The sequence below is a fragment of the Gymnoscopelus braueri genome (genome assembly GCF_963280865.1).
Source record: "Gymnoscopelus braueri genome assembly, chromosome: 16".
Taxonomy (NCBI): Eukaryota; Metazoa; Chordata; class Actinopteri; order Myctophiformes; family Myctophidae; genus Gymnoscopelus; species Gymnoscopelus braueri.
Genome location: NC_137616.1, coordinates 40,064,069 through 40,208,247, shown reverse-complemented (window position 1 = coordinate 40,208,247; position 144,179 = coordinate 40,064,069). Strand labels below are relative to the sequence as shown.

General features: G+C 41.8%; 5 protein-coding genes across 5 annotated transcripts; all 5 read right to left on the bottom strand.

Annotated features, from left to right (window-relative positions):
• Window positions 1–16,811: 16,811 nt before the first annotated feature.
• LOC308102728 (uncharacterized protein) lies at window positions 16,812–20,510 on the bottom strand. Its single transcript, XM_080452568.1, has 5 exons — window positions 20,457–20,510; window positions 20,096–20,241; window positions 19,923–19,987; window positions 17,875–17,960; window positions 16,812–17,266 (listed from the first exon to the last, which is right to left on the bottom strand). Exons 2-5 carry the CDS (start codon window positions 20,162–20,164, stop codon window positions 17,127–17,129), a joined length of 360 nt encoding a protein of 119 aa, XP_080308694.1. The 5' UTR covers window positions 20,165–20,241; window positions 20,457–20,510; the 3' UTR covers window positions 16,812–17,126.
• A 22,777-nt stretch (window positions 20,511–43,287) lies between these two features.
• LOC308103486 (uncharacterized protein) lies at window positions 43,288–48,546 on the bottom strand. Its single transcript, XM_080453461.1, has 6 exons — window positions 48,460–48,546; window positions 47,789–47,896; window positions 46,634–46,762; window positions 45,587–45,669; window positions 44,875–45,075; window positions 43,288–43,729 (listed from the first exon to the last, which is right to left on the bottom strand). The coding sequence occupies exons 2-5, from the start codon at window positions 47,829–47,831 to the stop codon at window positions 44,893–44,895; spliced, it is 438 nt and encodes a 145-aa protein (XP_080309587.1). The 5' UTR covers window positions 47,832–47,896; window positions 48,460–48,546; the 3' UTR covers window positions 43,288–43,729; window positions 44,875–44,892.
• Window positions 48,547–74,298: 25,752 nt separating this feature from the next.
• Window positions 74,299–99,710, bottom strand: LOC308102724 (uncharacterized protein). The gene is made up of 7 exons (XM_080452563.1): window positions 99,397–99,710; window positions 98,610–98,683; window positions 94,754–94,840; window positions 91,880–93,183; window positions 91,487–91,704; window positions 75,447–76,425; window positions 74,299–75,212 (listed from the first exon to the last, which is right to left on the bottom strand). Exons 1-4 carry the CDS (start codon window positions 99,573–99,575, stop codon window positions 92,159–92,161), a joined length of 1,365 nt encoding a protein of 454 aa, XP_080308689.1. The 5' UTR covers window positions 99,576–99,710; the 3' UTR covers window positions 74,299–75,212; window positions 75,447–76,425; window positions 91,487–91,704; window positions 91,880–92,158.
• Window positions 99,711–106,807: 7,097 nt separating this feature from the next.
• On the bottom strand, window positions 106,808–115,847 carry LOC308102726 (uncharacterized protein). The gene is made up of 2 exons (XM_080452566.1): window positions 115,517–115,847; window positions 106,808–107,155 (listed from the first exon to the last, which is right to left on the bottom strand). Exons 1-2 carry the CDS (start codon window positions 115,719–115,721, stop codon window positions 106,824–106,826), a joined length of 537 nt encoding a protein of 178 aa, XP_080308692.1. The 5' UTR covers window positions 115,722–115,847; the 3' UTR covers window positions 106,808–106,823.
• Window positions 115,848–140,656: 24,809 nt separating this feature from the next.
• Window positions 140,657–143,936, bottom strand: LOC308102970 (serine/threonine-protein kinase OSR1-like; the record flags this gene model as incomplete). The annotated part of the gene is made up of 2 exons (XM_080452822.1): window positions 140,657–140,738; window positions 142,654–143,936. 2 exons carry the CDS (start codon window positions 143,934–143,936, stop codon window positions 140,657–140,659), a joined length of 1,365 nt encoding a protein of 454 aa, XP_080308948.1.
• Window positions 143,937–144,179: the final 243 nt, after the last annotated feature.

Below are 144,179 nucleotides of genomic sequence, written 5' to 3'. Positions count from 1 at the left end.
CTTTATAAACTATTACAATAATTTTTAAATCAATCCTAAAAACAACCAGGAGCCAGAGTAGTGAAGCTAGAACTGGAGTGATATGTTCTCTCATCCTAGTTTTAGTTACAATTCTGGCTGTCGCATTTTGAACAAGTTGTAATCTGTCAGTTGTTTTCTTTGGCAGGCCAGAGTAGAGTGCGTTGCAGTAATCAAGCCGAGAGAAAACAAAAGCGTGGATCAATGTTTTTGCATCGTCTAACGACAGATAGTCTCTAATTCGTGCAATATTTCTAAGATGAAAGAAAGCAATCTTGGTGACATGATTAATGTGTGTATTAAAATTCAATTCAGAATCGATAATAACCCCCAGGTTCTTTACTGTGGTGTTACTTTCTACAGCCAGGTTACCAAGTCTACTTATTATTGATTCTCTCTGCTCACTGGAGCAAATTATGAGAACTTCTGTTTTATCCTCATTTAGCTTAAGAAAGTTCTCACTCATCCAGCATTTTATACTGGACAGACAGGTCAACAATGGGTCTAGAGCGCAGGGGTCGTCTGGATCTATCGAAAGATACAGCTGGGTATCATCAGCATAGAAATGGAAGTTCACTCCGTGATCGGCGATGAGTTCTTCCAGTTCTCTCTCTCAAACACATTTTATATACTTTTAACTGTGCCTGTGTCTCCCTTTTGTTGCAACCCTGAGTCAGGTTGTAACAATTGGGGGCTCGTCTAACTTGGTAGGACAAAATGCATCCGTAGAACGCTTTTAAACTGGTCGTTCGCTCTTTGGTCATCTTCATTTGATGGAATTTGGGCCCTTCAGGGGCAGTGTTCTCCAGTGCTGAGTACTAGTGCTACCTGTGTGCTAAAATGATGGGAGATACAGGTGCAGGTTAGACATTTTCAGTATGTAACTTTGGTAAAGTGTGTGTGTGTGCGCCCATGTGCGCACACACACACACACACACACACACACACACACACACACACACACACACACACGCACACGCACACGCACACATACAGATTTACACACTATATGTGTGTAAATCAAATCATGATGTGTACGTAAATCATCAGTTCTGTTAAATCTGCCTACGGATATTTTGTAACTAATCAATTGCACAACAAATGATCTTTCTTTCTTTCTTTTCTTTCTTTCTTTCCTGTGATCTTCAACACCAAGGCCAACACAGGAGTGGGCACCTGAAACGTCCGAACACTGTTCCATTGTGGTCGTATGGACCAGGTGCTGAAGACGATGAGAGATTATCGCCTCGACATACTAGGCGTTAGTGAGATGAGCTGGACTGGGCAGGGGCACCTCGTGATGGATGGAGCAACGATGAGCAAACGCATCATCACGGCAAGGCTGTACACCAGGCTGTACGTTTTGATGTGTACGTAATTCATCAGTTCTGTTAAATCTGTCTACTGATATTTTGTAACTAATCAACTACATCACAAAAGATCTGTGTTTATTAGTGTGGACTATAGTAGACTATAGTAATCTTCCGACTTTATTCTTCTTTCTTTCTAGATAAACTATATTTTGCCGCACTACTCCTCCCACAGTTTGGGCCTGACAGACTGCACAGTATGCTTATGCAGACTGACGATCACATAATCACCTCTGTGTCCTGTACAGACCACCATCGGAGGCCGGTCTCTTTGATGTCGGACCTGAGACGAGGGCGTGGCTGCACGTCATTTGATTTGGACATCTGATGATGACACATGAAAGAAGAAGACGCCTGAGTATCACTTCTGTTTGTAATATATTGTAATATCTGTTTATGTTGGTAATATGTTTCATTTTGTCTCGCTGTTGATTTGCAGTGACCTTTTGGAGTTACATCATGGCAAGGTAACGACAAACCTCTACCAAAGTGTGTGCACATACCACAAAAGGCTTGGAAATGATGATTGAAAACTGTCAGAAGACAAGACATTTGTGTTAAAAAGGCTGCTAAATCCACAGAGACATTGAAAGAGCTCATGAACTCAAATGAAAAAGTTAATGCAGTAAAAGGTCATTTGGATGTGTGATGAAGCAAGGGAAAGTCATTCATCATTGGTGGTTTTGCCATTACCTTAGCATTAGCAATGCATGTCATTGTTCAGAAAGAACCACCAATACATGTCACTGTTGAAAGGGAGCCACAAACACTGGTCACTGCTGAAAGTGAAATGTTGAGTGCTGTACATTCTGATGATATTGGACCCCATGACAGTATATCAAATGTATCAACATCCACACACAAATCCACTGCATCAAAAGCATCTTCATCTGCTCTCATCATAGCTAAGACTGAAAAGGCTGCTCTCATGGAACAGGTGGCTGCCTTACACAAAAAAAACTAAAATTGAAGCACAACAGGAACAACTCAGAATGCAAAAGGAGCAACTGGAAATGGAGACTCAGCTGGCAGCAGCACATGCAAAGGCCCATATACTGGAAACCATGGCTCAAGGAACTCATCAAGAGTGTCAAGTGGGACAAACTCAAAGAAAGGAGCTGCTGCTCCAAAGGAAATGACCCTATTCAACCCAAATGCAAATACATACTTAACCTTATCAAACTCCACACAAAGGAAATGTGACAATGGAAACCAAAAAGCCTCCCTCCAAGCCACAGGTTGTGAGGCCAAAACAACCACTTCATGAAAAATCTGCCAAAGGTCATTACATGACTCCTCTAATGCAATACTCTCTCCCCAGGCAAAATGTTCAAACCGAAAATATAACAAATCAAAATGTGCAAACTGAAAATGTACAGGTTCATGGGAAAAAGAATGTTCAAGGTCATGTCACTCACACTACACCCCCTGCAGGTGATATTTGCAATGTGCTACGAAGACAGAATGAAATGACTGCTTTACTGGTTTAGCAAAATCTGTATTCCACTTTACCACCAGGACACATTCCAGTTCATGATGGTGACCCATTGCAATATGAAATTTGAGAGTGGAGAAAAAGACTGACGATTACAGTGACTGCTTACATTACTTTGAACAATATACAAAAGGCCATCCAAAAGACCTGATTCAAAGCTGCCAACATATGCCTCCATCCCAGGGCTATCAAAGAGCAAAAGAGCTTCTAAAAGAGCATTTTGGGAATGAGCACAAGATGGCAACGGCATATATGGAAAAGGCTTTTGCCTGGGCAGCTATCAAAATGGAGGATGTGAAAGGATTGCAGGCATTTTCTCTCTTCCTCAGAGGCTGCTGCAATGTGATGGAAAATATGCCTTATATGGAGGAGATGAACGTTGTTTCAAATATGAGGACCATTCTCACGAAGCTGCCATACAAGCTCAGATAAAACTGGAGGAACAAGGCATGTGAACAGGAGAGGCATGGACATCGTGCTAAGCTTTCTGACCTTGTAAAATTCATAGACAGGTAAAAATACTGTCTGACCCGCTGTTTGGAAAAATCCAAGATGCTAAGCAAACTACAACTGTCAAAACCTCAACCATCATCAAACCAAGAGACACAAGAGACATTCCAAGAAGCAGCAGTTTTGCCACAACAGTAACACCCATAGAAACAACAGTGCAGTCAAATGGAGTGGAAAGAAGTGTATTCATCAGCTATCATAATTCTTGTCTTTTCTGCAATAAAAGTGGTCACACATTAGAGCACTGACCACAGATGAAAGCGAGAAGACACAGAGAGAAGATAGACTTCTTAAAGGAAAAGGGAGTCCGTTTTGGCTGTTTGAAAAGAGGACACTTAAGCAGAGACTGCACAAGTCGTTTAACCTGTGATACATGTGAACAAAACCATCCTGATATACTCCATATTGAAGAAACAGAAAAGAAATCGATAGCAAAAAATGCTGTCGTCTCACCTCACACCTGTGGTCATAAGAGCCACAAGGGAGACACAGTGTTGCAAGTATATGCATTTTTGGACCATGGAAGCACATCCACATTCTCTACTGAAAACTTAATGAGAAGGCTAAACATTACCGGACAAAAAACAAATATTTTTCTCTGCACAATGAACCAAGTGAAGCCTGAGACCAGTCACCATATCTCAGGTTTGGAAATAGCCAAGTTGGACACAAATGATTTCATACAACTCCCTAATGTGTTCACTCATAAAACCATGCCCGTTTCACAACACAATATTCCAAAACAACAGGACTTGTCACCATGGCCTTATTTAAAACACATCAAACTGCAAGAATTAGACTCTGGTGTTGACCTACTGATCGGCAGAAATGCTTCAAAGTTATTGGAACCTTTTGGAGGTGGTCAAAAGCCAGGCAGATGGACCATATGCTGTGAGGACCCTATTGGGGTGGGTCATCTATGGTCCCTTGATAGGAGACGACAATGTCAGGGATGAGACTGGCTGCCCTGCTGCGGCTGTCAATCATATCTCCATCCAGAAAAACAATCAGGACTTCAGTGAAAGAACAAGCAAGGAAATGGAAGCCAGGGCCATGGTTAAATTCTACAAGAACAGGACGTAAAAACAATGGAAACGTGGGCACAGACAGCCAACTGGAGACAGGAAAATTAAGTGGAGACAAATGGAGAGACAAGTCCTCGACACACACTGAGCCACTTACATCAAAGAAACACAGGGAGGAGAAGATGCCATCTAAGGCTCGCAAAGCACCTCAGACAGCAAGGTTCTATGGAAACACAGATGGCTACCGTGCAGTGGTGCCTCTGGACTTCAACACACACATTCCAACGTACAGATCCCAACACGGGTTATGTACTCGAACCTCTGGCAATAGGAAAATAAAAAGACTGAAAGACTAATGAACATTGAATGCCAACACTACATTTTTTTCTTTTCTTTTGAAATTGGCAAAGAAATTGTGAAAAAAAAGAAATGCCAAAAAGAAATGTAAATTTGAATATGGCTCCTTATGTTTTATTTTGTAATTGTGTCGTTACACTTTAGACAATTAGGGGCCGGTATGTAGGAGCCATTTCGATGGTGTTATATGATTTGGTAGTTTGGCATTATTACTTTTGGACACTGGGTGGCGGGCTCTAGTTTGGACAGCACTGGGTGGTTATTTAAGGGGTCAGAGGTTCACTGATTAGATGGATCATAGGACAGAGGACACAGGTTGGTGAGGAGCCACACTGTTTTTACCAGCAGAAAGGTGAAGCAGACAGACAGAACCACAATACAGAGATTCACTTCAGGACCTCCATCTTGTTTGTTTTGTACTTTATCTACTGCGTAGGATCACTCCAGACACCACACCTGTGAAGTAATGGGCAATATTGGAACATTAAACATGGAAATTGCCATTACACTAGGCGTTAGTGAGATGAGCTGGACTGGGCAGGGGCACCTCGTGATGGATGGAGCAACTGTTCCCTACGCCGATGAGCAAACACAAGTTTAAGTAAGTTTTGATGTGTACGTCATCGGTTCTGTTAGATATGTCTACGGATATTTTGTAACTAATCAACTGCACCACAAATTATCTGTTTTTATTAGTGTGGACTATAGTAGACTTTAGTATTCTTCCGACTTTATTCTTCTTTCAAGATAAACTTTATTTTGCCGCGCTACTACTCCCACAGTTTGGGCCTGACAGACTGCACAGTATGCTTATGCAGACTGCCGATCACATAATCACCTCTGTGTCCTGTACAGACCACCATCGGAGGCCGGTCTCTTTGATGTGGGACCTGAGACGAGGGCATGGCTGCACGTCATTGAGCTGGAAATCTGATAATGACACACAAAAGAAGACGCCTGAGTATCACTTCTGTTTGTAATATATTGTAATATATGTTATATCTCTTTGTTTGTTTGTAATTTATGTTTCATTTTGTCTCGCTGTTGATTTGCAGTGACCTTTGGAGTTGCATCATGGCAAGGTAACGACACAATCCAAACCCCTACCGTGTGTGCGCACACACACACACACAAACACATACATATTTACACACTATATGTGTGTAAATCAAATCATGATGTGTATGTAAATCATCAGTTCTTTTAAATCTGCCTACGGATATTTTGTAACTAATCAACTGCACCACAAATTATCTGTATGATCTTGCTTTCTTGCTTGCTTGCTTGCTTTCTTTCTTTCTTGCTTTCTTGCTTTCTTTCTTGCTTTCTTTCTTTCTTTCCTGTGATCTTCAACACCAAGGCTAACACAGGAGTGGGCACCTGAAACGTCCGAACACTGTTCCATTGTGGTCGTATGGACCAGGTGCTGAAGACGATGAGAGATTATCGCCTCGACATACAAGGCGTTAGTGAGATGAGCTGGACTGGGCAGGGGCACCTCGTGATGGATGGAGCAACTATTCCCTACACCGATGAGCAAACGCATCATCACGGCAAGGCTGTACACCAGGCTGTAAGTTTTGATGTGTGCGTAATTCATCAGTTCTGTTAAATCTGTCTACGGATATTTTGTAACTAATCAACTGCACCACAAATGATCTGTGTTTATTAGTGTGGACTATAGTAGACTATAGTAATCTTCCGACTTTATTATTCTTCTTTCTTACTAGAGTGCTACTACTCCCACAGTTTGGGCCTGAAAGATTGCAAAGTATGCTTAAAAAGACTGCCGATCACATAATCACTTCTGTGTCCTATACAGACCACCATCGGAGGCCGGTCTCTTTGATGTGGGACCTGAGACGAGGGTGTGGCTGCATGTGATTGAGCTGGACATCTGATGATGATACACAAAAGAAGAAGATGCCCGAGTCTCACTTCTGTTTTTAATATATTGTAATATTATGTAATATATGTTTGTTTATGTTTGTAATATATGTTTCATTTTGTCTTGCTGTTGATCTGCTGTGACCTTTGGAGTTACATCATGGCAAGGTAACTACACAATCCAAACCTCTACCAAAGTGTGTGTTTGTGAGAGTGTGTGTGTGTGTGTGTGTGTGTGTGTGCTTGCGCACACACACACACACACACACACACACACACACACACACACACACACACACACACACACACACACACACACACACACACATACACACTTTATGAATCATCAGCTCTGTTCAATCTGCCTAGGGATATTTTGTAACTTATCAACTGCACCACAAATAATCTGTATGATCTTCTTTCTTTACTTTCCTTTCTTTCCTTTTCTTTCTTTATTTCTGTCTATCTGTTTTTCTTTCCCGAGATCTTCAACACCAAGGCCAACACGGGAGGAGGCACCTGAAACGTCCGAACACTGTTCCAGTGTGGTTGTATGGACCAGGTACTGAAGACGATGAGAGATTATCGCCTCGACATACTAGGCGTTAGTGAGATGAGCTGGACTGGGCAGGGGCACCTCGTGATGGATGGAGCAACTGTTCCCTACGCCGATGAGCGAACGCATCATCACGGCAAGGCTGTAAGTTATGATGTGTACGTAAATCATCAGTTCTGTTAAATCTATCTACGGATATTATTTAACTAATCAACTGCACCACAAATGATCTTTGTTTATTAGTGTGGACCATAGTAGACTATAGCAATCTTCCGACTTTATTCTTCTTCTTTCTTTCTAGATAAACTTTATTTTGCTTTGCTACTCCTCCTAGAGTTTGGGCCTGACAGACTGCAAAGTATGCTTAAGCAGACTGCCGATCACATAATCACCTCTGTGTCCTGTACAGACCACCATCGGAGGCGGGTCTCTTTGATGTGGGACCTGAGAGGTCGTGGCAGCACGTCATTGAGCTGGACATCTGATGATGATACACGAAAGAAGAAAACAACTGAGTCTCACTTCTGTTTGTAATATATTGTAATATATAATATCTGTTTGTTTATGTTTGTAATATATGTTTAATTTTGTCTCGCTGTTGATCTGCAGTGACCTTTGGAGTTACATCATGGCAAGGTAACTACACAATCCAAACCTCTACCAAAGTGTGTGTGTGTGTGTGTGTGTGTGTGCACATACATACAGATTTACACACTAAATGTGTATAAATCAAGTCATGATGTGTACGTAACTATTCACACAACCACCTTTGTGTGGTTGTGTGAAAACCACACAAAGGACTTGCATATAAAAGTGGCACCCCAGATGGGACCAATAAAACATTGAGAATAATAAAACCAAACATGGAAAACTCAGAGCAAAGCCAAGGCAATCAACCAAACAACGGAGCCAAACCCAGTCAATCAATCAATCAATGGAGCCAACCTGGAAAATCCAGAGCCAAACCCAATCAATCAACCAATCAATGGAGCCAACATGGAAACCCCAGTTACCAATGCACCAAGTGAAACTGAAACAGAGTCTGAGGATGAAAGCAATGTGGAACCGGTTGTTGTGAATCAATCTGATGATGGTCAGATCCCTGTGGATGTGCAGGAGGAAGGAAGGCTAACCAGTCATACCATAGTTGACATGGACCTCATTAATTTACCTGAACACCACAATCCGCCACCTGGACACAGGCAACCTCCACCTACTTTCACACCTTCATGGCTATTACTCCAAATTCAAGATGATTGCGAACGCGGAAGGAGGCGCCTCCGACCAAGTGGAGCTTACTATGTAACCGTGCTCGGGTTGTGTGTGTGTCTGTGTGTCTGTGTTCATGCTCTCATTGGCTCGCGCCCCCATGTGACTCACATGCGTGCATTGCCTGTAAGCAGCTGCCAGAGTGCGCCAGAGTGCAGGAATTTAGACAATGCTCTGATTACAATGCACAACAGCCTGCAACACACACACACACACACACACACACACACACACAGTCAATGTTCTCTCCCATCACGGTGAAATAACACGGATTACAAGTCCGTAAATACACAATATTTTCGAGCTGCGTTCGCTTCCAGCGTTCGCGCGTCTTACTTGTGTAAACAGTCTGCATAAAAGTCAGCAAACACTTCAAACACTCCTCCTCGATCAAATCAAACGGCTCAGAGTTGAACAGGAAGGACAAACAAAGGAGCTTAAAAATGCCATGGACGCACTGTCTAACAAATTAACACAACTCAATGAGAAGGGAAAAGATGAAATAACAAATTATATGGACAAACAGTTTGATTACCATAGAACACAACTCACCACTGCCGTTCAGTGGCGCTTACAGAACCACCACCAAGCGCTTCTAAAGGAAGTAAATGCAACCACTACTCCTTTGTCACTGCACACAGCTTCTGTGGTGTCTACTACTGAGAAACAGGCCGTCTTCTCCAAACAACTGGAGACAGCCCAGACCACACCCTCCCGGATGCAGTCCACTATGCATCCTGGTCCTCAAACTCGTGGCTTCCTTAGTCCTTCACCCTCCACATCTGCAATTCCTTCTGGCTATCCTACTCATACGTCTGCTCATACAGACGGGTGTAGACGCCCTGTGCGGCCAATTAAATTGGAATTTCCTACTTTTGGGAAGAAGGATGACCGTTCTGATCCCCTCCTTTACCTTGAGAGGTGTCGCGATTTCCTTGCTCTCGATCATCTAGCGGATGGCGAACTGCTTGCCACAGTACGAAATGTGCTGCATGGAACCGCTAGAGATTGATGGAATGTGGCACGCTTGAACACTCACTCTTGGGCTGGATTTGAGAACTAGTTTTGTTCTGCTTTCTTGATCAAATGATCTGTGTTTATTCTGTGTTCATGCCAACATAATCCCAATGTAGGGCTATCAGTAGCCTACAGTATTCAATGCCTAACAATATTATGTGTCTCTTGACAATGAACCCTCCTTCCAGTCAAATCAGAATGTGGTACTTATGATCATGATATTATTTTATGAGCAATCTAGTGAGCATTTTTTTTTGTCTTTCTTTCTTTTTTCTTTTTCCTTCCCGAGATCTTCAACACCAAGGCCAACACAGGAGTAGGCACCTGAAACGTCCGAAGACTGTTCCAGTGTGGTCGTATGGACCAGGTGCTGAAGATGATGAGAGATTACAGTACAATTACGAGTACAAACATCTCAAAGACTACAACCTGACCAGCCAAGCAGAGGAAGAAGTGGTGATAAAAGGGAAGAGGAAACCTGTTAAAAGACAAGATGTGATGATGATCCGGGGGAGGCGAGCATGATGGGTAACTTTTTTCTATAATCAAGTCCAATGTCAAATATGACAATCAAATGCTTTAATAAGGCTGTCTATTTTTTATATGGATATTTTTACTTTATATTGCTTTATTTTATGGTGCCCTCCTTTCCTATCGCACCAAGGAAGTTGCAGTCCAGCCAGGACAACAATGTGTTACTCAATGCTTGTTGAGTATTGATGTCAATTCATGAAATATGATGTATTGGGTTCACACAACATGAAATCAGTTACAAGCTGATTGTTATGTTTCAGACTCTGAAAATCAAGCCCTGGATGGCCTGGTGGATGTCGTGGTGGACACCATGTCTGTCGAGTTGGAGCATGCTGAGGGGTCTCGGCACAGGGAAATGTCTACACACAGTGAGTATGCATCACATTTAAGCAGTCACCTTTTGTTTACAAATCAATATTTGGTATCTAAGAACATTCTTTGTCTTTTCCAGGCTCCCGACATGCAAGTGTAGCACCTCGGAGTAGAGAAATGTCCACACCCCGTGAGTATTCACTTTCTCCATTGCACCAACAAATTTAAAGTACATTCAGTACAAGGTGTTACATGTTGTGTATACTAAAGAAAGTATTACCATACCTAATTCACAAGCAGTGAGTAAGTAGTTACAGGCTCAATGTGTTTCAGGCTTGCCTCACCCGGTGGAGCGTGCTGAGGGATCGCGGCGCAGGGAAATGGCTACACACAGTGAGTATGCATCACATTTAAACATTTACCTTTTTGTTTACAAATTGATATTTGGACTCTAAGCACATTCTTTGTCTTTTCCTGGCTCTCGACATGCAAGCCTAGCACCTAGGAGCAGAGACATGTCCACATCTAGTGAGTATAAATATCACTTAAACAGTCACCTTTTTCTTTACATAATGTCGGATAACATTTTACCTGCCTCTTCAGCGGTCAGTCATGTTGAGAGAATGGAGAACACGGAGGACTTCCAGAGAGAGGAGCAACTCCTCAGTGATGTCCAAGCTTTTAATACCCTGGTAGGCTTTACAAGAGTCTGGAAGTAATGATCAGCATAACACAGTATAAGAAGCACTCGCACACCTTTTATGTTCCTCTGGGGTATTTTCATGGACTTATTCCAACAGGTGCTGCAACTTTCCCGTATTGGAGGGAAGGACATATTTTACTCTGGCAGTGAATGAGTTAAGGACTGTGTCCAAGTTCTTGACAGGTATGTTTCAACATACAATATGAATTAACCCTTGTGTGATGTTTGGGTGCGCTGTGGTTTTCAATGTCTGAACAATTATTTGGTTAATTCTTCTAGGTGAGGGCATGTTTACATTCATATGCCTTTTTTAGCTTAACACCTGAACCCTCTGTTATGTCATGACAATGACATAATGGTTGAACATTAAGTGAAAATGTGTAGTATAAAGGGTTTATACCATGTTTTACAAAAAATCCTAATCCTACTACATTATTAACATAAATGTCTATTGTTTTTCTTCAGGCTCTTCAGTAACAGCCTGATGGCACAGTTCAGCATGAAGGGGAAAAAAGAGAAGACGCCTTTGGAGAAGACTAAGACTTCTAGAGCAATACAAGGTAAGCCTGTATGGCAAGTTGACCAAGGACAGACAAGTGGCACCCGCCAATCTCTAAATGTAATTGGGTAAAATATTTCCTTCCCTGTTGACATTAAAAAATATTTATGTAATATATATATATATGGCGAGCAATTCAGGGTTAAGGGGAGCTGTTGGATGACCTGCTGGTGCCTCCCCCTAAATGGTGGGAAGGGTGGGAGGAGTCATTATGCTCATGGCCTTCCTGAACATCGATCTGTGTATTATGTCAGATACGGACTGGGACAGCATGTTGCCTTTGCACATTTTTTATTGTCTTTTTTTTTCTTTTTTCTGTGCAGATGCAGTCATGAAATTCGACCCAGAAGCCACAGAGGACCTCATAAGGCACCATGCCGCAGACCACCTCAAGCATGCTCCAGCGAGAAGGGGAGGCGGAGGACAGCAGGCACTCAGGACTGAACTTTCACTGTCCATTGTGGGGGATCTTAGTGTCACAGTATTGTACAGTATTGTATATTTTGAACTTGTCTTCTGTTCTGTTCAACGAAGTAGCTCTGGTTAGACCTTACCTTGGTAGCTCACTGGCTATTCAGTACAGCACTTGTTTAATATTTTTCAGTTGTTGTGGAACCGGCCCAAGCAAAAAGGGTGTCCCTGCAAAGTAGGCTGTGCTATTATGTTTTATTATTATTTTATTTTCATTCGACTAGTGACGTGTAAAAAAAAAAGAGAAGTTAACTGTTCTGTTCTGGATCAAGCTTAATCAGCCTGTGTGTGTGTGTGTGTGTGTGTGTGTCCGTCCTTCTGTATGACCTTCTGTATTCAGTCTTGAGCTAGACAGCATGGAACAACATTGTGGGAGTTAGGTGGCTGTCCCGCTTCTGTTCTGTCAAAATAATTCAAAGCTGGCTTGATCTGCTGTTTGTTTGAATACTTAATTAGTCAGAAAGGTAAACGTCATGAGGTACGTTAAGGATAAAACAAGTCCTGGGGACTTGTTTCCATTATGGTCCTATGAACTAGATTCCCTTTCAGGGGGTCTAGTTCCAGTCCACAAATATTCCACAATCATATGGAATATTTGTGGAATACTGTAATTGTGGAACATTTGTTTGCGCAGCTGTGTATTCACAAGTATAATAATAAAGAGATAATAAGGAAATAAGTGTGTATTGAATTGTGATTTATTTGTAAACCTCTGTGTACTGTATTCCCAGTTTTCAGAAGGTGGCATAACCATTTGATCCTGTTCATTTTCCTGTAGCTCTGTTTGATTAGCTTAGCAGCATGTTAACTACTAACTATGTTAAAGCTACAGGAAAATGAGGATTACAGTTATGCACCGAGCCTAGAAGAAGTATAAAAAAGATGTCTATAATTAGTCTAAATTTGACGTAGAAAAGATGACCACATTTGGACTAGAATAAGCCCTTATATAGAGGTTTGGACGTTCAGAAGATGTCGGATAAAGACATAATAAAAACTTTCATTCTGCACCCTCCAGGGACCAAAATGGGACATTAAAAACTGACCTCATTGCACAGTGGGAATAAAATAATATACTGTATATGTGAAAACATCTGTTCCATTCCGTTGTCCTCTGATGATGGAAAAAAAAAAAAGAATTGTCAGAAAATGAAAGGAAACAAAAATCTCACTATACTAAGTCCGAGTCAAGCTTTACAAAATGCAAGTTGTGTAAAAAAAAAGTCTGACTATACTAACCTATTATTATTTGTTTGTTTAAGTCAGGCTATACGATACACAAATCCACAGACGCGCTGCCTGTAGGCAGCCATTGCTGCAGTGTCAACGCTCCGCGGCTGCGACACCGCAGCAATGGTCTGTGGATTCGTCTATACTCAGAGTCATAAGTTTACAAATTGTACTAAAGTACAGTGAATGTCTGAGGTTTGTCTCCATCACTGGAAATGACATACATGTAAACAGATATAAAACTGCTGTCCTGTGCAGTTGGGGTGAAAAAACACAACCATTTCACTCCTAATAATACCTATTTGATCCTTTGGGGGAAATACAGCTTTCCACAGTTGATGTTTGCCCTCAGAGGAGCAGTTAGAAGTGGCTGAGCCTTGAACCTGTTACCTGTGGCTCACTAGTCAGTCACTCTATCCATTCACCTACATGTCTCCTTGGAATTTGTGGTTCTAAAACATTGTCTTGTCAACCCCCCAAATTGACATGCATTTGGGCAGTGGACCCCAATGTGAAAAGATGTAGTCCCATGAATAAGATTTATATTTGTGCTGTTACACTTTTTTTTTAAATGATTTGTCTTGTTTGTTGTTCAAGTCAAAGCACCAGGAAGGCTGTATTTGTTAGCCAACAGTTAGCTCAATGGGTTGAGACGCAGTATACATCATCCAGAGGCCATGACTTCGAATCCCACTGTTATCTTTACTGTGATGCTTTCCTTTTCAGACTGGCTTCCAGAAGATCAAGTGAAAGCCACCAGGAAGGCTGTATTTGTCAGCCAACTGTTAGCTCAATGGGTTGAGACGCAGTATACATGATCCAGAGGCCATGAGTTCAAATCCCCACTGGTGTCTTTACTGTGATGCTTTCCTTTGCAGACTGGCTTCCAGTAGATCAAGTTAAATCCACCAAGAAAGGTGTATCTTTCAGCCAACAGCTAGCTCAATGGAGGAGCATCTGTCCAATAACTTGACTTGACTTGTACTTGAGTGGGTTCGATTCCCGCTCAAGTCAAGTGTCCCCGGTAAAGTGGGGCAGCGGATAAATTGACTGATATCCGTAGAATAACTTGTAGAAGTGTCCTGGTTCAAATCCAGTCACCGCCTTAATAACTGAGACCAAGTGTCCCCGGTAAAATGGGGCAGCAGATAAATTGACTGATATCTGTAGAATAACTTGTAGGAGTGTCCTGGTTCAAATCCAGTCACCACCTTAGTAACTGAGACCAAATCTGGCCAATTGGATCTCAGTTACTAAGAGATAGAGGGTAGGTAGAGTAGAATAGGGGAAGATTACGTGGCAGAGTAAAATAGGGGGAGTAGTAGGAGGTAGAGTAGGAGGTAGAATAGGGGGAGTAGTAGTAGGAGGTAGAATAGGGGGAGGAGTAGTAGGGGGAGTAGGAGGTACAATAGGGGGAGGAGGAGGTAGAATAGGGGGAGTAGTAGGGGGGGAGGAGTAGGAGATAATACGGGTAGGAGATAGAATAGGGGGAGTAGTAGGGGGAGGTAGGATAGGGGGAGGAGTAGGAGATAGAATAGGGGGAGGAGTAGGGGGAGTAGGGGGAGGAGTAGTAGTAGGAGGAGTAGGAGGCAGAATAGGGGGGGAGGAGTAGTAGTAGTAGGAGGTAGAATAGGGGGAGGAGTAGGAGACAGAATAGGGGAGTAGTAGCAGGTAGAATAGGGTGAGTAGGAGGTAGAATAGGGGGAGGAGTAGAAGGCAGAATAGGGGTAGTGGGAGAGTAGTAGCAGGTAGAATAGGGGAGTAGTAGTAGGGGGGCAGAATAGGGGGAGTAGGAGGCAGAATAGTAGTAGGAGGTAGAATGGGGGGAGTAGGAGGTAGAATGGGGGGAGTAGGAGGCAAGAAGGTTATGTTTTCCTATTATTGCAAATCTCTAATAAAATGTCACCTCCACACACAACCATAACCCTCCCCATCCACTGTGCCCCCTACCCTGCCTCCTACTACTAGCCCTATTTTACTATAATATATATAATAAAATATAAAATATACAAATATACAAATATAAATCTTTTTCATGGGGGGCCCTGACACTACATCTTTTCACATTGGGGTCCACTGCCCAAATGCATGTCAATTTGGGGGGTTGACAACACAATGTTTTAGAACCACAGATTCCAAGGAGACAGCTGTAGGTGAATGGATAGAGTGACTGACTAGTGAGCCACAGGTAACAGGTTCAAGGCTCAGCCACAGCAGTAAGTCAGGATGTCCCTAAGCAAGACATTTCTAACTGCTCCTCTGAGGGCAAACATCAGCTGGGGAAAGCTGTATTTCCCCCAAAGGATCTAATAGGTATTATTAGGAGTGAAATGGTTGCGTTTTTTCACCCCAACTGCACAGGACAGCAGTTTTGTATCTGTTTACATGTATGTCATTTCCAGTGATGGAGACAAACCTCACAGACATTCACTGTACTTTAGTACAATTTGTAAACTTATGACTCTGAGTATAGACGAATCCACAGACGCGCTGCTTGTAGGCGGCCATTGCTGCGGTGTCGTTGACGCTGCAGCAATGGCTGCCTACAGGCAGCGCGTCTGTGGATTCGTGTATCGTATAGCCTGACTTAAACAAACAAATAATAATAGCTTAGTATAGTCAGACTTTTGTTTCCTTTCATTTTCTGACATAATTATTATTTATTTTTTTCCATCATCAGAGGACAACAGGAATGGAACAGATGTTTTCACATATACAGTATATTATTTTATTCCCACTGTGCAATGAGAGGTCATTTTTGAATGTCCCATTTTGGTCCCTGGAGGGTGCAGAATGAAAGTTTATTACGTCTTTATCCGACATCTTCTGAACGTCTAAACCTCTATATTATTATTATAGTCCAAATGTGGTCATCCTTTCTACGTCAAATTTAGACTAATTATAGACATATTTTTTATACTTCTTCTAGGCTCGGTGCATAACTGTAATCCTCATTTTCCTGTAGCTTTAACATAGTTAGTAGTTAACATGCTGCTAAGCTAATCAAACAAAGCTACAGGAAAATGAACAGGATCAAATGGTTATGCCACCTTCTGAAAACTGGGAATACAGTACACAGAGGTTTACAAATAATTCACAATTCAATACACACTTATTTCCTTATTATCTCTTTATTATTATACTTGTGAATACACAGCTGCGCAAACAAATGTTCCACAATTACAGTATTCCACAAATATTCCATATGATTGTGGAATATTTGTGGACTGGAACTAGACCCCCTGAAAGGGAATCTAGTTCATAGGACCACAATGGAAACAAGTCCCAAGGACTTGTTTTATCCTTTTAGCCTTAACGTACCTCATGACGTTTCTGACTAATTAAGTATTCAAACAAACAGCAGATCAAGCCAGCTTTGAATTATTTTGACAGAACAGAAGCAGGACAGCCACCTAACTCCCACAATGTTGTTCCATGCTGTCTAGCTCAAGACTGAATACAGAAGGACACACACACACACACACACACGTCACTAGGGCTGATTAAGCTTGATCCAGAACAGAACAGTTAACTTCTCTTTTTTTTTTTTACACGTCACTAGTCGAAGTAAAATAAAATAATAATAAAACATAATAGCACAGCCTACTTTGCAGGGACACCCTTTTTGCTTGGGCCGGTTCCACAACAACTGAAAAATATTAAACAAGTGCTGTACTGAATAGCCAGTGAGCTACCAGGGTAAGGTCTAACCTTAAAGAGCTACTTCGTTGAACAGAACAGAAGACAAGTTCAAAATACACAATACTGTACAATACTGTGACACTAAGATCCCCCACAATGGACAGTGAAAGTTCAAGTTAAATCAGTCCCGAGTGCCTGCTGTGTGTCCTCCGCCTCCCCTTCTCGCTGGAGCATGCTTGAGGTGGTATGCTTTGAGGCATGGAGCCTTATGAGGTCCTCTGTGGCTTCTGGGTCGAATTTCATGACTGCATCTGCATAGTAGAAAAAGACAATAAAAAATGTGCAAAGGCAACATGCTGTCTTAGTCCCTATCTGACATAATACACAGATCGATTGAACTCCTGCCATCTGGTAGGAGGTTCAAGAGCTCAGGGGGAAGCACCAGCAGGTCATCCAACAGCTGCCCCAAACCATCAAAACCCTGAACCCATGCTCGCCATATATTGCCCCCAAAACCAACATCTTGAAAGATGGATAGCACTTTGAATAGTACTGTATCTATATTGCACTTTGAATGCACTTTTTACCAATGTTGTCTGCTCTCTACTTTTTAATGTGCACCATGAGTTGTGGAGAACGGTATTTTGCTCCCCTGTATGCCTAGTGTGTATTGTGGAAGTGACAATAAAACTGATTGTGAGTCTCCATATTGACATGCAAAAATGTGTTGCTTGTACATCCACAACTACTTTAATACAAAGCCATCTCCCTTCTACACCTAACCACCACAGTTATTTAAAATGTTATGATAGCGAACGGTAGACAGTTGGCATTGTATTTTTTTATGTCAACAGGGAAGGACATGTTTTACCCGATTAAATTTAGATTTGTCCTTGGTCAACATGAAATATGGGCTTACCTTGTATTGCGCTAAAAGTCACAGTCTTCTCTTTTCCCCCCTTCCCCTTCATGTTCAACTGTGCCATCAGACTGTTACTGAAGAGCCTGAAGAAAAACAAATAATAATAATAATAAACTTTATTTGTATAGCACCTTTCATGACATGAAATGCAGCTCAAAGTGCTTTACAGAGCAAGAATACAATTACAGTTAGAACCAATTTAACAATAAAGCAAACAAAAATAAAATAAAATAAAAGCAAAGGCAAAAGCAAAGGCATAAAACAACATTAAAATAGGGAATACAGTGAGGAATTAAAAATCAACCAAAGAATCAGCTAAAAGCAAGAGTGAAGTAATAGGTCTTGAGCTGTGCTTTAAAGCTATCGACAGAGGCTGCCTGTCTTAAGTGTAATGGGAGTTTATTCCACACTGTCGGTCCGTAAAAGCAGAATGCTGCTTCACCGTATTTTTTATATGTCATTGTAGGCACCTCGAGCAGGTCAGCACTTGAAGACCTGAGGGCCCGGTTTGGAACATATCTCTCTAGGCAGTCAGAGAGGTAGGAAGGTGCCAGACCATTTAGAGCTTTATAAACTATTAAAATAATTTTAAAATCAATCCTAAAAACAACCGGGAGCCAGTGTAGTGAAGCTAGAACTGGAGTGATATGTTCTCTCATCCTGGTTTTAGTTAAAATTCTGGCTGCCGCATTTTGAACAAGTTGTAATCTGTCAGTTGTTTTCTTTGGCAGGCCAGAGTAGAGTGCGTTGCAGTAATCAAGCCGAGAGAAAACAAAAGCGTGGATCAGCGTTTTTGCATCGTCTAACGACAGATAGTCTCTAATTCGCGCAATATTTCTAAGATGTAAGAAAGCAATCTTGGTGACATGATTAATGTGTGTATTGAAATTCAATTCAGAATCGATAATCACCCCCAGGTTCTTTACTGTGGTGTTACTTTCTACAGCCAGGTTACCAAGTCTACTTGTTATTGATTCCCTCTGCTCACTGGAACCAATTATGAGAACTTCTGTTTTATCCTCATTTAGCTTAAGAAAGTTCTCACTCATCCAGCATTTTATACTGGACAGACAGGTCAACAATGGGTCTAGAGCGCAGGGGTCGTCTGGAGCTACTGAAAGATACAGCTGGGTATCATCAGCATAGAAATGGAAGTTCACTCCGTGATCGGCGATGAGTTCTCCCAGCGGTAGTATATACAGGGAGAACAATAAGGGACCCAGAATTGAGCCCTGTGGAATACCAGAACAGATGTTGTGTTTGTCTGAGTCAAAGTTAGCTAGACTGACAAAATAGCTTCTGCCTGTTAGGTAAGAGTGAAACCAAGACAAGGCTGTGCCTGACAAACCAATCCAGTACTCCAAACGCTGTAGTAGAATTGTGTGATCAATCGTATCAAAAGCAGCGGTTAAGTCAAGGAGTAGGAGAACAGATACATTTTTGTCGTCAGCGGACACCCTAAGATCATTAATTACTTTTACAAGTGCTGTTTCTGTACTATGACCTTTCCTGAAGCCAGATTGGAATTTGTTATGAACCTTATTGTTCTGTAGGAACACATCCAGTTGATGAAAGATAGTTTTTTCTAAGACCTTGCCCAAAAATGGCAGATTTGAGATTGGTCTATAATGACCCAGCACCAATGGATCAAGGTTGTGTTTCTTGAGTAGCGGCCTGACTACAGCCGTTTTCAGTGAGTCTGGAAAGACGCCTGAAAGTAGAGAGCTGTTTACAATTCTTAGGATATCTCCAATAACACTGTCTAAAACCTCTTGACATTTAATAATGTAGTAGGATTAGGATTTATTGTAAAACATGGTATAAACCCTTTATACTACTAATTGTCACTTAATGTTCAACCATTATGTCATTGACATGACATAACAGAGGGTTCAGGTGTTAAGCTAAAAAAAAGGCAAATTAATGGAAACATGCAGTCAGGCCCTCATCTAGAAGAATTAACCAAATAAGTGTTCAGACATTGAAAACCACAGCGCACCCAAACATCACAAAAGGGTTAATTCATAGTGTATGTTGAAACATACCTGTCAAGAACTTTGTGGACACAGTCCTTAACGTCCTTCCCTCCATTACGGGAAAGTTGCAGCACCTGTTGGAATAAGTCCATGAAAACTTTCACTGACATACCCCAGAGGAACATAAAAAGTGTGCGAGTGCATCATGCTGTTCATTACTTCCAGACTCTTGTAAAGCCTACCAGGGTATTAAAAGCTTGGACATCACTGAGGAGTTGCTCCTCTCTCTGGAAGTCTTCCATGTTCTCCATTCTCTCAACATGACTGGCCGCTGAAGAGGCAGGTTATTTAATGTCTATTAATATGGTCAGGACTTTCTTCTGGTATACTGAAAAATAAGTAAGTGTATATTAACACAAAGAAATGTTATCTGTACAAAACACTGCTATAATTGAAGAGCAGTTTTTGTGTCCCGATAGGAGAGGAGACAGAGAGAACAGTAAAGGAAGAAAGGAGAGAAAGGGCAGAAGAGAGAAGGATTGCAAGTGTCCCCCAGTTTTCTTGGCCAGTGTCCTGTCTTCATTGAAATAGCTCAGAACTTACCTTGTGTTGGCAATGGGAATGCCCATGTTGGCCTCTCAGTCGCTGCATAGCACCTGCAATAAGAACAAAAGTACGTTTTAGAAATGACAAAGTGATATTTTTGCATTAAAACTTTCCAAGACAGATGACTATACATTAGATGAGAAATAATAAATATGTCATATTGTAACAATTAGGGGTGCACGATACTACTTGCTGAATTATAACGGTTTTGATTACTTGGGGCCTTTGGACAACTCGCCATGCCTGATGGTGTCCCTGGCTCTGTCATGTCTGGACCTGACTGTGTCCCTCGACCCATCACTGCGGTGGGACCTGTCATCATGTCTGGACCTGACAGAGTGCCTCCGAGCTGTTGCGGTACCTGGAGTCGTGGCTGGTTCTGGACCTGATGCTGTGCCTGTATCTGACACTGTGTCTGATGCCATCACTGTGCCTGATGGCTGGAGCCATCACTAAACTTAATATTTGGACATAATACTACTACAATACCATGTCACACTGAAAAAGACTACCCCTACTGGTTGGTCTTAGATGTTGACAATCACACATCTCCTCTGATACACATAGTTCAGTGGCCCTGCTGACAGGTGGCATAGACCAAGCTGTAGGAAATCACTAGAGCAGCGATAAGGGCTGGAGACCAACCAGTAGAAGTCAGTCGCTACTGATGCTGTGCCCTAACCTTACCTGGTGCTAGGCTTGCATGTCAAGAGCCTGGAAAAGATAATGTTCTTAGATTCCAAATATTGATTTGTAAGGAAAAAGGTGACTGTTTAAATGATATTTATACTCACTGGGTGTGGACGTTTCTCTGCTCCTAGGTGCTAGGCTTGCATGTCGAGAGCCTGTAAAAAAAAAGAATGTGCTTAGATTCCAAATATCAATTTGTAAACAAAATGGTGAATGTTTAAAATGTGATGCATACTCGCTGTGTGTAGACATTTCCCTGCACCGCGATTCCTCAGCACGCTCCACCGGGCGAGGCAAGCCTGAAACACATTGAGCCTGTAACTACTTACTCATTGCTTGTGAATTAGGTATGGTAATGATTTCTTTAGTATGCACAACATGTAACACCTTGTACTGAATGTACTTTAAATGTGTTGGTGCAATGGAGAAAGTCAATACTCACGGGGTGTGGACATTTCTCACACTTGCATGTCGGGAGCCTGGAAAAGACAAAGAATGTTCTGAGATACCAAATATTGATTTGTAAACAAAAGGTGACTGCTTAAATGTGATGCATACTCACTGTGTGGAGACATTTCCCTGTGCCGAGACCCCTCAGCATGCTCCAACTCGACATACATGGTGTCTGTCCACCACGACATCCACCAGGCCATCCAGGGCTTGATTTTCAGAGTCTGAAACATAACAATCAGCTTGTAACTGATTTCAAGTTGTGTGTACCCAATACATCATTATCATATTTCATAAATTGACATCAATACTCAACAAGCATTGAGTAACACATTGTTGTCCTGGCTGGACTGCAACTTCCCTTGCGATAGGATAGGAGGGCACCTATACGGCTGCAATATAAAGTAAAAATAAACATATCCATATCTAAAATAGACAGCCTTATTAAAGCATTTGATTGTCATTTTTGACATTGGACTTATAAATTGATTATAGAAGAATGTTACCCATCATGCTCGCCTCCACCGGATCATCATCACATTCTGTTAAAGTACAAAACTTGATATAAAACATGAATGGTCTACAAATGTGAGGCCCAGTTTCTGTTAACACATTTCATATTTAGAAATTACTTGAGAAACATATGAACTCTACATCAGTCATCATCTTGTCTTTTAACAGGTTTCCTCTTCCCTCTTATCACCACATCCTCCTCTTCCTCCTCTGCTTGGCTGGTCAGGTTGTAGTTGTCACATTCACAAGCTTTAACTAGAAGTTATACAATTCAACTGTAAACATTGATTCAACTATTTTTACTTGAATTATTGAGTAAATGATCCAAAAACAAAACCTGCCTGAAGTCATCTTTATCTTGACTAACTGGAACGTCAGCCAGATTGAAAATGCTACGATTCTCATTAGAAGCAACATGGAGGGATGAGAACAGAAATGACTACATTTGAGTATAAGCCCAGGTTAGAAGGTTAGACGATAAAGCAAGAGAGGTGGATAAAGCGAGAGGTGAGGTAGAGATGATTTATCTGCGGCGGAGGGAGGTGACATTGGGAGAAGGATGCTGAAACACAGGACAAATAGCAGATTTAGGGTTTGCTGAGAGAGACAAGCAGGTGACAATCGAGGAAGGTGCAGCCGTGATGGGAACTAGCTGAAAGAAAAATAAAATGTAACCTTTAATATTGCTGTTCCAGACCATGGCGAAAGTGTATGAGGACATAACCACCAACATTTCTTGTGGGAGGCAAGCCACCTTGCGGAACAGATCCGCTTCACGCAGTAGTCCAGCTTTCATCCTACCCTGACCATTTCCTGTGCACACTATATTTTGAAGTTTGGAGCTGCATGGTTGGTCAAATAATGGTGACGTACTGATGCAGAATCTCACAAGTTTGCTCTAACAAAAGCAAATCTGTCATCTCTCAAGAGAAAACAACTGTCTTTTTCTTTAAAATAAACAAATACTTTAGGATTCTTTTTGCTAGTGTTCAATTCTGAATGTTCAATTTCTGACAAACACCTGGTGACTTGTTCCAGAGAACTTCTCCCAATTCCTCACGTTTCTTGATCTGTTGCAGATAGTTTTCAAAAGGAAAACAGGAAATGTCATTTAGCGACATTGCACTGGAGGCCGATGACATGAGGCCGATTCTACAAATTCCTTCTAAATCAGTGGTTCTCAAAGCCCCCGCACAACTTCATATATTTGGCCACTGCTCCCCCCACTGCTCCCCCCCCCCCCCCCCCCTCAGAAGTGTTAAAGCTCAAAACTAAAGTTTTTTTTTTTAATCTTAAAAAATAACAGGTGTGTGCGAGCTTATACATCTGCTAATTTTGAGAACCACTGCTATAAATCCTAAGAGTTTTCTGAAACACTTTTTATGCAGATGGACACAGGAAGACACACATAAAATCGAAATGACAGATGCTTTCCCGGCTTTAATGGGTTGCCTGTCTTGGTTTAAAGGACGACTTCACCCATTTTCACCCTATCTTCATATAATAGAGCCTCGCTAATGCTACTGATAAAATGGTGTCATTTTTTTCTACTCAGTCTGTGACTCATAGGAACAGGCTTGCTGGAACTCCGGGTGGTTGTTGTCTATGAACACGTCCAGTTCCCTTGTTGCTTCGCTGTTGTTGAGGTGATATGCTGCCAACATCGTCTTGCCAATGCTGAGCTGCAGGCGCCACCTACGAAGGTAGGCTGCCAAGATGTCCATGTGGACATGATGGAGGTCATTTGGTGTAGAGGGAATGAGGTGGATTTGACAGACCAGGAGTGTTGGTATAGCTCTTCATGGCTGAAGAGCTTTCCACATAACTCACTTCTTGCTGCTGCCGAAGTCAAAACACAGTATACCTCATTGTGATAGCTGTATTAAGTCTGCAGTATACCTGACTGGTGGCAATAGCCTGGCTGTGAGGCATAGATGTGATCAATCTGGGTGTGCTCTTTGGTCGTTGCAGTGGAGATAAGCGGTTATTTGTTGTGGTATTTTTGTAATTTTTTTGTGGCATTAATTAGATTTTTTTGTGGCATTTATTACATTTTTTTTGTGACATTTTATAGTGTGAATTTTTATGTGGCATTTTTTGTGAAATTTGTGGAATTATTTTTTACATTTTACATCGGCATTTGTGACATTGTTTTTGTGTGAATTTCTTTTGTGGCATTTTTGTGGATGGTTTTGTTATTTATTTTGTGGCCATTGTATTTTTTGGGGGGAAATATTTGTGGCACTTGTGGATTATTTGTGTTGTCATTTTTTGGGGGAAATGTTTGTGGCATTATTTGTGAGTTTTTGGAGGCATTCTTTGAAACTTATTGTGACATTTGAGACAATTATTTTGGCATTTGTGGACTTTATGAAGGTAAGTGATATTTTTTGGTTAAGTTTTTTGTTAAAAGGTTAAAGCATTATATATACTCTATAGTAATGAGTACTATCAGAGTATTTAACTATTTAACACTTATTTTAACCAAAGAAAATGACTTACCCTACCTTTAAACATTTTTGTGAAGTTTTTTTTGTGGCATTTGTGTCATTTTCGTGTGGAACTGTTTTGGACATTTTTTGTGGATTTGTTTGTAATATTTTTGTGGAATGTTTTGTATCAATTGTAAAATTTTTATGGCATTTTTGTGGCACTTGTTATTTTTTGTTAACGACCAAAGAGCAGCGCCTGATTGATCACATCTACTCATCACAACGAGGCTATTGCCACCAGTCAGGTGTACTGCAGACTTACTACAGCTATCACAATGAGGTATACTGTGTTTTGACTTCGACAGCAGCAAGAAGTGAGTGATGTGCAAAGCTCTTCAGCCATGCCTCTCCCTATACCAACACTCCTGGTCTGTCAAATCAAACTCATTCCCTCTACCCCAAATGACCTCCATCATGTCCACATGGACATCTTGGCAGCCTACCTTCGTAAGTTGGCAGCTCAGCCTTGGCAAGACAGTGTTTGCAGCATATCACGTCAACAACAGTGAAGGCGATAATCTCTCAACGTCTTCAGCACATGGTCCATCCGACTTCACTGGAACAGTGTTCGGACGTTTCAGGTGCATCCTCTGGTGTTGGCCTTGGTGTTGAAGATCGGGGTCAAGACAGAAAGAAAGCTACCAAATATAAAAAAGAAAAATGCTCATTAGATTGTTCATAAAATAATAGCATGATCATAAGTACCACATTCTGATTTCACTGGAAGACAGGTTAAATATCCAGTAATAGTTTAATTACTACTTGTCTGTCATTGTCAAGAGACAATTATAATAGACATTAATAGATATTAGATATTGAATACTGTAGGCCACTGATAGCCCTGCATTGGGATTATGTTGCCATGAACACAGAATAAACACAGATCATTTGTGGTGCAGTTGATTAGTTATTAAAAAAAATATCCGTAGGCAGGTTGAACAGAACTTTAACAGAGGTGATTATGTGATCGGCAGTCTGCATAAGCATACTATGCAGTCTGTCAGGACCAAACTGTGGGAGGAGTAGCGTGGCAAAATAAAGTTTATCTAGAAAGAAAGAAGAATAAAGTCGGAAGACTACTGTAGTCTACTATAGTCCACACTGCCCCTGCCCAGTCCAGCTCATCTCACTAACGCCTAGTATGTCGAGGCGATAATCTTTCATCGTCTTCAGCACCTGTCCATACGACCACACTGGAACAGTGTTCGGACGTTTCAGGTGCCCACTCCTGTGTTGTCCTTGGTGTTGAAGATTGCAGGAAAGAAAGAAAGAAAGCAAGGAAGAAAGCAAGAAAGAAAGCAAGAAAGCAAAAAAGCAAGGAAGAAAGCAAGAAAGCAAGATCATACAGATCATTTGTGGTGCAGTTGATTAGTTACAAAATATCCGTAGGCAGATTTAACAGAACTGATGATTTACGTACACATCATGATTTGATTTACACACATATAGTGTGTAAATCTGTATGTGTGTGTGTGTGTGTGTGTATAGGTGCGCAAGCACACACACACACACACACACACACACACTTAGATTGTGTCGTTACCTTGCCATGATGCAACTCCAAATGTCACTGCAAATCAACAGCGAGACAAAATGAAACGTATATTACAAACATAAACAAACAGATATTATATATATTACAATATATTACAAACAGAAGTGATACTGAGGCGTCTTCTTCTTTCGTGTGTCATCATCAGATGTCGAAAGCCTAGTATGTTGAGGCGATAATCTCTCGTCTTCATCACCTGGTCCATACGACCATACTGGAACAGTGTTCCGATGTTTCACGTGTCCACTCCTGTGTTGGCCTTGGTGTTGAAGATCACGGGAAAGAAAGAAAGCAAGAAAGCAAGAAGATCATACAGATAGTTTGTGGTGCAGTTGATTAGTTACAAAATATTCATAGGCAGATTTAACTGATGATTTACGTACACATCATGATTTGATTTACACACATATAGTGTGTAAATCTGTGTGTGTATGTGTGTGTGTGTGTGTGTGTGTGTGTGCGTGTGCGTGTGCGTGTGCGTGCGCACACTTTGATTGTGTCGTTACCTTGCCATGATGCAACTCCAAAGGTCACTTCAAATCAACAGCGAGACAAAATGAAACATATATTACAAACATAAACAAACAGATATTACATATATTACAATATATTACAAACAGAAGTGATACTCAGGCGTCTTCTTGTTTCGTGTGTCATCATCAGATGTCCAGCTCAAAGACGAGCAGCCACGCCCTCGTCTCAGGTCCCACATCAAAGAGACCGGCCTCCGATGGTGGTCTGTACAGGACACAGAGGTGATTATGTGATCGGCAGTCTGCAAAAATGCATATGTTTGCAACACTGTATCTCCCTTGTGGCTCTTCACTTGAACGGGTACTATGGAGAAGCTGGAGGTTTCATCACCGGCCCCAATATGACCACAGGTGTGAGGTGAGACGACAGCGTTGTTACCTATTGATTTCTTTTCTGTTTCTTCAATGTGGAGTATATCAGGATGGTTTTGTTCACATTTATCACAGGTTAAACGACTTGTGCAGTCTCTGCTTAAGTGTCCTCTTTTCAAACAGCCAAAACAGACTCCCGGCCTTTTCCTTTAAGAAGTCCATCTTCTCTCTTTGTCCTCTCTCTTTCATCTGTGGACACCGCTCCAATGTGTGACCACTTTTATTGCAGAAAAGACAAGAATTATGATAGCTGATGAATACACTTATTTCCACTCCATTTGACTGCACTGCTGTTTCTATGGGTGTTACTGTTGTGGCAAAACTGCTTCTTCTTGGCATGTCTCTTGTGTCTCTTGGTTTGATGATGGTTGAGGTTTTGATAGTTGTAGTTTGCTTAGCATCTTGGATGTTTCCAAACAGCGGGTCAGACAGTATTTTTGCCTGTCTCTATGAATTTTACAAGGTCAGAAAGCTTAGCACGATGTCCATGCCTCTCCTGTAGCTCACATGCCTTGTTCCTCCAGTTTTATCTGAGCTTGTATTGCAGCTTCATGAGAATGGTCCTCATATTTGAAACAACGTTCATCTCCTCCATATAAGCCATATTTTCCATCACATTGCAGCAGCCTCTGAGGAAGAGAGAAAATGCCTGCAATCCTTTCACATCCTCCATTTTCATAGCTGCCCAGGCAAAAGCCTTTTCCATATTATGCCGTTGCTATCTTGTGCTCATTCCCAAAATGCTCTTTGAGCAGCTCTTTTGCTCTTTGATAGCCCTGGGATGGAGGCATATGTTGGCAGCTTTGAATCAGGTCTTTTGGATGGCCTTTTTTATATTGTTCAAAGTAATGTAAGTAGTCAACGTAATCGTCAGTCTTTTTCTCCACTCCAACTGAAATGCCCTGATAAACATTTCATATTGCAATGGGTCACCATCATAAACTGGAATGTCTCTTGGTGGTAAAGTGGAAAACAGATTTTGCTTAACCAGTAAAGCAGTTATTTCATTCTGTCTTTTTAGCACATTGCAAATATCACCTGCAGGGGGTGTAGTGTGAGTGACATGACCTTGAACATTCTTTTCCCCATGAACCTGTACATTTTCAGTTTGCACATTTTGATTTGTTATATTTTCGGTGTGAACATTTTGCCTGGGGAGAGAGTATTGCATTAGAGGAGTCATGTAATGAGCTTTGGCAGATTTTTCATGAAGTGGTTGTTTTGGCCTCACAACCTGTGGCTTGGAGGGAGGCTTTGTGGTTTCCATTGTCACATATCCTTTTTGTGGAGTTTGATCAGGTAAGTATGTATTTGCATTCTGAGTTGTTCCTGTTGTGCTTCAATTTCATGTTTTTTGTGTAAGGCAGCCACCTGTTCCATGAGAGCAGCCTTTTCAGCCTGAGCTATGATGAGAGCAGATGAAGTTGAAGATGCTTTTGATGCAGTGGATTTGTGTGTGGATTTTGATAAATTTGATATACTGTCATGGGGTCCAACATCATCAGAATGTGATCAACATATCACTTTCAGCAGTGACCGGTGACCGACTTTGGTAGAGGTTTCGATTGTGTCGTTACCTTGCCATTGTGTAACTCCAAAGGTCACTGCAGATCAACAGCGAGACAAAATGAAACACATATTACAAACATAAACAAACAGATATTATTACAATATATTACAAACAAAAGTGATACTCAGGCATCGTCTTCTTCTGTGTGTCATCATCAGATGTCCAAATCAATGACGTCTAGCCACGCCCTCGTCTCAGGTCCCACATCAAAGAAACCGGCCTCCGATGGTGGTCTGTACAGGACACAGAGGTCATTATGTGATCGTCAGTCTGCATAAGCATACTGTGCAGTCTGTCAGGCCCAAACTGTAGGAGGAGTAGCGCGGCAAAATAAAGTTTATCTAGAAAGAAAGAAGAATAAAGTCGGAAGATTACTATATTCTACTATAGTCCACAGTAATAAACACAGATCTTTTGTGGTGCAGTTGATTAGTTAAAAAATATCAGTAGACAGAACTGATGAATTTAACAGAACTGATGAATTACGTACGCATCAAAACTTACAGCCTGGTGTCAGGGATTCCGTTAGCCGGCATTTACCGGCCATTCAGCTTCTTCAGCACCTGGTCCATACGACCACAATGGAACAGTGTTCGGACGTTTCAGGTGCCCACTACTGTGTTGGCCTTGGTGTTGAAGATCAGAAAGAAGGAAAGAAAGAAAGAAGGAAAGAAGGAAGAAAGAAAGCAGGTAAGCAAGATCATACAGATCATTTGTGGTGCAGTTGATTAGTTACAAAATATCCGTAGGCAGATTTAACAGAACTGATGATTTACGTACACATCATGATTTGATTTACACACATATAGTGTGTAAATCTGTATGTGGTTGTGTGTGCGCACACACACTTTGGTAGAGGTTTGGATTGTGTCGTTACCTTTTTTCTTATTTCCACACAACAGCTCTAAGGTGTATTAAAGACATAGTTCAATGTTGAAAATGAGTGGTATTCCCCTTTAATACGGCCCGCAGGTTAATATCAGAATACTGATATGTTATTTATTTCAGCTGTTACAATTCCAAACAGATAAAAAAATGTAATATACAAGCCATTATTTGTGCGGATCTACAGGAACACAAATGAATTTCTGACCAAACATGACCTAAACAAACTATGGAACAACAAAATGAACTCATCCCCTCATCAAGCCATTATTTTAGACTTTTAGTCAGGGGATGCACAAGTCCTCCTTGCCCTCAACAGGACAAAACCAAAGGAGGCACATTACCAACGAGTGAGCTCCTTTTAAACCAAGGCAACGCACAATGGACAAGTGACAAACCCACAACGCATGCAATCAGAAAAGCACCGTTTGGGCCATTTGTCACACGTTCCCAAACCTGAATTCCGCACCTAGGCTCACCGGGCCAGCTTTAACACAGATGAAACTTTTATACATTGCCTCTGATGTATACAGACAATTATTGACACTACCATGATTCATTTTACACACAACCAAGAGAACACAGTAGTGCACATAACCCAGTGTGCAACTAGCTCTCCATAAAACAGGGACCCTAGGGTCACTGAAACCATCTTGATTAAACCAAAATTTACCATTAGCTCAATTAAAAACAAAGGGAAGTTTAGCTTCTTAATTCACCATAAGCAAACCTTCCCCCCATAATGCTACTGTAGCAACCACGGCAAAGGTTACTAGGAGTACCACGCTTGCTCCCGCCCCGGTATATACAAGGATCCAGACAGAGACAGAGCTTTCCCCCACCTGGCTAACTCACCCTAGTCTTCATGTGCCCTACTGGTGGGAGGTATTTACGCACTTGAGCCCAATGGGTAGATTGGACAACCATGAAATGGCGACCCTCTCAAAGCCATGGATGTGCCCCCAGGGCCGCACGGAAGAAGAAAAATAACAGTTTACCAAAATAATAAACAAATGAGTCCCCCTATCGAGGACACATTTCTTCACCCTATCAGGGGAATAGCACCACACTTCCTTGTACCACCAGGGAGACGAGCACCAATCAATCACTAAGCTCCTCTCTCCTCACCAAACTAGAAAAACTAATTTTCTCAAAAGTAGAACAAACTCAACCAAAACCAGACAATGTTTAACTTTACCAAAGTTACATACTGAAAATGTCTAACCTGCACCCTTATCTCCCATCATTTTAGCACACAGGTAGCACTAGTACTCAGCACTGGAGAACACTGCCCCTGAAGGGCCCACATTCCCTTAATTGAAGATGACCAAAGAGCTAATGACCAGTTTTAAAGCGTTCTACGTATGCATTTTGTCCTACCAAGTTAGATGAGCCCCCAATTGTTACAACCTGACTCAGGGTTGCAGCAAAAGGGAGACACAGGCACAGTTAAAAGTATATCAAATGTCTTTATTTAAAGACAAATAACGAAATAAACAGCAAACATGTCAGTAAATATGAATGAGCATCAGTGTGAAGGCAGTGTATGGGTGCGAGTGTGTGTGCAGTGTGAATGTTGCAAGGAGTAAACCAAGGCAGGTTAACAACCTGGGGAGAGAGGAGAGAGGATCTGACAGGAAGAGGACTGCTTTTAAAGCCCTCAGAGCAATAGGCTCAGGTGCTCCAGATCAGAGCTGATGGCCTCCCAGCTCCACCTACCAGGCATCCACAACAGACTAGCACTGGTAGACAGAGTGGGTGGGCGTCACACCTACCATTAAGTAAAAGTATAAATACTGCACTGTAGAAATACTCTGTTTCAAGTAAAAGTCCAGAATACAAATTTTACTTGAGTAAAAGTACAAAAGTATTGGCATCAAAACATCTTTTGTTTGCCAATCTCAGTTATTTCAACAAAAAAGAAATACATATATATTTTTTGTTGTTGTGTCGTTGCATTAGTCGACTATAGGCAATATTTGGCCAATCAGATTCGACTATAGAAATCCTTAGTCGGGGACAGGCATAGTGTGTAGTAAGGAATTCACGAATAGTGATTTTTAGCATTCAACTTATAACAATCAGAACCATAAAATTGTATGTCTGAGTTATATTAAAGTAATAAAGGTGCTGTACCTGCGACAGTAATTCTTAAACAAACTGTATTGCAGACCAAAAATAATTCACAAAACTGTTGCTTTTGAAATTAAATGCAGTATTTGATCTGACCCAATATTAATCAAACAAAATAATAATTCAATTCAATTAAACGATCAGTACACTTCAAAATACAAATGAAGAATGATCCAGCTCTGATCTTTAGTCCGCAACGCAAAGTTCTTTTAAATGTCTCCAAAGAGTAAAGTTTCCCAAAAGTAATCCAAAAGTATTGTAGATCTTCTATTTTCCAAGAATCCAATAATCCGCAAAGTCAGCAAATAAAAAGGCAATGCATTGCATAAAAAGGAAATATAATCCTCACCCAACCTTCAAGTCAGGAGGCCACATGGGTTCCTTTGTCCAAACGCTCTGAATTTATTCAGAGATAAATCCTCGACCAAACTTCTCTTCTTCCAGATCCATAAGTTGTCTGGCCACACCACTCAGTGGTTTATCAATTCCTGATTTTGGTTTAGTTTAGGCTTACAAGAGTCTCCTTCTCAAACACCAACAAACACTCTTTTTCATTACCTAAAATGGAACCCCCCGCCGCCTCACTTCCTGGACTTTTATAGTTGTTCCTGATACCTCACTTCCTGTGGAACTTTTGCTGCTTTTTCCCCAACAGCTCCCCCTATGAGTGAACCATGTCAACAGAAAATGAATCATAGTGGCCATAATCACCTTACACACAAAAAACAACAACTGTACACTACATTTAGGTGTTAAATATTCCACCGTATCTTAACCAACATATTCCCCTGTTATCACCAAGTATCTTATGTCTCTTGTGTATCTTTTTCTTTCAATACTCATCATACCTGGACAGGAAATACATTATTTCACACATTTATGTGGCAGTGTCACATTGGTACTCCAACATCTCAATGTCACTGAAGACTAAGCTTCAAACCTCCCAAAACAAACTGATTTGACTGCTTCTCGGCCTGGTGCCCATGACCCACCTTTCTCCAACTCATTTTGCTAGCCTAGGCTGGGTCAGGGTAGAAGACCGGGTTAAACAACTAAAAATGGGATTGGTCTTCAAAATTGTAAATGAAAATTTGCCCGAAATGTCCCCTATACCCGTATATCTGACTAAAAACCTCCAAAAAGTTAGCGACACCCACAGTCACAAAACTAGAGGGAGCGTTAACAACGATCTGGTACCACCCACCCATAAAACAGACATGGGCAGATTCTCCTTCTACAGCACTGCCACCCAGGTTTGGAATAGTTTAACCCCATCCCTCAAAAAAAACATCCGGCCAAACAAAAGTTGTGTGTGATGTGTTTCATCACATGGGTCCAGAGATCATGTGTGCAGGTTTTGGTGAGACTTGAAGGAAATCTGCTGGAGGAGAAAAAAGTGTGTGTGTGTAAAAGGCTTTTGAAAATAGCAGATCTACAAGCTTACAACTCATCGCCATGTGACGTGTTGTGAGCTTGTAGATCTGCTATTTTCAAATAGCCAAAGTTTATAGTAGGGCTGAAGTGGTTAATGTATGTTTTGTAATAATAATCTAAATCTACAAAGTGACTAAAGTTTTCAAATAATTGTAGTGGAGTAAAAGTTCAATATTTGTATCTGAGATGTAGTGGAGTAGAAGTAAAAGTATAGAAAAATGGAAATACTCAAGTAAAGTAAGAAATCCTCAAAATTGTACTTAAGTACAGTACTTGAGTACATGTACTTAGTTACTGTCCACCTCTGCCTAATAGGGTGACCCTAGGGTGTCCATAATGGTGTACATAATAATGTACCAAAGGAATATCACTTAGCCCTGTCTGTATCAAGACCTTGTGATCAGTGGTGGAAAGTAACTAAGTACATTTACTCAAGTACTGTACTACAATTTCGAGGTATTTGTACTTTACTTGAGTATTTCCAATTTCCAATACTTTTACTTCTACTCCACTACATCTCAGAGGCTAATATTATACCTTTACTCCCCTACAATTATTTGACAGCTTTTACTAGTTACTTTGTAGATTTTGATTATTATTACAAAACATACATCAATCACTTCAGCCCTATATACATTTTGGCCATTTGAAAATAGCCGATCTATTAGATCTGCTATTTTCAAAATATTTTTTTATACATTTGAAAACTTGTGAAATGGTACATTTCTGCATAATGAGTACTTTCTACTTTGGTACTGTAAGTACATTTTGATACCGATAGTTTTGTACTTTTACTCAAGTGCATTCTGAATTTCTGACTTTTACTTGTAACAGTATTTCCACACTGCAGTATTGATACTTTTACTTAAGTAAAGGATGTGAGTACTTTTTCCACCACACTGCTTGTGACTAAATAATGCGTCCATTGTAAAGTGTTGGACATGTGAGGAGTGTCTTTGACGAGGGACTTACATTGGTGACGCACAAGTCCATGTCGTTCAGGAAGTCAGTCAGGACAGCGGGGGGCAGCAGAGACAGTCACACTCTACAGCAGTGAAAGAGAAAAGTCATTCAGTATAATTCATTATTATTACTATTATCATTATTCATTATTATTATCAATCAATTATTATCATTAGTATTGTTATTATCAGTTGGAACACTATCAATACTTAACACATTCCCTGCCATTGACAGAGATCTCCGTCAATTAAAAAATCACACCCAGTGTGAAGTGGGCGGTGTGGTCACAGTGGTCATCACAGTGATGGAAGTTCACTTAAAGAAAAGTAATATTGTGGACCAACCATTGTACACCCCTAACTTAAAAAAAAACATAAATGTGTTTTTTTTAAGTGCATAGTCCTATTTATAGGGCTATGCACATGTGTCATGTTTCACTAGCCAATCACAGTCCTGAATAGACTGTGATTGGCCAATCACGGTGCAGGGTTAGGGGGGTACACTGATGGCCAATCACAGCGCAGGGTTGGGGGGGTGCAATGTCCAAACCTCAAATATAGGGGCGGTTTCACCGCCCAAAAAATCACACCCAGTGTGAAGTGGGCGGTGTGGTCCTCACAGTGGTCATCATAGTGATGGAAGCTCACTTAAAAAAAAATATGGATTTTTTGAAGTGCATAATCCTATTTAAAGGTTATAAAATGTCATCATGTGTCTCGCTAGCCAATCACAGTGCTGAATAGAGTCAGCCAATAGAGTCAGCCAATCACAGTACAGCTAGGGGTGTACTAATGAGCCAATCACAGTACAGCTAATGAGGTGTCCCAACCCCACTTATAGGGGCGGCTACACCGCCCAAAAATAATACTTTTTTTTTTAGAAATTACGCTAGAGGGCGCTCCTCCCCAACCTATGAATGATAGAGAATGACTGCGAGAGAATAAGAGAAGCCGAAATGACGTCATCCTAAAAAACTGTCAGTCCATCCATTCCCATGTTATGAGATTTAGAAAAACACATCTAACTCGGATTTCTTTTTTTTGATGAGAACGAGTCATGTTCAACTGCCGATTACAACAGAACGGACGATCGCAGTGAAAATGTTTTTGTTCCGGTGGATAGAAGAGACCTAGTGCCTGGCATTGGCCAGACTTATAACGTGGATTCACTCTCACGTTCCTCCCCGGTATCAGTCTGGACTTCGGCCCATAGGGAGCGAGTATGAGAAATCAGAAAATGATCGGGCCAACCAGTGACTGCTTTTCAACTGCTGTCCGTACAACAGTCCCGCTATCAGTCCGAAGTCCAGACTGATAGCGGGGAGGAACGTGTGAATCCACGTTATCAGTCTGACCAATGCCAGGCTAGAAGAGACGAGAGACCCTCCCCCTCTCCCCAGACAGCTTTTGTTTACATCCGTGTGCACATTGTGGCCTCCGTGGCTCTCCGTGGATCGTCAAAATAAGGTAAAAAACGCTGGCAGTAGCGGATGAATTATTTAATTAATACCTGGCAGAGAATGTATTAATACCATTACTTAGCTTAGAGCTTTATTCCAACAATAGAATCAAGGATAACTTCACAGAACATGTATACATGGAATTTCACTGGTTGTGGTTGTGGTAGTGTGTGTGTGCGTGCGTGCGTGCGTGTGTGCGTGCGTGCGTGCGTGCGTGGCTACTAACGTGGTGGTCAGTGGGCGGGGCCAGCAGCACACATCATCCACCAGGGGGCAGTAGATAGATCGGTACCAGATGGGTCCCAGAACATCGCAAGTGTCGTGGATTTGGACTCTTTGGTCTGACCTCTGTGACCCCTGACCTCCAGGGATCAAGGGTCACAGAGGCACACAAGCCTCCACGCCACGGCAAGGCAGAGTCCATGTGGAGGGAGATTTTTTATTTAACCAATTTTTAACCATTATCTTATACTTTGGCTATTCAAAAATAGCAGATCTACAAGCTCATAGCGCGGCACCGAGTGCCGCGCTATTAGCTTGTAGATCTGCTCTTTTTTGAAAAATCATGAACATTTGTGCAAATCTTTGAATATGAATATATATCCTGCTACGCAATCAGAGAGGGGGCCCTTTTCAAAACCCAAAACGTGTACAACTCACGGCCAAAGCAGTGGTCCAATTCTCTTCCAACTTGCTACAAAAAATTGCTAATTTAAAAGTAGACAAGTAGTGGTACTTTCTTTTCCACCTTCACATGTGTCTCCACTTCTAATAATCATAAAGTGTTTGCAATATTTCAGCCCGTGGTTTACTTCCGGGATGTGTGCAACGTCAAAATGATCACTGACTTCAAAAGCCAATCAGGTGCGAGAACGAGAAGGGGCAGACACGCTATGGGGCAGACACCGTATCTTAGCAACAATAAAAGTGCTAACTCTCATTGGTCATGTCATGAGTCAATAAGCTGAGGGCACTGTCCACATAGATATAGAAACCTAGATACCTCATTGGCCTCTGCAGTTCGTTGGAGCGACCTGTTTGGTATGGTGGCCGCCATATTTCCGGGGGAAACGGGCACTGGCCAATCACAGCGTGTTGACTACTGGCCAACCACAGCGCGTCTTTTCCAGGACTTGTCAGAATCTAGTTGTCCCGCCCCCACCTGCCTCTGATTGGCCTACTGAACGCCCCCTTCTGTGACGCACACGGAAATTTCCAGCTGCCCCCCCAGAAGCGGAAGTGCGTCCGCCATACAGACGCTTCAGAGCCAGAGGAGGCGTCTACCTTTATATGTCTATGACTGTCCAGACACCCAGCATAGACCATATTCACACGGCGGCCATATTGCCATTAAGTCAATGAAATGCCACCCCAGTTGCCACCCCAGTTGCCACAGCAACGCAATGTTAAATTCCAAAATGGCCACCGTGTGAATATGGACTATAGCATACTCGCTCACACAGCTCGCTGACGCCATGATACTTACATACTGCGCGCACCAGTGACCTGTATAATACATGAAACTATTCAATGTGACTATGTGAGAGATCAAATATAAACGCCAACAAAATGAGTAGGGCACAGCAGGGAATCGAACCCCAAGCCCGGTAAACCAGGAGCTCCATGCCTGTGTTTTGTGTTTGTTTTTATTTTATTTATTTTTTTACTTTACTGGAGTATTTCCAATTTTCAGTACTTTTACTCCACTACATCTCAGAGGCAAATATTGTACTTTCATTCCACTACAATTATTTGAAAACGTAGTTACTTAGTAAAACATACATTAACCACTTCAGCCTTGGACCCTTACCGGTCTAACTCTGAGAGTGTACATATGGTAACCAAATGGACCCTTGCATTGGTACACTGGTCTAAAAGGAACCAAATGGACCCTACCTAACAGGTCCATTTGGTTCCAGTTGTACGGTCAGAGTTTAAATTTTAAGTTCAGTGTAGATTTAAAGAGTTTCTTTCACTCTGTTATAAAATATAAAGCCTAATTTTGTCCATTTCAATGTCATTAATTCACAGACAGGTTCCCCAAACTGAATTATATTAAACAAAGCTGTTAAATGTTGGTGGTTAATACTAATGTTTAATTACCTAATTGCAAGTGTGAAGAGCTGGAGTTCCATCTGAACTGAACCAAACCTGGAGTCTGTCTCACACCTGAGCTCTATTTATACCCAATTAATCACTGCTCACCACGCCTAGAGCCGCACGCACACACGCACACAGCTTTTAATATGTTTTGCCATTTTTAACCTTGAGCTTAAAGCCAAAAAATAGCAGATCCACAAGCTCACAACAAGCTTACAGATCAGCTATTTTTCAGCGCATGACACTGGCAGGCAACTAAGAGTAAATCATGCTGTTTAATTCCATACTATTACTAGAGTAGCCTAGGTAACCGGAACGCTCGGTTACCGGAACTGGAACCCAAAGGTTAGGAATAAGGTTAGGTTTAGGCATAGTTTTACTGAAGTTACGTTTAGGAATACCTGGTGGCGACCATTCCGAGGTCGCCGGACTGCGATTTGCGACGACCGTTCTTGTATTCGTCCAGTGTTAGCATGTACTCACTTATAATCAGTACGCATATGCCACATTAGGCTTAGAATTGGGGTTAGAGTTAGTTTTGAGGGAACATAGGGCTGAAGGAAAATAGGGCTGAGGGAACATAGGTATGCTCCCTCTGCTCTCACACCGTTTTACAATTAGGCTATTCAAAACCCAATCAAATCCATGGGGTATTTAAATCGTATACGGCTGGATTTTGAATATCTTCCCGTGTGGCTTTTGTTTGCTTATTCAGAGTTCATCGCTTCTTCCAGTGAGAGTGACTCTCAATAAACAGGCCTGGGCAACGAAAACCGTAACCTAAAACAAAATGGGCCATTCAGACGGCATCAGAGTACGTGGTCAGCAGTACGGAAAGAAACTACCCTTCAGTGTTACTTTAACTCAGAGAGCCTTCAAACGGAACCAAATGGACCCGTAAGGGTCCATTTGGTTCCGTTTGAAGGCTGTGTATACAAAAGAATGTCTGTTAAAAACTTTCAGGCACCACGCGGCTCTTTTCTTACAGTATCCCACTGTACTTTGTGTGTTACAAAGTCCACCCAAATCTTGACAACTAAGTAGGTTAAAATAGACCCAACGCAAAAGAATTTCAGAACAAGCCGCCAGTAGTTGACTGGAGTCTTAATACTTGCAAGTAATACCCTTTGCGGTGCTTGTTCTGTCAATCACCCGCTCTCTCTCGCTCTCCCTCGCCCTCCACCCTCTCACTAAACTGTAATTTGAATGCTGGTCCTGTCACCACAGTCACGTCCCATGTAGGAAGATGGAATATCGGCTCTTTTTTTTCTCTCTCTTCTACGTATATAATTTATTTCTCGGCTCCACTTTCTTTTTTTGACACATTTGGGTTGGTGTCAACGTTGGCTCGTCCCGCCCCCCCCCCCCCCCCCCGCCTGCCTTCCTGTCTGTCCGTCTGTCTGTCCCCCCGCGGCCTTTGATAGTCGGTGATCAAGAGAGTTATTTCCGTCCTGATTAGCGTTTCATCCAATCACCTTTCATCGTTGTTTTGGTTGCCGGGGCTGTTTTCTTTTTTGTGTGCGCCGACTTTCTAAGGTTCACACACAGATGAGAGCGTTATGGAAATGTCCCCTGGGACTTTTTTTTATGAGGGTTGCGTGTGTCTGCGAGCGTGTGTGTAAAGATTAGATGTCGAACACAGATGTTAGTGTCTATCAGATTGCAAGTACAAAGGATATGAAGTTTGTAAACTTTTAGAACATACAGTAGGTAAAACCCAGGCAATGTTACTGTATAACGTTTTACATTTGTGCCACTGCCAGCCTAGTTAAAGAGACGCAAGTCTTTGATCGCCGGCTGCTGAATCCCCCCAAAATGTGGGAATAACGCACTGGCCTAGATGGAAAATTGGAGAAATGCAGTTTTTTTTGTATTCCAAACAATTCCAGAACATGTTTTAGCCATGCATGTTTTTCAGACTAGCTACGGTAACACACGCGCCATTTTGAAAGATCTTTGACATTTTCAACCGTTAGCCTAACGCCGAAAAATAGCAGATCTACAAGCTCACAACGCGTCGCAGTGAGCTTGTAGATCGGCTATTTTCCGGTGTGTGGCATACACATGCAACTAAGTATATAAGAGGGAAAACTCTAACCCTAACACCTAAACCTGACCCCTAAATGTCTAATCCTAACTCCGACATGAATCTTTTTCCAATTGTATCTTAACTCATAAGAATCTTTGTTTTAACCATTAAGCAACCATTTTTCTTGTGAGGACCAGCTAAAATGGTCCTCAACGATGTCCATTTCTCAAATTCTACTATACTTGTGGGGACATCTGATCCTCGCATGCATCTACAAGTACGCACACGCACTCACTCACACACACACCGAGAGAGACGTGACAACAACATTATAAGCCATTTGACTTGTGGGAGGACCAGCCTGTACGCTGTGGGTTTGTAAATGGCGTGTTAAGACCCTGTCACAGTCTCATCCACAGCATCAAGTTAAAACTGTGGACCCTTTACGGGTCCATTTGTGTACATTTTCCCACCCTGGGAGTTCAATGAACACTGAAGGTTTTGACAGTGCACGGTGACCTCCCACGGCGCGGCGGAGGCTGAGTTATCTGCCCTGAAACTCACGCGACGGCCGGGCCCCGTGGTTCCACCAAACAGCGGCGGGGGGGACATCTCACAGTGCAGTGCACCATGGGAAACATGCTCATTTCGGGTTGTGTGACACCCCAAATGGGCTTGTTTTCATGCCACATTGGTTAAGTCTGTGGCAGGACATCCCAGTGAGGCTCTGTGTGTGCGTGTGTGTGTGTGTGTGTGTGTGTGCGCGCACGTGTGCTTGTGTGTGTGTGTGTGTGTGTGAGTGTGAGTGTGAGGAGACACCATGTTCGGCTGTTTGTTGACTGTGAGCTGTAATTAACTCTAAAGATAAAATGGGCTTTTCTCTCTTCAGCCTGGTTTTAGGAAGTGGTGCAGTGTGTAGTGTGTGTGTGTGTGTGTGTGTGTGTGTGTGTGTGTGTGTGTGTGTGTGTGTGTGTGTGTGTGTGTGTGTGTGTGTGTGTGTGTGTGTGTGTGTGGGGGTGGGGGTTATGGGTGTCCTTCCTTGCATTACTATACTTGGGAGGACCCCGTGTCCCTGTAACTGCAAAGTACAGTAGAAATTGAAAAAGGACCTCACGAGAGAAACGGCTTTATGGTTAAAAAAAAAAAGAGGTTTCGAGTTAGACTTATACGAGGAGGAAAAGATTCAGGATGGGGTTAGGATTACCATTAGGCATTTAGAGGTTAGGTTTAGGGGTTGAAGTTGGAGTTATGCCTGATTTATAAGTAGTTTTGCGCCAGTGTGTCGTGCAGCCGAAAAAGATGCTGATCTACAAGCTCACAACGCATCACAGCGTGACACGTTGTGAGCTTGTAGTTAGGCTGTTTTTTGGGTAACCGTAATAATGCTCTCCCCAAAACACACTCGCCCCCACATTTTTAGGCATAGTTTTACTGAGGTTACGTTTAGGAATAAGGTTAGGTTTAGGCATAGTTTTACTGAGGTTACGTTTAGGAATAAGGTTAGGTTTAGGCATAGTTTTATTGAGGTTACGTTTAGGAATAAGGTTAGGTTTAGGCATAGTTTTACTGAGGTTACGTTTAGGTATAAGGTTAAGTTTAGGCATAGTTTTACTGAGGTTACGTTTAGGAATAAGGTTAGGTTTAGGCATAGTTTTACTGAGGTTAGGTTTAGGTATAAGGTTAAGTTTAGGCATAGTTTTACTGAGGTTACGTTTAGGAATAAGGTTAAGTTTAGGCATAGTTTTACTGAGGTAACATTTAGGAATAAGGTTAGGTTTAGGCATAGTTTTACTGAGGTTACGTTTAGGAATAAGGTTAGGTTTTCATAGTTTAAATGAGGTTAAGTTTAGGAATAAGGTTAGGTTTAGGCATAGCTTTACTGAGGTTACGTTTAGGAATAAGGTTAGGTTTAAGCATAGTTTACTGAGGTTACGTTTAGGAATAAGGTTAGGTTTAGGCATAGTTTTACTGAGGTTACGTTTAGGAATAAGGTTAGGTTTAGGCATAGTTTTACTGAGGTTACATTTAGGAATAAGGTTAGGTTTAGGCATAGTTTAGGTTGCGTTTAGGACCGTTACGAGGTCACCAGATTTGACCCGGGGCGAGCGTGTTTTGGGGCGAGCTTTCTTGTATTCGTTTTTTGGGGGGCCTAGCTTCATTGCCGTCGTATTATTTTGATGTCCTCACAAGTATAGTGGTACAAACACGTGTGCGACCATGTGTGCATGCATGTTCGCAGAGAGCTTCGTGGGGGGTGTGGTAGGTGTGTGTGTGCATGTATTTATGGGTGTACAGGATGCATGTGTTTTTATGAGGGATGCACATGTGGGCATGGTGGTCTCTCTCTCTCTGTGTGTGTGTGTGTGTGTGTGTGTGTGTGTGTGTGTGTGTGTGTGTGTGTGTGTGTGTGTGTGCGTGCGCGCATGGATGCCTGTCCATGTGTGTGTGTGTGATAGAGAGAAAAAGAATGAGAGAGCGAGAGAGTGAGAGAGAGAGAGAAGCATCTGTTCCCTTGGAATAAACAACTTTCCATTTTTAGCTGCTCGGGAAAAAAAGAGGTGGAATTAGCAAAATCCTGGACTCCCTGTGTGTGTGTGTGTGTGTGTGTGTGTGTGTGTGTGTGTGTGTGTGTGTGTGTGTGTGTGTGTGTGTGTGTGTGTGTGTGTGTGTGTGTGCTCGCGCGCGCCGTGTGTGTGTCAGGTTTGTCTGTGTGCATGTGTATGTGTGACAGGGCGAGGACATTTCCTTTGCAGATACCAACATGAGCTATTTTACATTTGGGAAAGAAGAAAGTTTTTTAAGAACATTGATGAACACAAAGGAGAGAAGACAGGAGAGATGATAGAAAACGAAGTGGAAAATAAAGGGAGGGGTTTGGGGGGGCAGTTGTGTAAAGTAACAAATGTACTCAAGTAGCCTAAGTACTTTACTTGGGTATTTCCAATTTCCAACTTCAATTCAATTTCTCCACTACATCTCAGAGGCAAATATTGTACTTTTACCCCTGCTGAAAAAACCAGCTTAGACCAGCCTAAGCTGGACCAGCTGGTTTTAGCTGGTCTTGGTGGTTGACCACCTTAAGGTGTGTTTTGGACGTCCAAAACACACCTTAAGCTGGTCTTGGTGGTTGACCAGCTTAAGGTGGTAGGTTTTGCTGGTTTAAACTGGTAGCTGGTTTAAGCTGGTAGCTGGTATTTTTGATGGTTTAGCTGGTTTAAGCTGGTAGCTGGTATTTTTGATGGTTTAGCTGGTTTAAGCTGGTAGCTGGTATTTATGATGGTTTAGCTGGTTTAAGCTGGTAGCTGGTATTTTTGATGGTTTAGCTGGTTTAAGCTGGTAGCTGGTATTTTTGATGGTTTAGCTGGTTTAAGCTGGTAGCTGGTATTTATGATGGTTTAGCTGGTTTAAGCTGGTAGCTGGTATTTATGATGGTTTAGCTGGTAGCTGGTTTAAGCTGGTTTAAGCTGCTATCTGGTATTTATGTGTATTCAGGTGTATTCTGGATATGCAGTGACCAACTTTGCTGGAGAGGATGCATGATCATGGTGAATTTCAGCCAGGTGCCCACAGCACGTGGTATATTTAAAAAACAGTAGCCTACAGTAGCCTATATAAAAGTGAGCAAAATCCACAAAGTCATAAATAATCATGTATCAATTTCATACATAACAATAATTTATTAAACACTTATAAAAAACCCTCAAAAACAACATTTAAATAACAAATAAATGTATAAATAAACACATAAATACATGAACTTCAACCTGAGGAACACACTAACACACACACAGTGTTCAAATGACTGGAAAAGAGTGAGAGAATATGAAAAATCGGACAGATCCGTCTTGATTACATGACTATGGAGATACTGTATACCGATGTGTGTGATGTTTGGAAAACATCTGTAAAGTTGCAGCCAAAAATGTGTCTTGCAAAAATCGGCCTGCTGGTGGCGCTATAAAGCATTACCCCCATATCAACCCCCCCCTACACAGACACACAATTTCTTGTCCTTTCTATTGATGTCCTGGCCATGGTCCATGGCCTTCCTCTTTGTGAGAATGTTCTGCCCCTGCAGCCACCAATGGAAACAGTCTGAAAGAAAACAAACAAGAACCCCCAACAATAAAACAAATATAATTAGCAATATACTGCATGGGGTGAGTTATATGAATTGTGATGTTTTGAGAAAAACTTAAAGTAACTTAAACTTCACCCATTTTCAACCTTATCTTCATATAACTAACTGATCCTCGCTAATGTTCATTATACAATGGCACCATTTCTGTCTACTCGTTCTGCCACTCATTGGTGGAATGTGGACAGTTCAGAAACCTGCCTACCAGTGACATCACCAATGGAGATTCCAAGCTAATAGAAACTACAGTGTGTCTCTACCTGGAAAGTTTGCATGCAGAAGTAGAAGCCATTGTTCTTGCATTAATAATGAACAAATAAAGTTGTTCTAAATGACCAAACCTGCCTACCGATGATGTCAAAGGTAGGCAGGTTTCTAAACTGTCCACGACCTATCAACGAAACACAGAGTGAGTAGACATAAATGGTGCCATCTTAAAATGTGTATTAGTGAGGACCAATTATATGAAGATGAGTTGAAAATGGGGTGAAGTGTTTTTTTAACCCCGTGTTTCAGTTCAGTTAGAAAACATGCATTTGAATGAAAAAGGTGGGTGGACAGTGGGCAGGCAATAAGTCAGATGGCTACAATGGACAACAACAATTTGGGGGAAAAAGCTACCCCTGCCACACATGCATGTAGGGCTGCCACTACCAATTATTCTACTTGCGATTATTCTATTGATTACTTTTTTGATCTACAAGCTCACAACACGTCCAACGAGTTGCAAGCTTGTAGATCGGCATTTCTTTCAGCCATAAAATCGATTTTATTACAATAGAGTATTTTCTTTTATGATTGATTAATAAGCTTAATATAATCTCTTTTCCAGAAGGTGACATTCCCGTTTCCCGATCAGTTTTTCATAGCTTCATTTGATTGGCTCGGCAGCAGATATAAATTGGAAACAACCAACATCTCCATATGTGTTTCTGGTTGAAACAGTATGCTGCTGAGACAACCAAATGAAGGTATGAAAAACTGAACAGGTAACGCTAACGGGAATTCCACCTTCTGGAAAAGAGAACTACAGTCATGCACAGAGCAGATTGAATTATGAGATCAAGTCATAATGAACCCCCCCACCCCTCAGTAAACATACCTCTTCTGAGTCCTGCGGTCAGGGGGGTTTGGCCTCCCCCTTGCTAGTGGGGCATTCTTTGTAAGGCTCCTGCATGGTCTTCAGGGTTGTTGTCCCCCAAATGGCAACAGCAAGCTCCTTCATGAACAGGGAGTCCTTGGTGTTTGCTGCCACCATCTTCCAGATCTCCTTTTCGAGCCACACACCAGAGCCAATGTGGACCTGAAACAGAAGAAAACAACACATGTTTTAGAAATTAAAAAACATTTTACCATGACATTTCAGACTCATTTTTTGACAAAAGCAGGCCCACTTCAAACAGAATTTACTGTAAAGAAATTACATTTTCAAGGACCCCCAAATGTGGACCCATTTAGAAAAGAGTTGGTGCCATGGACCTCCAATAGAGAAGATGTTAATTGTTGGATTACATTTAGTACAGAATTCTACAACTGTCTATACTGTAGGTGGGGAGAGTTGAAGTAATTCTTATACAGTACATTGTCATTGGATTACATTCTAGCTGGTAAAATAGTAGTGAAATTAACCTTTTCCACCCGGCATCTCTATTTTGTTCATGCCATAGGCAAAACTGTTCAAAAATAGTTCAAAAATAGCAAAACATAGCTGATCTACAAGCTCACGAAATGATAACTGTTTCTTATTTAGCTGGGGACACTGTGGAACCCCACTTTTAAGAACCACTGTCCTACACAGTATGTTTCTTCAATACCTTGTCACCGTTGCCGTCAAACATCCCAGGTGTCGATGCCAAATCGTCTGACTCGGGGGAAGAGGAAACGGAGGAAGTTGCAACTGAAAATGTAGAGAATCATATTTAAGCTCCTTTTGGCAGTATCACAGTACTTATATTGTACACATTGTCACCATTTTCCGTAGAACAGTATCACTGTCTAAACACACCTATGCTGTCACTGGTTTGCTTATCTGCAGCAGGGATGTCAGGCTTTGCTGCAGAGCTATATTGGGGCCCTTCCTCCAGTTTCTGTTTTGCAATCTCTAATTTGTTGCATCTTAAAGCATGAACAGGGTACGGAAAAATAAAAAATAAAAACTGAATTGATGTATGCCTTAGTAGGATACCAGTTTAACACCTTTACCGCCGGGCCCGTAGTTCTACGGGCCGTTAAATCCAACGGTTAAGCGCAGAGCCCGTAGTCCTACGGGCTGCGGTCTTTTCGCGCATGCGCGGTCCGGGTGCACTTTCGGAATTTTTTTGATCCACTTCCGTTTCCGGTTTGATGACAGGAAATAGAATTATTTGGGATCCGGTTTCGACGATCACGCCCGCTCCCATTCTACAGACGAAACTGAAACTCAATTCTCTTCCTGTAGTTTTTTCTCCTCGCATTTCACTGTTTAACGTAATCCGCTCTAACTACAGTCATGGAAGTCCGTTTGACATGCGGTCTTCACTGGGAGATACAGGGAGATCTCGCGGATGTAAACAGACCGTTCACGGCTCAATCTTAAGGATTTTAACAAGATCTATGGCGACATGAAAAAAACAAAAAAACAACAAAAACACCTTGGCACTGGTGAGTACATTATGAGATTAACCTCTGGCGGTGGATGTGTTAATAATGAGCCTAGCATCTGTCCACTCCATTTAACATGCTTTCTATATAATGTTTTTTAACATTTGTGGTCAAGATCTAAGTAAAAAAGAACATGAGAACAAATAACCAACATATCGATATATACAAAAAGAGAAGAGCAAACTCATGCAACTGTTTCGTTAACATTAGTCATTGCTTACTTAGTTTTAAGATGCTGTAGGTCCAGCTCCAACTCTTTGGCCTTCTTCTGGGTATGACTGTACTTGACATTTCGTCGTGGATAGCTTGGGGAACAACAGCATCTCCACCGTATTCAGACGAGTCAGAGTCTAAAGGTAGTGCAAGTAATATATTTTGGATAAAACAAGATGTTTTTTGTTAGAAAGTTAAAGTGGAATAAAATGTAATTTTATGCAACCTGTATCGTAGAGTATATTAATACAATATAACTTATACAATCTGTATGTTAGAGTATGTTAATACAAATAATACAATATAACTTATATAATTGGGGTGGTTGTATTTAGTCTCCCTGCTCTTCTATGGAGACATTTAGATAGTGTCATGTCTCACCTAGACACAGGATCTGACACAGTGGCGCGGGAAGGGGGGGGCTATGGGGGCTGCAGCCCCCCTGGTGATGGGAGCAGCCCCCCTGGTGATGGGAGCAGCCCCCCTGGTGATGGGAAGAAAAAGAAAAAAAACGTTTTATTTTATTTTATTTTTTATAATATATATATATTTTATGGATCATAGCAGTCTGTTACGGTCATGGATGAACTTCAACCTGGTGTTTGCACTGTCTTTCTGCCTTTTTGTGTGGGGAAAAACACAGAAAACCGAGGAGAAAAAATCGAGGAGTCCCCCCCGACGCACAGCCCCCCTAGGTATTAAGGACTTCCCGCGCGCCTGATCTGACATGAATTTTGATCTGATGGTCAAGAGTCAATGTATCACCTGAGCAAGCAGGCAGGCTCTATTAGCTCAAGGGTAAAAAGTTACAGCACTTGCTCAGGAAACCGGGTTGAAATCCGGGGTAGTGCCGCTTTAAAGCAGGGGTCTCTCCATCTCTTTTAGACAATTCAGTTTCAGATGGGTTGCCAATTTCAGGAGAGAGTACCTATTCACTAGCTTCAATGTTAGTGTTCCTGTTCCAATGTTGTAGGCCCACTTCTTTGTGTCATCACTTCCAATTGCACTTATTTATCCTGTATCCTGTATGAGTTCTGATTGGTTAAATTTGGTATTCCTGGAAATGCATTTTCGGCTTACTAAAGAGGTGGAGAGTCTGGGAGACCCCTGTTACTGAACAAGCAATGATTACTTTAACATTTAACAAAACAATATCACTTTACCTTCAAACTGTTTTCTTCTCTTTGTGGGAGGGGGGGGGGGCATAACACATAATGGTTCTCTCTTCCTTTTTCTCTTTTAGTAGGGCTGCAAACCATTCATTTTGGCCACTGCAGCCAAAGAAATGTGTAATAATAACACACACACACACACACACACACACACAGACACACAGACAGACAAGGGAATCATTAATGTTCAGAGTTCACGGGATATTAAAACACTCTGTAGCTTCATCACTGAAAGCATGTGTCCACACACACACACACACACACACACACACACACACACACACACACACACACACACACACACACACACACACACACACACACACACACACACACACACACACACACACACACACACACACACACACACCCACACACACACACACGTCATATTCTGAATTTAGTTTTGAGCGGCACACAGGCAAGCAGTAGTGGCCTATAGTATAAATTATATTGTATATTCCCACTATAATTTATTGTAATTATTGTCATAATCCCTTTATCAAGACAAATTAAATAACTAAACAATGTGTAGAGTTGGGTCATGACATGAGTCACTTGTGATTGACTTCGAACACAGCAGCCTACGCACTTAATTATCAATACAGTAATAGTAGGCTAAAACGCCTACATAAATAGTATTTCTGTGTGTCAACACTCACCTAAAATGTCCGCCGCTTCTTCTTCTTTCTTTTATCTTCTCTGAAGCCGGTTTATAATTATTTTTGATGAATCCAAAGCAACGCAATTTATCTAACTTTTTATTGAAGTGAGAGCTGCAGCCTGCAGGCAGCTCGACACAGACAGCATTCATTCTCCCCGCGCATCTCGAGCGGTCGCGGGCATAGAGTTCAAGGGTCGCGAGCCTGCTGAGACAGTGTTGCCAGATTTTGTGAGAGAAATAAGCAGCCAGGTCTGTGAAAAAAATTAAGCCCAAAAGAAGCGACATTTGCACTTTAAACCTATTTGAAAATAGCCGATCTACAAGCTCACAGTGCGTCGCATTTGCAACACATTGTGAGCTTGTAGATCTGCTATTTTCAAAAATAATAAGTGAAATATTTCACTAATATTTACAAGCAACTTTACAGAAAAACAAGACCAAAGTCACTTATAATAAGCAGATATGGCAACACTGCTCAGGGCCCATAAAGGGCCCACTTCTCTGTAAAAACAGATGTACAAGCTCACAACACGTCAAATTGCGACAAGATGTAGATCTGTAGATCTGTTCATTTTGGTAACCATAGCAAAAAAAAGTGTTATTTAGAATCAAACTAGCATATTATTTGCCAATTGCGAAATTAAGTAAATAAGTTTGGATGAATGTTGTCATGATAATAATAATACATTATTATTATTATTATTATTATTATTATTATTGTTATTATTATTATTATTATTATTATTATTATATATAATATTTATGTCACATCACAAGAAAAGGACAAGAAATGTAAAGTAAAATACAATACAATACAATACAATACAATACAATACAATACAATAAAATATACTGTATATACTGGGGGGGGGGGCAATTGTAACAGAAGAAAATCTTCACAGTCTAATGGCAGGTATGATGTCTCCCCGGGATCCAAACTAGTTAAAATAGCAGATCTGCAAGCTCACAACGCTTGTAGATCTGCTATTTTCACTGCATGCTTTTTTTTATTAATTGATGGAATTTCTTAGATTTTGTATTTATTTGTTTTTTTATTGATGAAGATTTTAGATTTTTGGGTGGGAAATGTTTTGAAATAATATAGTAATATATTTTTGTAGGAAACAAAAAAAAGGATCTTTCCTCGTGATGTGTACATGACCCACAAATGGGCCCCGACCCACTGTTTTGGGAAACACACACGTGATCTAACCCAGTGGTCCTCAACCCTTTCAGGCCGCGACGTCCCAAAATAATCATATTTGAACTGGGGACCCCCCACCCTTAAAGCACTTGGAATGTAGGAGTTGATGCATTAAGTTTAGTTTGACTCTATTGTGAAAATAGCAGATCTTCAAGCTCACAACGCCTCGCAAGGAAGGTGTTGTGAGCTTGTAGATCTGCTATTTTCAAAATGTTTTCTTATATTATTATTATTGTTAGACAATTTGGCCAATGTTTGAATTTTTTTTATAGTATAGTTTGTTGATTACTTTTGATGCAGTAATGGTGGTTTTTTTTAGGTACTAAAAAGGTCTTAAAGGTCCTTAAATTATCACTTCACTGTCATCTGGGGACCACCCCCAAATCACGTGGGGACCCCCCTGGGAGTCCCGATCCACATGTTGAGAACCACTGATCTAACCAAACTTGACCAGCTGCTAAGCTGGTCTTTGCTGGTCTGTCCAGTGTCCAGCCATCTGACCAGCTAAGTCTAGCTGGTAAGCTGGTCTTTGCTGGGCAGTCCACCCATTTGACCAGCAAAGACCAGCTACCAGCTTGGCTTTGCTGGTCAGTCCAGCCAGCCAGCTGGCTGACCAGCAAAGACCAGCAGAATCCAGCTTAGTGACCAGCTAACCAACTACACTGGCAAACCAGCCTGACCAGCCTGACCAGCTTGTCCAGCCTGGTATGCCATCTAAACCAGCTTAAGACCAGCTAAGACCAGCTAATACCAGCTAAAACCAGCTAAAACCAGCAACCACCATAAGCTGGTTTGTGCTGGTTTTTTCAGCAGGGACTCCTCTACAATTATTGGAAAACTTTAGTTACCAGTTACTTTGTAGAGAGAGAGATTACAAAACATACATTAACCACTTCAGCCCTACACAGTTCGGCCATTTGAAAATAGCCGATCTACAAGCTCACAATGCGACACATTGTGAGCTTGTACAGTAGATCTACTATTTTCAAAAGATGTTTATACAACTGAAAACTTGAAATGGGACACTCTGCATAATGAGTACTTTCACTTTTGGTACTTTATGTACATTTTGATACCAATACTTTTGGACTTTTACTCAAGTACATTTTGAATTCCAGACTTTAAGTGGTAACAAGAGTATTTCTACATTGCAGTATTGATACTAAACGTTGAGTACTCTTTCCACCACTATTGGGGGTGACTGAGGGGGGTAGAAAACACAGGAGAGCCGTTAGAAAATAAACCTCTTGCCAGCCAGAGCAGTGTGTGGACGCAGTGCTGCCATAGATGTATGCTGACACCTGTTGGTTGGATGAGGAATTGCATCCAACGCCACTGATAATAAATATGGATTTAAATTATCATTTGCCTTCAAAGAAGACTGAGACACAATTTTAACTCTTAATAGAGTTACAAATTATAGATTAAAGGAGCTGTAAGATATCTTTTTTTGTTGTTGCTTTAAAACAAAACGTTTTAAACAGTTTAAAGCTCTATATTCTGATGGTTATCGTGGAGTGTTTGTTCAGTACACTGGGATCTTTGCCTAATAATCGGAACACATGGAAAGTAACTAAGTACATGTACTCAAGTACTGTACAAACTTGAGATTTTTTTTCTGTACTGGATTATTTTCAATTTTCAGTACTTTTACTATTGCACTATTACTACTCCACTAATAGGCTACATCTCAGAGGAAAATATTGTACTTTTTACTCTACTACAAATATTTTAAAACTTTAATTACTAGTCACTTTGTAGATTTTGATTATTATTATTACAAAACATGCATTATTATTATTATTATTATTATTATGATGCCTTATATATACTTCGGCTATTTGAAAATAGCCTCTCTACAAGCTCACAACGAGTCGCATGTGAGCTTGTAGATCTGCTATTTTCAAAAGATTTGAAACATATTGAACTTAGTGAACCGGGACATTCTGCATAATGAGTACTTTTACTTTTGTTACTTTAAGTATATTTTGATGCCAATACTTTTGTACTTTTAGTCAAGTAGATTTTAAATACCAAACTTTTACTTGTAGGCTAACTGAGTATTTCTAGATTGTGGTATTGATACGTACTTTTTTCACCACTGATAATAATAATAATAATCATCAGCTCTTACACCTTGTCTAACAAAGAAAGAGTTGGCCTATAAAGAGAACAATGGGCTCTGTGCACTGCAGCCATTTTGGAGAGAAATTGGGCCTCTTCTTACTTCCTTCTACCACTTTTACCAATGATACTAATGAAGGCTCTGTTCCATTCTGGTCAAACAGAGTCAGGGCGCTGATATTGTGCATGTTGGCTCACTGGAAACACTCTGCTACAACCAGTGGGTCTCAAAGTGTGGTCCAGGTACCCTCATGGGTCCTTGAGGGGGCCCCTTAAAAGGTGTGTAACTCTGAGAGTGTACAAATGGAACCAAATGGACCCGTAAGGGTCCATTTGGTTCCATTTGTACACTCTCAGAGTTATGGGGGTCCTTGAAATTAAAAGGTTTGAGAACCACATGTGCTACATGAAATGGAACAGAGCCTTCATTAGTATCATTGGTAAAAAACCTGTGAAGGAAGTAAGGAAGAGGCCCAATTTATTTCCAAAATGGCTACAGAAGGGGAGTGGGTGACTCACTCTCCTATAAGAAACGAAACAACAATACCCTTATTTCTGAGCGAAATGCTTTTTTACAGCATGATTTTAACAAGGAAAGGACAGAGAACTTCTCATGTGGAAATTAAAATGGCTCCACAGTGAATCACTCACTGGCCTCATGCACGCTGGCAGCAGGGCTCTGGAGCCAAGACTGTCCGGGTAGCAGAGGCTCAGCCAGTGGTGGAAAAAGTACTCAATTTTTTTTTACTTAAGTAAAAGTATCAATACTGCAATGTTAGAAGTACTCTGTTACAAGTAAAAGCCCGGAATTCAAAATGTTCTCGAGTAAAAGTACAAAAGTATTAGTATCAAAATGTACTTAAAGTACCAAAGGTAGAAAGTACTTAATATGCAGAAGGTCCCATTTCACAAGTTTTCAAATTGAAAATAGAGGATCTACAAGCTCACAATGCATCGCATCGTGACGCGTTGGGAGCTTGTAGATTAGCTATTTTCAAATGGCCGGAATGTATATAGGGCTGAAGTGGTTAATATAATGTAGGCTATGTTTTGTAATAATAATCAAAATCTACAAGTAACTAGTAACTAAAGTTTTAAAATAATTGTAGTGGAGTAAAAGTACAATATTTGCCTCTGAGATGTAGTGGAATAGAAGTAAAAGTACAGACATTTTGAAATACTCCAGTAACATAAAAGTAACTCAAAATTGTACTTAAAGGGATATTTCACTTTCAAAAAAACTTTTGGTCATTTTATCATCTACTCAGGCCTTTGTGAACCCCCCAGACAGTTTATAAGTTGCTTGATTCAGTATTTAGATATTTGATATTCATTTAATCAGACACGCCCCCTTCCTATACAAACCCATTGTAACTTCAAACTCCATTTTAACCATGGTAGATTCATCAAAAACACCCGTCCTTGGTTCTGGTGACTCATACCGCCCCCCTAATACGCGAGGGGGCCGTGTTTTTTCAATTACTTTTTTCATTTATTTTTAATATTTTTTTTGGAAAATGAAAAAAATAATACAATAAAAAAATTAAATAAAATAAATGAAAAAAATGATCGGAAAAACACGGCCCCCTCACGCATTAGGAGGGCAGGGTGAGTCACCAGAACCAAGGACGGGTATTTTTGATGAATCTAACATTGTTAAAATGAAGTTTGAAGTTACAATGGGTTTGTATAGGAAGGGGGCGTGTCTGTTAAAATGAATATCAAATATCTAAATACTGAATCAAGCGACAAAAAACTGTCTGGGGGGCTCACAAAGGCCTGAGTAGACGATAAAATTACCAAAAGTTTTTTTTAAAGTGAAATAACCCTTTAAGCACAGCACTTGGGAGTAAATGTACTTAGTTACTTCACTCCACTGGGCTCAGCTGAAGCCAAGGCTGTCCGGGTAGCAGAGGCTCAGCTGGCAATGCTGCTGACCTGAAAACCTGCTGACTCCACTCCTCCACTCACACACACACACACATGTTCTTTATTATAAACCCACTGACCAATTACTGCAGCCCTCCCTGCCTGGGAAACAGGTGTGTACGCTCATCTAGTGGCGGTCTTTGTGTGAATCACCACTCACCACTGTCTGTGTGTCTGTGTGTGTGTGGGTGTCTGTGTGTGTGTGTGTGTGTGTGTGTGTGTGTGTGTGACACCCGGGATTTGACCCCAGGTCTCCCAGCATGGAAAGCCAAAGTCTTAAGGGGAATTCCAGTCCGGGTAGATATTAAGCTTTTGGTCATCTGGCTCTGAGCCACTAATGTGTTAATGTGGCATTTAAATCATTTCAACCACTTCAAACCCATTAGCTATTTTAAAATAGCAGATCTGCTATTTTAAACAAAACTTGAAAACAATGTCACAAATTTGGAATATATTTGAAACATTTTCTCTTTGTCTTAATGCTGTTGAAATGTACTATACCAGGGGTAGCTAACCTACAGGCACGGGTGCTAACATTGGCACAGCACAGGGGAGGGTGATCACTGGCACTCTGGCATAAGTGAGAGAGAGGATTTTCCTTTTAAAATTAAATGTTAAAAAAAACATTTAGTAAGTTAAATTAAGTCCCCTCACATCTGTATGCAAATTACATCCTGCACATAATTATGCATTCATTCAAACTCCTAATAACTCTGACTAGGGAGGGAGTGTGGGAGATAGATGGGTTATTGAGTAGAATGATCATGACATCCCGATGTGAAAGAAAATAATAAATAAAGGTTATGTATATGGACAATCAAAATCTATTGGAAATATTTCATTTTGATGTGGTGTCATAATTAAACGTAATGTTGATATGGCACACTGACTCAAGAAAATAAAAACATGGCACTTCGTGTCAAAAAGGTTGCCGACCCAGGCTGTACTATATACCAGTGGTTCTCAACCTTTTTAGGCTGCGACCACCCAAAATAATCATATTTGAACTGGGGACCCCACAGATAAATATTATGAAAATAGCAGATCTACAAGCTCACAATGCCGGTCGTTGTGAGCTTGTAGATCTGCTATTTTCACAATCTTTGCCTTATATTACCAGTATCAGTTTTTATAGTACAGTTTGTTGACTACTTTTGATGCAGTAGCCAAATGGCCTTTTTTCTGTTTCTTTTTTCCCCCGAGGTATTAAAAAGGTCTTGAAAGTCCTTAAATTGTCACTTTACTGTCACCTGGGGACCCCCCCCCCCCCTCAAACAAAAAATATATATCATGTGGGGGTCCCGACCCACATGTTGAGAACCACTGTACTTGCCGTGCCTAATACTGTAGCTTGGTCTTTATTCAGTTAGTTACACACCTCCTCCACCAGGCGGCGCCAAAGCATCAAGGCATAAAGGATCCAGGTTCCTTTATCGAGCAAATAAATGAGCTCGCGCGAAACACGTTGCCATGTCCGCTTATTATAAGCGACTTTGGGCCTCTTTTTCTGTAATGTCGCTTGTAAATAATTATTTGTAGTTGCGGGTTGCGTTTTTTTGGGGCATGTTTTTAAAGTAGTTGCTTATTTGGGCTCGTTTCCTAATGTTGTTTAAACCAGTGTCTATCAAATATTTTCATGTCATAGACCCCCAAATTATTTTATTTGTCTGCAGACCCCTATCTGAAAATATTTTATGCCAGGGTGCGACGTAGATCGTAGAGCTTGTAGATCTGCTATTTTCAAATAGCCTATGTATATTGTTTAAAGGGCGAAGGGCTCGCTTCTTTTAGGCTCGTTTTCATAGGCCTGCTTGCTTGCTTCTCTCGCAAAACCTGGCAACAACACTGACGTCAACCCGGAAGCAACTCCGTCGTGTTGTTGTTTACGTTTCATTCTGGAGTGACAAGTCGGGGTGAGAGCCTCTTTTCTTTGGCGATTCGACCAGGTGGGCGTGGTTTCGAGCCATAATATGCTTAGGCCCATAACCACGCCCACCTGGGCGAAACACCAAAGAAAGAAGGAGTACCGTGACAGTGGAACCACTAAATACACTAAACAAGCTCTCATTTAAAACCACTCCAGAATGTATAAAATACAGTCGTTCAGGTTGTCGGTGAACGAACAGCTGACCTCGGCGGGAGAGGAGATACTGTGTGTGTTGGAGAAACAGCAGCATTGTTATCATTATTATGACCATGGTGTCAGAGTGTTGGTCTTAGGGAGGCTGCAGGCTGCCTCTCAGCTCATCTGCAGCCTGTTCCAGAGAGAGATGGAGGATCTGCACACTCTGCTGGAGCGTTACATCTCACTGCTGCTGGACCTCAGCAACACCACTGCAGGTTATTGGTTATAAAAGCACTTCAAAGGATCCCTGGCTAATAAGCCTTTATGTGCATTAATACATTATAATTGCCCTCTATAACTAAACTTAAAAACTCCTTAAATATTTTACTTATTTTAGAAATAGTTAATAGCAGATCTACAAGCTCACAACGTGCCACAGCAAATCTTTTATGGGGGGGGGGGGGGGGCAGTCAGCGCACAGGAGGACGTTGAATGAAATGAAACCAGCGCTCCCCAAAACAACAGATTTGGGGGATCTGTTGGGAATTGATTACATAAAACCGTCTCAATGGTTGAAAACACATATAATTGGTCTATAGTGATTCCCACCTGACTCTCCACACCATTAATGCATTAATGCGCTCCCACATTGCCTACATACTGATTAAAATAATAACGTACCTCTACAACCCCTCGTCTCAAAGTCCATGTTCTATTCTCCTTGACCTTCTTTCCAGACGAGTCTGTGGAGTCCAGCCTGCAGGTGAAGATGAGTTCTCCAGTGCTAGCCAGGACCCTTTCAGTTAAACAGGAACCTGAAGACCACCTGTATCTCAGTAAGTTTCATGCTCTCTCTCTCGCACTCTCTCTCATTGGTTCTCAAAGTGGGGTCTGGGGACCCCCAGGGGATCCTAGGAGAGGTTCCAGGGGGTCCCCAGCAAAATGTGTTAATATAGCATCAGAATCATTTTAACCACTTTAACCTAGGCCTGTCCCCGACTAAGGATTTGTTTAGTCGACTCTAATTGGCGACTAATTGCCAATAGTCGACTGGCAGTCGACTAATTAACAAACAAAAAAATAAAAAATAAATAAAATGTATTTCAAAGGGCCAAGTCTACACAGTTTGTTTTGTCTCCAGCAGAGTTTCTAGTGTCTCTATCTCTCTCTGGAAGAGGTTGCACATGAACTCTGCAGCCGCACTGAGGCGCTCCAACACAAACAATACCAATACAAAGACGAGGAATAAGAAGAATAAAGTGGAAGTTACGTGTGGTTGCAGGTGTAGACTTGGCCAAAAAACAATTTAAAACATTTTTGGCCCTTTTTTTTCCGACTAGAGTCGACTAAGAGACACTTAGTCGACTCGGACCCCCCGCGACTAACCAGTCGACTAGTCGACTTAGTCGAGGTCAGGCCTAGACTTTAACCTTTTATACTTTGGCTATTCAAAAATAGCAGATATACAAGCTCACAGCACCTCACTACGTGCCGCGTTATGAGCTTGTAGATCTGCTATTTCTCTAAAATCTTGAACATTAGTGATTTATATATATATATATATATATATATATATATATATATATATATATATAAAAGTATACAATAAAATTATCTTAACAGTCATGCTTTCAATAAACCAAATTGAAAGCATGAGCGTGTGCGTGCGTGTGTGTGTGTGGTCGCGGCCATATATGTTTGTGCACTTTAGTTGGGAAGCCTGGCTCGTGGCTTGCATTCGTGGCTCCCTCTAGTGTTGGTTCTACAGAATTGCCTGAGTGGGTGGTAAAAACGAGCACGCCTTCTCCAATTTCCCTGGTTCTCCAATTTCCCTGTAACATATATATCCTAAAGCAAACATTTTAACTCAAATCTTTGCTTCTGGGGGTCCCTGGCAGAAGATATTTTCGGTCCGCGGCCAAACATATATCAATTTGGGGGTCCCTGCATGAAAAAGAAGCACTGCTCTAGATAAATAGATAGATAGGTAGGTAGGTCGGTCGGGCGGTAGTTAGGTAGGTAGGTCTTTATTGATCCCACAGGGGAAATGTGGATCTCAAACTTCATGTGGCCAGCCTGTGACATGTCATCTATATGACGTCAGTGGTCTATGATGTATCTGTGACGTATGACTCCAGAGTGGGACAAGGTGTCAACCATACACTGTAAAGAAATTCGGACAAAGTGAGCCATGGAGCCATCCATCGTCTTGGAACTTCCGGTCCCGAAAAAGCAACCGGAAACGAATGCCATTGGCTGGAAGGGCGGCGAGGACGGGTCTTCACTCGGTATAACCAGTAGAAGACCTAGAAGCATACCCTACTTTATCATTAATTTAGAAATTAATGGGACTATAATTTACAGAACTCAGCCTCCATCGTTCAGCTCACATAAACCAAGGCGGGAGTTCGCCCCAGGACAGGAGCCAATCAGCGCAGCAGTGGGCGGGGCATTTTACCAATTTGGGCATTGACGTCACCAGAGTACATCTGAACGTTGTTGAACTCTATATAAGTAGGAGCGCCTACCCCCATAACACAATAATCAAAAATAAAATAAAGAGGTCACTAATAACTTTTAGTTTAGCATCATCAGTCATGTCTGACCATCGCAGAGACATCAAGCTCATAAATGACATGATGAATTTCAATACGCTGACCCGGCAGAAACGGGTATACAAGACTTCCACCCATCTAGCGAAACTCGTACCTGTGCGGCCAAGTTTCAGGTTCAGCTCTTTGAACACTAACCCGGCGGGGCAGCAAAGGAACAGACAACGAACGTTCGCCTCAGACGTGCGACCGTTCGCCTCAGACGTGGCTTCCGGACAATTCCAGACGGGTTCCTGGGAAAACGTGAACGGATATAAAATGGAGAATGAGCTGCTGAAGCAGTGGAACGCCCAGCTCTCCGCCGAGCTGGAAAAGAGGAGCTTGAATATGGAGGAGCTGGAAAAGGAGAGACAGGAGCTGAGTGTACAAAATGAGAATTTGATTCAGGAGCTGAGCTTGGCCCGCCGGCAAGCCTGTGTCAAAGTGGAACAGTAGATACAGGGAGGGGATTCAAAGACGGTGTTCGTTACTAGGGCTGCGACTCGATTATTTTATCACACCAGGTTTTTTTTAATGAATTGTTTTCATTTTATATATCAACGAAACGATTCATCACTTAAAACGTAGGGTAAGTGATAGTTTTGGGTTAAAACGATAAGGTTTTTGTTGTAAGGTTAAAGCACTATATTCTGGTAGTAATCATTGCTATAAAGTGTTTGTTCAGCGCTTTGATAAACAGAAAATACATTTTCAGGTAGGTGACAAACTTTCAGCCAATCAGGAGAGAGTACCATTTATCAGCTTCATTTTTATAATGTTCCAGTTCCAATTTTGTCTGCTCATTCTTTGTATCATCACTTCCAATTTCACTTGTTTAATCTGCATCCTGACTGAGTTCTCTATCCTGATTGGATAAAATTGGTATCCTGACCTGAAAGTGAATTTTCTGTTTAATAAAGAGCTGGAGTGTTATGGAGGCTCATGTTACTGAGCAAAGACCAGAATATAGAGCTATTTAACACTTATTTAAACCAAAGAAAATCGCTTACCTTCAAGCCCTATTTTACCCTTTGACGCACAACGGTGGCGTGCAAAAATAGTGAGAATAGCAGATCTACAAGCTCATAATGCATCACGTTGTGAGCTTGTAGATCTATTTTCACTATCCTTTGTGAACGATTCTGACATGCCCAACATAGTGATTGATTATTAATCAATAATCGATTATGATTTTTATTGTCAATTAAATTGATTAGTTCAATTAACCACTTAAACCATTCTCAAGATATAATTGGTCCTCACTAATTATAACTAGATGTCAGGGGCACTTTGCGGCCCTCACATCTAGTTCTCCGTCGTCACATCATCTTTCCGTCGCGGCCCTCACATCTAGGCCCTAGATCTGAGGCCTGATCTGAGGTTGGTCCAGACAGAGTCCAAAACTCATCAGATGTCAGGGTGTTCAAACTCTCCTCTGTCATCCCTTCTAAGACACCACCGCTATTGCACCATTGTTTAAACCACCACTCGTCATAGTCTCCAAACATTCCTCTGTCATCCCTTCTGAATAGTCAATTTCCTCCTTGTGCTTTAGTGGTGTGTGTAACAGATTCACATCATCATCCTCTTTATCCTTGCCCACATTGTATTGTTCAAGTTCTTCCCTATTTACTTACTTGGCCTAGTCACTCTGCACACACGTCATGCGAAGACCGGCCCCCCTGGCCTCTCCTCTCCTCTCGGCTCCTCTCATCCCCTCTCCTCCCTCCCCGCTTTGCGGCCCTAACCTCTAGTCCCAACCTCCCAACCTCGGTCATGTGATAAAGAGGTCAGACTTCCTGTATCTGGTTGCTATGGCAACCTGCCAGATCAGGCTGAGGGTCTGATCAGAGAATCAATCAAGCCGAGAGTCTGATCACAGATCGAGGTGGGGTAAGATGCCTAAAATATAGCCATAGCTCTGATCAACAGTCTGTGGCAAGTTTCGGGGCAAATGGAGTGATCCTGTGCTTGCTTGCCCCGGATGACCTTTTGGAGCTTTTGTCAATTATATAGTAGTAAGATAGTAAGATGTAGTATTTTGGCCTACTCCGTCTGTGTCTCAGAGGAGGGCTGTGGACAGCTCAGAAACGTGCCCAGTGACATCATCGATGGGGAATCCAAGCTAATAGAAACTGCAGGCTCTCTAATCCTGAAAAGTTAGCATGCTATAATAAAAGCCATTGTTCTCGCATTGATACAAAATGTAATTTAAAAAAATGAAATCTTGTTTGAAATGACCAAACCTGCCTCACTGATAGGCGGGTTTCTGAACTGTCCACAGCCCTCCTCTGAGACACAGAGTGAGTAGACAAAAATAGTACCATATTATAATTATTTAAATTGGTATAAAAGTAGTGGAAAAGATTGAAGGAAACAATGCCCATTGGTGTTGTTGACAAACTCATTAGCTTCAAAACTATTCTCTAAATAAATAAAGAGTAAATGTACATATTACTTACATGTATATTATACAGTAACATTATATTACATTTTACAGTCAATTTTATGTAAAAATTAAACAAACTGTAACACTGAGCTTGTTTTGATACAACAGGTTATTTAATTGAATTAGGCCATCAGATTCCATAAAATCTCATTAGCATATTACAAGTTAGCCTGTAGGAGAGGGGCAAACACTCTCAGATTGTCCTTATGTTGTTCCCTCTACCTTGAGTGGACTCAAGGTAGGTCCTGTGAGGACCAGCAGAGACTGGTTGGCCAACCATCTGGGAGGCTATATAAGCCAAATTCCAATACCCAAATCTCTGCTCACTCCACACTCGGTCCTCCAGCTTAACTCATTCACTGCCTGAATTATTTCTGGCCGCGTTTGCCCACTGCCAGAGATTTTTCATTGAAAAAAAAAAAGTACTCAGGAGCCGAGATACAGATTTTTTTAGTTTTAAGTTAACAAGGAAGTGGATAGGAGTCTAGATCTTCGAAAAATCATATCTCCTTGGTCTTTGGGTCAAACATTTTTTATTAATTTTTTATTTAAATTATGTTTTTTACGTTCTTGGCAGAATTGGTAATTGGAAATAATTACGTTTTTTACATTCTAGGCAGGGAATGAGTTAACCCAGAAATCGTTTGTGTCCCAAAATAGTCATTTGCTTTTGGAGGAGCCGAGACCGGGGAGAGAGTGAGCCCCGCAGCGGCTTTCACCGAGTGTACATCCAGTGTATAGACTTCAGCCTGTTCTCGTCCCCTCGCCGGAAGTGCTGCCTGCCTATCTGTTTTGTTATTGGATGGACTGTCTCCTCCGGCTATGGGAAGGAAACCATGACTACGCCGTCTGGGAGATGGGTTCTTAAAGCTGTGCCGTGTCGCAGACTTCAAAGGGATGTTTTTGAGCCTACGAGACTTTGATCTGCGTGCCCATATCCTAAAATGTAAACATAACACCTGCATGCGTGTGTTGGACGGTCTGAGAGTGAAAGTATCCCACTTGATTAAAATGCAGAGATACTTAAATTCATTTGTATATATCTGAAAAACAGTGATCAAAGCTACTGAAACTAATGAAATATTGGGTTGATCAAAGATACTGAAGGAACACATTAACTTTGTTTATACATTCATGCTGTCCGAAACAAGGATGGCTTATGGTTTAGAAACATGGAAATAACATAACTTTGCTTCTAGGCATTTCATACAATAATCAAACATTTTACCAAAACCAGGAAACAACATAGGTTTCCTCTTCACCTATCACAACTTAAAAACAGGAAATTGTAAATAAAGTTCAAATATTTTAATGGTTCTCTCTCATTTTGTCTTTTGCTTAGACTTTGTGAACCTCCCAAAAGATGACCTTTCCCCTGAAGAGCAGGAGAGGAGTCCCTGTCTGGTCCAGGAGGAACCAGAGCCTCCACAGATTAAAGCTAAACTAGAGGAGCTACTTCAAAGACAAGAGGAGGCTGGTGGGTCAACAATGACGTCACTAGCAGTGAAGAGTGAAGAAGGTGGTGAAAACAGTGAGACGGAGCCTCCAGCCAGCACCTCAACTGGACACTTGAAAACACAAGCTGATGTAGAGGACTGTGGAGCACTGCAGCCAACTAGTGATGGCCAGCTCCTCCCTTCACACCGTTACACTGGCTCCCCGTAGCGGCTCGCATCCAGTTCAAAACCCTGGTGCTAGCCTATAGGGCAGTGAAAGGAACAGCTCCTTCCTACCTCCGGGCTATGGTCGATGCCTACACCCCTGCCCGACCACTTCGGTCTGCCACCTCGGGGCGACTGATTGCCTCGTCACTCAAGGGTCCTTCTGGCCGATCCACACGGTCACGACTCTTTTCTGTTCTGGCCCCACAGTGGTGGAATGAACTTCCCACTGATGTTAGGACAGCAGAGTCACTGCCCATATTTCGCCGCAGGCTGAAAACTCACCTCTTCAGGAAACACTACCCTTCCTCTCTGCCTGACCTACTTGTTGTTAACTAGTTGTACGAACGCTTGTTTTCTATTGCTGTATTGTTTATTGGATTATTGGATTGTCTATTGGATCTTGTTTAGTCGATTCACTTATTTGTTTTAGCTCATGCTCATTTGATTTAGCTATTTTGTCTCATCTGTTTAAGGAAATAGGTAGCTGATATATTGCACTTTTACCTTAGCGCTAGGTATACTCTTGGTTGCTTGTTTTTGCAGATAATGCACTAAAGACTTCTGGTGATTAGTAGTTTTCGTTCCCTACCTATGTTGAATACACTTATTGTAAGTCGCTTTGGATAAAAGCGTCTGCTAAATGACTGTAATGTAATGTTATGAACCGGACACTGAAGACAGTGATGAGTGGGAGGAGACCAGGCAAGATCAATCGGGACAAAGATATGCTTTGAGCAATGAGCTATCCCAGGACCTGAAGTCAGCAGAACAAATTCCATCCATGGGAAGTCATAGAGAAGAGACGTCGGTTAGTTGTGCAGTTTGTGGCAAACTATTTGCTTTCAGCGGACGTCTGATCAGACACATGAGGACTCATACGGGGGAGAAACCCTTTAGTCGTGCGGTTTGTGGCAAAAGCTTCAATCAATCTGAAATTCTGAAAAGACACTTGAAGATTCACACAGCCGAAAAAATCTTTAATTGCACAGTGTGTAGCAAAAGCTTTAATCGAACTGGAAATCTGAAAACACACATGAGGATTCACACGGGCGAAAGACCCTTTAATTGTACAGTTTGTGGTAAAAGTTTTACTTTGAATGGTCACCTGAAAACGCACATGAGGATTCACACAGGCGAGAAACCCTTTACTTGTACAGTTTGTTGCAAAGGCTTTGGTAAAAAAATTGGTCTGGAGAGACACATGAGGAATCATACAGGTGGGGGGTTCCTTTAGTTGTACAGTTTGTGGCTATGGCTTTGGTTGACAGGGAATGAGGACATCCTAACAGAATTCTCTAATTCAAATCTGAATATAACAGGCACTAAAGATGAAACTAAAACATTTTTGAATAATGTAACAAACCTCAAAAATGCATTCACATGTTGATATATTTACTTCTGAAAAATCCTAGTTGCAGTGTCAATCACGGCTACACGATGTAAAGCAAGACATTATTGTAACGCCGTCATTTGTTATATCATTCCTATTCATAATTGACACTGCGCCGTCACCGTTACTCTAGTAACCCAACACAGCACCTGTTGACGGTGGCGGAAACATTAGCGGAGCCTACTCGGACAACGTATGACAGTTTTCAAGCTAAAGAAATGAGGGGTACTGAGGAAAATTATTGTGCATAGGCTGAGAGTCGTGTGCTTATACTGAAAAAGGGTCAACAGGATAAAGATCTGGCACAGATCAAAACGAGGGGTTTGAATAAAGAACACAATGGTGTAGCTTGCTAAAAATAGATCTACTGGTCAGCTTGTACAGGTGAGCTTGTAGATCTGATATTTTAGGGCAATCAACACAGCAGAATTATAATATATATGTCACAGTACGATTGGAGAACCAGTACGATTGAAGACAGAGCGCTTGTTTTTAGGCACGGGGCTTCGGGGCGAGGCGGGGCTTTTCGAGACAGGGTTTATTAGCGAGGCTCGCGAGGAGGAGGAGGAGAAGGAGGACGCGGCGCTGCGAGGTGGGGGTTTATTACACAAGGCTCGCGATGAGGAGGTTCCTCCTCCTCCTCGCGAGCCTCGCGTAATAAACCGTCCTCCTTCTCCTCCTCCGAGGAGGAGAAGGAGAACGCGGAGAGGCGGGGCTTTGATGTGCCGACGCGGACCTGTCTTTTGTTGTTCCCCCCCACATAGCAACCAGGAAGCTACGCTAGGGGAACGCTGAACACGCGTGCACACGCACACGCTTGTCCACGACGGAGGCGCGCCGACTCAGTAGAGCTTGAGGCCGAGGAAGCGCGCCCTCGCGCCTCCAGGCGCGAGGGCGCTGACCGCGCTGACCGGCCGATGCTCTACTAGTCGACTCAGCGCCGTTTGAGTTGTAAACTGATAGGGACAGAATAGTTCTTTTCATGGATCACTGTGTGTGTGTGTGTGTGTGTGTGTGTGTGTGTGTGTGTGTGTGTGTGTGTGTGTGTGTGTGTGTGTGTGTGTGTGTGTGTGTGTCAGGGAGAAAGTAAAACAAAAGCCAGAACACAATAAAAGTATCTTAACAGTCCTGCTTTCAATAAACCAAAAAAAGCATGAGCGTGTGTGTGCGCTTGTGTGTGTGTGTGTGTGTGTGTGTGTGACTGTGTGTGTGTGGTCGTGGCCATATATGTTTGTGCACAAGCCTGGCTTGTGGCTCCCTCTAGTGTTGCTTCTACAGAATTGCTGGGTGGGTGGTAAAAACGAGCGCGCTTTCTTCAATCGTACTGGTTCTCCAATCATACTGTAACATATATACATCTGGCTTTAGTCTCAAAATGTCAATATACTGGTGTTCTTGGCCATTATGGCCAAGGAACTTTAACTACAGTGGTTTGTCTGTCCAAAAATCACTGGGCGCTAATCTTTATATAATATAAATATAATTTAATTATTCTAAAGCTGTAGAAAAATGTTATTTTTATTTATTTTTAAGAGACTTTTGTTAAATATACGTTGATATATGTTAAAGATATCACTCGCTGTGAGATATCACTCACTTTAATATAGCCTATGCTTTATTGTTTGTTTAAAGCCCTGTTTAGACAGCAAGAGTGTATGACACATCTGTTACTCACATAAATGGTGCAATACATGTTTTTATTGAAAAAGTAAGAATTGTGTGAGAGAATCAGGATCTCACTTCTTAGGGACAAGGTACCCGGTATGTTCACAATAGCCCTCTTTGAAAATAAAATGGAACCCTGTGAGAAACAATCCAAAGGCCATGGACGCACCCACACCCGATTACCACCACCAGTGTCCCTCCTCCTCTTCTGCCTAACACGAAAGTGCATTTAACTTATTATTAGGCTATCTAATAATGTAATTAATTACATCATACAGTAATAGCTGCCTAACATAAAAATGCCTCTTTTATTCACCAGCGAGCATGAAAATCACATTTAATACAACTGCTTAAATTCCCAGACTGGCTGGTAAATCTACACAATCACCAATGATACACAAATCAGTGGCCAGAATGAAATCAGTTGGCACGACGGCCATTTTTTGTTTTGTTTTTCAGTGTGCCATTAGTGCCAATGACGTCTTTTGACGTCACCTAAATTATTATTATTTTTTTTAATACAATTTTACGCTTTTTTTTTTTTTTTGGGTATTTTTATTATTTTTTTATCTCAAAGGAACTAGGAGAAAACGATTTTCAAAAAGTTAATGCTCCATCCACTTCAATGTTAAAAAGTAAACGGAGGAAAAAAATCACATTTTTCCATTTTTCCTGCCTGTGGCACCTGGATCAACAAGCTTGAAATAAGCCTGGCAGTGAATGAGTTAATAACTGTTGTTTGTGATGGTTTCTTTGCATATGGTTTGCCCAATATGCTTGTTTTAAATGATTGGGTATAAAATAAACAATCTCTTTCGCAATTATCTTATGACTGCATTATTTTACATGTTCAAAGTACAAACATTTTAGAATGACATGGTTTGGTAAGATTCGTGGCAATTGCAACACTATTAAAATGTAACAGCTTACATTTTGTCAGCCTACAATATAGATGTTGTCCACTTGAGGGCGACACAGACCATAGAATAAAAAAGAGGGACCCTAACACACCGAAATTAACTAATTATGGCTATGTTTAGTCTGTAAAATGTATGAATGCTTACTTTATGCGCTGTTCTACGATAGTGTCGTGCACCGAAAATAGCCGATCTATAAGACTACAAGCTCAAATCTACAAGCTGACAGTAGAAACTAGTGCCATATTGTGTCAACTCGTTTTTAATATTACATTAAATGAGTGAACACTGGATTTCATTTATTCATTTTGTCCATATGGGGACAAAGACAGTTGAATACAAATGGATCAACTGCGTCAGATCTTTGAAAGTGCTGTAAACATCAACACACTAGTATTACATTTATCACACTATATTAGTTCAATGGATTTAGATTAATGTTGTGGTTTTGCCACATGCAGTCACTTAGTTAATTAGTTGGACTACTAACTTACTTACTGAGCTGATGTCTTTATTGTGTATTGATGTATGGAGCGTTTGCTTTGACTTTAGATAATTGTAAACATTACCGTACATATATAATGTCACTGGAGAGCAGCAAATATCATCAGACATTTAAGCAGCACAACTAAAAGACGTTATATATAAACTTGTCAGGACAGAGGAAATTCCAGGTGACAGATACAACAGCTAACCCTTTATAAGTGTAGAAGAACATTCATTAGTATTAAGAGCTATTATATCTGCCTAATACTAGCCTGGTGTATGCCGTTAGAAAAGATGGGGTTTGATCTGACAAAAATGCATATGAATTAACATCTGTCAAAAGGATGAAAATATAATAGAGAGCTTATATTGGTGGTGTAAGGGGTGGTGGGGGGGTGTTAGTGTTACCCTCTGGTAACACTCGTCAGGGTGTGGTCTAGAGAAGATGGAGTTCTCTGCATCAGGATCCCGATCAACTCCCCCAACAGTGGATCCACACTGAGATCAAAACACAAAGGTCATAGGTCACAGTGATATGTATAATCCATTTATTTAAAGGAGAGATCCGGACATTTTAAGTGTTATCTTTGATGTGTCGTTAGTCACTCACCGACGTAGAAAGTGGCGTTGAGTTTTTCCAGCGATTCTCCCTGGCAACACCGAGTTGCCAGGTTCTGGGAGAGAAACAAGCAACCAGCGTTAGCTCGTTCGGCATTAGCGTTAGCTTCTCAGGGACTTTCAGTGCATGTTTGAGTATCATGAGACTCTACAATGAGCAGTAGTAGAGAAAAAAATAACTTTGCATCGGTTATAATAGACGAATTTCACTCATACACGCGCTCCCATTATGCCAACGGAGGGGGTCGAAAAAATGACGACAGGGGAATCGCTGGAAAAACTCAACGCCACTTTCTACGTCGGTGAGTGACTAACGACACATCAAAGATAACACTTAAAATGTCCGGATCTCTCCTTTAACTGTCACTCTTTTACAACAGTAGAATAATGAGAAGATCAGCAACTATCAGCAACTAATCCTAGATCAGCAACAGTAGTGTAGCTATAGACAGTGCACCCAGAGCGGTCTCATTGGGGCCAAGAACGGACCCTTTGCGCGTGATTCACTGCCTTGAAATTACACCTGTGTTCAAAGAAGTTAACAACCCACATCAAATTATAATCAGTGCCCTCCTGCCATTTGCTATACAGTAATACATACCCTTGAAAACACAAATCCATCACAGCCATGGTTTTCATTTGTTTTGTAAAGTAGTCTGATAACAAAAGGATGTGCTTATTCTACATAAGCTACTGTATATAAGCTAAATCCGCTCAAAATAGCCTGCACTGGGGCCCACCCTAACTACGCTACACATCTGCTAGGCAGAATCACAATCAACCAATAGTAAGGAGTACAAGGATCAGATCCTAGATCAGTGACATTACAATCAATGAAGCACCAAAACTAACATCTAACTGACTGAACAAAAAATATTTACATGCATTTAAAGCAGCACTTAGATGACCCTACCAAGGGAGTTCCGAGCCCCTCTGCAAACATTGACACAGGCATTATCACTTCATGTATATATGACCTTGTATACACTTTGACCTCTGCTGCCAAGTGTTATCTCTGCTTGCACTTAAAAATTAACAATGAGTCAACAGTCTGTGTGACAGAGATTGAAGCCGTTTACCTTGTTGTGTTAAACATTCTTTTAGCAGTCCTGTTCACTAAAACATGTATTAAAGTGAACCGTATGAGAAAACACCACAAAATAGACACACACACACACACACACACACACACACACACACACACACACACACACACACACACACACACACACACACACACACACACACACACACACACACACACACACACACACACACACACACACACACACACACACACACACACTTCATCATTGCCACTTATATTATACAGCCATCTTCCTATAAAATATCTTTGAGCTCTGCAGTATATTTGAACCGGAAACACATGACATCTTCATATGTATTTCCAGTTCAAATCCGCAGTCGAGCCAATCAAACAAAGCTATGGGAAAATAAGCCGGAAAAGGAAATGGGTATGCCACCTTGTGGAAACCCAGGACTACGCATGCACAAAGCCTAATATTGGCAGATGCGTGAGGTGCTTAGACCCATAGATATAGAAACCTAGATACCTCATTGGCCTCTGCAGTTCGTTGGAGCGACCTGTATCGCAGCCGCCATTTTAGATGAGGCACGCTGCCATTCAAAGTGACTGCTGGCCAATCACAGCGCGTTGACTACTGGCCAATCACAGCACGTTGACCACTGGCGCGTCTAACTGACTAGTTGCTGCGCGGGTGCCTCTTAAAGGGTTAAGGGCTGGGTTTACGAAAAGACCCACCCCCCACCTGCCTCTGATTGGCCTACCGAACGCCCCCCTTCTGTGACACACAAGGAAGCTTGCCTCCTCTAAAATGGCGCCCGAGATACAGATGCCTCAGAGCCGAAGGAGGCGTCTACCTTTATAGATTTCTCAACCGCCCACGGATTTCTCGGCCGTCCAAGAATACAAGGCACTGTGCAGAAAGCAAGCAGAATGACGTACAATTGTTGTAGTTTTCATCCCGGTCGCGGTCCGGATACGGAAACGGTTGTCACCTCCGTGCATGTGCTGTATTGTGTATATCATAGACATAGAAAGCGGATTCTAAAGCGGATGCCGTTGATATAAAATGGAATGGAAACCGGCATTCTTTTCACAGCAAATTCAGCAGGAGTCATAACACCGGCAGTGTTGATTGACAGCGACAGGCATAATGGAGTGATGCGCGCACCTGAGAGAGAGAGACAGAGAGGGAGGGAGAGATTGAGTGAAAGAGTTTGTGTGTGCGCGCGCGTGTGTTTTAAAAACCTTTTTTATAATAGTATATTTTTGTTATATGTTTTACAGTGTTTTAGAATCTAAACCGCCCACAAAAAGTTCAGAAACGTAACTTCAGTCGATTATTTCTCACCTTTAATAATCCAATTTTTGCACTCTGTGTCAGGGACCTCAGTAGCATGTGGAAGATCCATACACAGCCGCAACAGCTTGGCACGTCCTCCTCATGCTGGTCACCAACCTATAGCCACATTTTGCTGTGGGGTGGCATCCCATTCCTCAACCAGGATTTGTTGCAAGTCAGCCAACGTGGTTCTGTTGGTCACTCTAGCACGTACAGCACGATCAAGCTGATCCCACAAGTGTTCAATTGGGTTGAGGTCTGGACTCACGGAAGGCCATTCCATCCTCTCCACTCCCAAATTCTGGGAGGTACTGGCTGATGATCCTGGCTCTGTGGGGGCGAGCGTTGTCATCCTGGAGGATGGCGTTAGGTCCCAGATTCTGGCACACGCCTGCCAACACTTGAAGCTCAAAACGAGAGTGAATGCCAACAGAACAATATTGCAGGGGATTTTGACAAAAATAACTTTGGGCGCTACCCACACATTTAGGTGTGTCGCTTGATCCTCGATCCTTACCTCGTTGTAAAGGTGACTAATCAACGATAAAAATGATATAAAATACAATACCAATTGGTATTATTAAAGGGGAGAAATAATCGACCGAAGTTAAGTTTACAATTCTTTTGTGGGCAGTTTATTTCTTAAAGGGGTTTTACTTGATTATTTAAGCAAAATACATTTTTGTTGTTTTTTTATGTCTGTGGAATATTAACTATCAAGCCACGGAATCAAGGATTGTTCTCCACAGACAGCAGCTTCTGGTATTAATCCCTCTATACTTCCATTCAGAACAAAAGTGTACATAAGAAATAGTAACATGACAATACTATGATATGATGACATCACAATACTATGATATACATTTGTATTCACTGAAACTTCCAGATTGGGCGGGCCTCTTTCAAATCTCTTCACTCCTGACCCAGGTGCTAATCAGATCAAAGAGGAATGCTTTGTCTCTTTGTTATAGTCCATGAGCCAGAGCCCCAAAATTGAGCAATGATTATCGAAAGAGTGGGCAAAACCATACCTATATTAAATTGTTTATAGGGTTAATATTAGTAAATAAATATATGATAACCTTTCCACAGGAGCAGCTTTTTCATATTTATCACACATTTTGTTATTTTCCCAATACGTACATGACAGGTGAAAAGATGCCAACATTTTAAAAATAGTTATCATAATGAAACTTCCCCAGTTAATTACTTACATGAAGACAATGATTTATCATATTACAAGTTTTCTGAAATTGTATATTTAAATATGCAAATTAGGCATTTAGTCCATGAGCCAGAGCCCCAAAATTTAGCCAGATATTGAATATTCCCTTGTTAAAAACCTTTGACTCCAACATCTTAAAGGACCATTTCACCCCTGGAAGAAGTTTTCGGTCTTTTAATGAAGTTTAGGAGTCAAGAAACAAGATCCTGGGTTTTTTTTGGTGAATAATCTGTGTTTTTAGATATCTAGTAATCTTCGCATTCTTCGTGACGTTATTTGCGTCATGAGAGATATGTCTCATTCCTTTCCGCACTACATGTTGTCTTGACGCGTCTCAGTCAGACCAGCTCCAAACGACAGCCCCCGTAACACTTTGTTCAACCTTCTTTCGCCACTCGGCCACTCCCATTAGCTGCGGCCAGCGGGCAAACCCCCTTGCAGAGTGAGGCATTACTTTACCTGAGTTATCTTCTGATAGTTGTACTAGAATGTTGACATGAAATAATAATCCTGTGTAGTGTTTCATAAGCGCAAGCTTGAAAAAAAAAATACAGCGTGGAGTGGCAGCGCTGGTAAACAAACACCGTCGCAAAGGCTAGGATCATAATACCAAGGATTCGACAGTGATGTCAATACTATGCGACACGGAAGTAGAACACCAGAAAGATACCAAGGATGTCCCAGTGATATGACATCACTAACGAATCCTTGGACATATATGTAACTAGATGAACGTGCGCGAGTACAGCCAGTGTTGCCAGATATTGTGAGAGAAATAAGCAGCCAGGTCTATGAAAACAAGCCCAAAAGAAAAATAACTACGCCAAGAGCACTTTACCTAGACATGGGATATTATATATTTGAAAATTGCCGATCTACAAGCTCACAACGCTTCGCGACCCATTGTGAGCTTGTAGATCTGCTATTTACAAAAAAATCTTGATGGGGGAAAAGTGCAAAACGTGGATTTTTTTTTTTTTTTTCATTTACTTTTTATTGGATTTTTCAGAACATGAAAACAAACATACACAAAAAAAGAAAAGACTAGCACATTACTAACAAACAAACCGAACATACAAAACATACAAATACAAACATATAAGGGGAAAATGTGGAATATTTTTGACACATATTTGTTAGGGGCTCCCTGGCACAAATTATAATTTCAGATGGGGGTCTGTGGAAAAATACATGAACATGTTTGAGAACCACTGGTTTAAACAACAATCAAAACATTTGGAAACAAGCCCAAATATCAACTACATTTTAGAAAGAAGCCGCTTATAATAAGCAGACATGGCGACACTGGCATGCTGTTTGGATGTTATTGTTGGAGATCACACCCACATGGAACCTCCCCTGCCACAAGGCACCAAAGCATTCTGGGAGTTGAAGTTATAGGCAGTGATACGCTGTGGTCCCCCCTGTGGTCCCCCCTGTGGTCACCCCTGGAACTTCTTCCAGGGGTGAAATGCTCCTTTAACAAAATGAAATAAGAATGTTGACTCTGGCTTTGTCCAATGTTCCAATGTTGATTCTGGAAAGTTATGCAAATTCAGGCCTATTTTCCTAATGCCTAATTTGCATATTTAAATATACAATTTCAGAAAACTTGTATATTTGGAATGGGAAGGGCTGTCCGCACCGAGACATGGCCATCACCATTGATAATGCTGTGGTGACGTCAACTCGGACTGCGAAGAATCTGGGTGTGACCTTGGACGATCAACTGTCGTTCTCGGCTAACATCGCATCAGTGACACGGTCCTGCAGATTCCTCCTCTACAACATCAGGAGGATTCGCCCCTTCCTCACGGAGAAGGCAGCCCAGGTGCTCATCCAGGCTCTTGTCATCTCCCGCCTGGACTACTTTAACTCCCTCCTTGCTGGTGCTCCGGCATCAGCCATCAGACCTCTGGAGCTTGTTCAGAAAGCTGCGGCTCGTCTGGTGTTCAACCGCCCCAAGTTCTCCCACACAACTATCCTTCTCCGTTCTCTGCACTGGCTCCCCGTAGCGGCTCGCATTCAGTTTAAAACCCTGGTGCTAGCCTATAGGGCAGTGAAAGGAACAGCTCCTTCTTACCTCCGGGCTATGGTCGATGCCTACACCCCTGCCCGACCACTTCGGTCTGCCACCCCGGGGCGACTGATTGCCTCGTCACTCAAGTTTTGTCACTTATTTGTTTTAGCTCGTGCTCATTTGATTTTGCTATTTTGTCTCATCTGTTTAAGAAAGTAGGTAGCTGATATATTGCACTTTTACCTTAGCGCTACGTATACATTTGGTTGCTTGTTTTTGCAGGAAATGCACTTAAGACTTCTGGTGATTAGTAGTTTCGTCCCCTACCTATGTTGAATGCACTAATTGTAAGTCGCTTTGGATAAAAGCGTCTGCTAAATGACTGTAATGTAATGATTTACAATTCTGTGTCTATCGGTACATAACTCCAACAGCGCTGAGTAGGCTCAAGCGAATGTCGCAACGTTCGGAACGGCAACTCGCTCGCTTTAGCTCGCTCGGTGGTCCCTCACGTGGCTCCAGTTTGCTTGAGACTGCACGCCTCCGTCATGGGTCCGAAACCGAACTTTTTAAGTCATCTCCGTCGGTAGGTCAGTATGTCTTGACCCAATGAATGGTCTGATAAATCGCGGGTAGGTCAGTATGTTGCCTACTTCGCCCATTCAATGGTCGAAACATGATAATCTCCCATTCAATGCATTGATAGCACCCGAATGGGGTGCTTTGACACTTGTTTCATGTCCATCCATGGATCTGTTCAACTCTTTGACTTGTCCCCCCTCTCTCCACTGAGATGTGGAGACGCTGCTGCTGCTTCTCGCATCTCATGCCTTATTTATGACTAGTCGTATACCTGTGTCGCACGCAGAACATAGCAGATCTCCAAGACTACAGCACGTAGCATCTGTGCCATGTTGTAGGCTTGTAGATCAGGCTACAGTAGGATATGGGCGTGTACCTTTGACATGTAAGACCAAAACAGCAGCAGTTTATTTCTGCCGTTTGATACAAACTGGTCTGTTGTCATGGTTCCCGCTCCCGTTGACTTTGATAATTTTGCTGAAGGAAATCCATAACATGACAAAATAAATGTAAACAATGGCTTTGTCTTTGATAATCGGTTTACTTTTTAAATCCAATTCTTGTAAACAACTGTCAGAACTTAAACTAAACACCAAAAAACTGAACATAGACCTATTGCTTATCAACAAGTAGCCTAGAAAATGTATAAAAATAAAATTACATATTTTTGCCATTGGACAACGCTCTATGAACATAAATATAAGTAGTTTAGTGGCTTACAGGTAAACACCATCACTGTACCATAGAAAATAAAAATGTATATCTATTTCTCCCGCGTATAGAAAAACAGTTACATGTTCTTCCACACCTTCAAATTACAAGATTAAAATATTTAACAAATTATGTTAAACTGACATTTGCGGCATATCACATTGTTATCCATCGCTTTTGGGAATTCTCTTTGTAGGCAAAACACATTTTCTGAGAAAACAATGGCAAGAGAGGCTCGACTTTAACATTCAATATAAAAATAAAAATAGGTCAGGTAAACTTACAATTTTTAATTTAACTTTCAATGTAATAAAATAACATTGCATCAGATTAATGCTCAGAAAAGAAAAAGGTGTTCAAAGACGATAAAAAAAGCATGGGCCCCATTTTCAAGATCTCTTCTATGGCCCTACATACACCACGTTCATGAAAGAAAAAAGGCATGTTCAAAGGCAACACAAACCATGTTCAAAGCACTAGATTTAAATAATTGCATGACTTGTTATTGTCATGTTGAATTAAGAATGATCATATTTGTTCTGTATAAGCTACAGTACCAGGTGTCAATCCAGGTGGCGTCTTTAATAAAGGCATTTGTTACTAATTAGGTTTCTCTCCTATATGAATGCCCATGTGTTTCTAAAGATATCCCTGTTGACCAAAACCATTGCCACATATAGGTTTTCCCCCCTGTATGAATGAGTCTCCGTCTCTCCGGATCGGTCTTGGACCTTGTTATCTCCTAACCAATCAGAGTGCAGAGGGGCGTCGCTCTAAATTTGGTGACGTCAGCGTGCTCCGTGCACAGGCCGAGGGGGGGAGGGGAGGGGAGGCGGGGACATAGATTGGTGAAGCAATAGGAAGCCACGCACAAATCCAGGCGGCTGTGTTTGGGTCCGCCCTTCAAGACCATGGATTGAGCTCGTAGCCTCAGGCTACTCCGGATCAAACTTCTGACCAAAGCCTTTGCAAACTGTATAACTACAATTTATTTCCTTTTGTATGACTGGTCATATGTCCGGTCAGAGCAAATTTGCGGCTGAAACTTTTGTTACAAACTGTACAACTAAAGGGTTTCTTAGCTGTCGCTGTATGAGTCCTCCTCATATGTGTGTTCAGAGCATTCTTTTGACCAAATACTTTATCACAAACTGTACAACCAAAGGCTGTGTGACTGAGCATATGTTTTTCCAGATGTGCATCTACAGTAAAGCTTTCGCCGCAAACTGTACACATAAGGGGTTTGTTGCCTGAGTGAATCGAGATCATGTGTTTAAGAAGATGTTCCTGTTGATTAAAGCTTGTGCTACAAATTGTACAAGTAAAGGGTTTTTCACCTGTGTGAATCCTCTTGTGTCTGATCAGAGTATTATTGTAACGAAATCGTTTACCACAAACCGTACATCTTGTATCTGCTCTAATCCTCGTCTTGGATGCTTTCCTGTCCTGGGACCCATTGTTGCTCCTGCGTGATCTCAGCGATTTTGAAACTGGCTGTGCTTCCATAGTCTCATCCCACTCACTGCCACTGTCTTCAGTGTCAGATTCGGAAGTGTGTGACGTTTCTCCACAGTCCTCTACTTCAGCTTGTGTTTTCACGCGTCCAGTTGAGGTCCTGCCTCTGGTCTCCTCCCACTCCTCACTGTTGTCAGAGTCAGATTCAGAACAGTGTAAACGGAGCGACTGTCCCTCTCTTGCTGGTTGTAATGCTCCACCGTCTCTTGTTTCCATGTGTTCACTAGAGGTGCTGGATAGAGGCTCTGTCCAACTGTTTTCATTGTAATCTTCACTCTTCGATGCTGGTAATGTCGGTAATGCCTCCTCTAGCCTTTTGGCTAGCTCCTCCTGCTTCTCTGGTGACTCCTGGACCAGAATGGGGCTTCTCTCCTGCCGTTCAGTGGAAACCACCTCTTTACAGACAGGGAAGTGCAGGAAGTCTAGGCAAAAAAAAGAAACAAATGAGAGTGAATGTTTGAACTTTATCCACCATTTTTTATACCGTTTTTTGTTTCCTGTTTTGTAGTTGTGGTAGTTGAAGGGAACTTCTACTGTTGTTTCCACATCTTTGTTTTTTTGGTCAAAGTTTTGATTATAGTGAGAGATACTGTGTATCGTTTGACTGATAACATTGGCAGATTTCTGGCTTCCACAGATGTATCAGAATTGGTGAAAAACCTGCTAATAATTCTAAGCAAATCTAAGCAAAGATATGGGAAACTATCTTTTTCATAATTTATTTGTGGAGCAAATAATCTGTTTCATATTGCACAGGTTCCACAATTAGTTTCCCCAAGGGCCAAATTATGTCTAGGGTACCAAGCCGAGGGCCACACAACCTGCAAACAGATTGGAGCTTGGGGGCGGCGTTCCCGTTACGTTAGTGTTGTTGCTGCTCTTACCACCATTATTATAATTATTATTGGTTGTGGGGCTCATAATTTAGCCCTGGGATTTGTTTGTTATTTTTAGGTTTTCTGACCTCAATTACACCCCAAAAACCTGAACTTTGAACATTCAGTGGATTTTCTGTGGTCTGGGGTTTTCGGAATAATTAGGCTCAGAAAAGTACTGTGATTGGCCCGTGGACTTTGATGTCAAAGTACATTAATACCACTCCCTCTCCTCCCCTCTCCTTCTCGGAGAGGGGAGGGGCGGAGAAGAGGCGATGATTGACCGGCAAAATCCCTCAACAGCGACAACCGCAGGCAAATAGTTTTTTTCATTGCAGCTGAAAAGGCTTCAGAACACAGAGAAAAACAAGAAATAAATGACAAGTCATATTGATTGATTGATGTACTTTTATTTAGTAAGACATGAGAATCACAGTACATGGCAGTACACATTCACAATACAAGGTCTACTAAACTGGAAGACTCAGTTAAGCACGCAGCTTGTTTAAGATGAGAACCCCATGCACACAAATCATGATGATGATTATACCAGGTGCTGTGAGCGTGTGTGTGTGTGTGTGTGTGTGTGTGTGTGTGTGTGTGTGTGTGTGTGTGTGTGTGTGTGTGTGTGTGATTGTTTTCATAGACCTGATTGCTTGTCTTTCTCCCCAAACCTGGCAACATTGAATGTGCGACGCTAAAAGCTAATAATGTTTTTATATAAGTGGTAGCAACATTTTAATGTGCCTACATTCAAAAAAGACGGTTTTACGTCAAACCGGCCGAATCGGTGACCGGCCGGTCACTGTCATAAATTCTGATTTTATGCCGGTGAAATTGATACTGCATGGGCACTGCGCAGCAACAGCATGATGATCAAATCCTGCGAATCGACTCGGTAAACATTAGCAAAAAGTGACAGCCTACAGATGGTGCTGATTACTTTTGAAACATAAGGATACATATATCGAATATATATATTATGGAATAGATTATATATTCCATAATGCTGCGCGCAGTTATAGCCTAGTCAATGCCGTGGCTGTCGGTCCGTCGATCACAGAGAGTTTAAAGGCAGTAAGTGCGTCACCAGGATTCTCAGACGGTACATGCAGTTGAAGTTACTTTCACTTTCAGTGACAGACAACAGCATTGCAAAACAGCCTATAAACACCCCTTTTATTTTAGCCAGTTCCAAAGAAAAATCACCCCCCTGTCTATCTTTGCATATGTTGCTGAGAAGACGGTACAACTTTGACACGGACAGGTGGTGTGTGTGTGTGTGTGTGTGTGTGTGTGTGTGTGTGTGTGTGTGTGTGTGTGTGTGTGTGTGTGTGTGTGTGTGTGTGTGTGTGTGTGTGTGTGTGTGTGTGTGTGTGTGTGTGTGTGTGCTTCTCCCAGTGGACAGTGCTCATTCCTCCTACCTGCAGGGTTGCTTTTTGTTCCAAATAAATTAATAGGCGCCATCGGAAAAGTCCTTATTGCAGTAAGCAGCTTCCAACAACAACAAAAAAGACGATGTGATCATGATATCATCCATCCACACCGCTGCGCATGGTTTAATTAATGTGCCTACAGACATCTTGTCATCTATCCAGCTGTAGCCTATTAAAGCTCGTTAAGACTCGTCCGAAAGTTTAACAAAGTTCACTGAGCAACAGAGAGTAGTGTAACATTTGAAGTCCCAGAGGTTAAAAACAAGCCAAAACAGTGACATAAGGTAATATTTTTCCTTTGATATCATTGAAAGGCAGGAGACTAGACTAGACTAGAGCAGGGGGCTTCAACGTTTTCAGGCCAAGGACCCCCTAGCTGAGAGAGCGATGACGCAGGGACCCCCTCTATATTGTATAAAATTGTGCTGCAGATTAAACTTTTTTTAGCAGCTGCAAAGCTGCTCTATAAACAGACAGAGACATCGTCATCCGCGACACCTATTTCATCCGCGACACCTATTTGTCATTGGCTGTCCTGGCTGTCCTTCACTACTTTAAGCCAATGGGGACACTTCCCCGTTTAAGCCAATGGGGAGACGGCCCATACTCAGCAGTACCAGCCCTCCCCTCCCCGAGGAAATCAAGGCTCCTTAGTTTCTTCAACAATAGTATTCTGCAAGTGCAACGTACTATGTAGCTTCAGACGGTGCGGACTACAGAGTTAACTTAAATGCTAGCGTGCTTCCTCAGACCTACTTGGACTATTAAGTTATTATTTGGCCATGTTCACCCCGACTTTAATCTTCGCTATTGTTGGGAAGACCCGTGTGTTGTCTAAGAAGGTTGCCAACACTTATATAAAAAACATAATTAGCCTTTAGCGGCGCACATTCAATGTTGCCAGGTTTGGCGAGAAGTCAGGCTATAGAGTTAGCCTAAACAGACCTAGTTGGCCTATTAAGTTATTATTTGGCCATGTTCACCGTTACTTTAATCTTCGCTATTGTTAGGAAGACCTGTGTGGTGTCTAAAAATGTTGACACCACTTATATAAAAAACAATTAGCATTTAGAGTCGCACAGTTGCCAGGTTTGGTGAGAAACAAGCAGGTCTATGATAACAATCACACACGCTGACAAGCCCCACACACCCACACACCCACACACACACACACACAGCTAATAATATGACTGTCAAGTCATATTTATTCTTTTAACTTAGTCTGCTCTTTTTCCCCCTCTACACCTATATACCTCTTTGCCAAAAATAGCAGATCTACAAGCTCATGAGCTTGTATATCTGCTATTTTTGGCTTAAGTCCTCCTCAGAAATGCTAGTGGTTAATGTAAAAAATATCATATCACACAAAGATTTGGCGGCCCTCCTGTAGTAACTCTGAGGACCCTTAGGGGTCCCGGACCCCCTGTTGAAGACCCCATGACTAGTGACATAAGGTACATTGCTCACTTTGAGAACAATTAAATGCAGACATACATGTCCTGCTATGTGTCTGAATGGGAAAACCTTATTTATTTATTTTTGCCTTTAGTCAAAATAAGAAATTTATTTTGCATTAAGATAAGATTTTGTTTGTTTAAAAGGATTACCACTTTTAAAAATAATAATTTCAATAACTGATCTCTGAACTATGGACCCATAATTTGCCATAATCATGCAGCTATGCATCTATAACAGTAATTTAAAAAATGATATAGACTACAGTTGTATTCTTTTAAAAAGTCTTCTTTTTGTAATCACTTTAGGACACACACACACACACACACACACACACACACACACACACACACACACACGTCTCATTTCTCCCCAAAAGCCCTTGAATATGATGGAATATGATTAAAGATGACTGTGATTATGGTAAGCTCACATTTCATATCACACACACACCATACCTGTAACTTTCACTAGCCAAAAGAAAAACTTTTTTTTGGGGGAAAAAAATAAATAAAATTGGACAGGGGTTGGTGCGGGCCGGACAGTTGCCCCTCGCGGTCCGCAAATGCCCTGTGGGACGCCTATTGCGGAGAGCTGAATTTGTGCAAATCTTTGAATATAATATATATATATATTTTTTTTAAAGGGAACATTTCAACTCAAATCTTTGAGATGGGGGTCCGCCGCCAAATACATATCATTTTGGGGATTCTTGACATGGAAAACGTCTGAGCACCACTGATATAGCAACACAAGTTTTTCAGAAAACAGTTTAGACTCGCCCTCAGGTCTCAACTCATTCACTACCAGAGTTTTTCAGAAAAGTCTGCGGCCACTGCCAGCGTTTTTGAGCATTTTTACCCCCAGAATATGTTGTGCTATGACAACGTAAACACCAAATATCTCAAAAGAAAGGAGTCTCTACTTTCATCAGGAAAGAAATGTTTCTAGCATGTTCCGTTCTTTAGTTATTGACAGTTGAATATAGCTTGTTTTCACCAAAAACACAGAAAGTAGAGAAAAATGCATTTTTGTGAAAGACTCAAAAGGGAAAAAGTTCATTTTTGACACCATTTAAACTTAATTTTCATCATACATACAATCAATACAATTATCCAGCATAATTCAACTTGGTGGTACAATGTGTAACATTCCCCAAAATGTAAGGGGACACTGCAGCCTTTCGGGCACAAACCCTGCGTCGCCTAGCACAGTGCTTCTCAAAGTAGGGTCCAGGGACCCCTAGAGGTCCTTCGGGGGGTTCCAGGGGGTTCCCAGCAAAAGTAGCCTCGTTAATATAGCATCACAATCATTTTATCCACAAGCTTGTACTTTACATCTGCTATTTTTGGACACATTTGGAAAACAAATTGGAAACTGTTGAATAATTTTGACACATTTTGACAAAAGTCTTATCTTCTGGGGCTTCCCTGGGACAAAACATTTTCAGATGGGGGTCTGTGGCCAAATACATATCAATTTGGGTGTCCTTAACACGAAAAAGTGGGGGGAGCATGAACGAAAGCCTGCACCTAACAGTTTCAGGAAGTGAACGGGTTTGTTCACGTGCATTAGAGATGCGCGGATCGCGGTTTTAGCCGCGGTTGCCGCAGTTAACCGCAGTTTTGGGTGGATTCGGGTCAATCAAATATAATTATTAATTAATATTGGATAAACCGCGGGTGAAATATTAAGGTAAATAAATTAATGACATCTAATATATCTATCCATAAAATAGCTAAATCTCTGCGTGCTTGTGTCTGTGTGAGTGTGTAGAGCAGCCTCTGTGCGATGCGATCTCAAAATGCATTGATTTAGCCTATGGAATGTCGGTGCGTCTTTTCTTTTTTTCAAACCGGTGCTGCGCTGGCACCTGGCAGCAGAGCAGAGCGCTCTGTATGTTGGATTCCGCATGTATGCTGGATGCCTGTATGTTGGATGCCGCACAGAGTGTATGTTCAGCGCAGCAGAGCATGTGCGCTCATGTTCAGCGCAGCACCGGTTAAAAAAAAAAGAAAAAAGACGCACCGACATTCCATAGGCTAAATCAATGCATTTTGTGATCGCATCGCACAACTAACGGGGAATACCAGAAAATAATAATATTTTGACATACGGGAAAAACGGTTGGTGCGGATGCGGATATTTAAATTGGCTAATATAATTATTGCGGTTGGATAACGGGCAGATAATTAATTTGTACATGCGGATTCGGATGACGTGAGAGGCCATCCGCGCATCTCTAACGTGCATGCCAAAGACCGAAGCATTTTAGAACGAACCTGTCATGAACATCCCATCACTACAGACGGTAGAGAACCGATTGAGTTGCTGGTGTGCAGGGCAAATGTGTATGGCCCTCCCTGGTTCTCTCCATTGAATATCAAGGGGCACTTGGTGCCCTTGGTAATAAAATAAAAACACAATAAAATGGTTGGTTTCGTTTTGATCGCGGCGATTCTTCCGGTTGTCCTCTGATCTGGAAGCCCTGGATTAACTCACAGGTTGCGGAAGAGCGCCCTCTATCGTAAACCACTGAAAATGCCAAATGACGAGTGACGTCATTGGCGGTCTGCGCCTTGGATTGAAATGGCGAATATACTCGTCAATGAGTTAATTGGTTAAAGGGATACTAGGTAACTTCGCAGATCTGTGTTTGTACACACACACACACACTCCCCCCTCCCCTCTCTGACAGGCATCAAAGTGATTGCTTTGATGCATTCATTGATTAGAGAGAGGACTAACGAGGTTGACACTTTTATGGCCCTATCAATCAACTCAGTGCACAACCCCTTTGAAGTTCAAAGGGATCAATTAAGAGCTCCGGCTGAGCCCCCCCCCCCCTCTCCCCCCACAGACTTTTCAGTCCCTACAAAGGGATTAATGTCAATATAAACAGTGGAATGTCAACGTAAACAGTGGAACAAAACCAAAATACAATAATACAATAATTTCTGCAGGAAAACACAGCAGCATAATTATATAGTGGCTGATAGCTGGGAAAATAAATATATATATTTTTTTAATTTAGGCTCAAAGTTACCTAGTCTCCCTTTAATGTGTCATATCATCAGTTATTGACCGTAGTATAACTTATTTAACTAATTTATAGCTGATCAAGCAGAGTGGAGATAAAGCCACAGATCACATCCTTTGATCTTCTTGACCTCACCCTAAAATAAGTCAACTGAAAGCTGAAACAGGACATTTCAGCCCCTCCTAAAGTCTTTGTCCCTTTGTGTAAGGTGAAGCCCTCCAGGCTTTGAGGTGTTGACAGTAAACACAGGAAATAGGTCAAAGTATCTTTCCAAAGTTAACTTAATTAACCGACTGACGTTTCGGTCCCTCGACCCTCCTCAAAGTCATGACTCTGAGGAGGGTCGAGGGACCGAAACGTCAGTCTGTTTTACCTGCACCGAAAATAAATAAAGGGCCTGAACTAGGCATGTAACGATTTATCGTATATCGATTTAAATCGATTCAAAGTGGTGACGATTTAAATCGATGCAATAAAATATGACATCGCGATGCAACCAGCAGAGGGAGTCAGACTCCATTCCTTGTTATCCGCCTACTATTTTGTCCCCTCAGGGCCACCATAGCTGCCTGTCGGTCTCTTCTTCACTCACTCAACGGCAGGCTATGAACGGCAGAGTTGGGTTCACGTCCTCTCAGGCTATGAAATCTAAACAACTAGGCGATCGCACTGCATAAAGAGGGAAATGTGCGTCGCATGTAAACATGTTTATTTGATTGATGAATAGCCCAAACTATACCGTTTACCCCCTCCCCCATCTGACAATGTTGTTAGCTGTTGTTAGCCTGTCTGATTTAAACTCTGTAGGAAACATACAACTGATAGACTTCTAATGAAAACGGCTAATTCTGGAGCGCCTCGGTGCGGCTGCCGCTGCAGAGTACAATGAATAATAATCTATATGAATAATAATAATTTAACAATTGTATCAGACTGCTGACAACGTCAAACTCCTTTCAACACTGTCTGTCAGATATATAGCGAATTACATTGATATTAATCAATACATTTTTTATCTAATCTCATTTGGAGCAGTTTAAAACAGTTTCCCTTATTACATAAATGTGTACAGAATGCTTTGAATATATCATAGATAAAAAATTACTTGTAAATCCCAAGCTTGGAACAAAGGCTAAGCCTTAATTTGTTTATTTGAAGGTTTTCTTTATAATTTATTTCATCTGGGATATATGTTTTAAAATTCATTTATTTCATAATACTTATATATTTAAAGTTATTATTTTACAGATAAAAAAGTATATGTCTTAATGTGTACCTTACAGTTAATGCATGTACCTCATGAATAATAAAAAAAGGCTTAATTTCATATATTGAAAAGAGGATAAGAGAAAATACAGTTGTTAAAAAATACATGATTTTTGTAAGAGAAATAATCAAGGTTTTCCAGTAATTTGTCTCGAAAATAAATGTGCTTAAAAATCGTGAAAAATCGTATCGTGAACCTCGAATCGTGATTCGAATCGTATCGTGAGTTGAGTGAATCGTTACATGCCTAGCCTGAACTGTCCGTGTTGCTCCAGCGTTCTCTCTTCTGCTCATATTGTCCCTATCCCTGTGACGCACCGGACTGGCCGTTTAAGGCTGAGGCGCAACGGTAGAATCCCTTTGTTTAACTTAATTAACATTCTTTCACTCTAGATGGAAGTCGACAAGACTGGCTTAGAATTATCAGAAGGCGTGTATTATAAATTCATTTCTGTCTTATGATCAAATCTTAGGTTCATATAAACATTAGATAGATACAACCGTGGGCTGCCAGAATAATCTAGAACGCAGATCTGCGTCCTAATGTTTAATTTGGTTAATAGACTTTCGACTTGCGATTTCCGTTTCCGGTTTTAGCTTGAAAAATGCGCTCTTTAGGCCAAAACACGTTTTTTCACATGGTATAAAACACGAACGGAGAGCTCCACTTCTATTTTCTTTAGTCTGGGTGACGAGCAGTCATCGTCGTCGTGTATCACAACGGTCTGGTCGGCGATCGCCGATTGTCGAAAACGTCACATCTGGTTATGACGTATTTGACTGTTTGACTCTGTTTGGGGGGGGGGGGGGGGGTTGAGTGAATCAGCTAGTGATCGAGGTGTCTATTTGCTGCTCTCTGCTGGTAGAACTGTCGTATGTGTTTAAAACCGCAGTCAGACAATTTATTTGAATGAAAGATTACAAAATAAAAAAAACACGCAAATCGCTGGCAAGGGGGTGAGTACTTTATGAATAAACTCTGGCAGTCAATGTGTTAAATCATTCGCTGCCAAGGACGTGTTTGACGTCTTTTTTCCCCAAATGCTCAGACTGCCCAGGACATGTTTGACGACTTTTTCATTTTCAGTGGTTTTCCACCAGATGGCGCTGTTCTCTATCACTTGTGTGACCATTTTCACCCTCAAGTCAAACAGATCCAGGAGATCACTTGATCTAAAGATCCCCCCCCCCCCCATCCACTTCCTGTTCAGTGTTTTTGGGAAATCAGCTGTATCTTGAGTTCTATTTTTTTCCCCTGCATTTTTGTTACATGATATATTCATCAGCCTGTAACAAGGGAAGGGGGGGTCGTGGTGAGTTTTTTCTCTTCTGTTTTTTCTCTTGCAGCAGCACAGTGAAACCCTCCATGCTTAGCAGCCGTCCTGGGATCGATCATAATGGATTTATAGGGACTATACCATGAATTTTAACTTTTCCTTCTTTTTTGTGTGTTTTTGGTCTCCCCGACCACTCTTCTATCCCAAGGAATACCCCAGTTTGAGCACTCAGGCAGTTGGAATGAGTATATCTGAGGCTTGATTTAGGCTCAAACCTTTTGGAAAACGTTTGAGGGACATAAACAATATGATATTAAATATATATATATATTTTTAAATTCATGGTGTAGATCCTTTAAATATTCTGTGACCAGTTGAAAAGGTAAGAAAAACGAAAATTGCAGGCAGTGGGCAAACGCAGCCAGAAATAAGTCTGGCAGTGAAGTAAGTGAAGTAAGAGTTACGTAAATATTTTTGTACCTATACACAGGAGTCTATTTTTTAAGTTCTAAGTCTTAATATAGCCAAAGTAAATATTTAAGCTGTAATGTTCAAATATATTATCTCTGATTTAAAGATCAGCTTTTAAATACACAAATCTTAGTAAAACGTTATTCTGTAATCGACACTAACATTTGTAAACATAGTTTGTGTTACCTTATGGGCAAGACACAAGTCTTTTAACTCATTCAAATAAATAATTGCCAATAGTGCCAGCGATTTTTCGTTTTTCTTACCTTTTCAAGTAGTCACAGAATATTTATATCCAGTATGATCGATCCCCCAAAAGTTGCTTAACACGGAGGCTTTCACTGTGCTTCCGCAAAAATAAATAAATATATCATAGCGAACCTTTGTTTGCTTGTTATAGGCCGTTGAAAATGGCATGTCTCGTCAACAATGCAGGGGGAAAAAAAAGGAAGTCAAGTTACAGCTGTTTCCTCAAACAACGCTAACCAGGAAGTGGATGGAGCAGCAGATCTTGTGACCACGTGATCTCCTAGATCTCTCTGTGACTGAGCCTGAAATGGTGGCTCATAGGTTGTAGAACAGCGCCATCTAGTGGTTAACACTGAAAACACGGTTTGGACGAGTTACACGTCTTTGGCACTCTGGGCTTTGGAAAAAATGGACATGTTACACGTCAATGTCACCGAATGAGTTAAGAATAGTTCATGTCTCCATAAATCTCTTTTTATCTAATTCATTCATACAAGCACGGATACATATGATTTTTAGACTTATTCTAAAGTGTATGACTACATTAAATACGGAATTACCGGAATTATTACAAAACCTTTACTACTAGTTTAGCCTTAAATAAAACCACTCATTTATATCAAACTATTGTAAGACAAGATGTTCAACATAGTAGCCGGCCGGGGGCCGTCCCAGTTCTCACAGCTGTTCGGGCTGAATTGTGATCGGTCGAAAGCAAAGAGGAAGGGGTTGTATTAAGGAGGGACACCTTCTTGGTAGCGTGTATAAAATGTATTGCATGATGAAAAGTCTTTTGCATCTGTCACGTTTGGCCATGTACAGTTTGTCATTTTGTAATTCTTTGACTGTCTTGACAAATAAAGGGACATTTTAAAGACCTTTTTTTGATGGATTTTCTTCCAATTCCAAGTTTTTAAAGCTAAACTTATATGCACATTTTACCACATAGACTGGGTTCCAAAGCTGTCTCACAGTGTGTGATATCGTCAAGAATGAATTTAGCATTAGTGGTTCTGGTATACAGTTAACTCTTTGGCTGCCAATGACGAGATTTCTCGTCATATTTTGCCCACACCGCCGATGACGAGAATGACGAGATTTTGTGTTTTCAGTGGTTTTCCACTAGATGGCGCTGTTCGCTCACCTATGGATCACTGTTTGTCTCTCTGTGAAGGAGGGAAGCAGCGGGTCACGTGATTGCAAAAAAAACACCCCATTCTCTGATAAGAATGGCTTTTCCGCTGTTTGTGTTACTTTTTGGGGAAAACAGCCTACATTCAACTGGCCACAACTATGGAATGGATGATCGCGGCGGCTTGCTTTTTCCCACCGATACTACAAGACTCGGATTCGTCTTTTAAAGCGATCGGGGGATCTATCATAAGGAGATAAATATTCTGTGGCTCTTGAAAGGTTAGTAAAAATGCTCACAAACGCTGGCACTGGCTGACTTAATTAATACATTTTTTTTTCAATGAGTTAAGGCAATTTAACACCTTTTAAATGTACTAGATTTTCAGGCCGCCAAGCGGCCTAGTCCTATGTTGCGCTGATAAGAGCAATGATCACCGAAGTATGGCCATTTGAAGTGTTAAACACTGCTATAACGCTGCTGCCGAGCAGCGATGTACTTACAGCACCCAGGTCCACTTTCATACCTGTGTGACCTTGTGTTCAGGAGGTAGGGGTCTACGACCACTTCCTGGTAAAACCAAAAGTGAACAGATCCCCTTCCGGGTTGCACCATTGAACTCCACACCCCTAAGAGAGCGTGTGGGTGAAGTTTCAAGGCAATCCGACAAACCGGAAGTAGGAAGGAAAAAACAGAAGTGGAGATCTTTGATGAAATTGGAAGTCTGAGGGACCACCCACCAAGTTTAGAGCCTGTAACATGCTGGGAACTGGAGTTATGGCCGTTTAAACCCCAAAAAGCAGAGGGGGTGGGGCTTCTGCAACCACCTACCAATTTTGAATTATAGTTATGGCTGTTTAAACCCCAGTCAATAGGAACACAGAGGGGCAGGGTTTAAGCAAATACAGTCTGTCCCTATTGGCCATCTAAGGGCACCTACCAAGTTTGGGACGTTTAGCATGCGGGGAACTGTAGTTATAGCTGTTTAAAGCCCAACCAATAGGAACCTAGAGGAGGCGGGGCTTAAGCAATTACAGCCTGTCCCAAATGGCCATCGCAGAGCACCTACCAAGTTTGGGGCCTTTAGCATGCTGGGAACTGGTGTTATGGCTGTTTAAACCCCAGCCAATAGGAACACAGAGGGGGGCGGAGTAATGGTGCCACAGGCGTGGTCCCTCGTGTGGTCCCTGGTGTGGCTATTCTGATGGCAGCCCCCTGACCATTGTTGGTGCCAAGTTTGGTGCGGAACTTGCAGGTCTGCATGTCCATTAAAACCAGGAAAGCATCCGTGTCATTTTAGATTTGAGCTAAAAAGCATTATTTAATACTTTGGCTATTAAAAAATAGCAGATCTACAAGCTCATAGCTCATAGCTACGAGCTTGTAGATCTACTATTTTTTTTTTATTGTGTAAATGTTTGCAAATCTTCGAATATGTATTATTTTAACACATTGGGTGCCAGAGGTTTATTAAAATATTATACGTTGAGTGCCTGCATTTCTTCCATCCACTTGCGTTATACGTTTCGTGCTGTAGAAGCCCCGACGCGGAAGTGCATATAAACAAAGCGTGCGTGCGAGACGGCGGAGGGTCCCGACTAACGCCTGGAACAATAATATTTCCAACGCGATCCTCCATTGCAGCGTGATCGCCGATCGAAAACGGCTCGTTTCCACCACGTTAAAAATAAATGGAGATATTAAGCTTTTAGTCAAGGAGATAACATTGAAAACGCCGACCGGAAGGATTTTTGACATGGAGCCATATCCAGCCTCTTCTCAGAAACTCCTTGGGTGATGTCAAAGTTTCGTTTTAGCGCCCCACGTGGGCCACTCGTATAAAAATAGAATTGGGTCAAAAACGGTCCGGACCGTTTTCGGCACTTCTCGTTTGGATCCTCAAAAACGGTCCGGACCGTTTATGGCACTCGATGTGTTAAAGTGAACATTTTTAACTAAAATCTTTGCTTCTGGGAGTCCCTGGAACAAAACATTTGGAGATGGGGTACGGCGGCCAAATACAGGTTTGGGGGTCCTTGGTATGAAAAAGTTTGAGAACCTCTGATATAGCAACATACGTTTTTCAGAAAACTGTTAGGATTTAGAAGACATTTTTAGAATCGGCCTCAGGTCTTAAAGGGATATTTCACTTCAAAAAACTAATTGGGTCATTTTATCATCTGCTCAGGCTTTTGTGAACACTCAAAACAGTTTTTAAGTTGCTCGATTCAGTATTTAGATATTTGATATAACTTTTATCAGACACGCCCCCTTCCTATACTAACCCATTGTAACTTCAAACTCCATTTTAACCATGATAGATTCATCAAGAACACCCGTCCTTGGTTCTGGTGACTCATATCGCCCTCCTAATACGTGAGGGGGCCATGTTTTTTCATTACTTTTTTCATTTATTTTATTTTATTTTACAAATATTTTTATTTTTAATAAATGAAAAAAGTTATTGAAAAAACACGGCCAGTATTTAGATATCAAATATTTAAATACTGAATCAAGCAACTTAAAAGCTGTCTGGGGTGTTCACAAAAGCCTGAGTAGACGATAATTTTTAAAAAAAAGTGAAATATCCCTTTAACTGCCACAGTACATTAGTGTAATAGTGTCACCCCACTGCCAGCGAAAAACGAGCGATTTCACTGTACCTTTGAAAAATCATGGAATATTATCCGTGACTGCCGTCCTCATGGAGATCGCCTCATTACACGCACGGGGATATCGGGAGTCCCGAAATATTGTTTTATCCGCTCGCGGTAATCCGTTGCACAGCTGTGGCCAGTTGAATGGGCCTTGTGTTTGCCATATATTGTATGCGTCCTGGGCAGGCAATGTGTTGAGGACTCGCAGAAACCCTGAATATATTGGGATAATATTTATTAGTTTTTACCAGTGAAGTTTCTGCCCTATGCGTTGTTTTTTTTCCACCTCACCATGTCTAATCATGTGGACCTACCAACGTGTTACCACTTTCACACCTTATGCTTTACCTCATGTACAGTACATACTGTATCTGCTGGTCTTATGCTATGTATAGATACCTTGATCTTTTTCATGTTCTCTTTATTTAGAGATGACAAATGCTACTTGTATATGTGATCAAGTTCCCATAGGCTATGCAAGGGATAATTGACGGAGCGCCGGTCATTGTTGAGAAATAACCCCTGACAGGCTGATTGATGATCATGAAGGGGCCGTCAATTATCCCGCTTATTACACGGCTACTAGAGATGCACGGATGGGGTTTATCGTCACCCAAATCCACGTATACATGTTCATTATCCACCCGCCATCCAACCGCATTAATTATACCATCCTATTTCTAGATCCACACAAACCGCATCAAATTATTATTATTTTCCTGACGTTAGTTTTCTTATAAACAATGTTACTCATCAATGTCTGTTGCAATGTAGTGACTGTATACAATCCATATGGTAACAGCAAGACGGAGCTTCATTCACTTTACTTTCGCTTTCTCTTTGTTGCCATGTCTGCTTTTTATAAGCGACCTTTGGGCTAATTTGGCGCTTGTTTTGGGCTTGTTTTCATAGACCTGGCTTCTTATTTCTCTCGCAAGATCTGGCAACACCGGCTGCATGCTGTACACTGTTGTTGGCAACGTGCAGTAGGCGGCTAATTTTTGCCTGATGTAAAATGACGTAATATTAAAATACTACAAACGCATGCACGGCGAGATTTCGTGCCTTTTAAGAGCTATAATAGGCCTATAGATTGATATCATTAATTTAATTCCCGCATTATTTCACCCGCGGTTTATCCAATATTAATTAATAATTATATTTGATTGACCCAAATCCACCCAAACTGCGGTTAACTAAAACCGCGATCCGCGCATCTCTAACGGCTACTTAAAAAATACATTAATACAAATAAATTAATAAATTGATCCAAAAGTGGTAATGAAAGTATTCCAGAAGTGTTGTGCTGGCCGTCCACACAAAAACACACAAAAACATTCTGGAGAGCAACGTTTAGTTGTAAATTGTGCGTTTGTTTACATGGCTGCAGTGTTGGATACAGCATAAAATCAAGCAGCGCAGTAGGTGCTCTGAGCCTTTGATTAGACAGCAGTCTGTTATAGAGCTCATCGGTCATTGTTCAGAAATAACACACCATTAAATTCAGTGATTAACGAATCAGAATCAAGCATTCAACCAAGCTGTGTAATAAACGTAGTTAACGGTAGATACACGTTTTTACAACAAATGTTACGTAGTTTATGTCCATGCTGTCTCAGGCCTACCTGTGCTGCTGCTGCTGGTCTGGTTGCCCTGATAGTCATCCATGCTGGTGCTCAGAGAAGCAAGCACCGCAGCTGCCTCCATTGTCACCTTAGCCTGGGTTCTCTCCTCCTCGCTGTCACTCTTGCCCAAGTCGTCAAAGCCAAAGTATTCCATTTTGCTGCTGCTGCTATCGAAAGCCACTCCGCCCTCCAAGCCCTCTTTGTCCTCGATGGCCAAGCTGTAACTCAAAGAAATAAGAGTTTGAAATTACTTAGGACCATGTCTTAAATTAAAAAAGACAAGTCCAGATTACCTATATATCTTGAATATTAAAGTATATACCCACAATATTACAGAGGAGGTCAACAAAAAACTTGACATAACATGACAGATCAGAATGAGAGGCTGTTTACCGGGTGCGTTTGGCTGGTGGAGCGTACAACTTCTTCTCGCTTGCCAGTCTGGCCAGGTCGTCCAACTTCTTCTTCTCGACTGCCTCTCTGGCCAGGTCTTCCATGCTGCGCTCCATGAAGTCCGGGATGGTGACAGTAGGGATGGACAGTAGGGATGGCTTCAGCAATGTGCAGTCCTGCAAGCTCTCCCTCGTCTCGACAACGGGTGCTGCAGCTGCTGGGGTTTTCCTCGGCCTCCCCCTTGCCCTTTTTGTGACAGGGTCAACGGGCAGGCTGCTGCTACCTGCTGTGTCGGAGGAGGAGGCTTGCATGGGCAGAAAGGGCCGACAGTACTCCTTGCAGTCGGAGGCCCTGCGGTGTGAACGGTGCAAAAGGGATGTCCACGGGAGGCTTAGTGGGAGATTCCGCTGGAAGCTGCTGCTCTGAGCTTCTCAGCCTTTCTGAGTAGAATTCACCATGGGTGGAGGGTGAGGAGGACTGGGAGTCCTTGCTACCTCCAGGGTCGGCAATAGAGTCTTTACCGAGGATGCCGGAGTCTATACTGAGAACAGAGGATGGCTGCTGGTTCCTCACCTCAGGCTGACCGGGCCGACGGTACTCCTTGCAGTTGGAGGCCCTACGGGTGAACGGTGCAGAAGGGATGTCCACGGGAGGCTCGGGAGATTCCGCTGGAAGCTTCTGCTCTAAACTTGTCAGTTCACCGTGCGTGGAAGAGGGCTGGGTGTCCTTGCTACCTCCAGCCTCGTCATTAGAGTCTTTTTCCAGGATGCTGAAGTCTATGATGAGGGCAGGCGGCGGATGCGGGGTCATCAGCTCATCCGGAGATTCTTCTAGAAGCTGCTGCTTGGCGCTTGTCAGGCATTCTGAGTACTGTTCACCCTGGGTGGAAGAGGACTGAGAGTCCTTGGTACCTCCAGGCTCGGCATTAGAGTCTTTAGCTAGGATGCTAGAGTCCATACTAAGAGCAGAGGACAACTGCGGGGTCATCAATTCGGCGGGAGATTCCACTGGAAGCTGCTTTTTGGCGCTTGTCAGCCCTGGGTAGAGTTCACCCTTTGTGGAAGAGGAGGTGGACTGGGAGTCCTTGCTACCGCCAGGCTCGGCATTAGAGGATTTAGCCAGGATGCTGGAGTCTATGCTGAGAGCAGAGGACAGCTGCGAGGTTCTCATTGAGTTACGGCCATGAGAGGCGGTTGTCTCTGGAATGTCAGAGACCATCGTTGTTGGCTTCAGGTTGCTGTCAGGTGTGCCTCTGTCTGATGGCTGGCTGTCCTCTACATCTTTTTGTACAGACGTTTGCTCATCTGTGGGTCGTTATGAAAAACACATCGTTTATTATATCATAGTTTATTTTGTACATAGTGGTACTTTTTCTGTATTATCTGTATTTTCATGTTGATTTTTGAACTGTTTGGTTGCTACTATATATGTCTATGAAATTAACTCAAGGACCCCAACGGAAACAAGTCCGCAAGGACTTTTTTGGCCGGACCTTTTAGACAAAAGCATTATAAATGTAACTGTGTTGTTTTACATTCTTTTGCCTAATAAAAATTTCAATCAATCAATCAATCAATCAATCACAGTGTTAACGGCCTGGTACGCATATGTTAACCACCATCGACTGAAAAACAAATTATTAAACTGCTTTCACATGAAACTAGTGTAGCAGCTTCTTCAATAACTGCAGTATCTGTAAAGACTGACACAGGCACGGCTCACACAGTTAAAACAAGTGTGTTGTCGCTGCCTTATGCCTTACGTGAGGCACACGGCCGGTTCAATTCATTCCCTATGGAAGTCACATGGTTTGATAAAACTGACTTGCCTTAGGGGAGGGGGGGGGGGGGGTAAAACCAGAGAGCGGCGAAGCAAGTCAGCTTTATCAAACCATGTGACTTCCATAGGGAATGAATTTAAATGGCCTTATGCCTCACGTAAGGTATAAGGCAGCCACAAAACACTTATTTGAACTGTGTGAGGGAGGCCTTATATTTAGGTAATATATCAGGGAGGGGGGTAAGTTGATAGAGGCTTCTGATAACCTGCAGTGTAAAACACCTAAAGGGCATGTTTATGTGATCAAGATAATCCTACTCTTTCATGCAGCTGATATCCAAATGTAATGGCTAAATATGTACCTTCACTGATATTTTCACATTTAAGAGCACAAACAACACTGACACAATGATCAGTTATGTCCTTATTATAACTAACACAAATTATATTTAAGAACAAAAACTAGTGAAATGAGTAACAGAAAAATATATAATATAATATAATATACATAATAGGCCTGTCCCCGACTAAGGATTTGTATAGTCGAATCTGATTGGCGACTAATTGCCAATAGTCGACTGCCAGTCGACTAAGGACACACCCCCCCAAAACAATTCGACTGAGATTGGCAGTCGAATCAGTCTGATTCGACTGCCAATCTCTCAGTCAAATCATGCAAAAAATATGTTTTTGGCTTACCATTAGTTAATTAATATAAAAAACTAGGCCAATCTCTCAGTCAAATAATTTAATAAATTAATAATTTTTATAATTCGACTAAGAGACACGCAGTCGACTCGGACACCCCACGACTAATTAGTCGACTATTTGACTAGTCGAGGTCAGGCCTAATACATAATAGAAAACATTATACCGTACTTTACTCATTAGCTTGCACCAAGGCTAAAATCACAGTATTTCCCTACAATGAACCAAGTAATAACAATAATCACATAAATCTATAGAATAAAATAGAATCTAATTAACAGGAAGTGAAATCTATAAACATCTCAATTTAATAACATACAATATCGTCAAGAATGAAGGTAGAAGATCAGTCAGTTTCACTAAGAACAGTACAATATTCTTCCATACCAGAGGCAGGGAATCCAAGGAAATCCTCCTCATTGCCGTCCTCTTCAAACATTTGGAGGAGATGTTGATGCAGTTCTCTGTTCGTGGCTTCAGTTGGACCACATTGGAGAGAAGAAAACATCATAAAATGTCTCACTTGTGTCTCAGATGGAGATTTTTTTGTCTCTCTCTCTCTCTCTCTCTCTCTCTCTCTCTCTCTCTCTCTCTCTCTCTCTCTCTCTCTCTCTCTCTCTCTCTCTCTCTCTCTCTCTCTCTCTCTCTCTCTCTCTCTCTCTCTCTCTCTCTCTCTCTCTCTCTCTCTCTCTCTCTCTCTCTCTCTCTCTCTCTCTCTCTCTCTCTCTCTCACCAAAAGCGGTGACATAATAGAAAAACATAAGTGTGTTCATTTTAAAGTATAGGAACAAGAGGAGACATGGCGAACGACTGACTCCCTTAGTGTCAAAGAAAATTAAAACTGACTAAAACTTTTAAAATGACGAAAGAGGTGAACTGAAACCATATAAACACGGAACTAGAATATTCACAATTCTGGGAAATTGCAAGTGTGGTTGCGCTGACGAGATTCGCGGGTCGTAGCTGCCGGGACGCGAGGAATACCGTCGGGCGACGTGCGATTCGAATAAATAGGCCACTCCCACAAATGTAACGGGCCAATTGCATTGTCACATCACTCTGGACATGCTTTTGGGGATTCGTTGAGTAAACCGCCCTTGATATGTGATTCAAATATGGGATTGACTGGACGTTTTGTTCGCATTTTTTTGTAAAACAAGCTCCTCCCACCAACTTTGGAAGCCTATTACGGAACGAACGGTATGGACTATCAAAATTCCGCTTGGATATGTTTATCGCATGGATCCAGAGATCATGTGTACTGACTTTTGTGAGATTTGGACAAAATCTGTAGGAGAAGGTGCAAAAAGTGTGTTTTGAAGAAGATTCAAAATGGTGCAAAATCAATCCAGGCGCAAATGGGCGTGGCGTATATGGGGAGTTGCGTCATGACCCAAGGAATCCAGGGAAAAAGAGATTTGTATTCTACGACCTACGGTTCAAGAGTTATAGGCCAAAACGTAAAGTGGGCTGTTATAGCATCACAATGAGGCCGGCTGGTGTGGCCGGCCGGCTGGCACTGGACTATGAATCTCCCATCTTAGTGTTTCCTAGAGAAAGATACTTGAATGGGAGTTTTTTCATTTCTCATTATGGGGAAAATTAATTCCCTAATAAATTAATATCAATTAAACTATATAACGTATCTCTTAGCAGAATGGATGCACACGATTCCCAATGAAGCCGGTCAATTTGACAATTTGTCAATTTCTCCCCTCTCCCCTAACGAGGTCCTTCTCCTTGTTACCTCTAGTCGCCCCACCTCATGCTCCCTGGACCCGGTCCCATCCACTCTGCTGCAGTCCACTGCACCTGAACTTCTTCCCTTCTTGACCCACCTTATTAACACATCTCTGATGTCTGGTTACTTTCCCTCTGCTTTCAAGACTGCTAGAGTCACCCCCCTTCTGAAGAAACCGACACTTGACCCCTCTGAGATCAAGAACTACAGACCGGTTTCCTTTCTATCCTTCCTATCTAAAACTCTTGAACCTGCTGTCTTCAAACAACTGTCCTCGTACCTCCACCAGAACAACCTCCTGGACTCCCACCTGTCCGGGTTCAAAGTGGGTCACTCGACCGAGACTGCCCTCCTGGCAGTGACGGAGTCGCTCCATGCCACTAGAGCGAACTCTCTCTCCTCCGTCCTGATACTCCTGGACCTGTCTGCAGCGTTCGACACAGTGAACCATCAGATCCTCCTCTCCACCCTTGAGGGGATGAGTGTCTCAGGCTCTGCACTCTCCCTGTTTGCATCCTACCTGACGGGTCGCTCCTACCAGGTGATGCTGAGAGGGTCTGTGTGAGAACCACACAGGCTCACTACTGGGGTTCCCCAAGGCTCGGTTCTGGGTCCTCTTCTTTTACCTCTCTACACTACATCTCTTGGTGCTGTCATCCACTCCCATGACTTTTCCTACCACTGCTATGCCGATGACACCCAGCTGATCCTCTCATTCCCCCCCTCTGACACACAAGTGGAGGCACGCAATGCTGCTTGTCTGGCTGACATCTCGGAGTGGATGTCGACGCACCACCTGAAACTCAACCTGGACAAGACCGAGCTGATGTTCCTCCCGTGGAAGGGCAGTCCGCACCGAGACATGGCCATCACCATTGATAATGCTGTGGTGACGTCAACTCGGACTGTGAAGAATCTGGGTGTGACCCTCGATGATCAACTGTCGTTCTCGGCAAACATCGCATCTGTGACACAGTCCTGCAGATTCCTCCTCTACAACATCAGGAGGATTCGCCCCTTCCTCACGGAGAAGGCAGCCCAGGTGCTCATCCAGGCTCTTGTCATCTCCCGCCTGGACTACTGCAACTCCCTCCTTGCTGGTGCTCCGGCATCTGCCATCAGACCTCTGGAGCTTGTTCAGAAAGCTGCGACTCGTCTGGTGTTCAACCACCCCAAGTTCTCCCACACAACTATCCTTCTCTGTTTTCTACACTGGCTCCCCGTAGCGGCTCGCATCCAGTTTAAAACCCTGGTGCTAGCCTATAGGGCAGTGAAAGGAGCAGCTCCTCCTTACCTCCGGGCTATGGTCGATGCTTACACCCCTGCCCGACCACTTCGGTCGGCCACCTCGGGGCGACTGATTTCCTCGTCGCTCAAGGGTCCTTCTGGCTGATCTACACAGTCACAACTTTTTTCTGTTCTGGCCCCACAGTGGTGGAATGAACTCCCCACTGATGTCAGGACAGCAGAGTCACTGCCCATCTTTCGCCGCAGGCTGAAAACCCACCTCTTCAGGAAACACTACCCTTCCTCTTCGCCTTGCCTACTTGTTGTTAATTGGATATTGGATCTTGTTTATTCGATACACATATTTGTTTTAGCTCTAGCTCATTTGATTTTCCTATTTTGTCTCATCTGTTTATGAAATTAGGTAGCTGATATATTGCACTTTTATGTTAGCGCTAGGTATACTCTTGGTTGCTTGTTTTAGAAGAGAATGCACTTAATGCTTCTGGTGATTAGTAGTTTCGTTCCCTATCTATGCTGAATGAACTTATTGTAAGTCGCTTTGGATAAATGCGTCTGCTAAATGACTGTAATGTAATGTAATAGGGCACGAGTGTGTGCCGCAAAAACTATGGGAGGAGTAACGCGGCAAAATGAAGTTTATCTAGAAAAAAATAAAGAAAGAATAAAGTCGGAAGAGTACTAGTAGTCTGGTTGCCCCCCCCCCCCCCCCCCCCACACTAATAATGGGGGGGGGACGCAGGACGAAAAGAACATAGTATCATTGCTTTTATTAAAAGTGCGACCCCAAGTGGTCAAAGTTGATATTACTGGTCCAGTCTGATCCTTTTTTAACCTGTCCAAACCTATTATAAATTGCAGCCTAATTCACAAGGGTGGTGGGAGAACATGGAAGGGAACTGTCTTCTATGAGACTAGCTGTATCTTTGTGTGTGCAGGCACAATTGCCGAGGTAAAAATGTACCAATTCAACCCCTCCAAAAAAAAATTATAAGAAAAAAAAAGAAAAACTCCTCAGATCTAAAAAAATCTCGAAGGCGTCCTATTATGATCTGAAAACATCAAATATCACTGAATGCTGAGGAGTTTGCCTCTTTGATAAACAGCTACATTGTCTATGTGGTCAAATTCCCATACAGTCGACAGTGGTTGACCTAGTTGCTAAACCAAATGTTACTTTAGGCACATTTTGACCTCGAGTTGCGATACGTTTGCCTTTCCATCGTGGTAATAACAATTCCATACAGTCCTTACCCGTGTCACTGCTGGTCTGGCTGTCCTGAGAGTCGCTGGTATCCAGGTTGGTCTTGGCCTGGGTGGGCCGGAACCTGGGAGAGGAGAGACAGGTGGTGAGGTGGGGGTTTAGTGACTTGGCCTCAGCAAGGAGGGATGAGCCACACCAGTCTGGCGGCCACTAGACTGCCCTAGCGTGTCTGATATCATGTCTAGACAAGCGGGTTCAAAATCTCCGGAGAAAAATTCCGCCGGATCCTATTGGTTCACCGATCTGTCCGTCAGCCCCCGCCCAACGCCCCTCCTCCTCCCCAATGTGTAGCATTGAGAGCCCTGACGTCACAACATTTGGAGCGACGCCCACTGCACTCTGGTTGGTTAGGGAAATGAAACACTTCCTATGCCCGGAACATCAACCGGTTGGTCCAGGCTTTAATTTTTTTAGCAAAACTAAAAAATAAAAGCCTGGAGATCGAGACACAGGAGGGGAGAGGAGAACAGACAAATGCCTGACAAACCACTGGCTCCGAAGGCAAGTGGGAATACAGCCCATATAGCAATTTCTTATACGCTACAGAAACAAAAGGGGCTCTGTGATCAAGTTTGAGGTGTAATTCAAAGAAAGAGAGAACAGAAATTGATACTGTTATCAACAAATTACTTGAACCATGTCTGAAGTTGAAAAAGACATGTTCAGATTACCTGTATTTCATTATATTACAATATATTTCACAATATTACAGAGGTCGTCAATGGTTGGTGACCAAAAGCAAGACCAAAGCAGAGAGAGAGACTGTGTGCTGCTTACCGGCTGTGTTTGAACGGTGGAGAGTACAACTTCTTCCTCTTCCAGCCTGCCTCTCTGGCCAGCGCCATGCTCCGCTCCATGATGTCCTGGATGGTGACGTGGCACAAAGACAGCAAGGACGGGTGCAGCACTGTGTGGTCCCGCACCCTCACCCTCCTCCTGACAGGGACCACCTTCATTCCCCTCCACCCCCCTTGCAGCCAGTGCTGCTAACGTGGCCGGCCTTGCTACCGTGTTGCTACCGTTCATGGCAAAAGGATTGCTTGCGGTGGCCGAGGGACTCTCGGCGTTTTCGGCTGCCGCTGGAAGCTGCTGCTCTTTGTGTCTCCGCCTTTCCGAGTGGAATTGGCCCCGGGTGGAGGAGGAGGACTGGGAGGCCTTGCTACCTCCGGACTCAGCATTAGAGTCTTTACCCAGGATGCTGCTGGAGGAGGACGGCTGGTTATCACGTGAGCTTCTGTCTGATGTCTGCTTATCTGTGGGTGGATATGAAAAACATATGATGATTGATGATATCACATAAGTTTCCGATGTTAACTACGTGGCACACAGATAACGACCATTACCATTTGAAAAATTAATTCAGGCACTGTCACACATGCGTGAGAATCATAAGATTAAGCTGCAAACTTCCTCCAGGTTCCAAATCCTATTCCTTCATGCAGCTAATATCCACATTTAACTCATTAATTGCCAAGGACAACTTTGACAACCTTTTTTTTTGGGAGGGGGGGGGGTGTTTCCACTAGATGGCGCCCTTCGCTAACACATGAGTGACCATTTCCTCCCCAGATGCACACAGAACCATGAGATCACATGATCCCAAGATTAACTGCTCCATTCAATTCCTGGTTAACGTATTTGGGAATTCGCCTGTATCTCACCTCTATTGTATGTATTGTTTGCGAGACATGCGATTTTCAACGGCCTATAACAAGCAAACAGGGGGTCGCGATAAAACATTTTGTTTTTCTTTCGCGGAAGCACAGTGAACCCACCGTGATTAGCAACGATCAGGGGATCGATCATACTGGAGATAAATATTCTGTGACTACTTGAAAAGTTAAGAAAATCGAGAAGAAAATCACTGGCAGTGGATGATTCAGGACCGTACCTATGTTCCCCAGGTTCTATGTTCCCCTCCCCCCCAAAAAAGGTTCTATGTTCCCCGGGTTCTATGTTCCCCGCTCAACCAAAAAAAGGGTTCTATGTTCCCCACTCATCCAAAAAAAGGTTCTATGTTCCCCACTCAACCAAAAAAGGTTCTAAAAAAGGTTCTATGTTCCCCACTCAACCAAAAAAAGGTTCTATGTTCCCCGCTCACCCAAAAATGCAGGAAATGGTGAGACATTTAAAAAGGTTTAAATACATGTATTTATACCCATTAGTTATTTGTAATTTTCAGTTTTTAAAGTGTCAAAATATCATGTTTTGAAAACTTCTTTGACATGACTCAAAATCTATTTAGGGGTGTCACGATACATTAATTTCACGGTACATATGATATGATACACGATATTGGGCTCACGATATCGATACGATATTATTATAATTTTTACTATCATCAACATTGGCCATCATCTTCAGTTTCAAAGTGCTTAATTTATAAAGCATATAAAAAAGGTTACTAGAAAAAGTGCTCCTCGGAGCACAGGTCTACGCCAGGTCAGGTACGTTATTGTGGCCTCCTGGTGGCGGTATAATAGGCCAATGTGAAAAGGGTGCCATTTCTTCCTAGGCCTTTCACGGCAATCGGACACTGCATTTATGATTTGTGGCATTTTGTTCCAAAAATGTGTTTTGCTAAATTAGACCTGCTGGTGGCGCTATAACAGGCCAATTAGAAATGGGTGGCATTTCTTCCTCGGCCTAGTGGGAATGTGCGTGTGAAATTTCACGGAAATTGCAAGCTGCGTTCTTGATTCGAGGCATTTTGTTCAAAACGGACCAATCCTGCAAACTTTGGAAGCCAACCTTAGCCAATCAGGATGGAATATGGGAAATCGGACAGATCCGGGTTGATCACATGACTATAGAGATACTGTGTACCGATTTGCATTACGTTTGGATAAAATCTGTAGGAGTAATGTCAAAAAATGGGTTTTGCACAAATCGGCCTCAGAGATCTGCCTTCATACTGGAGGGCTGTCAGCCGTATCATTTACATGGGCTAGACCGTGTACATTTTTGATTTTGCCAAATTTGATAGGCATATCTTAATTTTTTTAATGGAATTTCTTCAATTTTAGTGTAGTTCTGGTGTTGTTTTGCTTTTGTTGTTGTTGTTGTTGTTGTTAATGATGCATGTTTTTTTATTGGCTATATCCCCCAACCCCCGTGCCTTTTTGACAGGCATTTCCTCTTGTCTGACAAGGTTGTTTTTTTTCCCCCTACATTTTGGTGTAGGCCTTTTATGGTGTTTATATGATGTTAAAAAGGTTGATACTGTCATGATATTGGCATGATACTGACATGATACTGACCATGATACTGACCATGATACTACCATGATACTGACATGATATTGACATGATACTGACCATGATACTGACCATGATATTAACATGATACTGACCATGATACTACCATGATACTACCATGATACTGACATGATATTGACATGATACTGACCATGATACTGACCATTATACTGTCTGACCATGATACTACCATGATACTGACATGATATTGACATGGTACTGACCATGGTACTGACCATGATACTAACATGATACTGACACTTGCCATGAAACTGAGCATGATGCTGACCATGACACTGATAATAAGATGTAACACTTTTCTCAACCATTTGACCAGTTATGGCCCGGACGGCTGGCGTGGCGGTCCGGGCACAGCGTGTCGCGGGTTCGACTCCCGATCCCGACGGACTTTGCTGCGTGTCACTTCCATCTCTCTCTCCCCATTTCCTCTCAGACTACTGTATACTATCTAATAAAAGGCAGATAAAGCCAAAAACATTATACATATTATTTATAATTATATTTAAAAAAAATCTTAATGTAACAAATTATTACGTTATTATATTATGCAAAAACCCGTTATTGCGCTATCGCTCACGATTTTATTACATTATGAGCTTTTATGACATTTACTTTATTATATTATGAACTGTTATTACGCCGTTATTACATTATGAGTTGCTACAAGGTGCTCTATATCACCAAGATGGCCGCCAGGGGAAAGGGGCGGACAAGTTCCTGATAGTAATTTCTCCCCATTATGTTCAGTTGTGTGTGTTCAGAGATGTTATTAATAATTGGAAATTAAAAATGTATGTTTCCTGCATTTTTGGTGAGCGGGGAACATAGAACCTTTTTTTTGTTAATGGGGAACATAGAACCTTTTTTGGGGTAAACGGGGAACATAGAACCTTTTTTTAGGTAAAAGGGGAACATAGAACCCAGGGAACATAGAACCTTTTTTTAGGTAAAAGGGGAACATAGAACCCAGGGCACATAGAACCTTTTTTGGTAAGTGGGGAACATAGAACCTTTTTTGCGGGGAACATAGAACCTGGGGAACATAGAACCTGGGGAACATAGGTACGGTCCCGATGATTCATTTATTCTGGCAGTGAATGAGTTGATGGTTAAATATGTACCTTCACTGATATTATTTTCACATGTAAGAGCAAAACGAACACTGACATAATGATGCCATATATGAATAGTCAGTTATTTCTAAGGACCTCCTATTATAATTAGGTTTGTGAATCGTCTGCGATCTCACGATTCGATTCCGAATCTTGGGGTCACAATTTTGTATCAAAACAAACGATTCTCGATTCAAAAAAGTTTTTTTCCGATTCAAAAAAGTTTTTCCGATTACCGAATAGTATTTTTTTAATTCAAAACGATTCAGAAATAAATAAAATTGGTAGGCTTAGGCTATCTGCCAGCCCAGAACTTCTCACTTCTCAAAAAATGTATTATACAAAAATACTTGTGGTAAAACAATAAAAAATTAAATAACACATTTTAAATCGATTTTTGGAAAATGAGAATCGATTCTGAATCGTCCAACATTAGAATCGCGATTCGAATTGACTTTTTCCCCCCTAATTATAATAATAACTACAACAAATTTTATATTTATTTGAGGTTCGGGCTGCTCACATTTCACAACCCGGAGGAAGGGGTGATTTAGGATGCAAGTGGATGGGAGGGGATATCCGGTGCCGGTATTATCCGGTATTATTTTAACTATATGGTTTACACCCAATGTTGCTTGATAGAACAGCAGCATAAAAACGTATAGATTCTGTATGCAGAGTCTGTATGCATTATGTATGTATACGCATCGTAATTGTGTACAGATATCTGTCTACGTATGTATGCATGTATGTATGGATAATCTATCTGTCTGTCTATGAACACATTATTATTATTATTTTTTATTTTTTATCCCATGATTTTGTAACCCCATTTTTTACACCCAGTGCCAATTGTCTATGTAATCCTGGGCACTACACTCCCTCTGCCAACCTAGGGAGGCCAGGGCCGAGCTCATGCCTGAGCTCATGCCTCCTTCAATGCATGAGAGCCAACTGACCTTCTTGTCACCTGACAGGGGGAGAGGTTCCCTGGTTGGACGTAGCGCGTGGAAGGAACACGTTATTCCAACCAGTTCCTTTCCCCTCCATCAGGCGCCCCGGCTGGCCAGGGGGGAGGCAGTAAAGTGACCAGGATTACTGCATGTTTTTGTGAGGGTACCTACCCTAGGAGACACGGGGAGAACATGCAAACTCCACACAGAAAGGCCCTTTCACCAACCCCACCTAGGGTATCCCTATGAACACATTATTTATATAAATATTCAGTGTTTCCCCCTAGCCAGAAGCTGAAGGTGTGGGGGAGGATGCGTGGCGTACGCGCGAATTTTTGGGTTCTCAAAATGCATATTTGTGCTCAAACACGAAGACTTATATAGTACATGTGCACAGTAATGAGCAGGAAATATTTGTATAGTTTATATATGAATTGTCAGGGAAAAGTTGGCCCGGTGCTAGGCCAGGGGAGACTCATGCGCGCCCGTGCATTTATTCATTAATTCTGATGAAAAACACGACTACATTATGCTATTGTTAGTCACATTTATTCAACATTGGGTTTGGACACAGGTTTCACTTAGAGCAAAGGTATTATAATGTGACTCTCTACCTCCCCTACAGGCTGTATTATAATATATTACTCTCTACCTCCCCCCTACAGGCTGGTATTATAATATGTTACTCTCTACCTCCCCCCTACAGGCTGGTATTATAATATTTGACTCTCTACCTCCCCCCTACAGGCTGGTATTATAATATGTTACTCTCTACCTCCCCTTACAGGCTGGTATTATAATATGTTACTCTCTACCTCCCCCTACAGGCTGGTATTATATTGTTACTCTCTACCTCCCCCTACAGGCTGGTATTATAATATGTTACTCTCTACCTCCCCCTACAGGCTGGTATTATATTGTTACTCTCTACCTCCCCCTACAGGCTGGTATTATAATATGTTACTCTCTACCTCCCCCTACAGGCTGGTATTATAATATGTTACTCTCTACCTCCCCCTACAGGCTGGTAGGGCCTGTAAAAGGCCAATCAAAAAGAAGGCCATCAAATAAAACGATGATTTTTAAGTCCACGGAAATAATGAATTTAACTTGAAGGTTAAGGATGATTTAATTGTAATATAGTACAAGAATAGTGTAACTATCTGTAAAATATTTGGTTTGGTGCGCTGCGCTCTAAGTTTTTTGCCGTTTTTTTTTTCTTCACGCCATTTGGTGCCCCCCCAAGGGTTGGTGCCCTGTGCTTCAGCACCTCAAGCCCGTTGATAAGCCACCACTGTATGGTTCTGTATCAGTGTATGAGTCAGTTTTAGCAGATTTCATTCTAATTGGCTACTGTAGACTGCAAATCTTATGTGAAAAATAAGCCAAATCTTGCGTGAAATAAGCCGACATGGCAACACTGGTTTGTTATGACACGGTGACTACAAGCGCTCTGGACCCACAGCGTCAACGCGCGCGCTGCTCTGATCCGATAAAAAACATATTTTGCACAGGGGTAGCCACAATAACAACAACTACATTAAACAAATCTATCTGGTGGTAATGTGCTTTACATTGGATTTGTCCTGCGGCGCTGCGCGGCACATTTCTGAGCCTTGCATTTGCAACATTGCATCATTTTATTTTTCACCCGATTTTTTTAGGCTCGGCGGTAAAGATTTCGGACTGCCGGAAACCCTCCAGATTTAGGAAAATATACTTTTATTAGTATGTAGTATAGACAAACTGTCATACATAACAAAAAAGACAGTAGCGGAGGATGTTCACACTTCTTACTTAACACTGAATAATCACATGTTAACTCATTCACTGCCAAGGACCTCTCTCTCTCTCTCTCTCTCTCTCTCTCTCTCTCTCCTCTCTCTCTCTCTCTCTCTCTCTCTCTCTCTCTCTCTCTCTCTCTCTCTCTCTCTCTCTCTCTCTCTCTCTCTCTCTCTCTCTCTCTCTCTCTCCTCTCTCTCTCTCTCTCTCTCTCTCTCTCTCTCTCTCTCTCTCTCTCTCTCTCTCTCTCTCTCTCTCTCTCTCTCTCTCTCTCTCTCTCTCTCTCTCTCTCTCTCTCTCTCTCTCTCCCTCCCTCCCTCCCAGTGGTCACAGCCTTACCTGTGTCACAACTTGTTTGGCTTTCCCTGAGAGTCGCCGGTGTCCCGCTTGGCATTGTCTTGGTCAGAATGGGCCGCAACCTGAGATGAGATGCACACAGATAGTTGTAACTCAAAGTTATAACTCTCAAAGTTAAATAACCACAGGATTGTACAGTGAAGATTGGTTCCTCGTCTTAAAACGCTTTCAAACAGCCGAGTTCAAACTATGTCAGCTCTCAGCAGGCAGATAAAAACAATAGATAAATAACTTGGACTCAGAAGGGAGGGATTTTGGATGGCAATTTCCTGTACAGAAAAAGACCTCCGTGATCAAATTTGAGGCGTAATTAAAAGAAATAGAGAAATTAAATAATATTGCTGTCAAAACAATTACTTTAGGACCATGTCTGAAGTTTAACCACTTCAACCCCTGTAGTCTTAGAGAACTGTAGATTGGCTATTTATGGCATATGTCCGCCCCCCCCCCCAAAAGAATATCAAGTGGTTAAAAAAAACAGATGTCCAGATTACCCATCTATCTTTAATATGAGTAGGGCCTATACAACACAAAATCAAAGAGGTCAATGGTTTGTGAACAAAAGCACCAGTTAGCCTACAGAAAATGGTTAAGTCTACAAAACATGACAAAGCAGAGAGAGTCTGTGCCGTTAACCGGTCAAACAGCTTCTTCTTCTTCATCATCTGTCCTGCCTCTCCTCGGTCCATGGCGACCACCGGGGGTGCGCTCCATAAAGTCCTTCATGGGACGTGGCATGGCGACAGGCAGGATGAGTGCAGCGCCGTATAATCCCGCACCCTCTCGTTCGTCTGACAGCCGGTGCTGCTGCTGCTGCCGCCGTGTCGGTCCCCGGACGAGGCTTTCTCGGGTTCCGCTGGAAGCTGCTGCTCTGCGCTTGTCAGGCCTTCTGAGTAGAGTTCACCCTGGGCGGAGGAGGAGGAGGGGGAATGGGAGTCCTTGCTACTTCCAGGCTCGGCATTACAGTCTTTACCCAGGATGCTGAGAGCAGAGGACAGCTGCTGGGTCCTCCTCACCGAGTTCCAGTAGTCGGAGGCGGTTGCCTTTGAAATTACTTTTGAAAGATAACAAAATCATAACATTAAACTGCAACGTTCCCCAGTTTCCCAAATCATATTCATTCATGCAGCTAATATCCAAGTTGACTGATATTTTCACACATACAAGGTTCCCTGGCTAATAAGCCAAATATGCCTTAACTCTTTCACTGTCATGGACACAGTGCCAAACACGTGAGACGAGTGAGGTGTTTTCAGTGGTTTCCTACTAGATGGCGCTGTTCGCCAACTCACGAGTGACCATCTGACTTCCTCAGAGGCACAGCAGCAGAAAACCACATGATAGCAAAAAACCTCTCCATTCAATTCCTTGTAAAAAAAAAAAGAAGAAAAAAAAAGAAAAACCTCCGTTCCTGTTTTTTTGGCGAAACCAAGTCACATTCAACGGGCCATAACCATGGAATGGATTATCGCGACCGGACAATTTGCAAATATTTAAGGTGTTTTTACATGTTAGTTAGAGCAGTGTTTCCCAACCTTTTTGGTGCCAAGGCACACCCGGCATAGCCAAATGATCCCAGGGCACACCTAGATATACGGTGTGCGCATATGCATATATACACACACAGACACATATATATACACATATATAATATATACACATATGCACGCACACACTAGCCTGGGATCCAGCCTGCTTCGCTACGTTCGGCGGACTTTTTTTTCTCTCTTCGCTTCTCAGTCTGGAAAGCACCCTATTGACTCGTTTTGCAGAACTACACTGGAACTACATATGTTACGTTAGGCAACGTCGTTGCTGGTTGGATGTTGTTCAAACGAATGACGAATCACAACAATCACACAGTTTTTTTGTCCTGCCCCGCACCACAGACCAATCAGAAGCCACGGTTCGATTCAGCCGTATGCCATGTCCCGCCTCCCTTGGAGATCGGGTGCTTTCCAGACTGAGAAGCGAAGAGAGAAAAAAAAGTCCGCCGAACGTAGCGAAGCAGGCTGGATACCAGACTACGCACACACACCCTTCCTGACCACTTCCTCCACTATTTCCTGTTTACTTCCTGTTGCGTTAGCAACCAGCCTCTCTCACACAAGTGTGTCACAGACAGACAGACAGACAGACAGACAGACAGACAGACAGACAGACACACACACACACAGTATATTTGGTACCCAATATACCTAATATCTGATAATAATATCTAATAATCTGATCCTGATAGCATTATTGCGGACGCATGCGCTGTTGCCCACTACAGACGAACACCAAAACTCTCGCCCCAAAACAGTCACCCCGGGGGAAATCCGGTGGTATTCACCTGGTATTCCTAAACGTAGCCTCATTAAACTATGCCTAAACCTAACCTTATTTCTAAACGTAACCTCAGTAAAACTAATAATATATAAACTTATTTCTAACCTTATCCTCAGAAAAAAAAATACAGGAATACAAGAACCGCTCGTCCGCGAAAAGAAATGGGGGCGAGCGTGTTTTGGGCCGAGTTTTCCGGTTATATTATATCGACGGCACCGTGGCTTGAAGTTGCAAGAGATTCTCTCCGTGGAGTAATTAAACACCACAAACTACACGGAATGGATTACGTTGACACAAACACACTGGAGTGATTTAGAAGCACTTTATAAGAAAACTAACACTTATGTTGATTTAACGTTAGTAGGCCTGTAGGCCTACGTGTTTTATTGTTGGACATGCGGCAGGTTATAACATGGGCTTTTGACAGCCCCTCTTGTTCCCGGTTTGGCGGATCTGCTGAACGCCGTATCGGCCCGTTCCGAACCACTTTCATCCCTGAGTACCTGCCAGGGGAGTACATGTGATGGCCCCATGAAGACAAAGCCACACATTTGCATTCCTATGGGCGAGGGTCGATTGGCTGTGCCTGTGTGTCTGCGACGGACTATGAGCTCAAGGCAGCGGCAGCCTGAGCTCACGTATCTATTGTGTGTGTCTGTGTGTGTGTGGGGGGGCGGGGGGGTTGTTCTTTTTTCATTCTAAATTTTAATCGGAACCCCAAGGCATGTCACGCGACACAAAAAGGTCCGCCGTGCCGAGGTTGGGAAACGCTGAGTTAGAGCAGTGTATATCAACCTTTTTTGTGCCAAGGCACACCTGGCATAGCCAAAAGATCCCAGGGCACACCTAGATATACGGTATATATATATATAATTATATGTATATATATATACACACACACACACACACACACTAGGGGTGTGCCGATACACTAATTTCATGAAACGATACGATACGATATTGGGCACACAACTTCGATACGATACGCACTTTTTTATTATGAAAATATATGGGGGAGAAAAAAAGCAAATGCAAACAAATATTATTATATTATTCAGACATGCAAACTTGTAGCTTTTCAGCTTCCACTAGCCGTTTTGAATCCAAATAGGGCAATAGTGTGACACCTGACCCGGAAAAAAACAGCATGTTGTCACCCTTTTCACCTCGGGGCTGTTTGCATGCCTGATTATTATTATTGTAAAAAAAAACATTTTTTTTTCCAAAATGATATTTTTTCAAACCTTCTTCAAACGGCGCGGCACACCTCAGCAGTAGCCCCGGCCAAAAAATTGGGACGTTTGCCAGGGTTGATAAACACTGAGTTAGAGGACAATTATAATGTATTAAGGCTTTATATTTTAAGAGCAAATACAACACTGACAAATGATGCCAAAAACAAATAGTTATGTCCAAGGACCTCTTATAACTACACACACAATTTATATTTATGAACAAAATGCAAAAACATTATTGTGATATACAGTACATTTCACTTATACCGTACTTTAATCCTGACCTTGCACCAAGGCTAAAATCACAGTGTTTCACTACAACCAACCAAGGAATAATAATAATTACAGATACACCCACAACAACGTTTTGGGTGAAGTTCATGAATGAAGCACCAACGGAAATAGAGGCCAAAGTCTAAGGGAGTGTCATACTGTACTCTCTCTCTTTCACAATAACTGTCTTCCTCTATTCTCACATACCATCACATGATGTCACTGTAGCAGATAATCGCACCATAAATAAAACGAGCTGGCTGCCATCAGTCACTTTCACTTTCATCTGACACACGTGTCATCTGCACAGCAGCAACGTGATTAACATGTACGTGTACTCAATATTATGTTGCATTTGAAGTGCCACAGATTGCACTTTTCAGCATTCCATTTTAATATGGTTAGGTTTTGCTGTATATTTTTCTCGCTTTCTGACAAATCCATTGGCACTATGACCTATTAATTATTAATGAATTAATGAATTATACTAGTTAGGCCCCCTCCCTTTTCCTACAACTACAAGCTCACAATGCATCGCGTTGTGCGCTTGTAGATCTGTTATTTTCACTGAATGTTTGCCCCAGAACAGGGACACTGAATAGGGGCAGGGGCGCCGATTTCTGTCCGCGCTCCTGCGTGTGCAGCGCGCGTGCATGCGCGGCCGGTCCGCACGTTATTTTCCGGGTTTGTTACCTTTTTGGGGGGGGGTTTGTTACTTTAATGCGGTTAATTCGGTTAATTTGGTACCAAAAATGTACTCCATGAAGTGAAGATGTCGGTGTTTTATTCTTTTTCTTTTTTTGTGATGAGTTTGTTATGGGTGCTCTTTATTTCCCCTGGGTGCTTAAGCCCCGAGGCACCCACAGTATCGGCGCCCATGAATAGGGGTGCATGTGGTTAAACCAGGGATGTCAAACTCGTCATCCGACATGATTTTAACCTACCTCTAGCTCTTATTCATAGCCGTTAAGGAGTTCCCCTTAAGGCTATGGTACTTTCGATTCTTTGCGCTCGCACCACAGGCTGTGGAAAGGCTGTCGCACCATCCGGTCATTAGAAAGATTCCACTGACTGGATCTGTACAGGGCGCAGCAGAGTAACTAAAATGTTTTCTTTCCGGTGAAATATTTTACATTTTGGCCAAAAAATGTATTTTAGACGTGAGGTGGGGGGCTCAGAGTGTTCCCACTTAGTAGAGTTGGCTTTCAACTCCATAAAACAGTCTTTGTTTTGGTGATTAGCGAAAGTGTATTTTTAATTTTTAGAGAGGCCTGTGGTGCGAGCGCAAAGAATCGAAAGTACCATAGCCTTAAGGGGAACTCCTTAACGGCTATGAATCAGAACTAACCTACCTCTAAAAGAAAACAAAATTTAAAAAAACAGCAGCTTCTTCATAGAGGCACTGAGGCAGTTGTCCCCCAACCCCCTCTCGCCGCTAACTGCACATGACTGTGAAGGTCTATAGTGGCCAAACTTGTTCTGTGAGAACAATAGCCAAGCCACTGAAGCCATGGCCATGGTCATTAGCATATGGTTGACCATGGCCTCTCTTATGTCGTCAAAACAGCATGAATAGAGTCTCAGTTAGCGTGGTAGGCAAGTATCAACATTCACCTGAAAGCTGAGGAGAACCACCACTGAGAGAGAAAAGAGAAAGGCAGGCACACTGAATGAAATGAAGAGATTGCGTCGCTACCAGTGTTGCACTTTACAAGTTGCTTGTAAATATTGGTAGTTGTGGGTTGCTTTTTATTTGTTGTGAGCTTGTAGATCGGCTATTTTCAAATAGCCGATGCATATAGGTTTAAAGTGCTCATGTGGCCTATAATAGTGACTTCTTATGGGCTCGTTTTCATAGGCCTGGTTGTTTATTTCTCTCGCAATACTGGGTTTTTTTTTCTCCTAAAATCTTTATCCCACGATTTTGCAAACCTCACACACACACACACACACACACACACACACACACACACACACACACACACACACACACACACACACACACACACACACACACACACACACACACACACACACACACACACACACACACACACACACACACACACACACACACACACACACACACACACGAAAATAACTATTCTGTCCCTATCGGTTCACAACTCGGACGGCGCTGATTCGACTAGCAGAGCATCGGCCGGTCAGCGCGGGCACTCGCGCCTCCTCGGCCTCAAGCTCTGCTGAGTCGGCGCGCCTCCGTCATGGACAATAACTATTATCATGTGTGCGTGTGAACGCGTGTTCAGCGTTCCCCTAGCGTAGCTTCCTGGTTGCTACGCGGGGGGGAACAACAAAAGACAGGTCCGCGTCGCATCAAAGCCCCGCCTCGCCCCGAAGCCCTGTGGCTAAAAACAAGCGCTCCCCTTCCAATTTACCTGGAATGCCAATTTACCTGTGACATATATATGTTACCGCCCCCCCAGGCAATTCTGTATAACCAACGCTAGAGGGCAATGAATGCACACTGAATCCACACGCATGCACATGTGTGTGTGCGACTGTGCGTGTGCATGTGTGCGCATGCACACATGCGCACGCGTGTGCGTGTGTATGCGCACACATGCACACACGCACACATGTGTGTTGTCGTGGACACTGGATAGTAACCATAGACTGTCCATGAAAAGATCTATTCTCCCCCTATCGGTTCACAACTCGGACGGCTGACTAGCAGACCTTCGGCCGGTCGGCGCGGGCACTCGCACCTGGAGGCGCGCCCTCGCGCCTCCTCGGCCTCAAGCTCTGCTGAGTCGGCGCACCTCCGTCATGGACAATAACTATTATCACGTGTGAACGCGTGTTCAGCGTTCCCCTAGCGTAGCTTCCTGGTTGCTATGTGGGGGGAACAACAAAAGCCAGGTCGGCCTCGCATCAAAGCCCCGCCTCGCGCCTCCTCCTCCTCGCGCCGCCTCGTATCAAAGCCCCGCTTCGCGCCTCCTCCTCCTCCTCGCGCTGCCTCGTATCAAAGCCCCGCCTCGCGCCTCCTCCTCCTCGCGAGCCTCGCGTAAAAAACCCTGTCTCGCGCCGAAGCCCTGCGCCTAAAAGCGAGCGCTCCTCTTTCAATTCCCGTGGAATGCCAATTTCACATGACACATATATACTCAGATATTTTACTTAAGTAAAAGTAGCGATACCACAATATGAAAATACTCTGTTACAAGTAAAAGGCCTGTGTTAAAAATGTTACTTGAGTAAGAGTACAAAAGTATTGGCATCAAAATATACTCAAAGTACCAAAAGTAAAGGTACTAAAATGTTTGAAAATAGCAGATCTGCGACGTGTTGTGAGCTTGTAGAGCAGCTATTTTCAAATAGCATATGTATGGATAATTTTATTGTTGACTCAGTTTAACCGTTAAACTGAGTCAAAGAATCAGAACGATATAGTATGATGCGTTTTGTTGAATCCGATGTTAGATTCTGTATGAATATGGTATTTTGGTTGGTATTTTTAAGCCTTTACTTGTGGAAACACAGGAAATGCTGTTGCCACTCTTTTGCACCTTATGTGTAACCACTAACCTCATGTACATACCTGCTGTTTTTTTAAGCAATGTGGTATACCTTCTCTGTCGGGTGGAAACTGTTACTTTTCAGGATTCAAATTCAAAAAGAGCAAAAGTAGCAGATCTACAAGCTCAAAACCGAGCTTGTGGATCTGCTACTTTTGTGTGGCGCTGTAGTATGAAGTAGGTAATTTACGAACAACCACAAAAGGTTTGGATATGAAGAAAATAGTTTTTTGCCCGACAGCAACGATACAGTATGTAGATAGATATGTTAGATTTTTGTTTGACATATTATCCTTGCTCTCCCTTTCTCTGCTCCACTCCCTTTTTCCTTGGACCTTGCACAAAAAAAAACAAATCTCACCCACTGATTTACACCTGTAAACCTGGCTGTGCATCATGTGACAATAAACCTGATTCTGATTCTGCATGGCCCTGAAAGTGCGAACACATTAGTAATTGTATCCCTGCTCTGTGCAGTTTGATGTGTTCTTTTACCTCTGGGTTAAAGTGCGACCAGTGGCATGTTCATGGGGTGGATTAAGGTAACACTGCCACCCCTGGAATCTTATTGGCCAACCCAGGTGCCACCCATTACCCTAAAAACCGATAATTGGCTATCTGCCAAGTCAGAGACAGGGGAAAACCAAACTTTCTTGTTTATCAACTAAACCTGGGAGTATGGAATGTGTTTACAGATTACATTTGCATGGTGTCACTCTGTCGTGCTTGACCGGTTTATTTTTTTAATATTTTGAAGGCATGGTATGTACCTTTGCCCTGTGTTTACATAACAAAGCATTAATTATCTTTTTTTTTACCAATCATTTCATGTTTCCAGTGTGATGGAAACAGGAATTTCGTGTGTGGTGGAAACAGGAAACAGGAATTTCGCTGTAATTTGGTGGTTTCACTGTTTTGGCAGACAGGGATGTTTTTGGTCCACCATTAAACAAACAGTGAAAGCACCAACAGCGGCCCTCCAGTGGCTGATGACAGCTGGTTTAGAGGATGATTGGTCAAACATTTTATTTATTGTTTTGTTATGTAAACACAGGACAAAGTTACATGTCACATGTGTAACACAAGCTGTTATTAGTAATTCAAGTACTGTAGATATGGGTAGTGGAGACAAAAATTGTAAATGTTATGTTTTTTGACGAATGTTGATGTTTCGCCTTGACTCAATTGTGTGAGTTAAATTCATACTCAAAGTACATACCGTACTCTCTCAGTGTTTGTGTGTGTGTGTGTGTGTGTGTGTGTGTGTGTGTGTGTGTGTGTGTGTGTGTGTGTGTGTGTGTGTGTGTGTGTGTGTGTGTGTGTGTGTCTGTCTCTCTCTGTGTGTGTGCGTGCGTGTGTGTATGTCTCTCTGTGTGCGTCTGTCTGTCTGTGTGTGCATGTCTCTCTGTGTGCGTGCGTGTGTGTGTGTGTGTGTGTGTGTCTCTCTGTCTGTGCGCGTGTGTGTCTCTCTGTCTGTGTGTGTGTGTGTGTGTGTGTGTGTGTGTGAGTGTGAGTGTGTGTATCCTCAGGCTATCCTTGCACAACCCCCACTTCTTGAGCCAAATGCCTTGAGCCACCCACTCCCCCAGTAAAAGGTGTCTGGACTTGCTACTGTCACGTCATGTACGTGGCCCTTTAAAGCACTGATTCACAAACAGTGGGTCAGGACCCGTGTCTGGGTCGCAAAATGTTTTCTTTTCCTACATTTCAATATATTGAACAAAGTTTCAACTTTTCATCAATTAAAAACTTCTTATTTTTTTGTGTTTTTCTATCAAAAGTATTTGACACAAAAAATCTAATACATTTCCATAAATAAATAAATCAACAAAGCATTTAAGTTGTAGTGAAATAGCAGATCTACAAGCTCACAACACCGTGCTTGTGGATCTGCTATTTTTCACTAGTTTGGGTTAAAAATTGAAACACCGGTCAAAACGTCTGATTTCTCTCATGGGTCTTGAGCTAAAAGGTTTGGGAACCTCTTCTCTATATGCAGTTACACTTTGTAGTGTATAAAGTGTGCGTCCATATACGAACCTGCTCTGTGGAGTTTAACATGTGGCTTCAGAATCCCGTCCAGGATCCTGCGTTGTTGCTCTATCTGCTGTCTGAAACACACGTCTCGTTCCTCGTACTCCGTCAAAGTGCTCTCCACGACCACAAAGATCTCTTCTGCCGCCGCAGAGAGTATGTCGTTGATCGCAGAGATCAGAGTCTGTATGGAAGCCATATGATCAGTCATCTAATAAAAAACAAAACTTACCTAAAACACACATTAAAAACACCAACAAATAAAGCTACAGGTAAAAAAAAAAGTAGCTTATCTGCTGACACAAGGAGGAACCACCCACGAAAGACTTGAGGAAGAAGGAAGTTATGTTTTGCACAATAAACACGTCTCACTCCCACGCACTCACGCACCAAAAAAGATACTCAAGGAATGCAAGACACGCCGTTTCTGCTTTACTTCCGCGTGTGACGTGGTTAGTTCGCCGGTCCGCCTCTTCAGGAGACCAGAAGTAGGTGGTAAGTCAATTCGTTCCAAAGGGAGAAGTGGGCGTGTCGTGATTGTGTGAACACAGTCTATGCTTCTGACCCTTTCTTTAGCCCAGTGGTTCTCAGCCTGTGGGACATGATTTTTTGGGGGGTCCCCAGATGACAGTGAAGTGACAATTTAAGGACTTTTAAGACCTTTTTGAATACCTCAAAAAATAAACTAAATAATAATAAACTTTATTTATATAGCACCTTTCATGACATGACTGCAGCTCAAACGTGCTTTACAGAGCAAAACTATTATAATACAAAAATAAAATAAAGTGCTTTACAGAAAAACAATTAAGCAAAAGGAAGAGCAAAAGCAAAAACAACATTAAAACCATTTAAAATAATGGCAAAAAAAATAAATAATAATAATAATAAAGAAAAAAAGACTGCATCAAAAGTAATCATCAGAAAATATAAGAGGCAAAAATTGTGAAAATAGCTGATCTACTTTGTTTTAAACCTTTCTCTGGTCCAGAAACGCACTCTCCTGAGATCTAGCAATGAAGGCGTATCTTCTTGAAATTAGCATCTTTGATGCACCTCTCTTGAGACGCTCGCAGCGAAAATGATGTGGTTGCTCGTTGACATTTTTGGCGTGAGCAAACTTGTCCATGTGGACCCCGGCCCCAACGCCCCATTGGTGTGTATGTATCATAGAGTTATGGTATTATTGGCCACCATTTTAAAATATTTGGTGCCACAGGGAGGACCCAAATAGGCTAAAAGAAGATTTGTCAACATGTGTAATTTTTTTGGGGGGAAACAAGCTCACAACATTGCATGTGCTGCTGTTGTAATGTAAAATGTTTTTAGAAAATAATGCACTGCAGGCTGGAATGCAGCTTTTCCAACTGACCAACTCACTCCCCCTGCTCGTTAAAGGAGTAGTTCACCCAAAAAAACGACTTATTTTCTATTAATTACACATGAAGCATTGAATTCATGGAGATGTTTTAGTTTTTGTCGCATTCCTAAGCCAATAATTTGATTACCAGCGGAAAGATGCTAATGTGTCTGGTAGGAGGAGACTCAAATCAAATGAGACTCTTTGAGTCTCCGGTGAGACCGCCAGTCATCAAAGTATTGGCTAAGGAATGAAAAAAAAAAAAAAAAAAAAAAGTCTCCATGAATTCAATGCTTCATGGGGTTTGTAATTGATAGAAAATAAGTATTTTTTTTGGGTGAACTAGCCTACTCCTTTAATGTGCTGTTCTTAGTTCCACCAGGAGATGGCGCCAGATAATCAGTTTTCAAAGGGCTGCCAGTGGAAACACATTTGAGCCTAAAGGTCCTTACACACCGGGGCGAATTCTTCATGCGAATAAATACGTTTTTTTTAAAAACCTTATAAAGTCAATGCAAGCGTCCACATCAGTTTCGCGAAGCGAAAAAGCGTCTTTTAATTATTCGGAACGAGTCCGAATTTTGAGTATATTCGCATATTCGCCGGTGTGTAAGGACCTTTAGAATGCCACCACTAATAAGGCGACCCCTAATGTACACCATACAGTGATTCACAACGTGGGGTCCGGGGACCACCATGTATCCTTGATTGGGTTCCAGCGGGTCCTCCACTAAACGATCTTCACCATCATTCAAGTAAATACAACTACTACAGAACACAAGTGAATGGCTATTTTGGTCATAGTTTAACTCAATCATAATACATAGGCCTACATACTAGAGATAACAGTGAATTCTGGACCAAATGGCAGACCATATCAGAATCAGACAGACCAAATCATGTTTAACAATGAAAGTGTTAACAGATTGTGGTCCCAAAGATAACAAATCTAATCAAATGGGGGTCCTTGGCCTAACGCATATAAAGTACTCTTTTTTTTCTGTCTGGATGAATACAATGCTCATTGTAAAGTATTGTAAATGCACCATTTAACATTTATTTATCTTAGCCGACACCAGAGATCTACATTTCTCAATGGAAGAGTAGGAAGACCAACCACTGCAGATGTGTTAGTTAGATTATAATTATATAATTTAGCATATCAAAACAAACAGCTTAAAAGATGTCCCTGTGACCATCAAACATACTGTAAACATTATTTTTTTGCAATGCAGAAGAGTTTAATGGCTGATCATACGGAAGTAGTCAAATGTATAGTCTGCGTTGAAGTAAGCAACTCAATCAAATGAATGAGAACTATTATCAGACGTCCCATTATTTGTGCAACAGATGCCAATTTTGGGATCAACAACATATTCATCAACTGGGATCAACTGGGATCAACAACATATTCATTCATTCACATTTCTCGGAAATACATTGAGGGCAGGACCCTCATTTTCAATGATTTTGAGATTACAAAAAGCATAGCACAACAGTCATAATATTGAAATAAGTACAGGATAAAAACAGGTTATGTACTGGAAAAGCAAGCAAGGAGCAGTATTAGACACCCTAATTAAAACAATTACAATTAAAAACAACAAGATTACTGAGCATGTGGATATTATCCTTATTCACATACACAACAGTAGGTGTTCATTCTCCACTTAATAAAACCATCCCAATGACTTCATGACAGCCTTAGAATGCCAATAATAATATAGACATTATACAGATTACCTTTCCAACAGATTACTAACTTGTAATAACTAAAACTTGTATAGTGTATATGTGTGGAAAAACTATGAAAAGTCAATAGTTAAAAAATTCTAACAACACAAATCTTCTCATGCGGTGCCTGGCACTAAATATTTTCAAATGTGGTCTGCAGCCAAATACATGCATTTTAATACAAAGATTGAGAACCACTGGAAAAGAGGCTGAGTTCCATTGCAGGCCCAACACCACCACTGACTATAGCTCACACAAGCAGGACCAACATTCACACCACCTAGTAACTCAGAGGTTCTCAAACTATGGGTCGGGACCCCAAGTGGGGTTACGGGAAGGTGATGGTGGGGTCGCATATTGACAACTGAAAAAAGGTTATGTGTAAAGAAACACTTTCCCTAGCTTTGAAACTAAATAACACACATAACTTTCAGGAATCACAGTGTGTACGTTTTATTTCCTAATACATATTCCTATTCAAAGCTACCGGTGTGTGTTTAATTTTTTCAATGTCAAGTCCAGTGGTTCCCAAACTGCGGGTCGGTCCCCAGATTTTTTTGGGGGGTCCCCAGATGATAAGCATAATGTGCAACATTGTTTTCTCACTCTACAAAACAAACCAATATACAGTATAAGTGTATACAGGGTATCTGCACAATTTAAGGACTTTTAAGAATCTTTAAATATTCCGTAAGAAAGAGGCAAACTTTGTGAAAATAGCAGAACTACAAGCTCACAACGCCTCACGTTGCGAGGCGTTGTGAGCTTGTAGATCTGCTATTTTCACAATATGTATCTGTGGAAGTTGAACCAAGACAAACTAAATGTAATGCCTACAATTCCAAGTGCTTGTGAGGGTGGGGGGGTCCCCAGTTCAAATATGATTATTTTAGGGGGTCACAGCCTGAAACGTTTAGGAACCCTTGTCTAGTCAATGTATTGAGTAGTGGTGTCATATTCTCCTGCTTGTTTTGGTATACAGTTAAAATGTTTAAACAACAGACAGACTTTCACTTGTAGTTGAGGAACATTTGACAAGGAGTATTTCTACTTTGACTCAAGTACCGGGGTTGAGTACATTGTCCACCACTTGGCTTAGACAAGGCAATTAATTCAACACGATGTGACATGTCACTACAGTACATGTCACTGTCACTACTATGGTCTATGGTCAAAAAGATACTTTTATATCAGCTTGATATGTTTCTTCTTAACATTTGTGTTTAAACATAAGATTGACTCCACTTTGCAAGTTTGATCAACTTTATTAAAAACCCACAAGTTGCAAAATATGAATGACAAAAATATAAATATATAAATACATATTATTGCAGATAAAATAAATAGCTTTAAATTGCCACATAAATAAATAACAGATGGTCTCACAAAACACAAAATAACTATAATACTATAGTCAAATGTTTTAGATGACGAAGCCATCAACCCATGTAGATTACCGATCTTGTAGCTACATTTATAGCAGTAAACAGTAGGCTAGGTTAGGTAATACAAAACAGAACAGAACAGAACAGAACAAGGCCTTTATCGACCTACAAAACAAATGCATGTTGTGTTATATAAAAATCACAATATGTGACAACAGGCTTAGACGAGGCAATTAATTCATGAGAACTTAAGTGTGTTTAAAACAAACACAACACAATGTATGTGACACATGTCACTACTATGGTCTATAAGAATGTCTCTTCGATTAGACAGTCCTGGGTTTGACACACGTGCAGCCGACTGCCACCAGTACATTTTCTGGTACGAGTTGATACTTTTTCGCATCCTTCTTACATGGTTTCTTTCTAAGAACCACCCTGTTTTGTTTGACGGGTTTAGAGTTGTAGGCACTGCTCTCGTGCCTTCTGCCCTCCTTGGTGATGATGCATCCCTTACACAGGCACTGGGCGACAGCCAGCGTCCGGGGGAAGCGGTCTTCTTCGGTTTCAAGGCTGCAAGGCGACCACAACAATTTAAAGTCAGTCCTTTATCTATCCGTGTCTAATTCTTCACACACGTTGAATGCAGACATGCAATGGTCAATGCGATGCGACACATTGTGAGCTTGTAAATCTGCTATTTTCAAAATATTTTCATACGTTTGTTACAGTTGTAAAGTTGTGAAATGGGACATTCTGCATGATGAGTACTTTTTACTTTTGCTACTTTAAGTACATTTTGATACCAATACTTTTGTACTTTTACTCAAGTAGATTTTGAATTCCGGACTTTTACTTGTAACAGAGTATTTCTACATTGCAGTATTGATGCTTTTACTGGAGTAAAACATTTGAGTACTTTTTCCACCACCGCTTACATGTATCCCCAGGGTGAGATGGAGCGGTTGCTGATGTCTTCGTTTAGTTGTTCGTAGAGTTTTATGGGACATTCTGGGGCGCCAGACTCAGCGACAGCTGCTGGCTCAAGGGCCTTTGGGTAGCGTTTAAGCATCTTCTCAGCTTTTTTCTCCAGCGTGTCTTCATCAACACACGAACACGTCAATACAGGGACAAAAAGCAGTCCCACTAGAATAATCTGTAAATTCAAGAACAACAAGACAATTAAATTTATTGCATTCTTTGGAATCAAAGTTTTTTTTTTTTTTTAAGTTTCACCTAATATAAAACTATAAAGTTAAAGCTGGAAAAAATATTGAATTGTCTTTTATAGCTCAAGCCCAATGACCCTCTCAGGGTTATTATAGTTAACTAGAATTAACAAAATAACTAAAACTAGAATTGAAGAAAAACAAACCAAAAAAAACAAACCAAGTAAACTGAAATAAAAATAAAAACAAGGCTTTAAGAAAAAATTATAACTAACTGATTGTGTGTTTACAAAATAACTAAAACTAAGTAAACATTTCCTTATTTTTAGTCTTTGTCAGTATCCAATTATTTTCCTTTAAAAATAGCTAAAATAGCACGATGCAATGCATTGTGAGCTAGAAGACTTGTCTAGGTGCTCATTTACCACTCCCATGTTACAATAAAAAGCTAAAACTAAGCCTTCTCACTAAATAAAAACTAAACTAGCAAATCCCCCTTTAAAAACTAACTTAAGCTATAACTGAAATTGAAAACATAAAGACAAATTGAAATTAAAATAAAAACTAAAGAAAACTATAATAACCTCGGTCCCTCTCACACATACCTGTACTTTGTATAGTCCGAACATGTCCATGTTGAATAATAATCTTCTGTGTCTGATAACCAAAGGGCTTTTGTTTGCTGTAATGCTCAGGCACTGTGGTCGTCGCTATTTATGCCAGCTTTCACCTCCCTGACTTCCTCAAAGTAAGTGGTACTGTGAGTCACAGTAAGTGGTACAGTAGCTGGCATCTGTCATTGCATTACATCACCTGGAATTTTACAAATGTATGAGGGGGTGAATATTGTTGCCGTCTGACAGAATTTTTTTATCTACATTTTTTTACTTTTTGTGTTTGTTCGTAAATTAATGCCCTATACTACTCCTTGATCATCCTACAGCATCACACAAAAGCATCAAAAGTAGCAGATCTACAAGCTCAAAACTTGGCGCGAAGCAACGCGTTTTGAATCCTGAAAAGTACAGTAACTGTTTTGGACATATGAGGTTTCTACCCGACAAAGACTACTGTACAGAACAACTTTGTCACAGAAAGACTCTGTCACCCCATCAATTGTGAGTGTGACTCTATGGGGATTTATCATATTAATGAATCCAATTTGTCACTGTCTTTGTCACTATTTATAAAACCCACAGACAGACCTAAATACTTTCAACATTTTTCATTTTTAGAAAAAATAGGCACGCTATCAGCTCACAACACATAGCGATGTGATGCGTTGTGAGCTGAGGAGCGGCTATTTTTGCTACTTTTGAAAATATTAGAAAGTAAGGCATTCACATTTACCCAAAAAATATATAGGAAACATAAAGATGAATTATGGAGATACAAGGCAACACACATACATAATCTAGCGGGACCCTAAAATTGTTAAGACTCTTTATCCAGAGCAAACACATACTGTACATCATCAAATGCAGAGAGACAGTGTAGTGTGTATCAGACCAATTCTTATGGGTCACAAGTAAATATCCCCCTTTTTTTCCCCTTTTCCTACATTATAAAAAGAAAACAACTCTAAAGATTTTTAAAAGTTTAAACAAAAAAAATCACAACTTTTCAATTAAAAACATTTTCAACATTTTTCAAAAGTATTTCATAAATACAAATAGATCTGCTATTTTCACTAGCTTGGGTCCCGGAAAAACGTCTCTTCCGACCCCAAGAAATCTCTTTTGGGTCTCGAGCTAAAAAGTTTGGGTACCACTGGTCTGTGTGACATCTGAGAGACTGCGTACGTGACAAACAGAACATACAATCACAAGCACTAATCATGCACACGCTGTTGGGGCAACAGTTACAGGTCATCAGACCTTTTACTAGTCATTTCACCATCTTTGGCTGAGATTCTGTTCCTATTCCCTATTCCCACCTTCAAAAAGTTTGAGAAGCACTCTACTATAACGTCAAAGTAGAGAATCTACAATCACGTTAAGAATGTTTTTATCCATGTTTGGAGTGCTTCACGTCTCTTTCCATATCTAAATAGAGACCTTGAGCTCCTATTCAATGACAGAGATTATCTCTGTTCAAAAGGGAGTATGTCTGTCTCCCCCAGCTGTTTCTTATTCTTAATTAGCTGAACATCCTCATTCAAGGACATGGCCATCACAAAATGATAACCCCAATTATGTCTATCTGAACCTGTGACATTTGATTATACACACAGTTTTATCAGTATGCAGTTAAAACACACAAATATTTCTTTAGTAACTTTTATAGCAATAAATAGATTGGTAAAGGAATACAACGGATCGCACGGGACCGCACTGGGCCAACCCAAATGGAGAAGATTGGCGAAGCGGATTGGCTCTACTCTCGGCCGCCGAGCAAGAGCCCTGATGATGATACAACGGTCTGTCAAAGTTCCAGATCTTAAAATAGCCTTTGAATATGTTACTATAAATAAACAAATGAAACTGTGATGAGGAAGCCCCGCCCGCCCGACCGCACGATCCCCCAGCATAGTGAGCATACTTGATGGCCCCGCCCCGCCCCGCCCCGCCCACGCGCACATGCGCACACACACACAGACACACACACACACACACACACACACACACACACACACACACACACACACACACACACACACACACACACACACACACACACACACACACACACACACACAGGGCCGGACTGGGACCAAAATTCAGCCCTGGCATTTTGGTTCGGACCGGCCCACCACCCCCCGGGCCGTTTTGTCAACGGGGGGGTTTCACTGTTTCAGCCCAGCCCTGCACATGAACTCTGCAGCCGCACTGAGGCCCCTACTGGAAAGCATCTCAGCCCAAACATTAACGAAACTAATAAATGGGCCACGCGACCCTGAAATGACCGTAATAATCCTAAAACGGGAGCGGTTTTTTTTGTGGTCCAGCGGCCCACTGGCACGCGGCCCACCGGGCATTTGCCCGGTACGCCAAACGGCCAGTCCACCCCTGCACACACACACTGTAGGGGGTGCTATGGGGGGTCGGCGACCCCTTAGTTCTGGCGCGGGCTGGGGGGCTGGGAGCTCCACATGCACGCGCGAGCACGCACCGTCAGCTGCGGTCTTAAAGTTAAACACCTTAAAGTTTAAACAATAGCCTCTCACGGTTCGCGCCGTCAGCGGCGAGCCGTTCTCAATAGCGTCTACCTGGCTGCTTTGCATAACATTAGGCTAATCGAGAAAAGCCATGGACTTGAATTGAATGTGTACATTCCTCTCACAATGAGAGACAACAGTCTCTGCACTGCAGAGTGTGAAGGAGATCGCTTAGAAGAGGACCCAGTTCTCTGAGACAAGACAAAGACAAGTTGTCTGATTATTTTAAGTACTTATGTGTGGGTGAGTCTATGTAAAGGGCTATTATATAAAACTAAAAGGAAAATAAAATAATTAATTAATTGAAACAAAAATAAAAACAACAAATTAACAATGCAACTAAATAATAAGATATAATTACATTAAAAATCACATGTTGAATACAGTATTTCAACTAGCACTGAGCTGATTGGCTATGTGCACATGCGTGCACGTGCGCGTGCACGTGACGTCAGAAAATATAGCCCCCCTAGTTCAAAAATCCACAGCTCATCACTGCACACACACACACACACACATACACACACACACACACACACACACACACGCGTACAGCTGAGAGAGTACTGTACTGTACGTACATGGCAATGTTCTGAATATGAATTTAACTCACACCTTTGACTGAAGCCAGGACGAAAAGGTGGGATTCTTATAGGGTTTTTTTTTTTTTTTTTTTTACTGTGTCCTGGGCGGTGTGTGTGTGACAGTGTGTTGATGGGTTTGTTTGAGCCACAGCATATAAACCGGAACTGATCCAGTGGTGGAACATGTGGTGCAGTGCTTCTCAACCCAAGGAGCCCTCAGTTCAGTTCGGTTTGCATTTGGCCAGTGGTTCTCAAACGTTTTCTTGTCAAGGACCCCCCAAATTGATATATATATGTATGGCCGCAGACCCCCCCACCTGAAAATGTTTTGTGCCAGGGACCACCAGAAGAGAAGATTTATGTTTAAAAAAAGTTCTAAATGATATAAAACAAAAATTCGAATACTTTCAAGATTTTTCAAAAAATCTAAAAAATAGCAGGTGTACAAGCCAACAGCTCGTTTAGGTGTTAGGGTTAGAGTTTTCCGGTGGTGCGGCGGTGTCACAAACCAGACAATTGCCTACAAGCCCACAACGTTTCGCAGCACGGCACGTTGTGAGCTTGTAGATCTGCTATTTTTTTCAACATGCAAGTCAATGGGTGAGAAGCAGCGGCGTATGGTGAATTTTAACGTCGACCGGGCCAGAATCTTAACCTCCCTCCTCCCCCCTTCGGCCTATTGAGAATTAACGAGCCATTCCGGGTGGAAAACGGAACGCTCGTCCCAAAACACACTGCCCCATTTTTTTCGCGGACCGAGGCCGCCGGTTTAGAACCGGAGCAGGGTGTTTTAGGACAACGGTTCTTCTTCTATTACATTTCTGAATGGAGAAAGGTGTGCGTCTCTACGCAATGGAGAACCGGTTTGACGGCAAAACTGGTTTTCTAATGGCCACTCATTAACAATTCGGCCGGATGCAAATGAGCCCCATTTTTAAAACAAAGGCGACTTATAGTGTGAGGGGCTGCTAATGTTGTTATGTTGATTTTTTGTTTTTTTCCCCTGGCGGATCTTGCCCCTAAGCAGGGTTTACACAGACCGGCCTTGTTTGATTGATTGATTGATTGATTGATGTAGTTTATTTAGAAAGACATGAGAATAGTACATGACAGTACATAACAGTACATGGAAGTACAAATTCACAATACAAGGTCTACTAAACTGGAAACCCTCATTAAGCATTACGCTTGTTTAAGATGAGGACCCCATGCACACAAATCATGATGAAATATAAGAGGCAGGCAGATATACACACTACTATACAGAATGTCATACAATCAGCTTTCAGGTTACTGGTATGACGAGAGAAAAAAAAATATATATATATATACAAAAGAGGAAAATGAAAGAGGGGGGGGGGGGTAGGGAGGGGTAGGTTAAGACTTAGACAGGGGCCATTTTCGAATTGTTGGCCCCAATGACCGTACGCCTCTGGTAAGAAGCAGAGTTTGCCAGGCCTGGGTGTGACTAATCTCTCTAGAACAGATCCATCGCTGGAAAAAAAGCAGAGAGCGCTGTTTTTCCTTTTTATTTGACGATGGGTTCCCAGATTGGGGTGTGACTAACTCGCACCACCAGCCCCACTTTAGGAGTGGGTGGGGCTTAGCGAAGGGTCCATTGATAGAATATAAGTAATTTTTTGGGTGAACTACTGTTTTAATGTGCTGTTCTTAGTTCCACCAGGAGATGGCGACAGATAATCAGTTTTCAAAGGGCTTCCAGTGGAAACACATTTGAGCCTTAGAATGCCACTGCTAATAAGGCGACCCCTATGTACACCATACAGTGATTCACAACGTGGGGTCCGGGGACCACCATGTATCCTTGATTGGGTTCCAGCGGGTCCTCCCTGGCACTAAACGATCTTCACCATCATTACGTTCAAGTAAATACAACTACAGAACATAAGTGCAGTGGTAAAGTAACTAAGTACATTTACTCAAGTACTGTACTTAAGTACAATTTTGAGGTATTTTTTACTTTACTGGAGTATTTCCAATTGTCTATACTTTTACTTCTACTCCACTACATCTCAGAGGCAAATATTGAACTTTTACTCAACTACAATTATTTGAAAACTTTAGTTACAGTTACTTTTCAGATATAAATTATGGTATTATGAAACATACATTAACCACGTTAGCCGTATTTTATACATAGTATTTGAAAATAGCCGATCTACAAAACACAACGCGACAGGCTACTTTTACTTTTGGTACTTTAAGTGCATTTTGATACCAATACTTTTTTACTTGTACTCAAGTACATATAGAATTCCGGACCTTTACTTGTAACAGAGTACTTCTGCAGTATTGATACTTTTACTTACATTTGAGTACTTTTTCCACCACTGCAGAAGTGAATGGCTATTTTGGTCATAGTTTAACTCAATCATAATACATGGGCCTATACATACTAGAGATAACAGTGAATTCTGGACCAAATGGCAGACCATATCCGACCAAATCATGTCTAACAATGGAAGTGTTAACAGATTGTGGTCCCAAAGATAACAAATCTAATCAAATGGGGGTCCTTGGCCTAACGCATATAAAGTACTATTTTTTTTCTGTCTGGATGAATACAATGCTCATTGTAAAGCATTGTAAATGCACCATTTAACATTTATTTAAATGTCTTAGCCGACACCAGAGGTCTACATTTCTCAATGGAGGAGTAGGAAGACCAACCACTGCAGATGTGTTAGTTAGATTATAATTATATCATTTAGCACATCACAACAAACAGCTTAAAAGATGTCCCTGTGACCATCAAACATACTGTAAACATAATTTTTTGCAATGCAGAAGAGTTTAATGGCTGATCATATGGAAGTAGTCAAATGTATAGTCTGTAAGCAACTCAATTAAACGAATCAGAACTATTATCAGACGTCCCATTATTTGTGCAACAGATGCCAAATTTGGGATTACAGGCACAACATATTCATTCATTCACATTTCTCGGAAATACATTGAGGGCAGGACCCTCATTTTCAATGATTTTGAGATTACAAAAAGCATAGCACAACAGAGTCATAATATTGAAATAAGTACAGGATAAAAACAGGTTATGTACTGGAAAAGCAAGCAAGGAACAGTATTAGACACCCTAATTAAAATTACAATTAAAAACAACAAGATTACTGAGCATGTGGATATTATCCTTATTCACATACACAACAGTAGGTGTTCATTCTCCACTTAATAAAACCATCCCAAAGACTTCATGACACATATAGCATATAGACATTATATATATAGCATGTAGACATTATGACAGATTACCTTTCCAACAGATTACTATTCCGCACAGAAGGTGGTACGTTATTATTTCAGAAAGTGTCACTGTCTTCCCTGATGATTACAACACCCTTGTGGTCTTGACAATCATTTAAAAGTATAGCATTTATTTTTCCACACGCCAAGAAGAAGTTTTATTGCTATTAACGGCACATGTAGGAGCATCATTAATGCACAGTTTTGCAGGCCATTCAAACATACTCTTAACACGCTCTTAAAGACACCATATTTCACTGTGATAAGTGCACCATGCGTGAATGGAAAGACATCTATCTGTCTTCAGGGGTCCTTGAGGGGGTTCAACAATGTTAACAATATTATATACTCCTAAAAACTTGGTTACTTTAGAAATTTTTATTTAGAAATTAGAAAAACTTGTATAGTGTATATGTGTGGAAAAACTATGAAAAGTCAATAGTAAAAAAATTCTAACAACACAAATCTTCTCATGCGGTCCCCAGATGATAAGCATGATGTGCAACATTGTTTTCTCACTCTACAAAACAAACCAATATACAGTATAAGTGTATACAGGGTATCTGCACAATTTAAGGACTTTTAAGAATCTTTAAATATTCCGTAAGAAAGAGGAAAACTTTGTGAAAATAGCGGAACTACAAGCTCACAACGCCTCACGTTGCGAGGCGTTGTGAGCTTGTAGATCTGCTATTTTCACAATATGTATCTGTGGAAGTTGAACCAAGACAAACTAAATGTAATGCCTATAATTCCAAGTGCTTGTGAGGGTGGGGGGTCCCCAGTTCAAATATGATTATTTTGGGGGGTCACAGCCTGAAACGTTTAGGAACCCTTGTCTAGTCAATGTATTGAGTAGTGGTGTCATATTCTCCTGCTTGTTTTGGTATACAGTTAAAATGTTTAAACAACAGACAGACTTTCACTTGTAGTTGAGGAACATTTGACAAGGAGTATTTCTACTTTGACTCGAGTACCGGGGTTGAGTACATTGTCCACCACTTGGCTTAGACAAGGCAATTAATTCAACATGTGACATGTCACTACAGTACATGTCACTACTATGGTCTATGGTCAAAAAGATACTTTTATATCAGCTTGATATGTTTCTTCTTAACATTTGTGTTTACACATAAGATTGACTCCACTTTGCAAGTTTGAACTTTATTAAAAACCCACAAGTTGCAAAATATGAATGACAAAAATATAAATATATAAATACATATTATTGCAGATAAAATAAATAGCTTTAAATTACCAAATAAATAAATAACAGATGGTCTCACAAAACACAAAATAACTATAATACAATAGTCAAATGTTTTAGATGACGAAGCCATCAACCCATGTAGATTACCGATCTTTAGCTACATTTATAGCAGTAAACAGTAGGTAATACAAAACAGAACAGAACAGAACAAGGCCTACAAGGCCTACCTACAAAACAAATGCATGTTGTGTTATATATGAGCCTGTTGTCACAATATGTGACAACAGGCTTAGACGAGGCAATTAATTCATCAGAACTTAAGTGTGTTTAAAACAAACACAACACAATGTATGTGACACATGTCACTACTATGGTCTATAAGAATGTGTCTTCGATTAGACAGTCTTTCTGGTTTTGACACACGTGCAGCCGACGGCCACCAGTTCATTTTCTGGTACGAGTTGATACTTATTTGCATCCTCCTCACATGGTTTCTTTCTAAGAACCACCCTGCTTTGTGTGACGGGTTTAGAGTTGTAGTCCCTGCTCTCGTGCCTTCCGCGCTCCCTGTTGGTCATGATGCATCCCTCACACAGGCACTGGGCGACAGCTAGCGTCCGGGGGAAGCGGTCTTCCTTGGTTTCAAGGCTGCAAGGCGACCACAACAATTTAAAGTCAGTACTTTATCTATCCGTGTCTAATTCTTCACACACGTTGAATGCAGACATGCAATGGTCAATGCGATGCGACACATTGTGAGCTTGTAGATCTGCTATTTTCAAAAGATTTTAAAAGATTTTGTAAAGTTGTGAAATGGGACATTCTGCATGATGAGTGCTCTTTACTTTTGCTACTTTAAGTACATTTTAATACCAATACTTTTGTACTTTTACTCAAGTAGATTTTGAATTCCGGACTTTTACTTGTAACAGAGTATTTCTACATTTACAGTATTGATACTTTTACTGGAGTAAAACATTTGAGTACTTTTTCCACCACTGCTTACATGTATCTCCAGGGTGAGATGGAGCGGTTGCTGATGTCTTCGTTTAGTTGTTCGTAGAGTTTTATGGGACATTCTGGGGCGCCAGACTCAGCGACAGCTGCTGGCTCAAGGGCCTGTGGGTAGCGTTTAAGCATCTTCTCAGCTTTTCTCTCCAGCTTGTCTTCATCAACACACGAACACGTCAATACAGGGATAAAAAGCAGTCCCACTAGAAGAATCTGTAAAGGCAAGAACAACAAGACAATTAAATTCATTGCATTCTTTAGAATCAAAGTTTTTTTTTTTTTTAAGTTTCACCTAATATAAAACTATAAAGTTAAAGCTGGAAAAGATATTGAATTGTCTTTTATAGCTCAAGCCCAATGAACCTCTCAGGGTTATTATAGTTAACCAGAATTAAGAAAATAACTAAAACTAGAATTGAAGAAAAACAAACCAAAAAAACAGTGTAGTAAACTGAAATAAAAATAAAAACAAGGCTTTACGAAAAAATTATGTGTTTACAAAATATTCCTTATTTTTTGTCTTGTATCCAATTATTTTCCTTTAAAAATAGCTAAAATAGCACGATGCAATGCATTGTGAGCTAGAAGACTTGTCTAGGTGCCCTTTTAAAAACTAACTGAAGCTATAACTGAAATTGAAAACACAAAGTCAAATTGAAATTTAAATAAAAACAAAAGAAAACTATAATAACCTCGGTCCCTCTCACACGTACCTGTACTTTGTATAGTCCGAACATGTCCATGTTGAATAATAATCTTCTGTGTCTGATAAGATAACCAAAGGGCTTTTGTTTGCTGTAATGCTCAGGCACTGTGGTCGTCGCTATTTATGCCAGCTTTCACCTCCCTGACTTCCTCATTCTCAAAGTCACAGTAAGTGGTACTGTAGCTGGCATCTGTTATTGCATTACATCACCTGGAATTTTCACAAATGTATGAGGGGGTGAATATTGTCGCTGTCAGACAGAATTATTTTATCTCCATTTTTTTTACTTTTTGTGTTTGTTCGTAAAGTAATGCCCTACTACTCCTTGATCATCCTACAGCATCACACAAAAGCATCAAAAGTAGCAGATCTACAAGCTCAAAACTTGGCGCGAAGCAACGCGTTTTGAATCCTGAAAAGTACAGTAACTGTTTTGGACATATGAGGTTTCTACCTGACAAAGACTACTGTACAGAACAACTTTGTCACAGAAAGACTGTCACCCCATCAATTGAGAATGTGACTCAATCTACAAAACTGTTACTTTTCAGTAAAATGTAAAAAGTGAACCTGTGATCCAATGGATCCAATGTAGTTATTATATTATGTCACAAGCACTTGTTAATACTTTTCATTTGTTAACTATTTATAAAACAGACAGACCTAAATACTTTCAAAATTTTTCATTTGTTGCAAAAATAGCCACGCTATCAGCTCACAACGCATAGCGATGTGATGCGTTGTGAGCTTAGGAGCGGCTATTTTTGCTACTTTTGAAAATATTAGAAAGTAGGGCATTCATTTACCCAAAAAATATATAGGAAACATAAAGATGAATTATGGAGATACGAGGCAACACACATACATAATCTAGGGACCCTAAAATTGTTCGTCGCTCTTTATCCAGAGCGACTTACAAACACATACATCATCAAATGCAGAGAGACGTAGTGTAGTGTAGTGTGTATCAGACCAATTCTTATGGGTCACAAACTAAATATCCCCCTTTTTCCCCCTTTGTTTCCTACATTAAAAAAAGAAAACAACTCGAAAGATTTTTTAAAGTTTAAACAGAAAAATCACAACTTTTCAATTAAAAACATTTTCAACATTTTTCAAAAGTATTTCATAAATACAAATAGATCTGCTATTTTCACTAGTTTGGGTCCCGGAAAAACGTCTCTTCCGACCCCAAAAAAAAATCTCTTTTGGGTCTCGAGCTAAAAAGTTTGGGTCTGTGTGACAAACAGAACATACAATCACATGCACTAATCATGCACACGCTGTTGGGGCAACAGTTACAGAACAAGGTCATCGCACCTTTTACTAGTCATTTCACCATCTTTGGCTGAGATTCTGTTCCTATTCCCACCTTCAAAAAGTTAGAGAAGCACTCTACTATAACGTCAAAGTAGATAATCTACACTCACGTTAAGAATGTTTTTATCCATGTTTGGAGTGCTCCACAGGCATGTGTTTCATAAAGTCTCTCTCCATATCTAAATAGAGACCTTGAGTTCCTTTTCAATGACAGAGCTTGTTTATCTCTGTTCAAAAGGGAGTATGTCTGTCTCCCCCAGGTGTTTCTTTTTCTTAACCCATTAAGACCTGATGCCGATTCTACAATGTCTTCTAAATCCCAACAGTATTCTGAAAAACTCAGTGGTGAAAAAAATCAGTGGTGCTCAAAATCTTTCATGTGAAGGACCCCCAAAATGTATTTGGTCGCCAACCCCCATCTCAAAATCTTTAGTTCCAGGGACCCCAAGAAGCAAAGAATAAAGTTAAAAATGTTCGCTTTAAACAATATATATATTCAAAGATTTGCACATATTTTCACGAATTTTCAAAAATATCCCAAAGTGTAAAATAATGCTTTTTTAGCCCAAATCAAAAAAGTGACACAGATGCGTTCCAGTCTTAATGGGTTAATTAGCTGAACATCCTCATTCAAGGACATGGCCATCACAAAATGATTAGCCCAAGTATTTCTATCTGAACCTGTGACATTTGATTATACACACAGCTTTATCAGTATGCAGTTAAAACACACAAATATTTCTTTAGTAACTTTTATAGCTATAAATATTGGTAATGGAATACAACGGACCGCACTGGGCCGACCCAAATGGAGAAGATTGGCGAAGCTGATTGGCTCTACGCTCGGCCGCCGAGCAAGAGACCTGATGATGATACAACGGTCTGTCAAAGTTCCAGATCTTAAATTAGCCTTTGAATATGTTACTATAAATAAACAAATGAAACTGCGATGATGAAATTATGTAATTCAAGGTTCCTACTAACAAGGCGTCAACTGATGAAAACTGAAACCTGCATAGTGAGCATTCTTGATGGACATTATGCTACTATAGGACAAAAGAGAAAGACCTCACACTCTCTCACACACACACACACACACACACACACACACACACACACACACACACACACACACACACACACACACACACACACACACACACACACACACACACACACACACACACACACACACACACACACACACACACACACACACACACGAGAGTACTGTACTGTATGTACATGGCAAAGTTCTGAATATGAATTTAACTCACACCATTGACTGAAGTCAAGACGAAAAGGTGGGATTCGTATAGTTTTTTTTTTACTGTGTCCTGGGCGGTGTGTGTGTGACAGTGTGTTGATGGGTTTGTTTGAGCCACAGCATATGAACCGGAACTGATCCAGTGGTGGAACATGTGGTGCAGTGCTTCTCAACCTTAATAATACCAAGGAGCCCTCAGTTTGGTTTGCATTAGGCCAGTGGTTCTCAAACGTTTTCTTGTCAATTGATATATATATATATATGGCCGCAGACCCCCCCACCTGAAAATGTTTTGGAGAGAAGGAGAGAAGATTTATGTTAAAAGAAATTATATAAAACAAAAATTCAAATACTTTCAAGATTTTTTTTTTAAATCTCAAAAATAGCAGGTGTACAAGCTAACAGCTCGTTTAGGTGTTAGGGCTAGAGTTTTATTATGTCATACTTCTGTAGGCGTGCGGCGGTGTCACAAACCAGGCTATTGCCGATCTACAAGCCCACAACGTGTCGCAGCACGGCACGTTGTGAGCTTGTAGATCTGCTATTTTTTGGCTTTAAGGCTTACAGTTAAAAACTAAAACAAATTCATTCATAAAATCGGTGGAAAATTACAACAGCATACCTATTCCCAAAGAACTCTTAAAACAAAACAAGCAACCAATAGAACAAATTGATTACAATGGGATATCTATTCCCAAAGAATTCTCCACGAGTATAGTAATACAAACCTGTGTGTGTGTGTGTGCGTGTGTGTGTGTGTATTACTTAAAAAGAGCACTCATGCTCATTAATCTCCCCATGGTAAATAATAGTTATGTATACCACAGACATTTAAATTCACAGAAACTGTGCTTCTGTGTCAAACATGAAAGCAGAAGTATTCAATACATGAGGGTCTTCATGTTGCACTTCAGTCTGAAACCTTTTATCTCCATATTTCAACTTTGTATATATGTTTATTTTTTTGTAAATAAATGCCCCAATTCATCACACAAGAGTGTTGCACAAAAGCTTGTGACACGGTGTGAGCTTGTAGATCGGCTACTTTCACATTTAGTTTTTTTTTAATAATAACAATGGACGTACAAGGTTTACTCCCGACATGAACTATTTTGTTTGTTATGAAGCTGCACTGGTTATATGGTATCCATGGCGATGAGCGTCATCGGATTCCCCTCAGAAGAGGGGAATCCGATGACGCTCACCGCTACGGATACTATGCAGATACTATGCAGATGTAGATAAGATGAGAGAACTTTATTGTTTGTTGTATTTGCATGAAATGGAAATTTGCCTTCGACACGCTGGCAACAACACTGTGTACACAGACAGTACAATAAAACACAACTAAAATGGCAGATCTACAACTATAAGCTCAGAGTCACTGCCCATCTTTCGCTGCAGGCTGAAAACCCACCTCTTCAGGAAACACTACCCTGACCCTTCCTCTTAGCCTTGCCTACTTGTTGTCAATTATTTGTACGAGCTCTTGTTTTGTTGGATCTTGTTTATTTGATACCCTTGTTTTAGCTCTTGCTCATTTGATTTTCCTATTTGTCTCAACTGTTTAAGAAAGCAGGTAGCTGATATATTGCACTTTTACCTTAGTGCTAGGTATGCTCTTAGTTGCTTGTTTTAGAAGAGAATGCACTATATTCGGTTTTTAAGCCGTGACGTTGCGCCCCGTCAGAATAACTTCCGGGTCCAAGAGTGTATTTTCCCAATATGCGCAGTGCTGTGTCCTTCACTGTTTTAAGAGATCTGAGACTGAAATAACGACTAAAGTGTCATTCTACCGCCTTCCCAGCACAATCAAAGAGAAGAGGAAATCGCTATTTTATATATATATCTATATATAAATATATATATATAAATACATATAAAAAATTTAATATTATGTTAATAATCACAATACAAATATAAATATATATATTAGCCAACTTTTTACTGTCTATGATATTAGCATTAAGACCCTTATTAACCTTCAATGGTTCATTTCTGAAAAAGGAGGTTATTGTAAAAAGATTTACGGGCTCCAACATGTTTGTTTACAATGAAGAGTGGACGGTGCTGGTGCCTTTTGGACCCGGACCTGACGTCGGACTACAAAATGACGTCAGACTTAAAAACCGAATACTTCTGGTGATTAGTAGTTTTCTTGCCTACCTTTGTTGAATGCACTTATTCTGAATTCTTAAATTACTGTGTCTTTTGTTGAGATTCTGAATTCTTAACTCCCCTGAGTCCCCATCTTTAAACCAAGAGGAAACGTTGACATTGAACGTTTCTCCAGAAACCAAACATTTTTTTTCCCCCTTTTTTTTATTTATCTAAAAATAAATAAAAAGGATATAGCATCTTTTTGGACATTCCTTTTTTTAAGACATGCTGACCTCTGTGGAATCCAAAAGAAAATGCTAAACGTCAGCACACATCGACATCCAATAATACTTTTTTTAATTTTCTGATTTGCGGACACCCTCTGTGGAACAGATAAAAAGGCAACACACTACATATTAAATTTAAAATAATCCTTAACCCTTAAATTCAATTAATTCTTTCAATGGACCAAAATCTTGTTTTATTTGGACCACACCAAAGGCCAAGTGACCTTGCACCAAAAATGATGAAATTCCAGGCCTGACTATAACTATAAAAAATATAGTTTAAAAGTCAAGTGGATGGCAGAGTTCACACCGACTATAAAAAAATACAATGGTGAACGATATAGTTATAGTTATAGTGTTCAGTGTGAATGGCACCTATTCTGTAATGTCATTCTAAAAGGGAACATTCATATACCATAAAACATTAGCATTAGCACATAAACAAAGGGAAGTCACATATGATGAGTTCCTCATTTTAGGCCCATGCAAACTTCCTACGTGCTGGCAGGGGAATACACCACAACTATTGGAAAGCATGTAAACATGATATCACTGACTGTTGTGCAAACACTTTCCCTATGTTCCTAAAAAGAACAACATGAGGGTTAGTCACCAGGGAGTCACCACTATGGGCAGCCCTGAACTTTGGAAGAACTGTGTCATTTTAATATATGTGTGTGTGTGTGTGTGTGTGTGTGTGTGTGTGTGTGTGTGTGTGTGTGTGTGTGTGTGTGTGTGTGTGTGTGTGTGTGTGTGTGCGTGCGCACGTGTGCGTGCGTGTGTGCGTGTGCGTGTGTGTGTGGGGGCAACTGTAACAGAGTGAATTTAATTTACAATCTTTTCTCAGCCATTATTTGTAGTATTTTTTTTAATCTATCATGTTGGTCAACTGCATATCGAACTAGTTGTGTGCCTCAGCAGTACTGTCTCTGTTCTGCTGAGCGGGCACTTGAAGATACATGCAGTGGCAATGCGACGACAAACTGTGTATCCTTTGTCTTCAACAGCAGTGGTTCTCAAACTTGTGCCAAATTGAATTCGGCCGCGAACCCCCATCTGAAATGGGGTTGTGCCAGGGATCCCCAGAAGAGAAAATGTGTGTAAATGTTTTTCTCCAAATTATAAAAAATGTTTTTTTCCCAAATATTTTCGAATATAGCAGATGTACAAGCTCGCAGCGCGGCACTGCAAGCTTGTATATCTGCTATTTTTTAATAGCCAACGTTTAAATTATGGATAAAGGGGTTCAAATTGATGTGATGCTGTATTAACACATTTTGCTGGGGACCCCCTGGAATCAACCCAAGGACCCTTGGGGGTCTCGGACCCCACTTTAAGAACCAATGTTCTACAGAATTTAATTGTTAAACGTGGCTCGACCTGTCCACATTACCCTGATATGACTGATTGAGATCTGTTATACGTGTATTTCACATGTATACATAAACCTTACCTCTCACATTAGGAGTTTAAACTCCACCCGTACATGGATCCATTATACTTTGTTGTACTTCAAACAGCGAAAATAGCCCATCTACAAGCTCACAACGTGTCACAACGCAGCGTGTTGAGAGCTGCAGATCGGCTATTTGTGACAAATGTTCAAGTTCTTTGGCCTTTTTTATTATGACATGCACAGAATAGGGATGCTAGGGGTTCATGTGGTTTACCTGGATTCGTAATTGATGTGAGCACTGCAAGGGCGTCATTTGGTGTCCCAGCTGAAAAGAGCTTATGTGGTTAAATATTTAATCACAAAATGTAAAACATGAAAGAAAAAAATGCAGTGAGTTACTTCCTTGGCCTACTGGCAGAGTGTACAAGAAAGCTGGGGCTGATAGGAATAGTAACCCCGGACAGAAGACAAACAGACACAGGCGTGAAAACATAATCTCCCCCCTGCCTGGCAGAGACAAAACAGACATTGCTCTTTAATCTTGAATTCGGAAAAAATAACACACTCAACGTCAGGTCCGGGGACCACAAGGGGTCCAAAGGAACCCTTACGGGTCCGTAATAGAGTGTGCACATGAAACTAAATGGACCCATTCCATTTGTACATTCTCAGAATTAAATTCACACTGAATATTTTTATAGTGTAGATTGCGGTCCGAGAGATTTAAAGAATTGCATCAAATGGGGGTCCATTGTCTAAAGCACACATGGCGAACATACGGGCTGAGGGCCGGATCCCGCCCCTTGACCATCTCTATCTGGCCCACGAACAAAAAAAAACGAACAAAAAATCTAAATTCTAAAAGGCAGTATTACGTTAATGGTTTTGAGGGAAATGTCTTTAAAGGGATAGTTCACCTAGTTCATAGTTTCTAGGCGGCAGGATGGGGCATTCTCGGTGACACCGCTGGAGCACTCGTCAGGGATGACCTACAGTATAGAGCTTAGCACAAATCAGTATAATTTATGAAGACATTTAATCAGAGGTAATTATTACATATTCCAAAAAAAATACTAAAAAACAAGGATCAATCCAGTACTGGATTTCCTCAAGCAAGAAGTCCAAAATAACACGTTTTAATAAGATAGCGAGCTCAAAACCGAACTGCCAAAACACAAATATTTTATCTGGCCAATGAAATAACAATGAAAGAACACATATTGCACATTCTGCATTTATGTTTGTTTGTATGTCTATTTTAATTGATATATTTACTCTCATTTATTTTCATTAAACGTACATATTTATATTATTTCATGAATATGTTTAACTTTAAAGTGCAGCTTTGGGATACTAAAGCTATTTCGGCTTCAAACAGAATGAATAAAGTCTTGTTTGTGAGCAGTTGGTGTCCCATTTCGACCCGTAATCTTTGTAGCTTTGTTCTGAAGTGCTACAAGGGCACCAGAGGTAGTGCTGGGGGGGATAAGTCAGACCAATGGTGGCCTGGCCCCTGGCCCCTAGTCTTACAGCCTGTACACACTGGTTGGCCCCTTTGTCGCCGAATCCAGTGATGAAATCGAGGCCATAGATGTCCATCTCCAATTGACAGCCTCGGTACCAGGCTCGCCCAGTTCATTTCATACAGGATCCCTCAACCATAATGTCGAAATATCCTCTCGATCCAGTGATCCAAGGTACTTCTGGTCATGTAGATAATGCCTCTTGCAGGTCTGGCCACTGCTCCCACACTACGGCATTAAATACCAAAGAACCAGACTGGCCTCTCCAAAGCGGACTTCTTAGCCTTCTGGGTTACATGTTCATGATCAGCGCACGTCACACACTTTTCTACTGGTACTGGTACATGTAATATTGGTGTCTTTCTGTCTCTCTCCAACGCCTCTCTGTCCTTCTTTTCTGCCTCTCTCTGTCTCTGTTCTCTCAGTTCTCTTTGTCCCTCTGTCTGTTTTCTCTCTGCCTCTATCGCAGTCTGACTTACAGCTTGGAAGTTACTGTAGTCTGTCTGATTGTCCCTCTCCAGCTGCCAGTTCAGTTCTTCTTGTCTCCTCAGCGCCTCCTCTTTCGCCCTGCGGTTGTGCTCCAACTTCACCTTTAACCACTGCTTTCTCCCCGTGAAAAGCTCGCGCATGAGTCGATCCCTGGTTTGCCTGTCCTTCTCGTACTTGTCCTCCTGTTTCTCCCACACGTGTTGGGCTTGCTCCCTGTACTGAATGGCGGGCTGCGCCTTTCTCGCGCTTTCTAGCTGCTCCCCGATCATGCGTTGCATCCAGGTGGCGTCGGCCATGGCCTTCTCCCTTTGCGCGCTGTCGACACGGCTGTCCTCTCGCTCCCATTCCAGCAGAGTGGCCACGATCTCGCGGTCGACCTCGAGCTCCTCCTGCACCTGCTGCGTTCTGCTCTTCTGCTGAGCGTGGTACTGGCCTCCCAAGAAGTGCCCCATCTCTGATTTCTTCCTGCCCTCCTCCACCTTTCGCCTCTTCTCCTCCATTTCCTCCATCCGCCACTGCTGGGCCAGCAGGGCTTCCTGTCCTTTCTTCAGACGGTCGGCCTCCTGCTTCAGTTCTTCCATCTGCTTCCGGACCTTCTCCGTTTTCATCCATTCCTGTGTTTTCATTCTCTCCTCCTCCTCCTTCATTCGTTCCACGCACTCTTTCTGCTTTCTCTCGTCCTCAATTTCTTTGCGTTTCTTCTCCTCGTGGGCTATTGCTTCCAGCATCTGCTCTTGCCATTGGCAACCGTCATCGACCTTTTGCAACTCCGGGTACTTTTTCTTCCAGTGCTCGTGCAGCCGCTGTCGCTCCAGCCGTTTGAATATGTTCTGCCGAGCTGAGAGCTCCGAGTCTAGCTGGTCCTGCGTCTCCTGGAGTACGGCCCTGAGGCGAGCCCTGCGCTTCTCCAGATTCTTCCTCTTCTCCTCCGTCAGCTTCTCGTGATTGTACGACGACATGCTCCGGTTAAAACACTTAGCGGAGGTCCACTCCGCTTGTTTACAGTTGAATAAATCATGTTTTCGTAGTTCGTAAACATGCTCGTCTGCCTCCTGCTGGTCACGGGCCTGCTGTTCCCGCCTCCGTGTTTTGTGTTCGAGAAGGACATGGCTCGGCAGAGCCATCGATCCGTCTCGCGTCACTCTCTGTTCTCCGTCACTCTCTCTGTGTCACTCTCCGTGCCACTCCCCCGTGTATTTCTGTATGCGAATGGCCGGCTTACTCTCGCTTTCCAGCTGGTCCCGATACTGTCTGCGTATCTGTGGGCCTCTCTCACGTTATCACTACACCTACGGCTCAATCACTTTCTCTAACTCACTCCCCGTTGATGAGACACCGGTTATATAGGGTATGTTGTTGAATGGTTACGTCACTCAGTTTTGGCGTAGCCCGTAGCAACATGTTGTCTTTGCCTCCGCCGGGCTCAGTGGCCTCGTGGTTAGAGTGTCCCCCCCCCCGAGACCGGGATGTCGGGATTCAATCCCAGACTGAGTTACACCAAAGACTATAAAGATGGGACCCAATGCCTCCCTGCTTGGTATCAAGGGTTGGCCTGATGGTAATTCCCTGCAACATACTATAGCTTCATGCCCAGCTTGTACATCAAGCTGCCTCACGCTACAGAAACAGGAGATAGGCTTCCTGCCGATACACCGGACCACCCATCAGTGTGGTCCACCGGTTCTCAATGTGGGGTCCCGGGACCCACAGGGGCTGGTGTCCCAGATAAATGACTGATAGTTAGGAACCATGATGGACCCTTACAGGTCTGTAACTCTGAGAGCATACACATGAAACATGAAACATTAAATTACTATCTGACGTCATCACTTTGACATCAGAGATTGTCTGGCAGAGATTATGCTCTCGACAGAACAAGCGATTCCTAACCAGAGGGCTGGGGCCCACGGTGGGTTTTGTTTTGAAATTCTTTTTATAGACTTTTATTTCTTTCTTTTTTGCCAGACCCAGGGGGTCGGCCTAGATGAGGCTTTGTCGGTCGGTCTGTCCCTCTTTTCCTACCTGTCCCTCTTTTCCTACCTGTCCCCTTGATTGGCCAAGCTTCGCGTGACGTATCTTCAGATTTCAACCACTAGGGGTCTGGCAGTGCTCCGAGGAGCACTTTTTCTATTTTTAAGATATGAAAAATAAATGAAAAAAGTAATTGGAAAAACACGGGCCCCTCACGCATTAGAAGGCCAATATCAGTCACCAGAACCAAGGACGGGTGTTTTCAATTAATCATCAAGCAACTTAAAAACTGTCTGGTAGTATCAATAATAGTGAAAATAATATGTAACCGTGGTCATAATGGAGACATAATGTTGGGCTGCTTGTCTGTTCTGAATCTCATTCAAGATGACGTCCGTATGGTACATACAAAATGTTCCCATTTTAAACTTAAACAGTACACTAAAATATGTGTAATAGGGAAACCTGTCCCCATTCAGTCCAAATTTGGACAATCTGAGCCCCCAGTTCATAATAACTTCTCCTTCAAATAATTCAAAAAAGTATAGTACGCATTTGAAAACAAATGAGTGGGTTAACCTATTGACAAGAAATGTGGTGTTTATTGGTCCGGCGGTAAACAGACAGACCGATGGCTAGCCTCTTTCAGATCCATGACGTTAAAAGGTAAAACGGTAACAGTAAAACGATTTGAAAAAATAGATGTCGTTGATTATAATGATAATTAATTTATTTATATAGCACATTTCCAGACAAAGTCACAAAGTGCTTTACAGAGCAGGATAAAAGGAACAACATGATAAAACTTTGGATAAAAACTACTACAGACGATGAGAGAATAAAACAAGTGGCACAAAAATGTACATTAAACCCATACAGATATACTCAAATAAAACAAGAGTGGCAGGAACATTTAAGAAAAGGCCTTAGCATAGAGATGGGTTTTCAGAAGGGTTTTAAAAGAGGACACTGACTTTGCACGTCAAATGCTTCTGTCATACAGTCTAGAGCAACAGAAGTTCTGAAAGCGATCAGAGGATAAAGCGGATGTGAACCCTCCTCCCCGCTTCCGTTTAGTCTTTACAGTCGTGCAAATTTGTCCTAATATAAATCAAAATAATCAAAGCATATATGGCTCGCTGCTTATCAGAAAAGGAAATTCTAAATTAAAATGGAAAGATATTTTAAAATATACTTGATCGTGTGATTCCCCAGCGTCAGCACCAGGCTAATGGGGACACTGGTGCTTGATCGTGCAGCCGGTCTGCGTGAGGGACTTCCGGGCAGAGCAGAAGCAGGGGCCTCTCCACCCGTCTGGCCAGCAGACACAGGGGCCTCTCCACCCGTCTGGCCAGCAGACACAGGGCTCTCTTGGGCTGGAGCAGATGGTTGAACAACTACGGGCTGGAAATTATCCAAGTTCTGTGGTCCGTACTTCACCACCCTGGGTGACCGCGGAGCTGACACCGTGGCCTTTCCCCCCTCACTCTCCTTGTCACTCCACTCCCATTCTCTGTCCTCCGTCTTGCTGGACCCAGTTACACAACCCGACATTGTCGGTCGCTTCTTAAGAAGCTTCTCGAAGTTCTCGTTGTTCTTGGCTTTTGCGAAGAATTCGTGCTTCATCAATTCAGCAGCAGTAGGCCTTTTGTCTGGGTCTTTCTGTAAACACTGCGAGATCATCTCCCTGAAGAACTTGCTGTATTTCTTCACCATCTCTTTGTCTGTGATGCCGGTCTCCAGGCAAGGAGGGTCGTTCTGCAGGGTCAGCATCAGCACCTTCATGGGTGGGTATTGGTGATACGGTGCGGCTCCAGTGGCGAGTTCAATGGCTGTTATACCAAAACTCCAGATGTCGGCTTTGAAGTCGTAGCCCCGTATCTGCTCCATGACCTCTGGGGCCATCCAGAAAGGGCTACCGACAAACATCTTCCGCACTTTGTTCCTGGTCATGTCGCCTTCAACTGCTAAGGAGGCACTCACACCAAAGTCTGCAATTCGCACTGAGCCATCGCCGCCAAGAAGAATATTTTCAGCCTTCAGATCCCTGTGAATCTGCCCGTTTTTATGCAGGTATTCCAGTCCCTCCAACACTTTTCCGAGGATGGTGGCAATGCAGGTCTCGTCCAAGACGCCGTTCTTGTGTTCACCGCGCGAGATGGTGTGCCTGATGAGGTCCAGCACAGAGCCACCGCAGAGTAGCTTCATCTTCATCACTAACCAGGATTCATCCTTCACCACAAAGGAGGTATCGTAAGGGACAGAGTTTCGATGGTGACACTGCCTCGCGGCTTGGCTCTCTTTCGAAAGCTCATCAATGCTGGTCTGACACGTTAGGTTGATACGCTTGGTGGCCACCTTCTCCTTTCTGGGCTCACAGTATGCTGCCTGGACCACGGCTGTGGCACCGCTACCTATCACCTCGAGAACATGATCATCCTTGTTGATTGACCAGGGTTGAGAGCTCTGGTCCTCCATTCTTTTACTGATTGTACACTGTAAACGGTGTGTTAAACTCAGATAAGTTGTCTTGTTCACTCGATTGAGCGGCAAGGACACCTGCTGGTGCTCACTACTCTATCAATTTTTATATAAATCTCAGACATTATATAAATTGACCTGAAACTCTATGGTCACACAACTCAAACCATGAACATGCATGGTTGACAACACTAATTTACGCTGGCGACCTTGCATTCCATCCATGAGTGCCCTGAATTT

What these genes read in the sequence shown, in the direction of transcription:
- LOC308102728 (XM_080452568.1), bottom strand. Translation starts at nt 20,164, where the DNA reads ATGGAGAACATGGAAGACTTCCAGAGAGAGGAGCAACTCCTCAGTGAT. An exon ending in GTCCACAAAGTTCTTGACAG is followed by an intron (nt 17,961 to 19,922) that starts GTATGTTTCAAC and finishes GTTTTTCTTCAG; the next exon opens with GCTCTTCAGTAACAGTCTGA. An exon ending in GACTTTTAGCGCAATACAAG is followed by an intron (nt 17,267 to 17,874) that starts GTAAGCCCATAT and finishes TCTACTATGCAG; the next exon opens with ATGCAGTCATGAAATTCGAC.
- LOC308103486 (XM_080453461.1), bottom strand. Translation starts at nt 47,831, where the DNA reads ATGCCCCCCCCCCCTCCCACAAAGAGAAGAAAACAGTTTGAAG. An exon ending in GAGAAGAAAACAGTTTGAAG is followed by an intron (nt 46,763 to 47,788) that starts GTAAAGTGATAT and finishes CACTACCTTTAG; the next exon opens with ACTCTGACTCGTCTGAATAC. An exon ending in TTGACGGCAACGGTGACAAG is followed by an intron (nt 45,076 to 45,586) that starts GTATTGAAGAAA and finishes CTTCTGTTTCAG; the next exon opens with GTCCACATTGGCTCTGGTGT.
- LOC308102724 (XM_080452563.1), bottom strand. Translation starts at nt 99,575, where the DNA reads ATGAAGGTGGTCCCTGTCAGGAGGAGGGTGAGGGTGCGGGACCACACA. An exon ending in CCACCGTTCAAACACAGCCG is followed by an intron (nt 98,684 to 99,396) that starts GTAAGCAGCACA and finishes CTCCTCTCCCAG; the next exon opens with GTTCCGGCCCACCCAGGCCA. An exon ending in CCAGACCAGCAGTGACACGG is followed by an intron (nt 94,841 to 98,609) that starts GTAAGGACTGTA and finishes GTCCAACTGAAG; the next exon opens with CCACGAACAGAGAACTGCAT.
- LOC308102726 (XM_080452566.1), bottom strand. Translation starts at nt 115,721, where the DNA reads ATGACTGATCATATGGCTTCCATACAGACTCTGATCTCTGCGATCAAC. An exon ending in TGTTAAACTCCACAGAGCAG is followed by an intron (nt 107,156 to 115,516) that starts GTTCGTATATGG and finishes ATCTTTCAAAAG; the next exon opens with TAATTTCAAAGGCAACCGCC.